General features: G+C 40.1%; 5 protein-coding genes across 9 annotated transcripts in view; 3 read left to right on the forward strand and 2 right to left on the reverse strand.

Moving 5' to 3' along the window:
- Positions 1–56275: 56275 nt before the first annotated feature.
- Positions 56276–80931, reverse strand: myom2b (myomesin 2b). Of its 3 annotated transcripts, XM_042064878.1 has the most exons (36): positions 80805–80931; positions 79310–79415; positions 78201–78255; positions 77612–77766; positions 77018–77104; positions 75019–75107; positions 74504–74554; positions 74001–74165; positions 73082–73243; positions 72744–72885; positions 72177–72376; positions 72008–72061; positions 71017–71144; positions 70645–70828; positions 70283–70457; positions 69662–69783; positions 68298–68485; positions 68060–68186; positions 67621–67799; positions 67339–67453; positions 66442–66604; positions 66217–66323; positions 65886–65930; positions 65389–65525; positions 64827–64971; positions 64638–64700; positions 64372–64439; positions 63934–64047; positions 62932–63019; positions 62758–62796; positions 61664–61769; positions 60422–60585; positions 58928–58964; positions 58716–58738; positions 58478–58533; positions 56276–56772 (listed from the first exon to the last, which is right to left on the reverse strand). In XM_042064878.1, exons 1-36 carry the CDS (start codon positions 80914–80916, stop codon positions 56350–56352), a joined length of 4374 nt encoding a protein of 1457 aa, XP_041920812.1. In that variant the 5' UTR covers positions 80917–80931; the 3' UTR covers positions 56276–56349. The 3 variants fall into 3 exon arrangements, with proteins under 3 accessions (XP_041920812.1, XP_041920813.1, XP_041920814.1); XM_042064879.1 differs by lacking the exon at positions 79310–79415 and having other exon boundaries at positions 80805–80903; XM_042064880.1 differs by lacking the exons at positions 78201–78255; positions 79310–79415 and having other exon boundaries at positions 80805–80874.
- Positions 80932–81790: 859 nt separating this feature from the next.
- rnaset2 (ribonuclease T2) lies at positions 81791–88822 on the forward strand. 2 transcript variants are annotated; one of them, XM_042064885.1, is made up of 11 exons: positions 81812–81926; positions 82799–82843; positions 83165–83240; positions 83334–83385; positions 83827–83876; positions 84416–84473; positions 84569–84633; positions 84964–85077; positions 85217–85262; positions 86307–86381; positions 87115–88822. In XM_042064885.1, the coding sequence occupies exons 3-11, from the start codon at positions 83173–83175 to the stop codon at positions 87322–87324; spliced, it is 738 nt and encodes a 245-aa protein (XP_041920819.1). In that variant the 5' UTR covers positions 81812–81926; positions 82799–82843; positions 83165–83172; the 3' UTR covers positions 87325–88822. The 2 variants fall into 2 exon arrangements, with proteins under 2 accessions (XP_041920818.1, XP_041920819.1); XM_042064884.1 differs by lacking the exon at positions 82799–82843 and having other exon boundaries at positions 81791–81926.
- A 1445-nt stretch (positions 88823–90267) lies between these two features.
- On the forward strand, positions 90268–121164 carry rps6ka2 (ribosomal protein S6 kinase, polypeptide 2). 2 transcript variants are annotated; one of them, XM_042064883.1, is made up of 21 exons: positions 90268–90314; positions 101023–101139; positions 101244–101325; positions 103174–103254; positions 104332–104411; positions 107039–107145; positions 108738–108775; positions 108994–109136; positions 110757–110827; positions 111017–111105; positions 111639–111703; positions 112341–112443; positions 113117–113247; positions 114549–114674; positions 114874–114963; positions 115621–115779; positions 116618–116779; positions 117332–117408; positions 117938–118055; positions 118320–118457; positions 119540–121164. In XM_042064883.1, the coding sequence occupies exons 1-21, from the start codon at positions 90312–90314 to the stop codon at positions 119663–119665; spliced, it is 2106 nt and encodes a 701-aa protein (XP_041920817.1). In that variant the 5' UTR covers positions 90268–90311; the 3' UTR covers positions 119666–121164. The 2 variants fall into 2 exon arrangements, with proteins under 2 accessions (XP_041920817.1, XP_041920816.1); XM_042064882.1 differs by lacking the exon at positions 90268–90314 and adding an exon at positions 93661–94216.
- Positions 121165–123187: 2023 nt separating this feature from the next.
- Positions 123188–128049, forward strand: mpc1 (mitochondrial pyruvate carrier 1). The gene is made up of 5 exons (XM_042064886.1): positions 123188–123382; positions 123925–123928; positions 124085–124181; positions 124355–124487; positions 127293–128049. The coding sequence occupies exons 1-5, from the start codon at positions 123312–123314 to the stop codon at positions 127315–127317; spliced, it is 330 nt and encodes a 109-aa protein (XP_041920820.1). The 5' UTR covers positions 123188–123311; the 3' UTR covers positions 127318–128049.
- Positions 128050–128362: 313 nt separating this feature from the next.
- The window catches only part of chs1 (chitin synthase 1), a 13120-nt gene continuing 4487 nt past the window's right edge, over positions 128363–136995 (reverse strand). Inside the window, exons 5-19 of the mRNA XM_042064881.1 lie at positions 136974–136995; positions 136739–136897; positions 136499–136646; positions 136285–136350; positions 135692–135926; positions 134542–134742; positions 132589–132873; positions 131942–132121; positions 130963–131512; positions 130656–130813; positions 130113–130456; positions 129683–129793; positions 129369–129589; positions 128884–128950; positions 128363–128568 (exon numbers count right to left, since the gene is read on the reverse strand). The exon at positions 136974–136995 is cut by the window's right edge and continues 80 nt beyond it. Coding sequence (XP_041920815.1) covers positions 128494–128568; positions 128884–128950; positions 129369–129589; positions 129683–129793; positions 130113–130456; positions 130656–130813; positions 130963–131512; positions 131942–132121; positions 132589–132873; positions 134542–134742; positions 135692–135926; positions 136285–136350; positions 136499–136646; positions 136739–136897; positions 136974–136995 — 2822 coding nt within the window. The 3' untranslated portion in view covers positions 128363–128493. The remainder of the gene's footprint in view (positions 128569–128883; positions 128951–129368; positions 129590–129682; positions 129794–130112; positions 130457–130655; positions 130814–130962; positions 131513–131941; positions 132122–132588; positions 132874–134541; positions 134743–135691; positions 135927–136284; positions 136351–136498; positions 136647–136738; positions 136898–136973) is intronic.

The raw sequence follows: 136995 nt of genomic DNA on the forward strand, positions 1-136995 counted from the left end.
GGAGTGTGTTCCAGGTGTCTGCATGCTGGTGGAAATGAAATGTTGTAGTGCGCGCGCAAGGCTTTGTCGAGTAACATCTGAAAAGAAAAACAAACCAACTAACCAACAAAACAAACGCCAAACGTGAATCATTTTTGGCACGGAAAACTTTCATTACTTCTTGACTTCTACCTCTATTGTCTTCGGAGCCTTCTCTGGTTGTTTGTTTGTTTTTTTCTGCATCTGATCAGTAAACAACCATTTCCACATTACAGTGATCTTGGCTTTGCTCTGCGCTACATGGATTGGGGCCACTGAGAGCAGTAGCGGTGGGACCCTGTCGCTGAGTCTATTGGCAGGACCAATTAAAACCATCCTACAGCTAATTTTGAACATAGTCCAGCCGTCCGGACTGATTTAAGGATTTGCATTCTTTAATACAGTAGAACTGTTATAGGGGGAAAGGAGACTAAGCTTTAATCAAATTGTGGTGTCTCTTTATTTATAAGTGAAGGTTGTATATTCTTCTAAAATTAAATGACAGCTACACACGGATTTCAAGAGATGGGTATATTTTAACATATCATACAGTATAGTAAAAAAATGAATCTTGTAGTATATGTTTCAGATTTCACACACTTTATAGCCTCATGAAGCCAAACAGCCACACACCATACATACTGAATATGCCAGGTAGATCAATGTTGACTGCAACTGTTCCTTAGAGTGAAAGAGATTTCCTGAGACAACAGCTGGATGGGCCTCTTTGGTCCCAGTCAACAGGTTGGTTGAACGCTTTTAGCTGCTGGGACCTAGCAGTGTACTTCAAGCAGGGAAGTTTTGTGGGGAACTTTGTCTGAGAACTTTTGTCTGGTCTCTCTCTGTCTGAGTGAGGCAAGTGTCTGGGAGTGCAGGTGTTATTCAATAAACAATATGTCCATGTGGCCGTTAATGCACTGTGTTTTCAAAGGAAGGTAATGGGAGTCATTTAAAGTCCTGAGAGACAAATTGGGCAGCATTTCACTGAATGCTAAATTGCCCACAAAGTCCTCAGAAGTACAAAGTTGCTGGTTATGTTGAATCATCATTGCCTAAAAGAGAATGTATTAGTAGCACATATTCTGCAGTGTTGATCTGGATTAACTTTTTATTTCTCAGGTTTATTAATTTTTCTTAGGCTAGTGGCCAACAAAAGTATAAAATAATTTTCTTGATTGGATTTTATTTTATTTCCTTTTTATTTCATGTGATCAGACAGGTAAGGCCTTTACATTTGTCAGCTATAACAATGTGGTAACACTTTACTAACCCTAACCCTAACTCTAACTCTAACTCTAACCCTAATCCTAATCCTAATCCTAATTTGCTATAACAAAAACCAAATGTCACTTAATAACAGAAGCGTTATGTCATAAATGTTTATGACTTGTTTATGACACATTCATGACAGTGTCATGTCACTCTTATGTCCATACTGTCAAGTAATGTGTAACCAACAAGGTTTTTGTTTATGTCTCCCTTACAGGTATTCTAAAAGCCTGCCAATTACAATCAGACATCCAATTACATCTTCAGCACCTCTTCGGTTCCTTCAACACAAATATTTTGAGATTTTAATAACTTTGAAAATAGAGCCTCCATAGCAAACATGGTAACATAATCTTAATGGAGCTGACTTCAAGATATCATGAAATATTATTATTCTTAAATGAATAAAAAATTATTGTGGTCATATACTCCATAATACATATTGACAAAAACCAGCCTCAAAATCAGCCTCAAGATGTAAGCTATCCCTCCAGACATCCCACCCTCACTCAAAATCAAGTGTTCATGTAAAAAAAACATTCTAAAAGCTGTTGATTGTCCATGTATTTTTGTAAGTCTAGTTATTATTATAATGTCCTAATATTAGACATGGCTGTACATCTTTGCTTCCAGCATTGCTTCAAAAGCTTAAAAAAAAGGTATGACATTTCTGTGGAGAAAGTAGGCAGGAAAACAGATGAAATACATACAAAAAAATGTAATTCTCACATGCACACACACACACACACACACACACACACACACACACACACACACACACACTTCTTGTAACCAAAGCAATAATCTTCATTTATGCCAGAGCTTCTGTGGTGTGTGTCAGAACTGGTCTGTGTCATGTGTGCTCCACAACCCTGATTAGGGAAGACATGTATGATAAGACCAAACATTTCCTACCTTTGACCTCCCCGCAGGGCTTGCCACATGCCATGCAGGCTACACTGCATGATTAACCACACTACTCCATGCTCTGCACATGTATGTACACCACCATTTCAACCACACACACACACACACACACACACACACACACACACACACACACGCACATGCACATATAAATGCTCTTTTATTTGGATCTGAAAGGCAAGACAAGTTCCAAATACTTTGGAAAGAGTCACTGACAAGGTCACAGGTCTACATGACTGACATACTTTTACAGGTGCATCCATTTATAACTCTCGACACTTAAGGATAAACAAAACATTTCTGTCTCCATATTTGCATGCTCCCTATGATGGCTGAGAATGATCTTTTTTGCAGCCCCCCTAAGGCCGTCTGCAGTCTTCTGTCCACAGCCTTCTGAAAATGGCTTATACTTTCAAATACCAGAGTTATTAACTTACAGTGGTATCCAAGTTGGTAAATGAGTTCTACCAGTGGTCGATATTTCAATAGTTTGGAAAAATAACAAATGTCCATACAAGTCAGAACAGCAGCCCACCTCAATAATGAATACAGAATTCAAAGCCTAATTTACAATTACAATTGCAGTGTTTGTAATGTCTTTGAAATAGTGTCAGTAGTGTAGTCATATGTAAATAGTCAGATGTGTTGGGATGGAACCAGTTCAGTTTTACAGTCTTATGTTTGTAAATCTGTCTGTCATGTCCATTATTTATTTTCTGCAAGTCCTTTGCAACAAGATCAATCAAACACTTTCCTGTTGATTTGGGCATAATATACAATAGGGGTGACAGGGCACCATGTCTCCAGATTGTAGACTACTTCATTGGGAGCCATTCTAGTTGTGCTTTCATCATGAAGATTAGAATGTCGTCTGGCCCCAGCTGTGGCGCAACTGGCTGGGGCACCTGCACCGTACGCCGGCGACCCGGGTTCGATTCCCGCCCCGTGGTCCTTTCCGGATCCTACCCCTGCTCTCTCTCCCATTCGCTTCCTGTCACTATCATTAAAGTCATAAAAAGGCCAAAAAAATATACTTTAAAAAAAAAAAAAAGATTAGAATGTCTTCTGAGATTGATCGAGGGGTTTGTCTGGACACTGAGCAGATTGGGGAAGTGTGGATTTTTGAATCTGTGGTATTGTATTATAAACCACTTAAGGAATAAATATGTTTATAAAGGACAACCTTTTCTATCATTTTGCATTGCAATACACTAGTGCAGATGTCCAGGCATCCATTCTTGATTCATCCTGTCCAAATGAACAGAGGGAAAGCCTGTACCAAGCAAATCCATTTAGTCTCATGATACACTGATGCATATTACAATCCCTCACACTATCTTGAGGGTCCTGAAATGTCTCCCACAACTTAGCTCTCGTTGTTTCAGCCCTCCCCATTCAAGGTTTGCAGTTTAATTCTCGTGCGTCCTGCCATTTGAGAGACACTGACACAATACTAGTCTGTATTTAATTCTAGTGTGTGTTTAATATCGAGAAGCAACAGTAAAGCAACAAATCATATTGATCGGTTAACTCGGTTTTTCGCATGGAGTCGGTATGGCAGTGCCTCGTATCCCCTTGGCTTAGTCATCTGTATTGGGATCATGTCTCATTGCAGACCCGGGCTCTGGCAGAATATATCTTTCTGCCTCAGTTATTCATTCTGCCAGGCCTAAAATTGAAGTCACCTCATTTAAGGAAAAAAAATAGATGGGCAAATATAAGAGAACCTCCCCATGGGCAAGGTTTTTAAGAAGAAAGAAAAGGAGAAGAAAATCTCAGAAGGATCTGTCGTAAAAATCTTTAATCTTCAAAATGTCTTGCCAATCTCCCCGAAATTCTTTTTTTTTTTTAGTGTTTCCAAGATCACCTCCAAGACAATGCATTGACAGTAAGACAGAGTGGACCTTGGTTTGTTTCGCCATCTGATTGCTATTGCAGAGATCCACAAATTCAATCCAGATGTCTTAAAAAAGAAATCAGTCATGCCCTTTCAATTAATATCTCTCCAAAGAAATTGCCGAAAAAGTTCCTCTTGGTATGGTCATTTTCAGGAAACGGACGCCAGACAAAAGAGGACTGGCCACACATACTCTCTCTACCCACTGCTCAATTTTGCCTGCTGCCCTGTGGCAACTGAAACCAATGACTCCAAGACTAGATGGTATACAGAAATAATAGGAGGCCATTTCAGATCTCCAGGGGTGGTAGCGGTGGAGTAAAACTCATGGAAAAAGCAATAAAAGATACCTCAGATTAGCTGTGAGGAGCAGTTGAAATTGAAATTGATCAACTACAGCAGCTATGAATCTGAAATCAGGGGGGAGATAAAGAACACGGGGCAGAAAATCCTGCATGTCGGTGGTTTCCTGGAGGCTTGCAGCTCCTGGTCCCTGTGAGCCTTGTGTTTTATTATTGCTCTGTGGCTGAGATCCCGATGTGTAATCAATTTCATCGACACATTAACAGATGGGGATGTATCAGTGTTTAATATATTACAATCTTAATAACCAACTTGGCTTTAGGCAAGTACTAAACAAGGTTTTACCCATCTAATATGTATATCAGTATATATAATGGATATAAACAACTGTTTTAGTACTATAATGGATTACATTATAGTTTTTTGACGGAACAGTTGTATTTCTCTATCATGACAGGTCTTGTCAGGAGATTATGAGAAATCCAATTATCAACATGAAGACTACTATTGAGTCATCAGTTCAAATATGCTACACACTATATTTCTTGATGCACGTAACAAATCTTACATGTCACAGCATACATGTTCAGGTGCCGGCTCATCCCGTTGTAATACTCCTTACTGAGGCATATCGCACTGATAGCATCTTGACATCATGGCCTCCCTGGGTAAAGTTCAGTAGCAATAATAATAATAATAATAATAATAATAATAATAATAATAATAATAATAATAATACTTTTTCTTAGCTTTTATCCCACATGTTTCATCTTCAGACTGAACACAAGTATTTGAAGTGTATTTGAAGTATACGTTTATATTTGAATATTATAATTTTGGGTAAGGCTAATTACAATTAGTAATTAGCCTGGTACAATTAGCAGTGTATGCTATTCGTACCCTGGTGCAATAAGAAGTGAATTCTATTCGTTCTCCGGTGCACACAGCAATGTGTACTATTAGTACCCCATCTGGTACAAATATCAATGTATGCTATGCGTACCCCGGTACACACAGCAATGTGTTCTATTAGTACCTCGTCTGGTTCAAATATCAGTGTATGCTATTTGCACTCCTGTGCATTTATTCTGGCATATTGATCACACAATGTAATAATATTTTTTTTTTTTTTTTTTAAAACAAGCAATATGTTTTTTTTTGTTGTTACGTAACAGGGTGTGAATAGCTCAGCTGTGTAATAGACACTCTGAATAAGGTATGCTGTTTGCATCAATGTACAGTTAGAAGTGGATGCTCTTCGTACCCTGGTGTTTATAGTACTGCATGCTATTTACACCCTGGTGCATGAACTAGCTAATTGTTGCAATCAAAACTTCCATTAGAGAACCGATTTCTTGTTCAAATTGCGCGCCTTCTCTCCAGAGATGTTGGTACACCTGCACACTCACTCTGCCAAAACGCATCACACGAGAATCGAACTCGGATCACTCCCATGCCAGCCCTTGTCTATGACCACTGTACTATCTGCTTCTTCATGGAAATAGTCTTTGCAGGTAAACTTATAGTTTATAGGCCTGAACGTCATATTCACGAAATTTCTGTTAACTAACAAACTGACGGTTGTATATGTTCACTGAACCAAGATTATGAAAATAAAACACAACTTTTCTTTTTGTTGTTATGTCACAGGGTATGAATAGCTCAGCTGTGTGGCCAAGGCTATTCGTACCAGGGGTGTAAATAGACACTATCATTTTTTATATTTGAAGTATACGTTTGAAGAACTTTCATGGCTTATTTCACATGGCTCATTTAAATATATTAAAATATGAGCTTTTACTCCATGTGCTCTAAGGATGAATGTCTTTCGTTTGAAAGAATCTGGTCTTCCGAGTCCAAACTTTCCCCCCTCTCTTACTCTGACGTGTGGACATATCCTGAAGATTATAAGGGAAACAAATTAGCTCTAACATGCCTGATGGACAGGTTCTGCCATGTGGCACTGCCCAGAGGTGTCTCATTGCCCAGAGCGTACTCATCTCAACATGCTGCTCTCTCACTCTTCTCTCTCTCTCTCTCTCTCTCTCTCTCTCTTTATTTCTTTCTTACTTTCTTTTCTTACTCTGACAGATCTTTCAAAACTGTGCTGTGTAGTTGCATACTTTATAAATTATCTCCAGCGAAAGGTTGTAACTTGCAAACAGATTTTACACAATAGACATGACTCAAATAAGACTAGTAGTGCATTAAACTGTAAATTAGAGAAAAGGCATATCTGTGAAATAATCACAATAATTGTATTTTTTTTATTTTCATAATACAATCAGGCTGCATGCATTTCAATGGTAAACATAACAGATGTGTTGTTTTGTTTGTTTTCATTAAGAGTATTAAGCCAGTAACACTCTGCACATGTCAATAAACACGTTCTGCATACTATGCTATATGGATGGGGGGTGGTAGCATAGTGGTTAAGGAGCTGGTCTAGCATGCCATAGTCTGAAAAGATGTGGGTTTAGTTCCCGGCTTCCACTGTTGTGCCCTTGAGCAAGGCACTTAACCCCAAGTTGCTTCGGGGACAATGGCCCTTGTAATACAAACCCATGGTTACTTCTACACTCAATAACATAAAATGTTGAATATATTGGGAGTATTCCCACATTCTGCATTGGGTCAAATCATTGGAGTTTGCCATCTCTGGTGAGAAAGAGTTTATACAATTGAATCCAGCAAAAACATTTATCATAATGAATTCAATTCAATAACACTTTACAGTACAACTATATTGGACACAGTATGGTTCAACAATACACCACAACACAAAGAAAAAGTCTAGCCACTGGCAATTTTGTATCCATACTACAAAAGCCAAAAATAAATCCGCTGAAACATATAGTTACCACTATCAATGGCAACAGGTTTTGTGCTTCTGATTGATGTTTTTCATATCACTCCACAAGTAGTCCAGTCACTTCTTGCAATGGAACATCATTCAAAAGTGAAAGCAGACGGTTGATCAGCTGTGTTGAACTAACTGTTAAACAGCTAAGGAATGTTTGATGTAAGTTCAGCGTGTTTTGGATACTATTTGTTTCTCAGCAAAAGCCACGACGACAAATTAATGTAAAGAGACATATAATGTGGAGTTAATTTTTTCGTTTTGGGAAGTAGCCGTATAATAAGCGAGATAATGTATGGAACTCTCCACTGGCACCCTGTCAGGACTTATTTTCCGGATAATGACCAGCGTTCCATACATTGTCCCTTACGTACTGTAATGGGACCCCACCTGTTATTAAGAACAGGCAGCCTGACAAATGTAACATGGAACATCATTTAGCACATATTTGCCCCCCCCTGCTCACCTCAGAGAGTGCTGACGTCACACAGACAGGAAATGACACAGTGTTCCCTGAATGGACATAAACATACCTGGGCTATTATATTATGTGTATGTGTGTGTGCGTATATCGGGTTGGGGGGGTAATATGGTGCACATCCAGTAAAATGAGATATTTAATCTACAGTATCAAAAATAATGACTTGTCAGCAAAAAATGTATTTACATTGCAAAGAAAGAAAGCTCTAGATCCTTCTCCACTGAACGCGTCCAAATGCATGTCAAGTGCAATGTGCAGTGCAAGCTAAGCAATCTCCAATTTCCACTGAGCTGCGTCTGCCTGGCCTGTTGGCTGTCTTGCACACCACAATTGCTGAATTTGCTATGCTTCAAACTGAATAGTTCCAAGCCAACGAGGGCCTGTAAAATCCAGACACTTATTCAACTTCTGATGCGACACCATAGATCCCACATCAACAATCAACACCATAAATTACTCTTCAGCAATGGATTGCCATCTTTCGGGCTCTTTTAGTCCATGTTAGGACAATTCACATTTTCCATTTTGACCATAACAAGAGCCGTTGTTTTTATTTACTGTATGCCCGTTTTGTTCTCCCAGCTAGGCAGCAGATTTCACAGCCCATGCAGGGGGGCATTATTAGCTCTACCGAAATATGACCTTGTTTATTTTAGTATCTGTGCAAAATCAATTTCAGATCCTTCTGTCATTCTGTCCTGCACGACTTGTCAGGAAAGATATGTGACATTATTCTCAGAACAGGCCCTGTGTTTCAGGGACAATAAAAAAGACAATAATATCCCTCTGTGTTCATCCTCTTTCCTTACTCAGAGGCTGCTTGTCCTTAAGACTATTTCTATTGGGCCAAGGGGAGATTGACTGTTGTTCCATTTAAGCCATTTATTCGCGTAAAACCTCTCTATATATAAAAGGGCCCGTGTAATTTCAAAGGGTGTTTCAAGGGAATGCTTCACAAGCTCTAAAGACATCCATTCTTATCCCCAAATGAGCTGTGGGGCTATCGGGTTGAGACAATTGTAAACAAAAGTTTGAGTGATTGCCCCCTTGCTGCTTTATAGGACACTTTAATGCTAGTGTGTTCAATGGGCGGAATCAGCAATAAATGGCTGGTTGGTATGTACTGATGAGTTCCATTTACTCACAAATATGTAAACAAATAAATAAACACAAACACAAATATTGCATTCACGTGTTCATGAATGAAAACACTGAACAAACCATATTGTGTTTGTTTGCTGCATATACACAGCTCAATAATTTGACCTGTTTGACCTGTATATAGCAAGTCTAGGGGCATGTCTATTTTTCTTCCATCATCTGATTTTTTTCACCTCTTCCTGTAACAAAAAGCCTTGGAACAAAATAAGCATTTTGATGGCATCATGATTGCTGTCTCTCAACTGTGCTTATAAGAAGTGTGTCATGGCGTTCTTATGAAAATAACCATTCCTATGGCTGCCAGTAGCACTTGGTAAGTACAGGGGTTAGACCCGTAACACACCAACAAACAAAAAAAATATGCGTGGATTTAACATTTCCTGTGACGTACAGGTGTAACTAAGTTGACCCAGATGAATCAAACCCATTTTAGGGAAATGCCAGAAAAATACCATTGGGGTTTTTACTATGAATAAATGTTTCAAAAGGTATGACCTTTATGCAAAAGTATGTACAGTGACATTTATCACCAGTGATTGGAGGATAATGGAGCCGCAGTGTAATCCTGTTACATCACTTCTCAGTCCCTGTCATCGCTGATACCCTAAAAAGTGTAGCTAGGTTGCAGGAAATGGATTCTAATTTTCTCACTCCTCATATGTTGGCTCGGTGTCTTAACTGATTGTTGGCTGGTGGTTAACAGTGTTTTCTTTTGTTATTTTTTTAAGTATATTTTGGGGGATTTTTTGGGGGGACAGGATAGTGGAGAATGACAGGAAGCGAGTGGGAGAGAGAGTCGGGGTGGGATCTGGAAAGAACCCGGGTCGCCGGTGTACGGTGCATGTGCCCCAGCCAGTCGCACCATGACTGGGGTCTAACAACGGTTTTAACAGTACCAGATGTGTATTATCATACAAGGTGTTTATGTGCTTCATTGACACATTTCTTCCCTCTCATTGCACCTCATTGTTGAAAGCCCATGTTAAATATAAGTACATCAAATTTAAACCTTCTTAACACCAGAAGGCAATTCCTGAAGTTACATATTCAGATTCATGTTTGCTTGAGCAGATCTTTCTTGTAAGCAAAATTGCTCATCATTTTTAGATTCTCTAAGGGGAATTTTAAGCATGTGAGTAAATAATGACTTCCATTGTGTGAAATACTTCAGAACCAAGAACATATGCTGCTGAACATGAAGAGTTGCATGAAGTCAATGTTGCATAGATGGTTATGGTTATGGTTATGGTGGTAGACACTTTTGTCCAAAGCAACCTACAAATAAACAAATATAATAGTTAAATTAATAATGAATAGCCTAATGAAATCAATAGCCTAATGAAAATAAACAATGAAAATAAACAAATACTATAATATACTATAATATATTATACAAACCATAACTCATAAGAACCATAAGAAACACTTAATCAACTAAGTACATGCTGAACAGATATGCCTTTAGATCCCTCTTGAAAGATCCAAAACTATCACAGGAATGGAGAGCATTGGGCAAGTCATTGAGATGGTGTTGAAGATTTATTATCAAATACCTCTAACATAAGAGTATATGAAAGAAACCAAGTTTTTTAAATATTTTTATGTGCATTATAATGGTGGTGTTTATCCGATATGGAAGGATGACATTTACAGTACAACTTGAGCACTTGTGGTAATGGACATACAGCAACTGTGGAAATAAAATTTTCTTTTAATTTATAGGCTACTTATTGAATGCATGTGGGTTTATATTTAAAGCACATAGCATTTGCCAAGAGCCTGATAAAGACAGGTATTAGCTGGATGACACTCTGATAGTGATGTGTGCTACGAGGTGATCACAGCTAATCTGCAGGAATAGAAGGAAAAGATTGTCTTTCCGGGCAACAGCTGAAAACTAATCAGTAGCAGCAGGTTTTCACCATGTTTGGCATGTGGACAGAAAAACAATTAAACCAATTTGAGCACAACACTAATGTGCACACACTATATATAGTATACTGCATGATGTATATCAATATATTATGCATATAAAACAGACAGATTTGTCTCACAAGTATAAGATTATTCATATGAAATATATTCCATTGATATGATATAATATAATATAATATAATATAATATGTTTTCAATCTTCCAGATATGGCAAGACCAATGTTTCCAGTATGGCCAGCTTTCCCAGTGGGGTGGTTTTGTTTGTAGCACCACTGCCAAGCAAACTTCTCCCATTGAGCAGGAATTTAGTCAAATGAATTAATCTCCATGGATTTGCTGGATGAAAACTGATTCTGACTAGGAGATCGGAGCAGGGAAATATTTATTCATGCGTTTGGTCTGAAGCATACTGCATTTATTTTCAATTGTGTTTCACACCTGGCTCCAATATCACTCAGACATTCTCTGACTTGGTGAATTATGATGTTTATTTGCCCTGTTAGAATGCTATTTACTGTAGTAACAACTTCTGAAACTGATTAATATTCCTTTCCTCCTTTCAGGTTTGTAGGAAACCCTATGTATGACAGGTTTGCTTCCTCCATGTGAAGCTATAAAGATGACAACTGAATGACCTCATCATGGATATGGCCAAATCGGAATTTGAAATTTTCATTCATCACCTTTTTTTGCCACTCTCTGGAAGAATGGCAGGACGGATTTTTATTAAAGCAGTGATGTATTGTCAGCCAGCTGGGTGTTTGCCTTTGTGAGGACATAATAGGAAACTTGCAGGTGGTTTGCAGAGTCGTGAATTTTTAAAAGGGCCATTTAGTAACACCTTTGTCTCAGAAATGATAACTCCCATCTCTTATTGAATTAGTCCACTTCATCATAATGCCTGGTGCCAGAAGCATGACATCACACAGGCCTCATTCAGATTGTTCAGTCAGTCACTCAGTAAGTTGTCTCTCTGGGGCCAATTCTGACCATCTAAAATGTGTGGCTTGAAGCGTATGTTTAAGTAAATTTAGGGTGTGTCCAAGTCCACTCTTGCTAGTTTGACAGCGGAATAAATGATCAGATGGCAGGCACATGGTTCAAAAAGGTTTGTTAATTATTCATGGGTGTGTTTTGGACGAACCAATGAAAGTTCCTTCTCCCATTCCCTTTAAAGACTATGCAGGGAGGCTTTCACTATGACATGTTGCTTATAATGGTGAATGAATGCATCTCTGCAGAAGAATGTGTATCGGTTTGCTGAAAAAGGTGTAGATAGATAGATAGATAGATAGATAGATAGACAGATACTTTATTGATCCCCAGGGGAAATTCAAGGTCTCAGTAGCATACAGACATCACACACATTCACTAACAGCAGAAAAAAGTAATTAAAAGTATATAATATAAAAAACACAACTAAGCAATAAGGACAGTAGAAGATAAAGAATACACTAAATATACTAAAATACAAATTATACTAAATAACACTTAATCTAAATCAATTCTAAAAACAGTATCCACATAGTGGGTGATTAATCAATCAAGAGGTGCTTGCAATGACTGAGGCAGGGACTGAGCCTGTGATTCTCTGTGCATAGTAAGGTAAGGTAAGGTATATAAGGTGTGCTCTGTTTGAGTGAGTGTCATGGTGATGGTGCAAATGAGTAAGTCCAACAGTGCAAGAATAAAGTCTATATATATATCTATATCTATATCTATCTATCTATCTATATATATATATATATATATATATATATATATATATATATATATATATATATATATATATATATACAGTAACTATATTAAGAAAAAAATGTGTGTATGCATGACAAGAAAAGTACACACACGTTCTGCACTTGTCTGGACATATTGAGCTTAAAGGTTATAACCAAAAAAAAACTTTTAACATATAACATTTAGTTATTTACTTTCACAATGCTGACTGACTACCCTGGGAATCCAGAGTTCTCGCGGGAGCACAATATCAATTTGCTCAGCGAGAGACTCTGGCAATGAGTAATGATGTCCCTTGCATCGCGAAGAACCAATCACATCTGTGTATCTGATATAGGCGGGCCAGAGGCAAGCTAAACAGATGACAGTCATAGTGTTATCTAATTGCGTCGAGGTCCGGAATCAGTCAGTAAACATTGGTCGTATAGTGTTATCCAATTGCGTGCAGTGAGATTTTCAAATGCATGCTTGGTGCCGCCCCTCGAGTTGGGCCATTACATTATACGTGGCCAGACCCTTAATCTTTCGGATTTGGGTCTGAAATCTCCAGGCTACTGACTGACTAGGGGAAAAAGTAATACTTACCCCTATTACATTGGAATGAGTAAATAAATCCTAAGGACATTCAGCCAAGCACATTAGCACAGTCTTAACATTACATTGTTTGGGACTCGTTGCTTGGGTCTCTCCACTGGGCAGATCATAAGCCAAATGTCTTGATAATATGCTCTCGAAATAATAGTGAAATACTGCACCTTTTACTTTAGACCAAGTTGTTCTTGGTCAGTGGCGTAGACATTTTGCTATTCAAAATAACAATGTGGGTAACACTTTACTTGAGAGTGTTGACATAAGAGTGACATGACACTGTCATGAACGTCACAACGTCACTGTCATGTGTTCATGACAGTGTCATGTCACTCTTATGTCGATATTGACAAGTAAAGTGTTACCGCAATGTGTGATCAATGGGCCTGAGTACTGAGCTTGTTTTTTCACCGATATGCCCCTTGGTGCACAAGTTGCTATTTAGACAATGTGCACAAATGATGTGAGGATAATAGCTATGTTTGGTCACAAACTAGCAAGGACACAATGTGACGGGCATGAGATAGGGCCTCCTTTCTTTCTGTCTGCCTATGTCTGTCATTGTGTCTTTAGTCTGAGCTAGTTTGTTTCTTTACTACCAGCATTCAGATCAGTACTTGTTTTCTGTCTAAATGGATAGGTTGTTTGGGGTGAGTAATTGTCAAAATCCTGCTGGGCGGAAATAAACCTTTAAACTAAAAAGCAGTTTAATTTGTTGCTCCCAATGAGGTAGAAAACCTTTTTTTTTTTTTATAACAAACACCACCACAAATTTGCCACCATTAATTTTATTTACGCCTGTGTAGTCTGTTGGAACACATCTAATGAAAATCAATGATACCATTCAGCAAATATATCAGAGTAGAGACAATAAACCCTTATTAAACACAGTTCTTCAGTCTGCACCAACAGCTCACAATGAAAGCAGTGTTTTTCTCAATAATTGTCACCAAATAAGTGTCCTTTTGACATTTATACATTTCGTCATAGTCCTCCAACAGTGTCTGAATTACTTAACCATACATGACAGGCTTCTGCAGTACGTGAAAGACTTCCTTTGGTAACATTGTTTGGTAACACTTTACTTGACGGGTGAGTTCATAACACATTCATAGCAGCTGTCATAAACTGCACAAGTTGTTGTCATTCTTCAGCCTCACTGGTCTCTCAGTCACACTTAAAATTCCATGCCTCGACATACGGAGTTGAATAAATACCATTGTTTTATTTTCTCTTGTTCTGTTTATCGTCTCTTGAAGTGGTGCAGATTAAAGCATAGCCTCCTGAGGAGCTTCTGTGCAAACTAGTTTAATTATCTGAGAGGGAGCCGGCACTTATACCTTGCTGGCTATGATGAGCTGCAGTAATTGGTATATCAGTTTGATTGCTGAGGAAAACCAGCATCTTTGAAAAAAAAAGTTATCTTTGATCAACAAAATCTCATCTTCAGTCCATTGTTTCGAACACACACCGTGTCCACAGAAATATGGAACTCTTTTGAACACAGCAGATGTGGGTTTTATGCTTTCTTTTTTATCATGATATTTTTACCTTTTAAATTATTCTTTGACTATTCCCCTTCTATGATTTATTTGCTACTACTGATTGCTTTTGTGTATGCAAAGCTACGACGGAGTATTAGGGCCACACATGAAGGAAAAAATATTTTTGCCATGACGAGATTAAACTCGACATGTCGACTTTAAAGTCGCCACGTCAACATTAAACTCTACATTTCGAGAATAAAGTTGAAATGTAATATCGACTTTAATCTCGACGTATCGACTTTAATGTCGCCATGTCGACATTAAACTCAACATTTCGAGAATAAAGTTGAAATATCATGTCGACTTTAATCTCGACGTGTCGACATTAAACTCAACATTTTGAGAATAAAGTTAGTTTGGAGAGAGAACGACCGCTCGGGACGATTGAAAGGGAGGACGAATGAAACAATGCAACAAGTGCAGCAATGATTCAGAGTGTTTGAATGCAACAATGATTAGACATAGGCCTATATATCATGTGGACAAAACATAGAACATATTAACCTCTGTTGCTCAGACTTTGCTGTTAGGCTAGGTCCTATCACGGAGTTACAGGCGATAAATGCGATGGTCAAAAGTAGCCTAAACGTTATTAGCGGTTTATTTATTTATTGTAGGCCTATTATTAAAGAGTGTTTTTCATCTAAAAGGTTCAACTTCATGCTTATGCACTAGACTAGGCATACTAGGCGCTCTCCCCAATCCTAGACTTTCACGTTGCTTGTTTGTAATGGATGCAAAACAGCCTATTGCTGAAAGACTGGGACGAATAAAGCTGTCCTCCCGACCCCATGTACTGTAGGCTAGTAGCCTACCTACATGCACACATATGCACACATAGTGCATGCACACATATTCCCTCACGGAATCAAAATATATGCTTAGGCTATACCTGTGTTTCTAGCCTCCTATACGTATTGCAGGTGAGACATGGAAAAGCAGTTTTAGAAAAATGAGTTTTGCCATGTTATCCTATGGAGAGTGACGGCCTGTGAAAGGGCAGTTATTCATGAAGGGCAGTAATTTGGATGTGCAGTGGCCTTACCCACGTAAAACAGAGTGAAATAACATTTTGTATAGAAACATTATATCATTATTCTAGCTATTTAGCCTAAAAGGCATAGTGCATGGTATTTCCATAACCGCAAGACAGCACTTCACGATGACGGCAATGAGTAGTTAACAGACAAGACGCAATCTATCTAAATATCTGCAATCTAGCAATTTATCTGAAATAACACCTACTTGAAGCCCATTTTTCATGTAACATATTGTGTGTTAGTGTAGGCTACATAGCTTAAACTGTGTAGGCTATGTTTAATAGGGCCTATTGTGAGTTTAATGTCAGCATGTCACATCGAGATTAAAGTAGATATGATATTTCAACTTTATTCTCGAAAGATCGAGTTTAATGTCGACATGGCGACTTGAAAGTCGACACGTCGAGATTAAAGTCGACATTACATTTCAACTTAATTCTTGAAATGTCGAGTTTAATGTCGACATGTAGACTTTAAAGTCATCATGTCGAGTTTAATCTCGCCATGGCAAAAATATTTTTTTTCTTCATGTGTGGCCCTAATACTCCGTCGTACTACGACGGAGTATTAGGGCCACAGATGAAGGACATTTTTTTTTTGCCATGACGAGATTAAACTCGACATGTCGATTTTAAAGTCGCCATGTCGACATTAAACTCGACTTTTCGAGAAAAAAATTGAAATGTAAGATCGACTTTAATGTCGCCATGTCGACATTAAACTCAACATTTCGAGAATAAAGTTGAAATGTCATGTCGACTTTAATCTCGACGTGTCGACATTAAACTCAACATTTTGAGAATAAAGTTAGTTTGGAGAGAGAACGACCGCTCGAGACGATTGAAAGGGAGGACGAATAAAACAATGCAACTAGTGCAACAATGATTCAGAGTGTTCGAGTGCAACAATGATTAGACATAGGACTATATCATGTGGACAAAACATAGAACATATTAACCTACGTTGCTCAGCCAAATAGGCTACTTTGCTGTTACAGTAGGTCCTATCACGGAGTTACAGGCGATAAATGCGATGGTCAAAAGTAGCCTAAACGTCATTAGCAGTTTATTTATTTATTGTAGGCCCATTATTAAAGTGTTGTTTTTCATCTAAAGGTTCAACTGCATACTAGGCGCTCTCCCCAATCCTAGACTTTCACGTTGCTTGTTTGTAATGGATGCAAAACCCTATTGCTGAATGTCTATGGAGGGACGAATGAAGCTGTCCTCCCGACCACCCCATGTAGGCTAGTAGCCTACATATGCACACATAGCCTAGTGCATAAATAAAGTGCATGCACACATATTCTCTCCCGGGATCAAAATAGTATATATGCTTAGGCTATACCTGTGTTTCTAGCCTCCTATAGGCTACGTATTGCAGGTGAGACATGGAAAAGCAGTTTTAGAAAAATGAGTTTAGCCATGTTATCCTATGGAGAGTGACGGCCTGTGGGTCATGAAGGGCAGTTATTTGGATGTGCAGTGGCCCACGTAAAACAGAGTGAAATAACATTTTGTATTGAAACATTATATCATTGGATACATATATTTTTCTAGCTATTTAGCCTAAACGGCATAGTGCATGGTATTTCCATAACCGCGAGACAGCACTTCACTATGACGGCAATGAGTAGTTAACAGACAAGACACAATCTATCTGAATATCTGCAATCTAGCAATCTATCTGAAATAACACCTATTTGAAGCCCATTTTTCATGTAACATATTGTGTATTAGTGTAGGCTACATAGCTTAAACTGTGTAGGCTATGTTTAATAGGGCCTATTGTGAGTTTAATGTCAGCATGTTGACACGTCGAGATTAAAGTAGATATGATATTTCAACTTTATTCTCAAAATGTCGAGTTTAATGTCGACATGGCGACATTAAAGTCGACACGTCGAGATTAAAGTCGACATTACATTTCAACTTTATTCTCGAAATGTCGAGTTTAATGTCGACATGTCGAGTTTAATCTCGCCATGGCAAAAATATTTTTTTTTCTTCATGTGTGGCCCTAATACTCCGTCGTAGTCGTACAAAGCACATTGAATGACCTCTGTGTATAAATAAACTTGACTTGACTTGACTTTGGAATGAAAATGTTGAAATTCAAAATGGCTAAACAAAATATTGTGTTTTGTAAGTGTACTTTAGTGTGAGTTAGAATCAGAAATAGATTTAAATTCCAAGTAGGTATGCAAAGTATTCCACAGTGTTGCATAATGCACAATAAACCTGCATACACAAATAGATTTGTTAACTCAGCTGGTTAAAGGCACTTAGAAATGATGACCCTCTAGGTATCAGTAACAGTGCCTCAAGTAAAGGCTTGATATTCCGTATTTCACATTTGTTGGCTCTTTCTTCTGGCACCCTCTTTGAAACAAAATGAAGGGTTGTGTCCAAATATCACAAATAATTTAAACCTGTCAGCTGTCCAAAACCTGCTCTTGAAATGCAGAGGTAAGTATTTCTGAAGTATCGTTATGCTGCAGTTGCCCTCATAAGATGACAAGTAGGCTCAAACAATTTCTCGAATGCTGGCAATAATAAATGTGGGGAGGCTTAATGAGTGGGGGGGACACTGTACGGTGACTATGTGCAGATTTTAGATATTCCTTTTAATATCTGATGCCAAAGTTTAGCTGATTATACCATAGCTGATTAACCTGTCAAGAAATATTAAAATCCTCTGTGATTGTACTAGATGGATGAGAATGATAATTTAGTGATTTATTTCAGGAAGCGATAAGAAGGGAATTTGAAGAACACACAATAACTAAAGTAATAGGAGTCTAGGGTGTAGTGCACCATTTACAAATGTAAAGTTAAAACTGATTTGCAACGCACGAAACAAGTAAGTGTGTGTATCAGTACAAGGGTGCATACAGACTAAAGTGAGAGGAGGATTTGAATGTTTAGACCCCATTCTGACAGATCTATTCGTGGAAGCCTGGTCTTGCCATCAGAGAAAAATAGCTCTAAATGATCTTACAAGATCCTGGCATGTTTTATGCAATCTTACTGACAGGATAGCCTTAGAGAGCTGAAGTCATACTTTTCCCTTCTGTTATTCTGAATCAGATAAAATAAAAGGGTGAAATTTGGGGAAAGATATTGCAATATCATATACATAATGCATGCTTAACATCAAAATGTACTTTGAGTGGACTAACATTCAGCAGATACACAATGCATGAAAATTATGCATTGCAAATGTGTTGGATTTCAATCAGTTGACTGGTACCAATCATTTCCACACGCTGACTTAAACCATGAAGATAAAGTCTTGCTGGGTTCACATGTAAAATCATTCAGTAATTTGATTCATTAAAGCAACACCAGTTTTTTTTTTTTTTTTACTTTGAAATAATGTCTTCAAACTCATGTCTAGCCACAGTATTTCATGTCTTGAAATAATGGCTACAAACTCACACCAAATGTAGGCCTACATACATTGTTTTCTGACTGCCAATGTGGTTTATTGTCAGTTTATTAAGTTTAGAAGGTAACGTTGGGAATCCTTAATCAATGTGATAGGCTAGACCAATGATTTCAAAGTTACCGCAAAGTTTTCGCCAATCACAATCTGAGTGTTGGAAACATTTCCCAATCGTGAGTCCCCCTGACTCTATTTATGAAGAGACACAAAATGACATTTTCATTATTCTTTGATAGACAGGGATCCCTGTTAGTGTCATTTCCGGTAAATCCAGTAGACTTTCAGCCTGCTGCTTGAAAAGTAATGTTAAAGGAGTATGTGGTATGTTGAAAAGTAACAACACATTTTAAAGGGATACCAGGCAACGTGTTCGTGTTAATTAATCATCTTCGTAAATCGGTATATGGTTAAATGACTCATTACTAGAGGTGGACAGAGTAAACAGCTTCATTACTTGAGTAAAAGTACAGATACCCTTTGCTAAATTTTACTCAAGTACAAGTAAAAGTACAACAGTCAGATGTCTACTTAAGTAAAAGTACTGAAGTACTTGTTTTTAAAAGTACTTGAGTACAAGAGTAGCCTACATTTTCTAAATATTGCATTACTACTGCCACAGTACTTACATTTATGTACAGAAACATCCTACATGGAGTTATGAAAAATGTTAATGTTAATACCTTGGAGAATGTAAAAGGAATTGAAAGTAAAAGTCATTTTCAACTTTTTACCATGTTGCCAGGGATGGGCAGTATTTCTAATACATGTATTTAAAATACGTATTTCAAATACAAAATACTATTTTGTAATTGAAACACTTGAAGCGAAAACTATCATTAACTTTTGAAAATTTAAATAGTCTGGCGAGGTGGGGCCACAGGTTGGCACATTTCCGGGATGGACCTGCTGCGTCTTCATCCATTGTTTCGTCCATGGTTTCGTCTATTATCTAAATCTGACCATGGAGTTTTTTTTTTTAGAAGTAGTAACGTATACTCACGGTTATGGATAGAGATGTAGTGGAGTAAAGAGTACAATATTTGCCTCTCAAATGTACTTGAGTAAAGTCATGAGTACTCCCCAAAAATGAAGTAAAATACAGATCCCTCAAAATTGTACTCAAGTACTGTACTCAAGTAAATGTACTTCGTTACTGTCCGGCTCTGCTCATTACAGGGCGAATGAAGACTCTCTCGCCCGCCACTACTGCCTGTAGGAAGAATATCCCGCTTACAAGTTCGGTGTAGTCCTACCCACGACCTTCAGTCTCACAAAGTCTGAGACATCGCAAGAAGCAGGATCAGTTTACATCCTGCATCCCCAGCACAGAGGCAGGCTAACGAAACCCGACTAGCGATTGTTGCAAACGTGTGTGTAATGGCCGGCGAAGAAGCAACGAAAACGCTTGATGGAAGATGCAAAGAAAAGGAAAAGAGCTTCAGACCGAGCGAGGGCTCGCACACGTATCGACACGTACAGACGCTAGGGGGAGCTTCATAGAGAAAAAGCACTCAGGCTTGCCTGGTGTCCCTTTAACAGCAGTTCCCCCTCATTATGTGGTTTTAAAATTAATCTGACAGTCAAAGCAGAAACTTTACATAGGCGTGTAGGTGAAGGTTGCACTGTTGATGCCTCAGCAGGTTATATAGCCATGTCATGTTTCTCTAATACACATCAACAATGATGTAGATTCTGTTCAGTCAGTAGTTTGATTGTTCACTGTGAGCTCAATGTCAGTGTACAAAGGTTTTTCGTTTTTTAATTTCTTTGTCGAAAACCCTCGAAAAGATCCTTATTAACATATCTCAGGCAGTAGGCAATAGTGATGCCACCAAATACAGTCTGCAGGAATATGCACTGAAAAAAACACATTCCTGGACACCCAATCACCCGCTATATGGTTATCCAGTAGTGGTCCCTCACTCACACTGCTGTCAAGACAATGGCAGTTTCCCATCACACCCCTCTTACGTGATGTCCCGCCCGCCTGTTATTGTCTTCCACATGGCCTGCTAAGAGCAGGCAAATATGCAATTAAGTGCAACTGCATACTCCCGTGAATTTCAACCCCGCTCCAGCCCAACAATCAGTGCAGTCGCGTTTCCACATGGCTTGTCCGCTTGATTAGGAGTCGATGAAAAGAGATGAAGTCAGGGAATTCCAATCCCTGGCCCTCTCTCTCTCTCTCTCTCTCTCTTTCTCTCACTCTCTCTCTCTCTCTCTCCAAAAAAAGAGAGCAGAACTATTTGCATTCTCACAACATTTCCAAATATTTTGAAATGCTTCAGTTACCTTGTGCCACCACATGCACTGGAATTTCATGCTTCATCTTAAATCCACAATAACACTATCCCTTCACCTCTGAAGCGGCTGAAATGAGCGCAGCGTGTGAATGATGAAGAGGTCCTTGTTTCAGATGTACAAAAGTTGTGAGATAAAAAAGACACAGACTTTGGAAACAAAACTACTCAAACAAAAGCAAATTCTCGAAGAGAACCTGGCCTAGTCATTCCTCATTAAATTATACTGTAGGCCTACCTCAAAGAGTGTGACATAGACCAATGCATGTAAAACCAGGTTAAGGAAAAGCCTGGTAAAAGTATGCATTTCTCTTTACATTACATTACATTACATTACATTTGGCTGACGCTTTTTTAACCAAAGCGACTAACAACATGGTAAACAGTAAGTTTTAGAACAATTTACTGTTTACCATGTTGTTAGTAGTTATAAAAGTGATAATACTGGTGACATTGCTTCAGTTAAAGAGAAAATTTGACTTAATTTGTCTTTTTTCAGCGCATTGAGAAACTTGAATTGTTTCCATAACAAACACTTACATCAAAAGTGGAGTGAGATTTGTTCTTTCCTGTAATAACCACCAGAATGGAACCTATAGGAGATGAAACCAAACCATGCTTGACTCAGAGCACAGTGAACTATATGAATTTAAAACTCTATCAACGATATGCATTGTGGAGTAAAACTGGATGGGTCCTGCTTACTTTTCAAGCTGCTCCTTTTACTTTTAAGCCTGATGTTTATTTCACTCTCTACCAGTAATATCTTGTTAGCTAGTTCCCCAACAGTTTGATTAATCTTCATTGACCCCACCTAAAACGGCACATAACTTGGTTGACATAATTGATGATCAACTCAATTTTTATGAGCATGCAGCCTCACAAAGTTATGTCAATTTATACTGTACAGTATTCGGAAGATCAGACCTTATTTCATGCAGTATGACACACAATCTCTTGTCCAGGCCATGGTTCTTTCCAAATTAGACACATGTAACTTCTCTCTTAGCTACTCTTCACTGGCTTCCTATAGTAGCCAGAATTGACCTTGTACATAGTCAATTCATTCTCTTTACAGAGACATGGTTTGTATGTTTATAGTTATTGTCGTTATAGAGACTGGCTGGATCCAGTGTGTTCCAATGCACATCACAGATAATGGATGTGTATAAGGAAAAAGACTTCCAGGGAGAACTCCAAGCAGGTCAGGTGTGCTGTGAGTGGTGTATCACTGCACAAGGTTGCTACTTTGAAAGCCATGGTAGCCACATTTAAACCAGCTCAGTTGCTACTGCTAATCCATTCCCCTGAGTATAGGGTATTGGCATGTTTCCATCAGCCAGTTCTAATTATTCGGAGAGTTACAACCCATCCCATTCCCCCATATTTTACGCCTATGATCTTTAGCTTTGTCAACTATGGCAGTCTTCAGAGTATGTTCTAAAAAGCTCTGTTGGTCGGACTGCAGAGACATCAGACCCGGGCCCACACTGATCCAAGGTCCGCTCCTGCCAGAGTGCAGCCCCAGCACCAGCGCCAGACTCAGCTTGAGGCCTGAGAGCTGTCCCTGAGCTTCAGTGGTCTTCTCACACCCCAACGAGCACATGTTTCCTGCAGTGGTGGAAACGGCCGGGCTTTTCGAGAGTTGTTCTGTTTAATTATAAACGAGGCTTTGGAGACCAGATGAACTTGTCAGCGTCCTGAGAAGTGTCAGGCTGGCTGGAGCTGTCTGCTGTCAGCAAAGTTTCCGAATTCACTGACATCTGTGTATGACAAGACTTCCAAGTGCAGTGTAAAGGTTTTTAAAACTCACTGTACCTACTTGTGCACTTGGACTTTCATCAACAATCACTGTTCTGACACTCATTTTTTAGAGAAAGAGATAACTATGGGAAGAAAAACATTAAAATAACTGTTAACATTCTTCATTTAACTCTTTACATCTGTTCCCAGAGAAGACGGCAGAAGAGAGGCCGAACCACATGAGGCAACGGCAGGCGAGCCTCACTACATGATACCATACTCATTTGTATGCCAGCTGAAGTTTGGAGAACCACGAAAGAGTTAGCAAAGGCAGACTAAAGTCTTAGATAAGCATCATTGGAGGATACATCGCTCCCCCTGCATTGACTTTTGGGTATCATCAAGAATGTCTTTGAATGCATACAAAGAGCTCGAAGATTAACCACCATCCCCCTCCCTAAATACACACACACACCCACACACACCCCATCTTCACTGAGAGCTCTTGTGCCTGAGTTGTCTCATCTCACAAAGGCCCGCTTGTTTGTTTTAAGTTTTTAATGCATTGAAAGTGGGACCAACACAAACTGCTGAGATAATCCCCTTTTTAACTTTAATTTTTGAGGGATTGGAATAGATTTGCGACAGCTGCTGAGCTCATCGAGCTTGACGTGTCAAAGCCACAGCTGCTTAGTGAGTGACTGATGAATGTTGATGTTTGTTATGTGATAAATGCAAACAACATAAATGTCGAAAAAATATATAAACATAAGATAATCGTTCATGTGATTTGTTTATTACATTAATGGAGTTCATTAAACAGCATTTAGTATTTTACTTTGTAGAAATATGACCCAGCAGTTACATTTTGGCTTAGTAAGGAAAAATTGTTCACCATATGCTCAACTATATACTGTAGTGTGGTGATGGCAATTCACAGACCCCTCTATTTTAAACATAAATGGAGGGACTATATCTATACTCTTGCCAACACTGTGCAGCAGAAACATGCCAATCATTACAGCAGCAGCAGTTGAATACCTAGTATGTCTAGTTCATCATGCCACTTTAATAAAGCAGAGGATATGTCAGTCACTCACATAGCACAGATGATTATTGTGGCAGTATGGGACGAATAGGGGGTATAAACTCATGGACATTGCGACTACGCCACCCTGGGGATTTCACCCAGGGAAATATGAGTACCAGATTCAGACAGAAAGCACTCAAGTTCGTTGACTGATGGCAAGGAGACGTGGTTTCATTCGTTAAAATTAATTTATTAACAAAAGATAAAAACAAACAATCAACACAATTCCCCATTCACACTTGACATACAATAAGGGAAGGAGGAGGATAGGGTCCACTGGAGCTGAGGCCTACCTATGGAGAGGTATAGAGAGGTCACACCACAGCACACGTGTCCACACGCACACAAAATGGTTCACACACAGCACCCGTGTTGTAAAGCGGCACGCCGCACAAGACACAGCACCCGAAGAGAGCAACCCCTCCACCATAGGCACTCAGCTCCTGGAAGGGACAAGGAAATTTGTACAGAGAGGGTTAACAACACCACAGTCAAACAAAACTAAATACACAGAATAACAGAAAGTTCATAAAGTAACAAATACAGGGCACTGGTTATCCGCAGCCCTAAGAAGGGCCTTCTGCCAGTGACAAATCAGGACAGAAATCGACAAAAACACAACAGGGGATGGGTAAACAGCTGAAAAGAAATAAATCACTCGACTCTCATTCATCCGACACACAGACAAAAACAATAGCGCTCGTCACAGACCTTTTGCTTGTACAGGTTAGCCAGCTAGGAGTACAGCTGGCTAGCTTTTATAGTCACTTTATATCAGTTCAGATCATCTTCATATGCGCCGCTAACGCAACTCAAACAGTACAAGCAGTAAGCTAGCGCTACAGGCGAAACAATAAAAGAGTAGCAGCAATAAGGAACTCGTGTTGGTGAGACGTGAGGGCAGTTACAGGCCTAATACAGGCAAACTTCGGTAGGCAAAACAGCAGCGTTCACACAGAAGCTGTAGTTATTCCCCGTCCAGCTGTTAGCTGCAATCAACTACAGTCTCAGTAGATAGAAGTTGCCTCCTACTATCCAGACAAACGCTGAGGAACATAGCAGCTGCTACTGTAGCAGGTAGACCTTCTCTGCCTGCTATTTCCCCATAGCACCTGCAAGTACTAATGAAGGGGGCGGGGCATAGGCATTTAATCAATCTGGCATCAGTGGAGTGCTACTTAAGAGGGGCAGCAGCCAGTAGCAATGTAGACTCCACTGGTGTAGCCCCTGTCTGCTACCGTCAGGTATGCTGTCTCCCCGTAAACATTTGTGGTTTTATGTTATGCATATTGTTCATTGTTTAATCTTCTGTGTTCTGTTCTTTTAGGCAGCACAGTCATGCTGATGGGCCACATGGGTCGTGCTGCTGTCTTGTCTTGGTTTTGCTTTGGTTATTTGTTATGTTTGGTTTTTGTTTTGCTTGTCTTGTCCTTTTGTTTGTAACTTTTTAAAAAAAAAAAATGTTTATGTTTATTTAGTAGGGAGGTGGCTCTGAGTGAGGTCTAGTCTAAGCACACGTGTGGTGTTTCTGGGTGCTGCTTATAGCTTTGCTGTGTGCCTTTGCTGTGTAACAGGTGAACCTTTTATGATGTTTGTGTGGACTTCCATAACTGCCACCCTCAGATCTCCACTTCCCAACCTTTGTCTTAATAAATATTGTTTTTCTGGAATTCATGTCTCCACCGTGTAGTTACGAACCTGAAAGCGGTACAAGCTCTTAAAGATTCCGCATTAGGCTTTAGGGTGGCGTAGTCAGGCTACTGTGATTGGCCCCTTGGCCCTTCCTATATATCACCTTGTTACACTACCATCAACAAGCGTTGGGCAGACAAAGGGGGAGAATCCACAGGCAAGCTGCGTGAGTGGCGGAAATCAGGTGAGCAGAAACCAGCTCGTCAGAAAGGCTGTCACCAAGCTTATCAGAGCCATAGAAAAAGAGAGTTGCGACACTCCCATAGACTTCCATAGGAAACAATGGCGGCGCTTTTTCTAGGCTACTTCCGCGTTATGCTGAGCTCGTAAGTTCGTAACTTTGACATTCACGGCTTTAGCCCCATTCACTTCCATTGCTTTGCTCAGTGGTAAGTAGACAAAGGTATGATGATTTTTCAATTGGCATATGCATTTCCTATACCAACTACACTAGTAGATACTGGTATTGTTCTTTGAGGATTTTGTGCTGCTTGTTTAACTGATATTTATAGCTTAAATGTTGACCGAAATTTCGAAGCTAAAAGTTAGCCTGCAAACCTTGATGTGGAGAGAGGTTAGCTTAAAGATAATGTTCCTACGTCAAAAATGAATTTCAGACAAAACACATTTGGTTAGCCTATTGTAGTAGGGTAACTTTAGATGATAGGTTGGTTGTCAACAGGTTTTTATTATGTTTATAATGCTATATTTATCAAACCTGATTGATTGTGTTAGCTTACGTTAGCTAGTCAGCTCATTGACATAATAGTGTTAACGTTAGACATGCTATGAGGGGAACACGAAAAATTACAGTTCATTCAGCATGGTAACCGTGGCCTGAACATGACATGAAGCTAGTGTCCACGACTCGTGAAAGAGGGGATTTCAGTTATGAATTTCAGGGGAAGCAGTAGGAGCAAAACCTAGACTATTATAAGTTATTGTTTTTGTTACTGGTGCGTGGCTCTTGTGTCCCTTGCCAGCCCAGTCCTATGCCACTATCACTGTTCCAAACGGGACAGTGGCATAAGCGGTAGGCGAGTGTGGCAAGAGCGTGGTCGTGGGACAGTGGCGTCTTTATAGTAGCCTACAGTAGGAGTTTTTGCTCCAACTGATAATCGGTTTCAGGTTAGTTCATTTAGTTTTCAGTAATTTTACATTTCGTGTTGGTGTTCTTGGTGTAATAATTTTGATTGCTTTGTCTGTCAAGTAATTTGTCAAATGCATAGCAAAGTTTCCATCGAAGTGACTGACGTGACACGAGGGCATTGCCTTTCATTAGGTCAGTGATCTTTGTAAGTAGGACAAATGTATTTTTTTTGGATAACTGAAAAGTGTAGTCAGGTTAATAGGGCATAGATCACTCAAAGTAATTCCCAACATTCTTCATGTTATTGTTATAGTTGTTGTGTGGACTTGTGGCACCCCCAACCAGCCTTGCAAATAGTTGGCTGTGTATATGGGTAGCCTATGTAAAACTCTTGCTTAAGTTTCTGCTACTTACTTAATGTGTTGTCCCAAGTATACACTGAGTGTTACCTGCTCTGTTCTCTCCCTCCATTCTCCACTGTGCCTGTTCTGCTTATCCAGGACCAAGGATGCAGAGGACAAGAAGGGTGTGCGATATATGACTGGAATGGTCAGATAAGATCATTTTTTATGTTTGAGGTCCACACAATGGGGCCCTTACACAAATGGAGTTGTGTTGATCCAGCATCTTCCACACCTCCCATAACACTCCTGACTCCAGCCAAATGTGTTGCATCCTCCTTACCAGATAGATAGATAGATAGATAGATAGATAGATACTTTATTGATCCCCAAGGGGAAATTCAAGAATGTCACCATGTCCCTCTTAGAGGTGTACAGAGTATATGGAGAGCTATCCATCCCTTCCACGTTGTGTCTTTTGTGTAGTTCACACACAATTGTTGTTTAAACTTTGGATACTGAAATCTTTTTATTTTTTGGAAACCTAAATTAGTGTCAGACCTCCTTTTTATGTTGCAGTGTCACCATACCTTCCTCCCAGTCTTTTTTGCATTTGTTCTTGTTCTTGTTTTAAACACATATTGAAAACTTGATAAAAATTCTATTGAAAGTCTAACATGTATCAGTCATCCTTTTCATGCTGTAGTCTCACCAGGCGGCTGAAATATAAGTTAGGCTATAAGTATTTTATTGAAAAAGTTGATTGCTTATTGCTTAGTGTGTTATTGAAACAGTGGGTGTCTTGCAGTATTGATCAAACTTTTCACATTTAAGTTGTTATTGATTCTTATTTAGCCTATGTGTTTTTGACATGTTTATGGCTTGTCTTAAAATGTTACTACCAAGGCCACCTTTATGCTATTTCTCTAAAAGAACTGAACAGATTTAATGCATTGATGAAACTTTTAAAATGTAAGCTGTTAGGCTACTGAATGCTATTTATATATTTGATAGACGTTTATTGCTAGTCTTACAATGATCAAAGCTGTAGATTGGGGGGGGGTGGTGGTGTCTGGGCACCTTTATCTTCATCTTCATCTCACCAAACGAACTGAGAAGGACACTGGATCTAATGTCCACACACAAAGGGATACAAAATTCATAGCCTACATTTTGACAATGTAAGTAAAGTATATGTAGCGTGATACAGGCAAATGTAGGAATCCAATAACAGCTTATGTCCAGCAAGGAAACAAACGTCCAATGTTAGAACTACCAAAGAACATATTTTAGATCGATGTTGCAGACCAATTATATTCGCAATATGTAATTGACACTATAATGTAAGCATGCTAACACGTAATAACACTCGTTTTTGTTTTGTTGTAATGTTTCCCGTCTAATAACGCACTTGCTGCTGTCTATCCCATTGAAATAACACTACACGCAAAGAGCTGTTTGGAACTGTTGAAGCGTACGTGAACCACGTGGCGGCGACTTCAAAGAGTGTCGCAACTCTCTTTTTCTATCGCTCTGAAGCTTATGTACAAAAACCACTAATGGGCTGGCCAATTATCTGCTAGCTTTGGTGGGAGCCCTAACTGGGCGGAAATATTCCATTCTGCTACATTATGATAAAGGAAAGGCTGCACTCGGACACTGCATACGATGGCTATTGTTTTTACACCATGGCTGAAAGACTAAAGATAGCTCTCTTTCGATCCCATGCAAATTCTTACCTGGTAGCACATTCATGTCATGTTTTGCAATCCTGAGATGAGTACAAGGAAATATATTTACCGATTCACTATGGGAATGGTTTATCTTATTTTTTCCTAGTTCCAGTGCCCTTTTTGTGTCAACAAAGGTTTGGGCTGCGCTGTGCATAAAGGACATCAACATTTATATCCCTGAGGCTATGAATAACTGTAGTCGTCTCAGTCGCTGACATTAAGGATGGTACAAAAGGGCATCTCTTAAAGTTTCACCTCCCTGTGACTGCCCCCCTCCTCCCTTCTGTTTACCCGTGTCATTTAAAATCAGAGGCAAACAGGTTATCAGACAAACAGGTTTGCAGACAGCTTGATGGCGTGGAAGGCTTTGACAAACAAATACAATATATCTGCATTCTGTTGTCCTCTCGCTGACATCTAAACAACATACCCCTTCTAAATAAATAAGTAAGCAAATAAATAAAATACACATGGCCGTGCCGCATGCTGAGGAATACTGTAATGCAGCTGTTTAACAAAATCATGTTCCTAGGATGCTTATTGGATGTGAGGACTACCAGGGAGATGTACTGTAGTGAGCACAAAATTAAACATGGGCCCTGTGAGCAGCACTGAGAACAGTGAGTGTTTACATGCAAAGTTGACACGGTCGCAGAGGAGGGCGTTGAATGGAGGAGAGTGCCAGTGTTTCTGTTTGCATGTGATACATGAGCAGCGTTTCTTGACAGAAACAGCCATCAAGCTGTCCCTTATGTTTGTAATTTGGCTCACCCTGTTGTTTTGGGGTCAGTTGAGCTACCCAGTATTTGGCCCATCAAGGCGAGGCAGAGTTCAGGATGACGTGATGCTCTGAAAATCCAGTGGCTGAACCTGTCACTTCATATTTGTGCGCGGCGGTCTCCACTCCTGCAATAGTGGGTGGTTAATGCAGATGTTATGTCGGGGGGAGAGTCGTCAAGGCTTGTCCATAATTTCAGTCATGGTAAACACTCGAAAGAGTGGTCTTCAGAATGTGTACAATCTCTCCCATTTAATAACTGATATTACATTATATTTCTGTTATTTTCAGGAGATGCTTTTATCCATACATTATCCGTACCGTTCATTTGCGTAAGTGTAATGCAGTCTGTATTCAATCCATGTCCATGCCCATTGTGTGGCAGATGCAGTACAAACATGTTAGTGCCCATTTGGAACAAGAACGCTACACCAAAATCAGACCACTTTCTTGTGCACCTGTATATTCATTCATTCATTCATTCAATCATTCATTCATACAGTTGTTTTCCTTATATGTTGTGGTTAAACCCAAGGAATTACATGAAACAAGACAATATTGTGGTGGTGTATACTTATTTGTGAAATGTAACCACTTAAAGAATGTTATAGTTATAGCAATTATTCCATATTTTCATAATTCAGGACTTTTGGCTACAGATGATTTGATTGTGTATGTAATGCTGAATGCTTTGTGAAAGCTGATGACATCCTACCTAACACTGGAGGCCACTGTTCATCCCATAAAGACATGCATAGATTTGCTTTAAATAACAACATTTGGTAAAGTGGGTTCCCTGAGGCAAACTCTGGTCTGGTTTCTGTCTGTTTTATGCTATGCTAGTTATGCCGGTAGGACATTGTTTTGACCTTGCCTCTCTGGCTTGTTGCACGGACCAGACAGACACCATTTTGTTTTTTTATGTAAATTCTTTCTCAAGCCATTGAGTTTTCCGTCCTCCTCACACCCCCATTTAGCACTAAAGTAGTTGGATGTGTCACCCACCATTATGCAGTAACAACTAAGACGGAGTGTGGTTTGCAGTGTGATGGCACCTGGCTCACTGACTACACAGAATGAGCTGAATCTCCCAATGAGTCAAAAGATAAAGCTTCTGCACTGCTCTTTGTTTATTAAATGGATTTTCATTTTATCCAACTGCCTGTCTATCCATCTGCCTGTCTTTTTATCTATCTATCTATCTATCTATCTATCTATCTATCTATCTATCTATTGTTAGATTTTAGTGGTTTTCTGTATGTCATTCTTTTGGTTCTTTGTTTAAGATACTGCAGAAACTGTGGGGACAGGACGTTTATTGTAAGCAGACAGAATGTTGTCACTTTACAATAGCAAATGGTGTACCTAACTAATTGTTCCCCACAAGAGACATCTTAATTGAATAAGGCTATATCACCCCCCCCTCCAATTTGACCCCAGACATGAATGTATATTCTGGTATTATAATTAGCCAGGAGTTTCCTAGTTCTTGGCTTCAGTTTCTTACCTTGGCTTCACCTTGCAACACTGTGCTGTGCTGTGCGTACAACAGGGTTACCAAAACTCTGTTGTTACATCCAGAATAAAGAACTATTCAGCCTCAAGTTTTTACCTGCTCTTAACTACACTGGAATCTACTCGGTCAACTGTGTCTCCATATGGGATTAAGGAGACAATTTTAATAGCATTCTTCAGTTGGTGTTGTCCACCCAGTTGTACGTGAAGTAAGGAAGAAACAAGATTCATCCTGAAGAGGACAACCTGTTTCAACGGTGAGTCGTTTTTAATTATTCATGCTACAAAAAATAACAGAAATTTGCTGTTTTTGGGTTATAGTTTGACTAGAGTGTACCAGTGGGTTGAGCAAGAAGAAGTTTTGCCTGCAGCTGTCTAGAAGCCAACAGTCCTGCATGTTTTGTGTGTATACAACTATTTTGACGTCGTAGGCCTGTTTAAGCATTTTGAGCTTTGCATTCTGTTTTTTTTTTGTTTTTTTTTTTCATTTTGTGGATGTTTTGAGATGTTTTTTATCTCTTGGCTAATTTAGTAGTGGTGACTGACTAAATTAGAGGCTAACTGTAGCTTAAGGCTAAGTTAGAGTTTGTAGCTACTGTTTTATGTGCTTGTTAGTATTTCCCGCTGCGCTGTAAGACCGTGTTTCAAGTCTTATTCTGTAGTTCTATGGTGCAGGGTGTGAGGCTGCAACAAAGAATGACTGGATTTGGTGTGGTGCATAGCTGAGGCTAGGCAGGCATATTGTTTCGCTGCGAGGCAGGAGAAATTTCATAGTGCATGGTTTTTATGTGCTTGTTAATATTTTGCACTGGGCTGTAAGACTGCGTACAAGTCTTATCCTGAATGGATTTGGTGTGGCGTCAGCCGAGGCTGGACGGGCATATTGTACGCAGCAAGATGGGAGAAATTTAATAGTGCACGGGCTAACTATAGCGGTCGCTAAGTTAGAGGCTATCATTAGGAATGTTCATTCTATGATAGAGTTTTGTAGTTACTGTTGTATCCACATAGTGTTTTTGGCGGAGTCTTTCATGTGCCGGATAATATTTTTCGCTAGGCTGCAACCTGCGTGCGCTTTACAGCACTAATCAGACAGGAGATTATTGATCAGGGCACAGCGTTTTGAATTGCGCAGTTTTCAGACTGGCCGAGAATGCAGCTCAGTTTGAAGTGTGAAATGTCATTTCTGTTATACGCGTCACAAGTTGGGAAACACAATTTGTTTTAATGTTAACATCTCAAGGGTAAGCAGTGATGCTTGAAGTAGGCTACGTAGCCTACCACTAACATCTTGTTGGATATCTAGCATTTCATTTTAACATCTAACTAACTAACACAATGTTCAGTAAAAGGAATAGGGCCTGTGTCAGCCAGATCCCTACAACTGAGAAAGGTGGGATGGCACCGGCCCAAGTTAGTGAAGATGAAATAGTTACAACGGTGAGACATTTTTTGAAGGGTCATCTCAGGATGGAGGAGACCGAGAAAAGGATTGAAATGAAATATGGCATTGTGAATGATGATAATTTGTGGCCTTTGGCCGATTTGCAGCGAGCATGGGGGAAAATGCAACGTCTATCCGATAGAAATAAGCTGCCATTGTCTTTAGTCATCTTGAATCAAGCCATGCTTAGGCGCGAGGCTGCCGAGAAGAAGGAGGCGGCAGAAAGGGTTGATGCGCTCAAGAGAGAATTGTCTGAGCTTAAGGCTGAAATATCTGCTTTAGCAGAGAAGGAGAAGTCGCTAAAGGTGGAGAAGGCTCAGGATGAAATAAGGAGTGCCCAATGTGCGCGATCTGAGCCGATGCCAACTTGTTTAAATGAACAAATTCTGCTGGTTACAAACCACATCCAATCTGTTTGTGATGTTGAAGGCGAGGAAATGATCTTTAACAAGATACAACATGTGACCACTTCTGTTGAGCCTGCTAATATGTGGATTGAGCAAGCATGTCAGACGCTGCCTAAAATGGATAGCCTGGGTTTTACTGCAGCTGTTTGTGCAGAGGTTGCCACTTCCCAATGGCCGTCCCATGGTTTTCATCACCCACAATCCTTTACAGGAGTTGAGAGAATTAATCATTTTTTGAAGGAAAGTTATGATAAAGGCCACCAGGAAGGGTTTCCTTGGTTTGTGCCATTGCCACCGGTCGTGTGCAGTATGAGTCCTACCAACAACAAAGAGACAGGGCTTGGCCCGCTTGAAGTTGTGACTGGAAAACCTATGTCTTCACTTGTTTTGTGTACTGCGATTGTACATTTGGGATCAGATTGAGAGCGCATATTGTTCTGAATTGGCTAAAACATTCAAAACAGCAGGCCATCAGTTGACAATGGAGTGTCACAAGCATCTTGACGGGGGACACTCCCTACCTGGCCATTGGGCGATGATTAACAACCCACTCAGAGTAGTCTTTGAAGCTAATTGGGAAGGGCCATTCCACACGTTGTTAGCAACTCATGCAGTCTCAGACGACCATGGCTAAACCTTGAGTCCTGTCCTAGAAATTACATGATGCTGAACCTTAGGCTATTTGATGAAATGATATGACCCTTTTATAATTTGATAGATTCTTGTCTTCAACTTAATTTGCATGTTTTTTTTTTCCAATTTTCTGTGAGCATTAGTATACTGCCGCTCTTTTTTGTTTGTCATTTACTATAGAAGCCCTATCCTCAATTAATGCCTTACAGAACAAAATGGCTCTGGACATTATACTGGCGGATAAGGGTAGCACGTGAAATTCTGACACAAGAGTGTTGTTTATTGGGAATCATTCAGATTTTAATGGAAATCTTTGTTCCTACTGTCCATTTATGCAATTTTCAGGATTTGAATATCAGTTACCTGACTACAAGAACACCACATATAGCCCCAGTTAGAATTAGCTGACTGACATTAAGGTGATAACTGAAAACTCAGTAAGCATATGAGTAGAAAGGATGCAAGTTGCCCCTCTGGCTTGTGGAATGCAAGTGCCGCTGCAATTTGCAGGGTAGTAGGTGAATTTTTACCTCATTTGTTTTTTTCCCCTCTGCAATTGGTAAAATCAGAGGTTGTTTTACAAATAGGTTTTTCGCGCCTACCAATGAGTTCCAATCTTAAGTTTTGTTTAAAATTGTTTGATCATTTTGATTTGTTTGTATTTGCCTTTATTGTGATCATATATGTAGTTGATTTATGATCAGACGGGGGGATTGTTAGATTTTAGTGGTTTTCTGTATGTCATTCTTTTGGTTCTTTGTTTAAGATACTTCAGAAACTGTGGGGACAGGACGTTTATTGTACAGTAAGCAGACAGAATGTTGTCACTTTACAATAGCAAATGGTGTACCTAACTAATTGTTCCCCACAAGAGACATCTTAATTGAATAAGGCTATATCACCCCCCTTCAATTTGACCCCAGACATGAATGTATATTCTGGTATTATAATTAGCCAGGAGTTTCCTAGTTCTTGGCTTCAGTTTCTTACCTTGGCTTCACCTTGCAACACTGTGCTGTGCTGTGTGTACAACAGGGTTACCAGAACTCTGTTGTTACATCCAGAATAAAGAACTATTCTTTCGCAAGCCAGCCTCAAGTTTTTACCTGCTCTTAACTACACTGGAATCTACTCGGTCAACTGTGTCTCCATTTGGGATTAAGGAGACAATTTTAATAGCATTCTTCACTATCTATCTATCTATTGCCTGTATCTGTCTAAATGAGGTAAGCACAGCTGAAAGAAACACTTTGTGGACAAAAAAGTCTAAATTATTTTATTCTGCTTTCTAAGCATGTGATATGAGGGAAAACCTGAAGATTGTTGAATTACAAGCACCAAAGACATTTGCCACCATTAATTTGAGTTACTATAAGACTTGTGTACTCTGTTGGAACATATCTAATGAACATCAATGATACCATTCTGCAAATACATCAGAGGCCATTCTGAGCTTTTGAAGCAGTTTCACTAGTTAGCAAGCTTGAAGGGAAGCACATTTATACTTAGAAGAAAAAAATCCTCACCAACAAACACATTTTTAACAGAAATACAAGTGTAACAGAGGTCATAATTCGCCCGCCGCTCACGGCCCTCGAACCCACCACCTCGACACACACCGGCATGGGAGTCGAACACTAACCACTGAGCTAAAAGCCCAGGCTTCCAACTCAGCGGTTAGAAGCGTTCTTAAGGTTAGGGCTGTGAGGATTTACATGGGCAACTAGCACGCTAGCTCAGTTCGCCTCTGTTATACAAGTCCCACAATTTTTGGCACCCTTAGAAAATTGTATAAACAAAACATAACTGAGACTTTTTTGAAATTCATGTTCAGCATCTTTAAGGTAATCAGAGTTATGAACTTCCAAGCAGTAATCCATGATTTCCTGTTTCATTAAAGTTTAAAATAGATAGATAGATAGATAGATAGATAGATACTTTATTGATCCCCAAGGGGAAATTCAAGAAATATAAAATGCCCAAGTTATATATGCCCAAGTTATATATGCCCAAGAATATACAATTCAAGTGAAGAGAAAGTGTATTTACCTCAGTAAGTCAGACTGGAGTTGCCAAAAACTACTCTGACTTTGCCTGGAATTGTGTTCTATGGTCAGATGAAAAGAAACTTCAGCTTTTTGCCAACAAACGTTCCAGGTGGGTTTAGCATGCATAGAATGACTATACTGAAAAGAACCCCATGCTAAGTATAGAGTATGTATGGTGGAATGTCTGTGGTGTTCTGGGGCTATTTTTCATCCAAAAGCCCTGGGTGGGAACCTCATTAAGGCTTATGGCATAATGATCTCATTGAAATACCTGGGCATTTTAAATCATATTCTGGATGCCTCTGCCAAGACACTAAAAGGGGGTCGTGATTGGATCATCCAGCAGGTCAATGGTCCAAAATGTATGTCCAGATCAATGCAAAAATGGTTTACTGAACACAAAATCAGGTTTCTGACATTGTTATCTCAGTTCTCTAATCTGAACATCATAGAAAACCAGCAGAATGTGCCGAAGAGGAGAATACCCAAACGAGAACCCAGAAATCTGGACAATCTGGAGATATTCTGTAAAGAAGGATGCTCTCAGATCCCCTGATTTCTTTCCTCAAACGTTGTGAGATGTTACAGGAGAAGATGAAGAGTTATTTTTTACCAATAATTGTGGCACCTATGTTTTTGTTAAAAATATGTGACATGATTGGTTTCTTCTCATAATAAATTTGCTTCCCTTCCAGGTTGATTTTCTTCCTATTGTGAAACTAAGATACAACACCAAAAGATGATTTTTATAAATGTAAACTATTTTTTTATTAATCTTTACCTTGAATGCAAATAAATGTGGAGGGCGCTGTATGCTAGTTTTAGTTTTCTTTCCTGCAGAGCTGCAAATACTATAAAGCGGTAAGGCCCTGGGGCACAAGTGACTCGAGGTGTCCTCTCATGGCACCTCTCTCCCCTCCACACACACACATACAGTACACACAGACAGACGCACACGCACGCACGCACGCACACACACACACACACACACACACACACACACACACACACACACACACACACACACACACACACACACACACACACACACACTTTTACTCTGCCTGCCAGGGCCAAACAGAAGCTAGAGCCCCACATCATACATAAACATCACCACTGCCCTTAAGATTTCCATAAGGCGAGTCATAAGAATGAAGGGGAGAAAACACAAAGCAGACTCCTGTCTGTGATGCAAATAGTTTGATACATTCCTCCTGGATTAAAATTCATTGTTTGTGTTAGTCAGTGTATTACAGCTGTAGCAGTGTTAGCTATGTGGGGGTATAGACAGTTTTCTCTGTGGGGTAGGTTGTTCACCCTACAAGTGGACCATGTAGGGTATAACAGATACACATGGTAGGTGAGGAAATTGTATTCTTTGTTGAGTTACGGATCATCTCAGGGCTATTAGCATCCAGGAAATTCTGCATTGCATAATAAATGGAGCGTTATTAGATATTCTAAAACGGATAGTTTCGGTCGTTGATTGGCTGAATCGCGTTCGATGCCGTTGTAAAATCCAGCACAAACATACACCATACAACGATTTTGATAGAGGAAATATATTTCTTGGCGCAAGAATGATTATCTGCATTTCTCGATGCTATGCCTTTATTTAATGAAATCTTGCCTGATACATGTAGTAACCCTTTTAGAAAAGCAATAAGCCACTCGAGTCTGTAGGTTACACTGATTATAGAACAGCTAGCTGTTCTAAAATCAGTGTAACCTACGGCCTTTTGGGGCTTATTGCTTAATTCCAGGGATTTCAGTAACATGGGGCTACAAAAGTGTAAAACACAAGTAGGAAATCAGGGACCTCCTTGAGCTGTCTCTTCTTGGTCTCAGGCAAGCCAGGTCTTAGCTGTTATTACTTTTAGGTTTTGGACTTGGTCTTTTTAGTCACTGTAGTGTCTCTATTTGTAGGCTATGGGTTTTGGCCAATGCACTTTTTTTCCATTTGACTTTTTGTTCATTATTAACTAAAGTATTACTTCATTGTTACTACTGTTTTGTCTAATAATTCTCTGAAGAACAGTAAAATATGTTTATTACAGTAACACACTGATATCATGAAATGTATTGATGTGCACCCTCATCCACACTGGTGGTAAATATAAATACAGTACATACATAATAAAAAAAAAAGTATGAAGGAACATTTGCTCACCCTTATTACTCTTATAGCCTAACACTTTAACAACAGGCAATGCAAATTGAAGCATGCCAACAAATGTACCACAGAGTCTTACCAAAATGACTGTAGCCTAAAGTAAAGATAAACAGAGAGAGAGAGAGAGTTCTGTACATTGAAAATGTACCAGTACAACATACTAGTCTGTGGGAAAGGGAATACTGGATGGCAAAATAGAAGATACTAAAATGCAATGCAATGTGAGTTCATTCCAGCTCAGTGCACATGCTGTCACTTCTGTCTGACCACAGATTACCATCCCTGGCCGACACACCTGATGATTCCCTATGGACCAATGCCATAGTGCTAACATTTCTGGAATATAGACAGATTATAGCTGTTTGTTGGACCATTTCATGTTGATGATTTACATAAGGACAAGATGCATACATGACTTTACCTTACCACTTAACAGAGGAGCAACATAATCCACTTTGAGCAAGAGGGCTTAGGCGATTTATTATTTAGCCAACTGTAGATAAATCTTCATATGCATAAAATGTGCTTCAACATTTACTCATTTTCAGTAAAGAGAATGAACGGCGCCTTTTCTGTTGTGAACAATGGGCTGATGCAGTGAGGATTTTTTGTGTATTGTTTTGATGATATTAATTAGCATTTCAGATCTGTGCCAAAGCTGAAGAAAAAAACTGTGCATACAGTGGTCTATTGTTTGGGCTGAATTTCCTTTGCGACAGCACCGGCGGATCTGCTGTGAGGTATAGGCTGAAATAGCACAGCTGTGAGAATCGCATCACTAATCAAAGCCTTGTGGCCACGCGAGATATATCAGGTTGCCTTCTTAAGGTTTTACTCAATTTCATCATTGGCTTTAGGACTCCAAAAGCAGAGACCCTGGAGATGGTGCTACATTGTCTAGATCACAGAACACCTCAGGATTTTAAAAACAAGGCAGTCAACCACAAAACAGAGGGTAATGAGTCTACGCGGAATCCTGCCCGCTGAACAAGTAGATAATGCAGTTATTAACCTGCCGACACGTGGTAATGTGAACAACATTAAACACCGGATATTGGAAATAGATTTCCATAACAGCGGCTCCCACAGACGACACCCCACCTGACGGAGGATGGCTCCGTCCCAAGAATCACAGCACCACCTTGCCACGAGTCTCTGTGTCAAATTCATCATTCGCGTGCATGCTCAAACAACCTTGGTGATCCCTGGGTTAATGTGTTTTCCAGGCGGCCATTGTTTTTGTTTTCACCTTTTCTTGTCTCTATACAACAGGGACGTGTCAAAGCAAAGACAGTGTAATGAATCATTCAAGCAAATCTCCGTGCTCTTTGCACTCAGTGTTTTACAGTAAGTAGGCTACTCTCCACTGAACTACTGTGAAGTGGATGAATATATTTAACTTAAATTACACTACACAAAATATAGAGTAGGCTATCATGTATCAAGAATATACTTGTATAAACTAAGTATAAAGTAGTCTTTCATGACAATCAGGTAATAATAGACCTACAACAAGTAACACATTCCTATGTGCACATATTGAATTCATGCAGGTCAATGGAACAACCTAAAGTCATTGACATTCGTTAAGAGTCTAATATTTTTTCTGTGTCATTACTGGCAAGATTACTTTCTCGTCCCACCCTCCTATGTTTCCCTCAAACAAACTGCTGAGTCAATCCCAATCAAGGCTATTTTTAATTCATGGCTGTTTCCTTGCCTGAGTGGAACCACATTATACTGATTTTAAAAAATAGCAAAATTGGAGAATGTTCCAGAACGTCTGGGGCAGAGAAAAGGGGCCCTGCAGAGCACAATGGAACTGCATGGCAGAGTGTGCCTGTCTGCTTCCTGATAAAGCCATTGTCTATTTATCTTTTGGAATTAGTTCCAATACGGGGCCTGGCTGAGTTGACCATTACACAATCATACAATACCAACTTCACTCACTGCCCCAGGGCCTTCTGGGAAAGGAATTCCTCCAGCCTCCTCCACAGAGGAACTTCCACCAGGGGTGCATCAGACTCTAAACGAATCCTGACGCTCCAACCGCTCGAGGGAAACACAGGGAACAGAGAAGCTGTGAAAGCACATAGACACACAGGCCACGCTGAATGCAGGGTAGCCATATACACATCACTGGGAATGGAGGGATTTGTTGTTTATCAGTGCAATACGCATTTTTACCCGAGAATGACTTCCGCTTATAGGCTTAACATTTAAACAATAGAAATAGATATGATTTACTTATCATTAAGGCCACTTACGCTGATCAGTGGGAAGCCAACAAGTGTCACAACACACAAACAAAAATATATTTGTAGTGTATTTATTGGTACAGTCAGTGGGTTGTTGTTTAGCATCACAACCCTAAGTACTGCTAACTCTTAGTGGTAGACATTATATGACAGAGATTATGGGCAAAGAGGTATTTACTGTAAGACAAATACATTCGAAAAAGGCAGAGACATATTTGTTATTTCAACAAGTAGATGTTATAAACCAGGAATCAGTGATCAATGAGTTCAAATGGTAAAACAGCGTCTACCTTCTCAAATGTGCAAAAATCATGTTGTTTTTATTGTCCATTCCAGGTAAGTTACAATTATTAAAGTACATGTCTCTAAAGTCATCACAAATGGATTTCATTTTTAGCTTTTGCATGTTGTCATATGGCATGGTATGATGCTGATGATGTAGTGGAAATGATGTGGAATGCAACCACATAAAATTATATAAAGAATATCGTTATCAAGGCCGTCAGATCTTGCTGCAAGATGCCTAGACTTACATGCAATTAGCTGCAAATTGGAATGAATATGCATAAAATCAATGCTATACCGCCACCACTGCATCTTTTTTTCAAGCAGCCCCTCTAACATCATATGATTTTGCTGGTCTTAATGCTCATATTAAACAAGGCTTAGCATGGACCACCAAGTCAAACATCCCGTGCACTTCTTCAATTATTCACCAGCATTAACACGTCCTGTTGTCGAATGCATCATCCTGGCTTCTCAAGAGAGCACTCTCGTCAACCTTTATGGCACTGCGGACTGCGGAGATGCTGGAGATGGCTGTCAGATGTGCAAGGGGCTCCCCAGGGCCCTGGCAGTGACAGAGGAGCAATCCCTGCTAATAAACGCATCTGCTTTGTGCCTCTTAAGTTACTTCACGGCAGCCGTGCCCAGGTATAATCCACAGCTGTTCCGTTCAGCCGAGGCGAGGTGTTGGAGTGTGTCAGAGAGTGAATACTCTTTGTGCGTGTGTGTGTGCATGTGTGGGTATGTTTGTGTCAATTTTTGTGTGAGTTCAAGTCTGAGTATTTGTGTGTGTATGTGTGTGTGTGTGTGTGTGTGTGTGTGTGGTGTGTGTGTGTAGCAGTATGTGCTTGTACACCATCCTAACATTACATAACCAGCGCGAGAGAAAGAGTGCGGGGGGAAAAAAGCGAGCAGCATTCTGTCATGGTGAAGCCTTTGTTTGGGAGATGTAAGTAGGACAACTGTGAACGGTTGATTTAACCACAGGTTTCACAGTATCCTCCTCTCTGTGCACTTGGCTTGTGAAACGCTGCCTAGCTGATGAAGACGACCCATATTCCTTAATCCTTTGTATTGTTGCTGTGTGTGCTCGGGAATTATGGGAGGCAGAACATTAAGACAATGGCACATGAAAATTCTTCATATCCAGGGGCCCAAACAACTGCATTTGTATCTTTTTCCTGTTGCAGGGAGAAAAAGGGGGGCAGCCCCAGATGATGTGACACTGTTCACAGGAGAGCTCATTATGGTGCGCTCTCTCTCTCTCTCAGAAGAGCCGCATAAACGTTCAAGATCCCAATCAAGAAGGGAGAAGTTCTGAGCAGTTCTTGCTGTCTCCTCTGCTCCCTCACTGTTACCCACGTTTTCATTTAATTGGGTAAATGGTCTGCCAGTCATTGACTATCACCCCCCCCCCCCCAAACACACACACACACACACACACACACAAATCCCTCATCTTTGCTATGTATGGAAGGCTTTTCAAGTTGTTGATCTCAGTGATAATCCAGCTGTATATAAAAAATCTGTCAATAGGTGTAAATTATGTCCTTATACCTTTCTCGAAAGCAATACCCTACCATGAGGGAAATATCTTTAATAAGGGTATTAAAACAGCCTCCCCTGTGAGGATCTGTTAATGCAATTACGATCGCACTGAAAGAAAATACAGCATATTCTGTTCTTTGCATCCATCTATTGGACCACAGCAGTTTAATCAGCAAGCAATATAATTGCTGGTATAGCTCATTTTGAAATTGCCATTTCAAATGTGCAAGTCCTCAAAACACAGACCAATAAAAACAGGCTTCATCAAACACTTAACTTATAAGTGTTTTTTTTTGCCAACTTAAAAAAAGCTTAACTCGTGTCACACTGTTCGCCAACAGCAACATCTTCTTTGTTTTTAAGTAGCAGGGAATTCAAGCCAAACCGTTGCAACTCTGCCATTAATCATTATGTTAAGCCCGCCTAACGACTCTATACACGATTTGATTGGCCTGATAGAAGTTTAATTTTTCAAGCTCACAAGCCAACGGAGAGTTGCTAGACTAGCCCTGGCAGCAAATGTAATTTGTTGCTGCTAGGGTGCGTCTAGATTTCTAGGCTACTCAGCAGAAGGAGGATTGATGTAATTGTATTGAGTATTATAACTTAATAATAATGGAGTATTATATAATTTATAGTAATAAATATATCAAGTTTACACACAACACAACGGTGATTGGTCTCAATGTAGTGCACCGACAACAACCTGGCTCTCCCACTACCACCACCACAGACGCCTCCTTGCCTGTTGAGCTGCACCATGGACCACTTGTCAGGGACAACAAGGACGTAGTTCTGCACTACACTATCTCACCCAATAGCATTCTATTTATATTACAAAATGTACATACCAATATTCGGTAACACTTTACTTGACAGTATCGACATGAGAGTGACATGACACTGTCATGAACACATGACACTGTCATGACACATGAAACCTAACCCTAACCTCTAACCCTAATCCTAACCCTAACCCTAACCCTAAACCTAACCCTAACCCTAATTTGTTATGACAAAAAACGAATGTCACTTAATAGCAGAAGCGTTATGTCATAAACGTGTATGACTTGTTTATGACACGTTTATGACAATGTTATGTCACTCTTATGTCGATACTGTCAAGTAAAGTGTAACCCAATATTCTACTGGTCTTATAATGTTAAAGCTATCATATAATACTGTAGATTATACTCAGTCAACTGTACATATCTGTCTATACTGTTAATATTGCACACACTTATTGTTGCTACTCTGAAAATGATAATACACTGCACATACCTGTACAAGCTATCTGTCTATATTGTCCATACTGCATATCCATATTTATTCTGCTCTTATAATGTTAGGCTACTGTTAATATACTGTACGTATCCCTACTGTGAACCATGTCACTTGCCTAATTGTACACTGGCTACACGGCACTATTATGTCATATACTGTTCACATTGCGCTTTTTTGCACTAGACGCTAACTGCATTTCGTTATCTCTGTACTTGTACTCTGCACAATAAAATTGAATCTAATCGAATTACCAGAACAGAGAGAACTAAGGTATCAAATGAGTGTCACTGCTTTGAAAATATAACTCTCTTTATTTATGTATTGATTGTCCAGGAATGAATTTCAGAGAGGTTGTTTCTCTCCTCTCCCTTTAAAATTATCCTTTTGTGATGTCCTCTTTGAAGTTCACAGATGAGATGCTCATTGACTACCAAGCTGATTGATTTTTGAGCATTTTTGTTCAGATAGCAAGCCCACATACTGTGACACTGTCAGGACACCAAAGCTTGGAGCTCATACGAAAAGTTCTGAGATTAGTTGATTGGATGGATTCTTAGCTAAACTTGTTGTTTGTTCGCGAGGTGCCAACATTTCTCACATTTCCCTATCCATTTTCACCTTTTAAAGCCATTAAAAAGGGGGCAAATCCAAATCAAGGGAAGACTAGAATTGACACCATTTATTTTGTGTCATAATAAGTGTGCATAAAAGGCAGGTAGAGTCCATGATTCAATCAATTTTTGTCAAAATGCACTTCTATCTGTCCATTCTGCGTATAATCAAAACACCTCTGGTGTTTGTAGAGAGTCTTGGCTCTGTAATTTGATGGGTTGCTGAGCTCAGAAATTAACAACCTGCTGAACAGAATCACAGAGTGTATTATTAAAGGTTGGATGCAAAATAAGATTAAACCTCGAATAATGTCTGTAGTCAGGGTTGATAATACAGGGAAACAGCAGACACTTTCTGTGAAGAATGGAACTTCAGACTCACAAGAGAAGCCAGGAGACAGATTCAGTGCTGTCCTGGCTCTGTTCTTGATTAAAAACAAATAAAGAGCAATATGTACCAATACTGAATTGTAGACATCAAGCTGTTAAAACAGTACAAGCCAGACAAAGTGTGACAGTGCAGCTGGTGTTTGAAAGTTGTAATATGCTAGAACTTTCCAACAACTTTGGACACTACTTTTCCAAAAAAAGAAAGAAAGAAAGAAAAGGACTTTGTCCTTTCAATATACTGTTTAGAGTTTTATACATTATGTATACGCAGGTTCTCAGAGAAAAGAGATTGGACTTGTTTTGCCGTTGGGTGGTTCAGGCAGGATTCCCATGGAAAGCACAAACAAAATACACTGATATAACATGTTGTTCTTGCATTGTATGTTTCTTCGGATAAAAATGGCTACTGAATAAATAAATCTCTTTTATTTCAGCTGTACTCGGGAGTATGGAATCAAATATGAACCTGGGATGAAAATGGGGAGAAAAAAAATATAACTGTGTTCCTTCCGCGTTGCTGGAGCTACACATATTATAGACAAGGACCAACCAAAGCACTGGTGACAAGCAAGAGGGCACTGGGAGTGGAGTAAAGGTGAAGCATAGAACAGACAAAAAGTACATCCTCTGATGTAGTTCAGAATCAAGCAAAAAAACAACAACAAAAAAACAGCTTCCTACCTGTTTCTAGTCTCTGAGCATTCAGATCATAGTCCTACGGTATGCTTTCTATCTGGTGCTGTGCACGAGCTGTTCGGTTAAACACAAGATGCTAATTACTTCAGTACAATTATGGGAGGCTGTCCTCCCATTATTTTGATTCATAGCGAGCACCTCAAGAGGCTAATAGATTGCACCTGTTGCATTTGTATGATAAACCACGTACTTGTCGGATAAATGAGAGCTGTCGCAATTGAAAGAGCTTGTCAGCTGACATTTGCCATGTGGTTGTACCAGCCTTCTGTGATTCATACTTGTAATTTTGTGACCTTTTCCTCTGTTACATTATCAGTAACATGAATGTTGTGATCTGCTAGGAAAGCATTGCAAAATGTGCACACACAAGCACAAGCACACACACACACACACACACACACACACATACTTTTTTGCAATGGCACTGCATTTTTGCACTTTTTACATCCAGATGCTACTAACTAACTATTAATTTATAACACAACACACATACATGGCTGAAATCGTTGGTGCCCTTCCATGAGGGGAAGAAAAACAATGTTAATTATTAAAATAATTTGAAACTGACAAATGTATTCATCATTGTTTATTCCATGTTTAATGCAAATCAGACTTTGTTTATGCAATCAACAGAATGCTTTAAATAATGAAACAAATGAAAATGGCATGAACAAAAATGATGGTACTCTTTACCTAATAGTGTGTAGCACAACCTGTAGGTAAGTAAGTAAGTATGTAAGTTTTTGTTTAGAGGCTGCCAACAAATGCTTATTGTAGCACTGAATAAAACTTCTGCATCTATCAACAGGTAATTTTGCCTGCTCTCCCTAAGCCAACTGCTCCAGCTGTCTCAGGTTTGAAGGGTGCCTTCTGCAGACTGTATATTTCAATATTCTCCAGAGATGTGAGATGGGATGGCATTACTGGGTGTTTTTGGCTGTGTATTTATGTTTTTGGTTGACCTCTGACCTGAGACTGACACACTGGGCTGCGTGTTTCACTTGAGATTTCATTGTGCCCTGCACAGATTCAAGCCATCCTGGTGCAGGCGCAGCAAAGCAGCACCAAAACATAAGGGAGCCTCCTCTATTTTCCAAAGTAGGTATGGTGTTCTTTTGGTGGTATTCTTTTCTTCTTTAGACTTGTTGTCATTTCTGTGAAAATGTATTATTCTGAGTGTAGCCTACATTTTATGTTGTCTGCTATGCCTTTATTATTGTCTGGATATGTACGAAATGTTGTGTTGTGTACTTTGGAGTCACCAAGCGCTCCGACTGATGATGTGTCGGAGCGCTTGACTCCATTCCGAGCTAAAGAGTACACAGGTGTTACTAATTGCGGCAACTTGCCTATTTAAGACTAGGAAGTAGCTAGGGATGAAACACACTGACGAAGGCCATAAGGCCGAAACGTTTGTTTACTTACCCCTGTTGCTACTAAAATAAATCAGCGAGAAAAAGATATTTTTTTGGAGTGCGACCATTCTTTGATTTTCTGGTGTTCTTTTCTTCACCATCATTTTTTCCCATCTGTAGACATAGAGCTGATGTGACTTGCCAAAAAGCTCCCTTTATGTCTTCTCAGTCCAAAAGACATTTCTCTTGCAGGGATTGTGACTTGACTAAATGCATTTTAGTCTATTTCAGTCTCGCTTCTAAATGTGTTTCTTTAAGCAGAGGAGTCCTTCAAGGAGCCCACTGTTGGTGTGATCAGACACTGATTCATCTTGACCTTGGAGTTGACCTTGGAAGTCTTCTTTGGCTCTTTGTCTTCCAGTTTGCACTATCCTTCTGTTCAGTCTGTGGTCAATTTCCCCTCTTACAGCCACATCTAGTGAGGTTGGCTACAGTCCTCATACACCTTGAAGTTGTTAATAATACCTGCAACTGAAGTAACAGGAACATTTAGCTGCTTGGAGATGTTCTGATAGCCTTTAGCTTTAACATGTGTGTGTATAATTTCCTTTCTGACCCCCTCAGGCAACTCTTTCCTATGATTTCTCTGGTGCATGTTCATTTAGATGCGCACAATGATACCAAACTAACTCTCGTTTTAAATTGTCTGAATGACTGAATACAATCTCAAATGTATCTGTAATACTACTTATCATGGTGAAACAGTTTATTTGATATACATCACTATCATCCAATAATTGATCATCGCTTTAAGGGGTACTAACAAATCTATCAGGGCCATTTTACAATATGTAAAATAGGGCATGCAGCTATACATGTGAAAATATTTTTGAATCGCATCACTTTAAAGACAGAAACTAAGCATTCAGTAATCTGTGAGGATACCAGCAAATTTAGTAACTCTAAAATTGTCAAAAACACTGTCATATCTTTTGAGATACACAGACAAACAGTATGGGGGAAATCTCAAGCATTTATCGTGATTGTAAACTACCCAATGGCAAATCGGCATCTGCGCCTTAAGTTTGTGATGTTTTGCCTGGTGCGTGAACTCCAAAGGTTGAGTACAGTAGAAAAACATGTGTATAGATATTGTCTGTATATGTTTTTAATGTTAATTGCACATATGGTTGTTTTTTGGTTTTGGGTGTAGTTTATACGATTTGTCTTTTGTGTTGACATTAAGTATTACGGTAATTAACTCGTCACGGCTGTTAAAAACCTGAACGCCCCGTGACGCATTTCATAATGGAGACATTGATAAAGGGCTAAGCCCGAAACGTTTGTTTTCCAGTTTTTTGTCTGTAGACTTGTTGAAAAAAACTCGGCTCTCAATACAAATTTGTATTAGAATCAAGCCCTTGAGTGCGCCACTGCTTTTTTTCTACTGTAAACTACCCAAGCCACATCTCGTGAGGTTGGCTAAGGTCTCAAGCACCTTGAAGTTGGTACATTTACATTTATACATTTATACACTTGCACATTGGTACATATGTATTTATACCACCACATTGGTGGAGGGTTCATCAGAGACCAGTCAGCAGGTAAATAGGGAAAGGTGTGGTTCATATCCAGTGGCTCTAATACTGGATCTGGACCAGGGGCAGCTGTCATTTCAAGTAGGACATTTTCAAGGTCACGCGCATGATGCAAACATTGCACAGCCCTAACTTGCTCTGCTTTGGCTCACATTGCTTCCACTGCTGTCCACTTCTGAGACAGATTCCACGAACACCTGTAGTGATAATAATGTCAGCCCAAGTTAAAAGCCTTTGATCACTAAAAATTTTGTTGGAAAATATGTGAAATGGTCAAAAATCATTCGTTTGAAATGTGAAGAGTGAGGCTGTCGCGCGCCAACGCAGGGACCTTGTTGCTGGAATAATCATAAGATATATCAATGGGAGTGAAGCCTGGCAGCCGGGGAGGTGCCTGCAGATGGCGAGGCTTGGGCACCTGGAGCGAATGCCTTTGTTTCTGCCGGGGCGGCGCAGTCGGTTTGGAAGAGCGGAGGCCACGGGAGAGTGCAGGTAAATGGGCCCTGGGCCAGGCCAGACACGGAGTCAGCGCGTCGTTCGGGTCGGCTGCGAGCGCCGCTAGAACACCCCCGAGGTGGCAGCCCCCGAACACCAGAGCTGGAGGCAGTGTCAGCTTTCCCCCGAAGGCTCGGCCTGTTAGCTATTTCGTCAGGTGTCGCCAGCTCTGCGGAGGGAAAATCGTCTGTTTACTCTGACGTTGGCAGGGGGCATGTGGAGTGGGGCAACCGTTGCATTGCCGCGCTGGAGGTGGATTAGAGTTTTAATCAGTCTTAAGCTGTGCTGGAACCTTTTGATGACATGCCATGCATTATGAGTTTGGACTGTTTTTGCAACTGGAGTTTGATAAATTGACTTAAATTATGCACAGCATGGGTTTGCACTGAAATGTTTGTTTCTAATGCAACATTTTTGCATTAGTAGTACATCATTCAGTTATCAGCTAATATCCACCAGTCATTCTCTCATTTGACTACATAGAATATGGTAGTATGCGTAAATTGTACACTCTTACCTAATCTATAATGTTGGTTTGTGCTGTATGTATGTGCTATAAAAACATATGCATTGTATGTAGCCTATACACTATCCATGCATCACTGGATGTGCACATGACAGAGGTAAATTGGGAGTTAATGAGAATAATATAATGTAAAGCACTTGTACATATTTTATTTAAACAGTTCAGTTGTTTGGGTCTCGTTAACCCCCTACTGGGTTATGGGTCCCTGGTCATTGTTGTCAATGTTTATTGCCATTCCTTTCAAATCCTAATGCATACTTTTATCGACCCTTTTATATGTCATGAACAGCATTTCTGAAAGGATATTTTCCACTTTACCCTTGTGCGTTGTGTGTGTTGTGTTCACAACACTCTTGTGCATTACCAATACCAACAAAAAGACATCACTCAGATCACAACATGGTGCCTCGAATGTAATGCCACACACAGAGAAGTTTTCCTCAAATTATGTCAGCCCTGTTTGAAATGTGGCATATTATACAAAACAGAAGGATTCCAGATGGCGGCACACGTTTTGTTTTCCAGGGCTGTGTCTGTGTGTCTCTCTGTGTGTGGGGCTGTGTTTGTGCAATGAGATTAACTTCCACACGTACTCTCAGTTCACAGAGTTCTAGACATCCAATGTGACCTGAAACACTGTCCTTAGCATGTTAGCCTGTAGGTATTCTCCATGTTATACTGTCAAAATCATTCATTCTAAACAGCAGACATTTTTTTTTCTTTTCCTACACCCCATTGGCTATTCCTGGCTAACTGTATACTGGCAGAGCCGCATGGGGGATCCCTGGAACTTATAAGAAATTTAAGCCACGGCACCAGTGTTGATTCATTTCAACTGGATTTAAATGCAATTTGAAAGCCACCAAGCACTGAACCATAGAGGGGAAAAAAGAGTAGACCAAGCTCAGCTCAGATAGGTACTTAGAATAAAAAAAATAGGTTTTATGTGGATGGAGATTAATAAAGAAAGGAAACTTCAAAAGTTCATGATCAGAAGGTCAGTAGTCTGCTGCCAGCTTGATGAATAATAAAAACCAAACTTAGCTGTTGCCTGGACTCCTTTCACATTTCTGTTGTGCAGGCTATAGCATTGGCTTTGTGTCGTTTCTTTTTTTTCTGAAAACGCATTTGATACATTTTATGCTATGTGGCTCTGTGACAGATGTTGGGAACAGCATTTTTTATTTTAAAGCACTCTAGCAGCAGATGTCATAAAACCACATTAATACATGTTTAAAATTGAATAATATAAATATTTAATTGCAAAGAGAATTATTTTAATGTCATTAAGCCTGGAGTGTTGCAATGCCATTTACATTATTTACAGATTTAAAAACTATCACACGCCTCTATCTAGTTTGACATGCATTATTTTTATTTGTTACAAATAAAAAATAGAAATCATGATATACTAAAGAGGTTTTGTCTCTCCATTGAGAAAGAGATATGGTGTAGTGTATGACCTGAGAATAAGTCAAGTTTCATCAGTGTTTCCATTGCTGAGGTCCTGTGACGCTTGCTAGCACCTCTTAAACTACATTCAGAATCAAAGTGACGACCAAGAAAAGAGAGATTCACTACTAAAGAGAGACGGACTAAATCCTTCAAACCTTCAACTCAAAGTCGTGTAAAACCCACAATCTCTTCATCACGTTGTGGTTTCATAATGTGGCCATATGAAAAGATGTGTCTTCAAATGAACCCTTTGAAGGAAATTAGAAGGTTTGGAAAAAATGGCACTCCTGTAATCATTTTTCCTTTAGTAGGCCTAACACCCAAAAGTTTACAGATTTGTTTCAATAATGAGTCAATGTATGCCAGTATTTAAAAGTACAACAATTACTATATCAAAATAATTAATGAAAGCTTCCAAATAGTGTAGCATATATTGATAGATAGATAGATAGATAGATAGATAGATAGATAGATAGATAGATAGATAGATAGATAGATAGATATGTCTTGCATCTTGCCTGTTTCTATCAAGACTTTTCAAAAATAAGACATTATGATATAACCAACAAAACATTTATTACCTATTTAAAAAATAAATTCTACCAACTAACACTGCTTTTCAATGCTTTCTGGTAGGATACACAGTTGATAGGCCACTCTTCTTTCCTCCACTCAATCAAAGCATTGTGTATGAGAAGTGCAATGCATTACCAGCAAGGCCCAGACAAACGGTTGGGGACCAGGCCCTTGACCCTCCTCTGAGGAAAGTTTTTTGTTTTATTTTTGTTAGTCAACAAACACGAGGCCGGGAAGGGGGCAGAAATATAGTTGATCGGTCTTAACAAACAATGGGGAGTACAAAGCAAATTTCTTCAAATACAGGTTTCTAACACTGGTGAGCCAGCCAGCCACCATTGAGTTGGAGTTGCCTTGGACGTGAACTTGACCCTGCACTGTGGAACACTCTCATTCACTTCCTCTGTTACCGCTCTCAAAAAGAAATGGGCTAGATTACAGGTGGAGAAGAACATGGCTCTTTAAAAAAAAAAGTGTTGAAGGAGACTGAAGTGTTTTCTGTCAGGGAATAGTGTGTTAACAAAGCATACATTAGCTAGTATCTGGACTTCTGTGATGTTGTGCATGATGTTGTGATAACATAATGAAGATATTTTCAAATATTCTCACTTTCATTGGTGAGAAGACACTGACACAGGTGGTGATAGATATAACTTGCTGGACTTATCCACCAGCCAAGTGCAAACAATTTTTGTGTTACATCAAATACAAATACAGATACAAATACAAATGGCAAGCAAGCACAATTGCAAGCAGATAATATGATGTATTATCATATTATGGTGAAGAGACATAAGTGACATATGTGTATATATGTATATATATGTATATATATATATATGTCATGAAGTATGCTGCAGAGACAGCAACAGTAAACATCAACTACAGTGCTAGTGTGTCTAGTGTCTACAAGATTAATTCTGTAAGCTTATCGCTACTTTACTTCACCAAGACAGCAATGCAAAGGGCACTGAAATGATAATCATTTAATTATCTTGAAGGGAACAGAGCAAACAGTGTTTCAGTCATATAGATTAAGATTTCTATTAATCTCTTAACAACTGCTTGAGATGTAAGAGCTTTGTCTCTGCCTGACACCTTTGTTGAAGACAAACATCCTACCAGTACATAGGGATACAGTATGTGTGAAAAGTGCTATAGGAAGTTCAAAACTCATATATTTCATTAAATGTGATGGCTATGCACTAAATAGAGACAGATGTATCACCAGAAGTGTGATTTATCTTGATTAAAGCTATGTGAAATCCCTTATCAATATTTATGATGTATGATATGGTTATGGATGCAGTCGGTGTTGAGATGAAGTTACATTTGAAGGGTATAAGAAGGAAAAGCAAAACTTTACAAGCTTGAAAAAGTAACACACACAGATACACAGACACAGACACACACACACACAAATACAGACCATGCAGACGAACTGTCATTTTGAGGCTTGCTCCAGAATCATAATGGGAATTTGGTGCAAATCCCATGGAGAAAGTTATTGCACCTCCAAGCTCATACAGAGACCAAAATTTCTGCAAATAGCCAATCACATAAGCAAATAAGGAAAGCAAATGAGAAGATTAGCCTGTTGCTCCCAGCTTAATGGGTTTAAACAAATGAAGAGATAGCTGAGGTTCCCAAGCTGCTAGGCCTAGTGTGCTGCTGTGAACCAATGTTTCTCTGATTGTGTCCCTCTCCTGCACCATATTGCCATGCCACATGCTACACTATATCAGATCATTACCTGTGTGTGTCTCTGTCCTTAGGTCAAAGTGACTCTTACGTTGAAGTCTGCAAGTGGAACTGCCGGAGAATCGCGGCTCGTTAAATGAAAACTCCAGTAGCTGCGAGAGAAAGGAGTTTGCCAAGCTTCCACACTCTTAACACACTCTACTTGGCTCACCTTAGACAAGGCTGCAGACTCAACATCAAATAGCTGATTGGACTGGATGGATGTGTCCCACCGTCTAACAAACCTAAGCCTCCCATCGAAAACAGACTTGGGGTGATGTTGATAAATGATGCACTGTGCTTGGTGACTGTTGATGGCTGTTTTGGGTCTTACTTCAGATGAAGTATTTCATGGGCTTATGGTAAATTTGGAAAATTCGAATTATTTGGGGTTTAAAATTAACCTATGGTTTAGAGTTCCCTTACAAAATTGATACATACAGTATTGTACAGCATACAGCACACAAATATAGTGGGGATTATTTAGTTGGATGATTCTTACGTGGTTCTTACGAATTATACATACGTGGTAGCATCAGAGCATTTGGGTGGCCATCATAGCTGCTAGAACAGTACTGCCATCTGGGTTTAGTTTGATAACCTATTTAGCATTGATGTGTAGAAGCTACTATAAACATCCACAGAGGTTTAACTATACCATCTGTCCTGGCCTGTATGTACACTTCATTTGCTGTCATACATGGGCAATTAAAAATATGCTTGTTTGTGTATATTTTACTGCAACACACACAATACATGTTGCACAAATACATATTTTTGCAGTCAAATACATTAAGTCACAGGCTCGATCAAGGTTACTTTTTGTTTTGTCTCCATCTTATGCCATGTTTGTCAGCTGGGCAGCATCCTCTTACGCCCTTAATGCATCACAACAAACACGAACATGAAAGTGTTTTTTTTTATTATTATTATTTTGTGAGTATCTTCTGCTGAATCTTACATGTGAGATTCTCCTATGAGTGTGCTGGCTTTATTCTTTTGTCTGGTTACAGAGAGAACTCCTGCATCTTCAAAGGAGCATCAGCGCCCTTCTTAGATTATCTGAAAGCAAAGATGCCTCATGCACACAACGCTGATAACAATGGAAAAGTTTTCACTTCAAAGTAATCTCCAATTCTAGTTTTCCTCTGCCATGTCTCCGTCCATAAACCGAGCTGAATGGAATGCTTTTTCCGTCTTCATGGCTTTTGAAAGAGGCCTACTGTATGCATGAGCGACAAAATCTGATGCTAAGATTTTGGACTATTCTCACTGTTGCAGTTTGATGACCTATAACTGGACTTACATTGGTCAGGGGCTGTGTGGATGCAGCTCTTACATATCCATAGGAGCCTAGACACCGTAATGCCATTTGATTCAGTACAATGACAGGAGAAATTAGTCACAGCAACTAATATGGGTGTGAGTGGGCTGATGTTTATTTTTTTTTCTTCAATGTGTAGTTTAGTGATTCCCCCTCCCACAGCAAATCAATGCAGGGAAGTAAGACCAATGATTCAGAGTGTTGACTATTTAGCCCATTGGTTCTATAGTGTGTAGGTGACATTTTCGTCATGAGTCACCAGTGCCATCATGTGGTCGGGGAAGGTACTGAGGCTTGGACCACAGACAGCGTTGCTAACGTTCTCCACTCACCATCCTGAACATGTGCATCCTGACAGCGGAGCATTTTAATTGCCTTGATATTACAGTGATATAGTTAGGGGACACATGGTCCACACATGTTTGGAGTTTCCCAAGAGGAGAAAAGGGGAAAACATTAAACATTTCATGTTTGAGAGATCGCTACAGGATGCGTTTCGAGTTGCCATGGAAACAAACTCTCAACAAAATCATTAGAAAGTGCTGATTTAATTTGTTAAATTGTAATTGATATAAAATGTGTCAGTGTAGTTTGCTGAATTTAGTTGGTACACTGTCATAATAGAAATGTATTACAATTAAGTCGTTTCATGTTTTTAAACTGAAAGGCAGCTTGAATATCACAGGCCTCACACTGGCCGAGGCTTTAGGCCTACTGAATGCTGTTGTAAAATTGCCTCTTAACATCATCTAAGAAAGGAACGAGTAAACAAGTGTTATCTTTCAGGTGCAATATTGTAGATCTAGAAGCATCTTTTTGTTTACAAAATAAATCTAACTAAACTTTTTAATCACATAGCAGATGGACCTTTTAGATATAACACGCTGTATGTAGGAGTAGGCCTACTTGGTCAGGTCCCTGGCACTGGTCAAATAATTAAGTTACGAGATCATAAAGACTTGTTTCCGATGGAAAAGCGGCGTTGCATTCAAGCCTTTTGGGGAAGTGTAATTACTGCGTATTGACATGTAGCAATGAGGTATGGACCACTGGTCAGACGTTGGCAGCATGCTTACAGCTCTAGGTATTCCATATACATAAAATGATTTGTGGACTTCAAAATGAGAGTGGGCAAAGAGGCAGTGAAAAGTGCTGATGCGATTCGGATAGGGTTGTAGCTACTTTGATCAAGTTCATATTTTACACTGCATCACATTGAGCGTCTGTGTGCGCTTAAATGTTTGTGTGCATGAGAGGATTGTATAAGTGTGTGTGTGTGTGTGCGAGAATGTGTGTGTGTGTGTGTGTGTGTGTGTGTGAGAGAGAGAGAGAGGGAGTAAGAAAGGGAGCCAGCCAACAGTAGGCCTATACAGCTTAGAGAAGACACTGCCGAAGTGATTTCTACTTCTTTTATTAACACAAAAGCAGGAAACACAGGGGCAGTAGGGGTGTAACGAGATTTACTGACGATGGGGATGGAAGTGCTCGCTGCTAGGGGCTAAGTGGGGGTCCGGCTCTCTGGGCCTACCCATCCGTGGTGAGAGTAAACGCTTCAGAATTCCACCGGCTAATTGAAAGTGCGGCTTTTTAAAACAGAGATTTAATAAACTGAACATCAAAGCTGGTCATTTTTTAACCTGAGCACCTCTGAGGTAAGTGGGAGCAAAATTCATCAGAGCCCTTCTCAGCTCTTTTTCGAGCACCAAGATGACAAACTGTTGCGCTGTTCAGTGTGGTGGCAAGTGCACTAAATATAGCATGACCCCACTCTCTCCCCCTCCTACTCACTCCTACTTTTTTTCTCTCTATCCTTCAAGATGCTGCTTTGTATATTTAAAGGAAACTACAGCGAAGCCATGGAGCATCCTGTTTGAAAAATGATCCCTATTAATGTGTGCATTGCTCATTATACAATGACTCACACTACAACTGTATCACCTCTATGCATCAGTATTTCCTTTTATTCCTTCATTGTTTTAAATTCAGATTATTTTTATTCTGCGTTAGATTACTTTCTCCTTGGGGTGCTGCGACCAGGGGTGGGGGACTTGGGGCTGATGGGTGGGGTGGGAGACTTGGCGGATTGCGGGGCTGGGCTGGGGGTGGCGGACTTGGGAGTGGGGATCACAATGGGGAGAACGGGTGGCAGGATCCTCCTGGCCATGGGCACGGGTTTCATGTCCGGAATCTTGTCTCCATGCTTGTAGACGCTCACGATGACGTCCACCGTCTCGCCGCCGTACTTGTTCTGCACGGTCATGGTGTACTTGCCGGAATCCTCCATGCTCACGCCTTTTATGGTGAGGCTGGCGAACTTGCCAGAGTCAATGGAGATGACGTACTGGTCGCCGGGCTCCACTTCCTGGTCATTCTTGCACCAGCTGACCTGTGGCTTGGGGTCTCCGCACACTGTGCAGGTCAGGCTGAGAGTCTGAGCAAAGCAAAAAACGAACCCTTCAGAACATAACCTTCCCTGGCCACGCAATTATAACCCCAATTCAGAAATAGTTGGGACGTTGTGTAAAATGCAAATAAAAACAGAATGTGATAGAATACAAGTCTTGTAAACCCATATTTGGCAGCAAAAGGCACATAGACAACATATGAAATGTTGAAAATGAAAAATGTGACTATTTTATGGAAAATATATAATCATTTTGATCATCATCATGTCAGCAACCTGTTTCGAAAAAAGTTGGGACAGGGAATGTTTACCACTGTGCTGCTTTACCTCTTCATTTAACAAAATTCTGTAAATGTTTAGGAACTGAGAAGACCAGTTGAGTTTTGAGAATAAATGTTGTTCCATTCCTGTCTGATATAGGATTTCAGTTGCTCAACAGTATCATGTTAATCAAGTTTTTCATACCATGATGCACCTAATTTGACAGGTCTGGACTGCAGACAGGCCATTTTAGCACCTGGACTCTATAGAGAAATACTGTTGTTTAAATATGTGCAGAATTCATTTTGGCATTGTTTTCCTGAAATATTCAAGATCTTCCCTGGAAAAAAACATTGCCTGGATGGCAGTATATGTTGCTCAAACCCTGTATCCATCATTCTGAATTGATTGTGCTTTGCCAGATGTGCAAGATGCCCATGCTGTAGCCACTAATGCACCTCCACACCGTCATAGATGTTCAATTCGAATTGAGGACCAAAACAAGTTGGAAAGGTTGGATGCTTGGATAGGCCCTCTCCTCTTTAGCCCAGATGAGGTCCAAAAGACCACGGCCATCCAATTTGTTTTTCCGCTCTTTCCCTTGTTTGCAAAGATTTCTCTGGATTCTCTGAATGTTTTAATAATATTATGTCCTGTAGATGATGAACTCCCCAAATACTTCACAATTTCATGTTAAGAAGCTTTCGAATTACATTGTTTCATCATTTGTGCACACAGGTTTACACAGAGTGATGTCAGGATGCTTTTGACGTCTACTTGCACACTGCTAGCACTCTAACTTCCTTGATCATCCTTCCAGCTGTGCAACACAGCACTAATGCTGATGCTTGCTCGGAATGAAATATTATTGTTTCATATTCTTTTCGGTGTGCATAATTTAACTCCACCCAACGCTTCAGAATGCTGCATAAATCCACAAGGGTAATACTAAAAATGTAATATCTCAAGGCCCTTGGCCATCTGAGTCCTACAAACCACTGCGATCCTAAATCAGCAAGTTGCTGAGATTAAAACTGAATAAGAAATATTGACCTACTAATGCGGCTTTAATTTAAAAAAATGCAGCTCTGACACATAATCACAAATGCCTGCTTAGACGTTTTCCTGACAGGTTTCCCATAACAGTCTGACAAAGGGTGTCCAGCCACTGAGTCCCCCCCCCCCCCCTCTCCCCAGCAGGCAAACAGTGGCGTGATGAGTGACCCACACAATTGTGGGGGACGACGACATGATAAACCCAACCTTGGCTTATTGATAAATCATTGCAGAGCTTGCCCATTTCCCCTCACCTTGAACCCAAGGTGTTTTTCCTTGTCTTTGAATTATTCACCCCCCCCCCCCCCCCCCCCCAAGCCTTGACTAGCCCCAGCATACACAAGTAATTGTGTTGTGGACCAACTGGCTGATGCCACATAGACCTTTGGAAATAAATCAATACTTCACGTCTCACCTTCTTCTCCATGATGGTGACCACATCTGGGAGACCACCACAGACCTTACCACGATCTGAAACACACACACACACACACACAGACACACACACACACACATACACATGTGTGTTAGACCTATTTTTTTCCAGATTTATTTATCTATTTGTCTGCCAATTTTTTTGCTTAACTAAGTCTGCGGGGGGATATTGCTAAAAAAGCCACCAGCTATTGCCGTAAGCCAGAGAACATACTCACTCTTTTCAGCATATGCCTCAGCTCTGGAAGGTGAGAGAAGAATGGCATTGTTAGTGGAGTCATTAGCACAGAGTAATATGTTACCCATGGTCTGACTAGCTGTGCACATGCTCTGCATTGCTAAAAAAAAACCCTCATCTCTACCTCGCCTCATCAAAGACTGAGCGCTGAGCCCTACACAGTTCACACAACAGAACACATGCTGCTCTTACTTGAGTCTCTGGAATTCTGCATAGGCGTTATCATAGACTGCAGAGAGAGAGAGAGAGAGAGAGAGAGAGAGAGAGAGAGAGAGAGAGAGAGAAAACACAGATTAAAGTGAAGTGTTAATGGAAAGGGATAAAAAATGTGCTTTCTGCTTCAGTTCCTGGAGCCAATTCTCCAGGAGGCAACAGTGCTAGAGCGGGAGGGACAAAAATAAAATAATAAAAAATAATTTCTCATTATTTTAATGGCATTGTTTTTCTGCCGTGGCCCAGAAATAGGACTTGCTCATTACTGTCACCATCCCACCAATCGCATGACCTGTCAGAGGCCAGCCCTTGATTATGTTTGTCATCAAACAGTCTGTTGACTGACTCCAGCCTGCGCTGGGATGGCACCTTTGATATCGAACCCCCCCCCCCCCTCCCTTTTCCCTCTGCAAGTCCATCCCCAGATGTGCCTAAATATGCTTCCCCTGCGATTCTGTGTAAGCAGCTGCAACCATGGCCCTTTCCTTTCAATCACAAACACACAAGAGCAGGTGAACAGAATGGAACGGAATAGAACGGAATAGAAGAGAACGGAATAGAATAGAATAGAATAGAATAGAATAGAATAGAATAAAGTGGAGCAGAGCTCTATTCAGATAGAGGAAATATATTTCTTGGCGGAAGAATGATTATCTATGAATAAGTCGTTACATTTCTTGTTGCTGTGCCTTTACTTTATAAAACTTTGCCAGGTATTTATAGCAACAGTTTTAGGAAAGTGTTGTGCCTAACAACGCCCCTTAGCTGTTGTCAAATCAGTGTAACCTACAGTACGGCCTCTCGGGGCTTATTGCTTAATTAGAAAATGCCAATAACTGTTTCCCTAAGCCTAACACTTTATGACATTTTACAGACTAAACAAATTGATTATTTGAGAATATAATAAATTAATCTACCATAGAATCTGTCATTTGTTGCAGCCCAATGTGAGAGTGGCCTCACTCAGTGATATGGGTTTGGCCATATCACAATGGATCCAGATCCACAAGTTCCTGGGAGTGTCCTCTAAAAATGGATTTGGTGGATTTCAATAAACCTAAACCTGGGGCAGGTGCAACATAACTATTCAACAAACTCCTTTATGGAGATTTATCTATATTGTGTTGTGCCAAGCATTACTCGCCAGCTTATGAGACTGCTTATATTCAAACTGTCCTTCACATGATAAGGCTAACAGTAAGCTCCATCATTGAAGACAGTGGGAGGAAAACAAACCCTTTTCACAGACCACACTCCTTCAGGGATTATTATTCATTAAAGATTCTTAGGGGGCAAAGTCTCAAACCTCCACCCAGGCTTACTGGTGGTAAACCATACATACTGTATTCCCCCTAAAACACTGTTGGTTTAATCAGAATTCTGGATAGCAAATTTGCACTTATGATGGCATGCCAATGTAATAATTATCTGTGCAAATGTATATACGCATATGTGTATGTATACATTACTCACGTTGTCCAGAGAAGTCCATGGTACGAGTATATGTCTTCTCAGCGTCTGTAATCTGAATGTGATAAACACCCTTGTCCTTGTCAACAGGCTCGACAATCTCTAAGGATGCCATGGCTGGGGTGCCGCCAATTCTAAGTCTCTCAGAGGCAGACAGTTTGGTGTCCCTATAACAATACAGAGGGATATAGAGAAGTATATATAGTGAGTTTTAATACTCAGCAGAAACACACGCACACGCTTACACACACACACACACACACACACACACACACACACACACACACACACACACACACGCACACACACAAGAATAATAATAAGACAAAATAGATTAGTGTGCTTCCACTGCTTCCTTGACTCTTTTTGTCGGCCAAGCCATGAAGAAAAAGCTTTTTACAGTTCAGCAGAGAGTTGAAGATATTTTCAGATTATTTCTTCTCTGTCTGATTGCCTGAAAATAACCTCTCACACCAATAGTGCCTACGCAGCCTATACAACCTATGTTGTCTATCCTAAGGTAGGTCAAGCTGTTTACCACTCCTCTGATTCTAATTTATCCTAACCATGCAGCAACATATTCAAAACAGGTATCCAGTATTGCTGTTGTGGTACTGACAACATAAGAGGGAAGAGGGAAGACTTGAAGCAGCCACTTCAAAATGAGATTGAAGGCCCACGCATGTGTTGACAAAACTGACTCTCACTTGACGTGGGGTTGTAAAGAACGGCTCTACTCGGAGACCCAGGGCAAAATGCTTATCCTTCATGTCGGTATTCTGCTGGGTACATGATCCGCCCTTGGGCAAAGCATTAGGTAACTTGAAATCTGATAAATCTGCATTGTATCAGAACATGGTGGAGAATACATACACACAAATGCAATCTCCTGTCACCACTATTTTTCCCTGATTCCTTCCTTGCCTCACACAAAAGGCGGTTTCAGAGCGACTCTGAAGTCATGTTTAAAGGTGCAGTGCAACTTGTGCCTTTGGGGACGTCAGCCACGTAGCTTTTCATTCATGTGGATTTCTATATTTCCCTCTCTCACTCTCAACGGCACAGGAAAACTATGAAAATGTATAATAATATACAGCGTTTTTACATTGTTACATTGACATTTTCCCCATTCAGTTGCCAGGTAACCCCAGCACACAAATGCTTTTCTTAGTGAGACCTCTTGAATAAAATGATGTGCAAATAAATAGATGAATAAATAAATAAGGTTAAAAAAAAGACTCATACTTTTGCAGCCACTGGATTTTCATCTCCTCTGTGTAGTACTTCATGCGGCACTGGAGCATGATGCCCTCAGCAGTGCTGTGGACGTTCAGCTCGGCCGCAGAAGATCCTGGGGAGACAGGAGGGGAAAGGGGGGGGTCACCCACTCAAGCTCATCTGGGCTGACAATTAGTCTCTCCGTCTTATGAGGTATCAACAGAGGGTGTGTGAAGGTGTGTGTATGTGTGTGTGAGTGTGTGTGTGTGTGTGTGGGGGGGGGGGGGGTGCACTCCATAATGAGACTAACTGGTGATTGCTTTCACGAATAGGTTGCAGCTCCTGGGACGGCCTGTGTAGATGAAAACCCTCGTCGTGGTGACAGGAACAAATTAGTTACTCACTCACCGGTTCATAAAGGTGACCTGTGTTGTTCCCTTAAGAATGAGATAGTTTTTTTAATGAGCCGCTCAGCTTCCTCTGCCCAATTTGTGGCAAACAAAAAGGTTCTCCAGGAACTATGTACCTAGCAACGAGAGAACCAAGCAATACCCTGATGCTATCGCCTGAATGTCTACATATTGTGCATATTCTCGAGGATTACAGCACTAAATTTGCATTATCACACAGAAGACTGTAGTGTAGCTTTAGTATATGCACAGCCTAGCTGTTTGTGTGCTATTTCATTATACATTAGGTCCTCCTGATTTATGCCACAGATTTTCAAACACATAATGCACAAAGAGATAAACTGAGGGTTACATTCTTCATATGTGGTCAGAACCAAATATTGGATTGTAAGCGGGCGGATGTAGGAGGATTTGAGGATTTTAAGACTTTACACCTCGGTGCACCACTTGAAATATGGCCACAAGTAAACATGCGTCATACTGGTAAACCTGCAATTTTATCATTGTTATCCCCTGCCGTGAGTTGCAAGTCAATACATTTACAAACAGCAACCATGAAAACAAACTCATCAATCCAGACAAGCTGAACATCAATAAGACTGTCATATAAAAGCCTTTCAAGAGGAGAAACATAACAGATTGCAATGTGATACACTTCATGTATGCTATGGGGGAAACATGTGTGAAATAAAAATATAACATGGTACCTACCAGCCAGACGAGTTAGGTCATTGATGACATTATCAAAAGCTGTAACAAAAAACATGAATAAGGCCTGTTAAGCCCTGATAAGGCCTGACATGAAAGTGAATACGCACTGCTGTAGAATGTCCATGAAATAAATGTGTGGTTTAAGTCAAAGAGCATGTTAGCATGTTGATTTACCTTCACCAGAGATGTTGATGTGAGACTCGTCTTTTCCTCTGTCATCACTGATAGAAGCCTTGTAAACGCCAACATTTTTCTTGGAGAACTATACACACACACACACACACACACACACACACACACACACACACACACACACACACACACACACACATACACACATACACACACACCAAACTCAGTGAGGCATGTGGTGAGACAGTGAAAGGTAGTAGTTGGCAGCAATCACTGAAGCATCAGCGCTTAAGACAGATTTGTTCCAGTGCAACATCGCCTTGCAAACAACTCTGAGTGGTTTGACCAAAATGCTCTGAAATAACATGTACTACATACGCTACACCAAATACAGGTGCATTATGAAAATTTCACTGGCTGAACAAATGATGCAAACCACTGATTTTAATGCTTTCAGTTGACTGCATAAAAGGGCTTGTGATTGCTTGAAATACCATAATCACGGTCTATTGTCCAGGATACAGTGAAAACCATGTATTTCCAGCTCAGCTGAATATCCCACAGTTTGACCTATTGTTTTCATAAATGGTTTGTTTTTTTGAACTGCATCCACATTTTTCTCCAAGATGCACTCGGCCAAATATTTGGGTCTATGCATGTGAGTTGGGCTGTATTCCCATGTAGACTCACACACTTCCACACCACATTCACAGAACACGCCGCCTGATGACCAGGAATGTTAGGGAGGAACAGTGGAAGCCCAGGCATCACACTCAATGTTATGGTCACGGTTGCAGTTTGTTTTAGAACATGAAAAGGGAAACTGACAACTGGGATTTGTGTGTCATGTTACAGCACACCCTCTCCCCACAACATCCAGGCCCAAACAGACAACCCCCCCCCCCCCCCCACACACACACACACACACACACACAGGCCCTTCACGCCTCAGAGGCCACGAGAGAGAGAGAGAAAGAAAGAAAGAGAGAGAGAGAGAGAGAGAGAGAGAGAGAGAGAGAGAGAGGGAGAGAGAGGACCAGTTACCAAGGCGAGGGGGAGCTTGCACACTCCAGATGTTAGGTCTGCCGGCACATCAGGGACGATTTCGGCGCCGTCCTTAGACCAGTGGAAGACGGACTCCTTCTTTAGATTAGCCACCTGCATAAAGAGACGCAGACAGACAGAGAGAGAGAGAGAGAAAAGAGAGGAGGATAAGGAGGAGCCACCATAAACCAGGGACAAAAGTGTCCAAGCAGATTGGAAATGGCAGTGGCGTCGACACTAGCGCCATCTGTCACACTGTTGCTCTGACGCCTCTCGGCACAGGGAGAACAATGATGATCCCTGTGACGAAGATGAATTGCGCTGAGAGCATTAGTCATTTAGATAGGTATCAGCGATAACTGAGGCCATTATTTTCACTCAGTCTTTTGGCAAATGTAATGGTGGGGGGGCTGCGAGTGGGGCGAGCGCCTGACTTGCCTTGCAAACGAGGGAGACGGAGCAGTCATCGCCGACGTGAACAGAGAGGAACTCGCTGAAATGGGGACCTGGGGAGAATTACAGATCACATTCCAGCCCTTTGTTCTTGAGCCAACTAACATCATGAGCGCACAGGAAAGATAGCAAATTAACTTACTGAGGTTGCAGTTTTTCTTTCAAAACAGGCATAAATTACAAAGATTATGCAACTATTACTGCACTGTAATTTCCGAGAAACGGTGGTAGTGAGTGTTCTTCCAGCATACCTTCCTTGACTCTGATGTACTCCTTTCTCTGATATTCAGCCTCGGCCAAGGCAGCCTTGAAAGCTGAAATCGCCCAAAGAAACAACAAAAGGATTAGAATCTGTCAATGCCACACTTCTCCTGGCGCTATACCCCATGTCAACATCCCAGCTGATTGGCACTGGGTAACCCTGAGACAGGTGAGCTTACCATCGCCAATAAGCACCAGGGAGGACTGGGCCTTGGCCTTGCCGTCCTGGATCTGAACAGTGAAGGTGCCCTCGCTCTCCTCTGTGAAATGGTCCCAAATCATCTCAATGACGCCAGTCGCGGCATCATGGCTCATCTTGGTTTCCTGTGAGAGCAGAGGAGAGTTTTTCAATTTCAATTTTTTTTCATTTCGGATTTTCAAACCAAATGAAGGAAGAAAGAATCATCTCTTGATTGCACTGGTGAAATAAATTTGCTCTCCAGGGACTGGTGTTTAGGGAGTATCCCCCCCCCCCCCCTTTTTTTTAAAAATATGTCGCTCCTGGCCTGCTTTCGTCTTGTCATGACTGCTCTAAAACAGTCAGTGAACAATGGAGAGCACACTGGGCTAGGCCGCTGGATGGGCTGCATTTCCAATTTTTCGACAGCAGAAACATCACAGCCACATAGGCATGCTAAACAAATGCCATTTCTTCACTTTCTTTTCTTTCTCTTCTCTTTCCCCTTTCTCTCTCTCTCTCTTTCTCTTTATTTTGTCTCTCTCTCTCTCTCTCTCTCTCACCTGGCAGTTGGCAAGCTCCTTGTTGTTGGCGAAGAACTTGTAGGTCACGGCAGAGGAGATGCTCTCAGCCTGCACCCAGAAGCGCACGCGACCCCTCTCCAGGATCTTGTATGCCATCTCTGCCTTCATAGGAATAACTGACAGGGGGAGAGACAGAGAGAGGTGGCTGTGTCGGCAACGGCACGTCACTATGGCTCAGGGAAATTTCAATCCAGAAGCCTTCTAAATAAACATTTAGACAGCCAAGGGGATCAGCTGACATTAGAAGTAATGTGTGTGGAAGACATCAGCATTTTTGAGAGACAACATACCTCCTTGTTTTGTTCAGATAACTGGCAATAATGGCCCCGTGAGCACACACATATATGCAGTATACTATTAACAGTATCTTATTAATATTTAATGGGTGCTATTGAGGAAAAGCTCTACAGATTAGTGTTATGTGCATGCACCAGTGGTGTGCACTAAAGATGGTGATATGGAGAGAGCTTGCTTACTTGGGTTGCGGATGTCGTAGCTCAGAGCCAGCATTTTCTGCATCTCTGCAATGGAGCATGGCATTCATAAATGATAATAAAATCAACATTTTACTGTGTGTAATCATTTTATGATTATAGTCATTTGCTATTGCCATCTAGAAAAGCATCTAGAGTGTGGGTATTTGAGTGTGTGACTGTGACTGTGACTGTGAGTGTGTGTGAGTGTGTGTGTGTGTGAGAGAGAGAGTGTGTGTGTGTGTGTGTGTTTCCATAGCACTGCATCAGCCCACACACAGTATAATAGTATTAATAAATAACAATCTGGTCATAATATATTTACAGGCCTTACCTTCTGCAGATATTTTGTAGCTGGCTGAGGCACCATCTGTATGTGTAGCAACGACTGAGAATGTTCCCACATCCTCCTTGTCAGGATTCTTGAAAAGCAGTGTTGAGCTAAAGAAAAAGAGGGGGGGGGGGGGGCGCAGGTAAATTCAACACATAACCCAAACAGTATGAGTGCTGCTTAATAATCACACTGGACCTGCATTGACACATTGATGCTAATTCTTACGTGCTGCCTTGTGTCTTCACAACAACTCCCTTGGAGAAGTCAGTGATCTGCTTGTAGGACTTCTTCCACACAAACTCAGTCTTCTCAGTCATCTGACAACTCTCGAACGACAGATAAACGTCGCCTGTGTTCTCGTCCACACCACACTTCATCTCCTGGGTGCCTTTGAAATGAGAGGGAGACATGTAGGAGGTTGATTGACAACGAAGCTATTTCTTTCTTTTTTTTTAAAGGAAAGGCTGAGATGGAGCTTTTGTGTGCATGGGGGATTTGCATGTGGTAGTTTCCTTTTTTCTGACTTAGTCGGCTCTTTATTTCAGGGTTGGCACTCAGCAATAGCATATCTCTTGGCCAGTTCCTGCCTGCTATTGTTTTTCTCCCATTCACTCTGACAAGAGCCTCACCACATGACTCTATACTGCACCCTGCTGGCCAAAGCTGGTAGAAGCACACCAGCTCAAAAAATAAAAACATTTGACACCTTCTGATGAGTCAGAGGCTTTTTTTCCCCCCACAAGCAAATGTTCCTTATCGACTCACACACAGACGACTCCTCCCTGGGACTGTTGAAATCACTCACTGATGTGTCATACCCTTCTACCACAACCCAGTTCTCCACACAGATTATCCTATTCTCATACAGAGGAAACTCCTGAGTAAAATGAATATCATATTATATATATTATATAATATATACACATACACACACACACACTCCTCTATTTATTTCTCTGGAACACAAAGTGGTGCTCCCTTCTGTGTCAGGTGGGGTGGGATGGGACTCTTTCTCTCATCTCTCTCTTGCTCTCTCGCTCTCTTTCTCTCTCTCTCATGCTTTCATGTTCTTTAATATCTGCCCAGGCTTGAAATGAGCATCCTGCTGGCGCGCAAGCTTACCTGGCAGCGCCTTGGCAATCACTGGGTCAGAGGGGCCTGATGGCGTGCCAAGGCCCTCTGCGTTCTCCGCACGCACCCTGAACACGTAGGACGCGCCAGCCTCCAAGCCAGACACCTGAGCAGAGCAAGTCACAGGTAAAGAACAGTGGGAGACTGCATACTAAAGCAGCAGTGAGAAAAGGCAGATAATGAGAGGCAGGTGTCTTGTGTTGTCTTCTTTTATTTGCGGTTGCAAAATACAGGGGCATTTTACACCGATCCTCTCTAGAGGACGTTAGTTACCTTGACGTAGCGGTGATTGACGGATTTTTCGTTGGCGGCGGTCCACGTGCTTGAGCCGGACTTGGCGAACTCCACCACGTAGCCAGTGACGGCACTGGCGCCAGTGTACACCGGAGCCTTCCACTCCACCACCAGAGAGGTGTCCCTGATCTCACAGAAGGTCATGTCATATGGAGGACCTGTCAATCACAACAACAACTGCACTAAGAACGCAGCAAAAACAGCATGTGACAATAACTTTTCAAACAACACATAGTTAAGAGACCCATCCTGAAGGTGCTTGTTAAATAGCTCATTTTGAATGCATGCCATGGGCAAGTCCTGTCAACACAATATTTCATTATGCAGACAGCTTGAGTGTGATCGTGATGACAAAGGAAAACAACCTGGACAGCATGGTAATTTGAGCAGCTTTACGGCATTTCGCAGTTGGTCTTACCTGGCTCTGCCATCTTCCAGGCGATACACTGGAAGGTGCTGCTGGGTTTGGAGGCAGCGCCAAGTCCAGCAAGACTCTGCCCGTAAATCCTGAATTTGTAAGACGCACCCGCGGTCAAATTCTCAACCTACAAAAAGATCACCAGAGCTATTAAGAGAGTTGTATTCACACTTTATGCTGTTGGTGCTACAGTACAATCTAATAAGTATATAAATGTGGAGGAGTAAGTCAGGCCTACCTTGTAAATTCTCTCTGTGATAGGGGGGATGTTCACTTCCTGCCAGACGTTCTTGGCCAGGTTGCTCTTGTCGATGTAATACTCACTAACTTTCGCACCACCTGACTTCAAAGGACGCTTCCAGTTCAGAACCATGGAAGTTCCATCACAGCTCAGCAGACAGATGTCGTAAGGAGCAGATGGTGTTTCTGCAGTGAACATGGAAGGATTAAACGCTGTCATTACAATACACTGTACGTCCAGGGAAAAGTCAGACAGCTTTGCTCTTGACAGGCCCATTCTCATCACAAAAAAGAATATCCTGCTTTTTTTTTTTTTTTAAAAAAGAAAGAAAAAAGGATTCTTCCAATCCGTTTCACACCAGAACCCCCATTTATAATGGTCCCAGAGGTTTATGCATAATCTCTTATTATGCAGAATCCTTTTATCAATTTTGTTTGTCAGAGGAAAACACCCATACCATCGTTTACAAATCGATTTCCCAACATCCCAGATGTCTAACAGGCAACGATTTTATCAGGTTGATCACCAATCTGTCTGTCTTTTCAATAGACTTGTTTGCTCTTTAAGCACCTGACCAAATTGATGGGAGTTTCTCTCTTCTCGCATTGCATATTAATATTGATCCAGCTCCTAGTGTTTGCCTTTAATTTATATCCATGGCTGTTTGAACAGTTGTTTAAACACTCAGCATTGATGCTTCAAAAATGCATGGTTTGCCAAGCAATGGCCAATCTAATCTATGAGACAGCTTGACTCTTGAAGTGACAAGTCTTTAATCTTAGGCATATATGGTAAATTACTAATTTAGAGGGGAAAAGAAGGTGCTATTATAGTGTGATGAGTAGTAGTCCTTCACAGATTTGTGAAATATTACACGCTGACACTGACATTACGCCGACATCTGTATTCTAACAGGTCACCAATTTAGAGGTTTATTTCCTATGTTTTTGTTGATACCTCACTCCGAGATGAACCTGATAAAATAATATTTATCTATACTACATAATATGCATACACATACATATATGTATATATATGTGTGTGTGTGTGTGTAAGTATGAGTGGGTTAATTATTGCGTATATCCATAGCATGTATGTGTCTGGAAGAATGTGTGTGTGTGTGTGTGTGTGTGTGTGTGTGTGTGTGTGTGTGTGTGTGTGTCTGTGTGTGTCTTAGGTGTACATGTGCAAGTGTGTGCACATATGTGTGTGTGACTGAGTACGGTGGTGGCAGAGGTGGCCAGCTGAACATTTTCAATTTCCAGGCTGGCATCGGTCTTGTCTCGAAGAACATCAAACATAATTCATCAGACCACATTTGCAAACACAGCCTCTGATACCCTCCCTCCACCAATACTCACTGAGAGCTGCACGCACAAGGATGGGGGCTGACTCCTGGGATTCATCACTAAGCCCCAGCTCATTGATGGCTTGAACACGGAACACATAAGTCTCACCGGTAGTCAGGCCTTGAACCACGAACCTAAACAAACCAGGGGAGAGGATATTTCAGGGCGCACATCAATAATGAGGAGGAGGAGAGTTTTGAGGTCATCTCTTAACCATGGGAGAAAACGGCTGCGCTGAACTCACGCATGGTGTACTATTTGTGCATGTGTGTGTGTGTGTGTGTGTGTGTGTGTGTGTGTGTTGTGTGTGTGTGTGTGTGTGCGTGCATGTGTGTTATGCAAATCTACTGGAAGATAATCAGTACAATGTTCTTCTTCTAGGAGTTCATGAGAGGCATGGTGAATCACAATGTTTGACATCTTTAAAATTTAAATAGTTTTCCATCTGTTTCCTCGAACAAGGAGACAAGGTCAGGAGTATCATCACTAAAGCATTTCATAAAATAATTGAGTCCAACAGCACTGAGAAGGACACACTCTAATATCATGACATTCAGATTCAGGTTTTTAATGAAAGCGCACAAATGAAATGGATAAACAAAAACAAACAAACAAAGATAAGAAACAACATACTTGGTTTTCTTGTTTGGCTTGTGATTGGCTGAAGCCCAGTCCTTGGATCCCTTGACGCACGAGTCGATGTAATACCCGATGAGGTTGTTGGGCTCTTTTGGAGGGGCCCACTGAATGAGGACCGAGGTATCAGTTTCCCTGGTGGCGACGACCTGACCCGGAGCGGACGGCACACCTATCGGATCAAACACCCCGTGCGTTAAAAATCGGGGGGGAAAATGGGCTCATTATTTTTAATTAACTACAACGGCAGTGCCATCCTGCACCACAGCGGCCCACAGTTGTTTTTTTTAAATTATTTTATTTTAAATGAGGTCAGAGATTTTTGGCATTAATTAAATCACCCCGAAGCCGTCTCTTACCCTTGAGCTCCTGGGTCTGAATAGGCTTGGAGGGCTCAGAAGGTGCGCTGGTGCCGTACATGTTGGCCGACAGTGCTCGGAACTGGTACTCTTTGCCCTCGGCCAAGTCAAACACGGCGTAGCGGGGGGATCTCACTGGCACTTGAGTATTCACCCTCTGCCAAGCACCGCTTCCCACCAGAGTCTGGGGAAAATGAGGTCAAAATAAACCCCCCAAAAATCTCGTTCAAATAAATAAGGATAGATATGAAGTGACAGAGTTCTTCAGTGACAAACAAGCCAGCTTGATAATCACTGTGGAAAGTGACGTTAGCTCCGTTGCAATATGGTGCACCCGTGTACCCCATACCCACAGGTGAGACAAAGACAAACCTTCTCGATGTAGTACCACATGGGGGCGCGGTCATGATAGGCAGGTGGAGTCCAGCTGAGCACGACATATGTTCGGTCGGCCTCGGAGGCGTGGATGTTGGAGGGCACCCCGGGCGCTTTTCCCTCAGCTAGAGACGAAGCACATCAGACCGAATTACTGTCCTCATCCGAGGCAAGCACGCAGCCATGCATTACCTCTAGGAAATGTCAGCTGCAATGTCACAGGGTCTGCACTTCCAAGTTACACTAATGGCATCCGATGGTTGCTACACACACTGTGGTGTGTATTTTGTGGCACATGCTGAAAGCTCTGGGGCAGGTTGATGTGTTCATTTCAATTTGGGGGAAAAGGGAGGGTGTGCCTCAGTGCATATGGCAAGAGTAGAAATCTGCAGTAAATATGCTGTACATCTAGCATGGAACCCACATGACAGAATGCCAATCAAAATACCAGTGAGTGGGCTGGCACTATCGACTTTGGAAAGAGCTATGGAAATGAACTGAATAAAAGGAGGAAAATTAATTAACTTGCAATGTTGTTGAGTCATCAGATTATTCCATGTCTTTTGTGTCGAACATGAAATAAAAATTGAATTCTAAATTGACTCCATTTCACTTTGAGCCAGAGCTGAATAAGAAGTAATTGTGGTCCAAAAACTGAGGCAGAACCAAGCTGAAATGAGGGTGACATGTTGCACCTCTGGAAAAAGAGATACCACAGATGGCTCTATGCTGCCTTCCTGATGGAATTCTCATCAAAACCTAATTAGCACCTCTCAGATGAGATCCAATTATAGACTGCATAATTATTGCTAATTATTGAAAAAGAAAAAAAGAAAATAAATAAACATGGAAAGAATATGGAAACGTGACTGTCGCTAAAGCTCAAATTGTAAAATATATCTAATAATGACTACCTGTACCATAAACACCATAATGAGCTCAGACATATATAAACACATGACTCACTGATTTGTGAACAGTATACTACCTTCAAGGTCATCAATGTAAGTCACAACATCAAGTTTGCCGCCCAACTTTGTGGCTGAAAAATCAGAAAAAGACACAAGTTATGAATACTATCAGTTGCTGTAGACAATGCACTGCTGCAAAGAGTAAAACGCATGAAAAGCCATCCTGCTGCAAGGCTCCTGTATTACCTTGAAGTCTATCAAATTCGGTCGGATCCAAAGCAGCGATAGGTTCGGACATTCTGGAAGGCCTACTGATGCCGTGAGAGTTGACGGCTCTGACCCGGAAGTAGTAGGAGTGTCCCTCAAACAGGCCGGACACTGGGTATTTGCAGATCTTGATGGGGGAGTCGTTACACTGTGTCCAGTTCTCAGTGCCAACCTCACACCTGGCAGAGGAAGCAGACAGGTCAGTAAACAAGAGACCATCTGGTCGAGGCAGCCGAAGCAACCCAAATGATTAAAGTATTTTCTCAGCCATGCACTGAAGAGAACACTCTGAATATTGGTGTAGGTGAACTAAACTATGTTTGTCACATAGTTTGCTTGTTATGCAATGATGATGATACATAGCCTTGTTTATCGTTTATTGCTGTCAGCGGACTGTGTCTTGTTACATTACTCAGTCCGTTAGTTATTTTTGTTTCAGTGTTATCTTGTGAAGGGAAAATGTAAAATTCTCTCTAGACCGGGAGATAAATAGCTACAGTCTCCTGTCACTTTTCACACTGAAAGAGTGCTTGTCAGTGGAATCACCGGTCTACAAAGTATCCGATGATGGGGCCTTCAGTGGTGGTGTTCGGAGGCTTCCATGACACAATGACATAATCTCTGTTGGCATCATGGATCTTGATGTCCATCGGAGCCCCAGGTGCCTGAGGAACTGGTGGGGGACCGTCTGAAGGAAGAAAAAGAAATAGAAAAAAGGAAGGAAAGAAAGAAGATTGAAAGCGACTCTGGCTCCATGGCGAGCCAACCCACGTCGAGTGATTCTGAATTTCTTTCCCCGTAATGGCTACCGGGTAATAGAATTTCTAAAAATGACGATGGACGCCGGGGCCGCCCAGAGAATCCATTACTCTCTGACAGATTACCTTCTACAGAGAGGTAGGCGCTGTGCACGGCATCGCCCCCCTTTGTCACCATGCGGAGGGTGTACACGCCCTCATCATCCTTGTAGAGCTGGGGAAGGGTGAGCTTAGCGACACCTCCGCCGGACTCCATTTTCACCCACTTTGATTCCTTCAAAAGGTGCTCTGGGGAGGCAGAGAAATCACATTTTGAGCCTTTAGATAGAGCTAGAGAGTTTTTTTTTTCTCTTTTCTTTTTTTTCTGGGAACAAGGTGTGTTCCTCCCGATTAGAAAATGATTTGGAGGCTGCAGCTTTTTTTCTTTTTCTATCTTCTTTTTTTTTGAAGAACAAGAATGGGGACAGAGCAGGTTGTACTGGTAGAATTGTAAACAGTGTTTTGTATTAATGCATTTTACACTGATTTTTGTACATTGTAATTTTGAAAAATATAACTACTAGGCTATTTGACTAAATTTCTCAAATACTGTATGGTAGCTCTCTGAACAACATCTGGATTGTCAAACTCATAATGTAAGGAGTAACCTGCCCAGATCACTTAATTCCACCATGACTGTCAAACTCATAATGTAAGGAGTAGGCTAAACTGCCCAGATCACTTAATTCCACCATGTATATTATATTAACACAATTTCACTAGACATGTGCATTATAACAATACCTTCTAAAGAATACAGAGCATTTCACAGTAAATAATTTATGCTAGTTCAATCTATGCTCTGATCTGCTTCGCCCACCTTTGTGGCTCACTGATGCTTCTCTGGCTGTGCATCTGCCAATTACATTCACAGTAGACACACACACACACACACACACACACACACACACACACACACACACACACACACACACATATACACACTCTACATTCATAGCAGACATAGATATTGAAACCAAATCTGTAACCTAAAATATGTCCTTACCATCTCTGTACCACAGTGCTTCAGGCTGCAGGTTGGCAAGATTTGGACTAATGGTCATCTTACAAGCCATGGTGACGCTGTCCCCTTCCTTTGCAAAAGTCACTTTGAAAGTCTCCAGGAAGGTAATTGTAATCTTTGTGTATTTGATCTCAGGCAAAATGGCGACTAAAAAAACAAAAACAAAATAAAAACATATTTTATATAAAAAATACATCTTCACATCAATTTTCCTCCAGAAACTGAAGAGGCATGAATATCGCATCTTTATTGATATGGCAATTTGTATCTTTTGGCATGAATATCTTAAATAGTACTTGAGGATATATTTATTACTGATGTTCACTGACAATGTCCCATGCAAATGTGTTTTGTTCATTAGTGTGAATTTGAGGGGCATCCTTGCGGGTAACAAGAAACATTGGAAAATGCAAAAAATATCGAACCCATGTTGTGAACCGTAGACACGCTGAATGCCAAACACAAGATTTATGCACAGAACTTACACTCATAGGGTGTCCACGCATAAGGACAAGAAGCCTCTTCTTCCTTGAATTCTGTAGAAAGGAAAGAGTTACCAACTAAAAACCAAAAGGATGTGATATTTACTTTGTCATTTTCTACAACACTATTCTCCCATACACTGCTAGCGTTATTAATCGCTATGCAAAAGTGTCGTGACGGGTATGGTGGACATTTTGAATACAGTTCTACAACAACTCCATTATGATTTGCATTAAATGCTCATTGTTTAAGTTGACTAAGCATTTTCCTGATGAAGTTATCATTTAACCATAAAACATTATGACTATTATTTATGCCATAATAAGTGTATAATGCACTGATTGCAAATGACATGTCATTAGGGACCTTTCCAAATGTATTACTTTTTAAAGAGGTGATTTAGTGTTATTATTGTGGGAACTGAGGAGTGATTCAGTGGTGCTACACTTAGCTAATCCACATCATTAGACGGTGCTTCAAAAGTCATCAAAAGTTCTCACTGCTGTTCTGGACTTACTCTTTACAATAATGGAGGCTTGAGAGGAGGCCTGTCCATGAGAGTTGGACGCAACAGCAGTGTACATAGCAGTGTCCGCAATTGCACATCTATATGACACAAAAATAAAGCACTGTTGTGAAAATCTAGAAATTCTTACTTGCTGTTGATAATGAAGTGTTAATTAAGTAATGTGTTAATTCATGTTAAATCCATACTTTTGATCATGTAAAGGGACTGACATCCAGGACTTAATAACCTTTATTATTCAGCCATGTGTAAATATGTGCAAAACACAAACTTTTGCTTTACATCCACTACATCACACTTTTGGAAGACTTCCTTCAGGAAGAAGATCAACAAGAAACATTTTCAAGAAATCTTTTATACCATCATCCATAATTTTGCTAAATCAATTAAATGTATGAGTTTTTATAATTCATAATCTCTGCCCCCACTGAACCTTTGTTATCTTGGACTAACTTATATTGTTTATTATTGTTGTTTTTATTGGGATCAACCTTTTTTGCACATTTCCATGTTTCCATATGTTATACCTGCTGTGAAATCTTGTTTGGGTGTGTGCTATATGTTGTACCTGCTGTGAAGTCTTGTTAGTGTGTGCTATATGTTGTACCTGCTGTGAAATCTTGTTTGGGTGTGCTATATGTTGTACCTGCTGTAAAATCTTGTTTGGGTGTGCTATACTATATGTTGTACCTGCTGTGAAATCCTGTTTGTGTGTGCCATATGTTTGTGGGGCCAAAGATGAATTTCCACAGCAGTGGACAATAAAGACTTCTATTAATACATGCAATGACAGCTAACTCAGAGGACCTTGATCCAAACGTTTACCTATACATACCAAACTGTGAGAAAGGGTAGTTTAATAATTATATGTATGCTTGCTTCCATATGGGAATACTGTTGACTGGAGGGTGTTTTAGTGATATTATTTTCTGCTGTTTTTGATTCATTTAAAGTTCGATTTTGTGACTTTTTATGTTTGTGTTCAAAATCGCTCTTCATAACAGCATAATTATAGCAAGGATATATGGATCGATGAGTGCCTTCTTGGCCAACCTTTACAGAGCCCATTAAATCACATCACCGGTTAGCAGTGACCAAATGCTTGGAGTTTGAGGGATAATGACTTGGGCTCCATTAGGACGTTGCTTATTCATTCAAAACATGTCGAACATGGGAACCTCTAAGACGTGAATGGCAACCATGCCAAAACCGCAAGGAGGGAGGTGAGTGAGAATAGTGGCTGAAATGTGACCTTCAAGCCCACAGTACTATTTTAAAACTCTCTCTACATTCCGTCCAGACTGCCACCATGCGTCGGGCAGCAGTTTTCACAGAAAGTGAAAGGGCTTCAGCAATTTTGGAATATCAACACTCAGTTGGTAGCTTCTTCGCCATAGACCTTTCACTTTCTGACGGGAAAAGGCAGACTGTGTGGAGAGTGGACTCGCCGGCCGGCCCTGTGCCGTCGTTTCTGACACAGTGACAGCAGAGAGATACAGTTCCTCTTTAAGGAGCTGCCGTGTCGAATGACACAGACCTCAGCGTTTTGGAATGAACAGCTGACAGAACCTTAAGACGAAGGCGGTACTCCAGTTCGCCTTGGACAAAATTGGAAAAGCATGATGCCATTCACCCAGCTACCTTTTGTGGACCCACACGTGTTGTCAGTAAGCCCACCACTGGTTGGGGTGTATTGCAAAGGATGTAGGCAAAGATACAGCCATTCACTAAGGATGTTATGACACTGTGATAAAGAAAATGCCGATTCATACCGCTATGAAGTGGAATTGCTTAACCTTCACTAATTGTGTACAAATGTAAATTCTGGCCACTTTTCTCCCTTCGAGAAAACTAGTAAATGGTAAAACTGGGACATAACTGTTTGTCTCAATAAATGTACAAATGTTCACAGTCCATTGTACATGCAGATTTCTGAATACTGTTTAGTACTTGAGGCCACGCACAAAGAGGATAAAACTTAAGACATTACTTGCTGATCAGAAGGGTGTTGACTCCAGCATTGCCGTCCACTAGGTATTTTCCGGATGAAAGGTCAAGGAGGACATCATCTTTATACCTATAAAATGACAACAAACAGTACAAAATGTGCATTTGTTTCAGTTTATTTAGCATATTCCTGTATGTTTACTTGTTGTTGTTGTATTAAAGCTGAACTTCCACCTGCCATTTTCCATGAGTGCATTCAACCTTCAAGACAAACAGTCAAAAAAGGAACCGGATCTCTCTGTCTACTCCAAAGGTTTGAGACACATTGGTCTTTATAACCTTGTAACAGCCTTGTCAACAAGGCTCAGTTAATCCCCAAAACCAGGCATGCAGATTTAACACACAACAAAATAGTTTGAATGTCAATTAGTTCAATCTTCAGCCATGTATGTATGCTGCTGCTGAGACCTTGAATTTCCCCTGGGGATCAATAAAGTATCTATCTATCTATCTATCTATGACTTTTCTCTATAAAATGAACATGCCCTTTTTAATAATATCTGTTGCAGTTCCAATAATGCTATATTTGGTCTTCTTTTCACTATTCACCACAATAGTGCACTGATCAAACACTCACCATTTGACAATGGGAGTTGGATATCCATGCACAGTGCAGAACAGTTTTATTGGTGTGTTCTCGAACACTGTGTGGGATCTCAACCTAACCGTGAAGCTGGGGCCCCTGATCATGGACCCCTCACGTATATGTTTCTCTGGCATCTTCTTGTGCAGCTATCGGAGAACAGAGAGGTGTTATGTAGACAGACAAAAAAAACGCAACAAGACTTTTTATGCTTTGTGAAAGGTAGACCTATTGATATAGAGAAGAGGTCTGAACACAATAGGAAGGCAAACAGTTACACAGTTTCTGCTACAAAACTGGACCCAAGTAACAAACAGATAGCACAGTTCCTGCTATAACACTGGAAGAAACATGAAAATTGTTGATGCCATGCCATAATTGAAATATATTGAAACAAATAATACAAATTTAAGTTTAATTGTAAGTTTAATTCAATTCCCTCTGAAACATCCTCAGGTTTACAAGGAGAATATTTGAAATGATTATCATTTCATATAAATAATGCAATCCGTATACTCCCGGACTCTAATCAACAATGTCTGAACATGTACAATATTGCATAAAGGACACATGGGGCCCTTACCACGTCCTGGATTGTCTTTGTGAAATGATGTTTGTATTCCGCAATTTCTTCAGAGCTATAATCACAAATAAGTATGACTAAAGTTTTGTAATTATCGATCATTTCACATTTGAAAGATTCACTACACAATTTTACTTTACATTTTCTATCAACTGGAGTAACTATATAAACCTACTGATCTTAAAGCAACACCATCTACTTAGCGATGCAAAGAAAAAAAATCAATGAAGGCTAATACATTCAAACAAGGGATTTCAAACATCCATGCCCTTGACTTTGAGAGGCGGTGTGGGTTCTGTGCAATTTAATTCACTCTTCTGAAAACATCTGGTCAAGCAGTCAGCAGTACTGTTATTCTTCACTCACACAACAGTGAGTTTAAACTTGACAGTGACCTATGCATGCATTTCTCTGTGCTGAGCTTAAAAGCACAATACAGCAATGTAAGTAGGCTATGAAGCACCACTCGCTCTCACCTGCTGTGTCAACAGAGGTGACTGTGTCTTATGACATGCTTGAGATAACATTGGCTGTTCCCAAGCAGCACAAAACCACTGATTGTTATACGCATGTAAATATTAATTTAAATATTAACATTTAAAATAATGCTGCAAACATCTAGATACATCAGGTTATGTCATTAGCATTATGATTAAGAAAGGTGCCAAATAACATGACTATGCAGTGAAGCTTTGACCTGCAGTAGGCCCACAGCACACAGTTATGGGCATATTAATTAATACAGTGAAAATTGCTTGTCTGTCACCGGCACAGTAACACATGATATGCTATTGATATAAAAGATTATTGAGTGTATTCTTCTGACATAGCAGAGATAGCATGGCTAGGAGATTATTATTAAGGTACCCTTGGCATGGAGGGTTAGAGAATACAGCTCTAAAACCCATTAGGTAAAAATGAGTAAATGTTAAGCTATGCAACATGTCTACTAAAAGGCATAGCACAGAGAAACTAATGTGTCATTCTTGTGTTACTATTTGGACTATGGTATTGAGGCAAAATTGAAGTTATATGTTAATTGGCTGAAACAATCTGCCAAAGACGGGTTGTTTAGTAAAGTCTCGAAGACCTCCCAACCTGTCTCTTACCTGGAGTACTCTTTGACAACATATTTAGACTCACTACTGCGGAAGCCGTGGCTCAAGTGCTTGTGGGCAGCAACTGTTGCAGCCATATTTGAAAACTTCAAGGGACCTACAGATCAAGTCAGGAATAAAAATATGCACTATCTCTGCATTCTAAATTAAAATGAGACTTTTCCACTTTTCTGAAACAATGGAAATCTTGGCATATGCTTGTGGTGGTTTTGTCCTCCACATTGTAAGCCAGTGATACATTCAGGACCTTGTGTTCTTCAATTTTCAGAGGCCCTAAGGGCTAGAGGGTCTGAATTAATGGTGCGCTACAAGAAATGGCTGTAGATTATATTTGCTGGCCAGAGGGAAAGTAGATTCAGTCTTGGTTTAAAATTAGAGGCTGGGGGTTGGTGGGGGAGAAGTTGGTGTGTGAGACAGGGGAGTGGGGGTCAAGAAAGGCTGGTACCTATGGTACAGTAGCCATTCATGATTTCTATGGTGTAAAAGGTGCCATTATAGCCTAAGTCCCAGAAACAATTTAATTTATGTGATTGTTTGTTGGGTTGAGTGTTCCATTTCAGGTTTGATGACAATAAATACCTGCAACAGTGTACAAACAGCTGTACATTTTTCAGAAATAGAGAAACAGAGATGAAGGATAGAGGTGAAGCATAAAAAATAAAACCAAAAGTAACACCAAAATTACAGCGATTATGAGAGAAGTAATATGAGAGATTTGTTTGTTAACATGTCCTTTTGCTTTAGTAAATCCAGCACTAATGCAAAAACTATTGTTTTCAAATATGTTTGAAAAATTAATCTAGGCCTAATATATTTACTCTATATTAGAAATGCAATTATTGTACTTTATTGCAAAGAAATACATAAACCAACACTACAACAATAAATATAAAGAATAACATTTTCTTGTGAAGGAAAGGCCATCCACCCTCTTCAACGGTAATCATGCAGAGGAATCACTTGCAGTAGCCTACATGCTCTTTATGTTCAAGAAACTCGCTGCACTTCAGATATTCAGGCACCAGAAATATCAACACCCACATACTTGAACTCATTAAACAAGAGGTTTCACTTTGTACCATACAGTGAAAACGTCATCGCTATATTCACAAAATGACTCAACTGAGTAGGATGCTTATTGTTTCTTTTAAGTAAAATCAAAAATCAGCCATGCTCTACTATTTATTTATTTTTGTGTGTTTTATTAGGCTCAAATAAACTAATATCACAATGCATTTGTGTTCAACAGCCTCATCTTATACTGTTCTATAGCCTGCATAATTAAACAAATAAAGTAAATAGGCTACTGTAAGTCTAGGCTGAATAGGCTATATCTAACATGACACAGCCTACAGGCCTACATTAACTTTTTTGCAAACCAAAAGTCTGAAAGCGCTAAAGACGACGTCATTGTTTATAAATGCAGCTCTGAATTGCTCTACAAGAATAAATGAATAAAGCCCAATAACAGGCCAGGCTAACTTACCCTGGGAGATTACAGGAGAGCCAAGTAGAGGTGGAACAACCTCAACCCGCTTGGGAGCCACTCGCTGATGAAAACAAAATATTACCCACAGGGAATGCTGTCGCCGTCGCATCCCATTTATGGATAGGCATAAGACTATATATAGCATTTACACCAGCTTTCCCCCTCATTTTGTTCTTGAAGTGGGCGATTCAGCTATGACCACGGGGCATTAATTAACGATATTATGCTACATATTTCCCCCCTCTGTTTAATGTGTTTATCACATTTTAAATCGAAAATCAGTTTGTTGCCTCAGGGAACTTTCTGACACAAAGTGGTTGGACACTGCAGACCACTCAAATTGAAGCTATCCTATTGAAGGACCATTGGCTAATTTACCGAACACCTTTTGGAGACTGGTGGGTTATAAATTGCGCACGTGCATTGACGCGCACGACTGCAGGCTACAGCAAAATTACAAAATATATTTCAAACCTCAAAACCTGGGCTACTGTAGGCCTAGGCTATACACTTTGCGGAACTTTCATACCCCACAAAGAGATATTTAATTTTGCGAAATTTCCTTTGAGTTAGACTACGATTCCTTAGCAGTGGACTTTGAGACAACACAAAACTGAACTTGATCCAAGCTATTTTTACATACAGTAGAGTGATATCTTACTGGTTCTTAAGTTTAGCAGAGACTCTGATGTTAATCTCAAGCCTATGTCAATTTAAGTAATTATGGGTTTGACGAAATGATTTAGCCTACTAACCTAGGCTACCTGAGACTGATCGCCAATCGCCAAGTTTTGGTTTTAGAGTAGGACAATGCCTACTATTGTCACTTTGTAACAATCACACCTTAAGTTTTAAACGTTGATATTTTTTTTCTTCTTCTAACGAATTAAAGCAAAGTAATTTAGCCTAATAATAAAGTCTGATTAAAGTCGGGTGGCTCAAATGCAATACGTCTACTCGTGACGTTTGGAAGTCACATGACTACTTTTGCACTTGCACTCACTCGCTGTGAATATATCTATTCAGACTTGTGTTGTGTTGCGACTTGTTGTGAGAGCAAGCAAGAAGTTGTGGTCTCTGGTGCAAGACACAAGGCTAACGATAATCCGGCAAAAACAGGTATAAAGCACATTTGATTAGACTTTTAACACATATAACGTTGAGTCACATGTTTGACAGCTGGCAGACTAGCGAGCGGCTTTTGTTGTTGTAGTGATCTTGTTTACAGCTGGCTAGCATAGCATAGCTAGGGAAGTCTTAACCGCATCCGTGCTTTTCCCTCAGACTATGCTAATATTACTTTAAACCTCACTTTTTTACAGGGAGTATGTTTGTTTGACTGTGTCTAAGTTAGCTGGCTCATTTTATCTGTCTAACAAGATCATAGAAACGTCAGTCTTCTTCTGATGCTTAAAAATAACGTTATCCTAGATAATCTAGCCTTATTAAAAAGAGGAAAGCAGTTAACCTTTTACCTTCTAGCTATGGGTTTAACAGCTGTGTGTGAAGTAGTTAGCTTGGGCTATGTAGTTAGTCTAACTTGGTGTATTACTGTCTGCGTTGTGCCCTATTTTATACAGTCTATGTTTGTGCTGTGAGATTCAGTCAACAGCCAGATTGCTCAATCCTAGGCTATTTATTCAGACAAGAGAGAGGTCAGACACATTGTATCAAAACTAGGTTTGCAAAACTCCGTGAAATTTCAAAGTTGGGAACTTTCCATGGGAATTAATGCGGATGGGAATACATGGGAAATTAGCAAAATGGGAGGTTTGCCTTTTACATGGATGTATGCCTAGTTGGGGGAAATGCAGCATGATCTTGGTTAAAGCAACCACATTTAATGCAAATTCAGTTAAATTTCTAACCTGCACTGTGCACTTCTTAATTACATGCACACAGCATATTAACTAATGTTACTTACTTCAGGTCTATTGAAGTCACACACCCTCCATCACATGCAAAGATAATTTGTGAATTCTGCACACTAGGTCTCTTGAAGCCACACTGCTGCATTTGAGCCCAAGCCCAGTCACGTACGTTTTGATATTATTAGGGTATGGTATTAACTAGCAAATACTGGATAAAAAATGTATATTGTATATTTATACAGTGCAGCAAATATGCTAGATTTAAGCTCGCTAACACAGTTGCATGACAATTTATTCCAACTTGGAATATTGTAAATGGTTAAAAATGAAATGCGTAATGGGTAAAAATAAAATTGCTGAAATTGTCAACATTGCCCAGCTTAACTTCCCATGGAAAGTATCTGGAAAGTTTCCTGAAATGTTCTGTCCCTTTGCAACTCCTAATCAAAACAGATAGTAGTTAACGTTATGTTCAACATTTCACAGGGTTTAAAATGAGAGCGATTGCACTTGTGACACTTCTGTTCCTCGCATATGGCCTGGTGACCCCCTTTTACCTCCAGTAAGTCGTCTTGCGCTAAGAAAACACTTCAGTATTACTGTACTGTCATGTGTTACTGACTGATGGTGACACTTTTTATTTATTTTTTTGCAGACCATGGAGCAAGATTACTCTGACTCTCCATTGGCCACAAACATTCTGTGAAGTATGTAGTGATTTGTGTGTTTGTTTCCATAAGATCTCTTATGTTGTACAAAGTGTTTGCATAATGTGCTGATGTTTTTGTAAGTCTCCACTGTGGCTCTGGTCTGGTACCCATGTTGTATTAACTTTTACTTTTTTTAAAATAAGGGAATTTTAAAACCAGTTTAGTTCTGGTCTCAGTAATAAACAGTGACGTGATCTGCTGATACGGTCAGATTCGTAATCACTAACAACTATATATTATAATACATATACAGCCAAAGCTAAGCTATGTTATCCTTTATCTGAAAATCTGTGTGAAAATGATTGCCTTAAAAGTGTATGCTAGTCAAATTATTTTAACAATAACACTGTGCCATCTTTCCCATTTAGTATTTATGAACAAAAATGTAGTTCAATGTATTCGATATGCATGACCAGTTCCTAAACTTCTAACTTTCAGACGGCACACTGCAAACAACACTTCAAATACTGGACTTTGCATGGACTTTGGTAAGAAGATACGATGACATAATTAATCAGATTCAGTAATCATGTTCACAGTAATTTGGCAGTAATAATTATGTGAATATGCTTACATGTACTGTACATTCACATCTGGTAATCCACTTTCTACGGCATGACTGTGGTCTAGTGATTAGGGATCTTGGCCTCTTATTGGAACTTCAGAAGGCTGTTTGTTGAGAGTCAATTGGGTATCACGCTCCAAACCAAGGCCGGCCAGGTGTGGTAGTTCCAACGTGAATTACTACAGTCAAACCAGGATGAACTCACACACACCAAACACTGATGATTTAATTAAGTTGACTTGTTTAATAAAAAAATGGTATAAAGTGCTACCCAGTGAAAAGTCCAAAACGTTTTCGGTTTCAGACCGTCACTAGCACTGTTATCAACGTACCACTGAGCAAGGCATGTAATCCATAGTTGCTCCTGGGGGTGGCTGTCAGTTGCTCTGGATAAGAGTGTGAGCTAAATGAGAAATGTAAAGTAATAATATACTTGTTTCTATGTCTTACTTTGATATACAGGCCAAACACAGGCATGGATTGTAACAACACATGGAAATTCAATATGAGTGAAATACAGGTAATCTTATTGGATGGGTTGTGCATCTTCTTTACACTGATTTTTTTTCTTTACCGTTTTAATCCTTTTTTAATGCCATTGATGGTGTTTTTCAGGACCTAAAGCCAGATATGGATAAATACTGGCCAAATCTTCTACATCCGACCTCTGTTCAGTTTTGGTATGTCAATAATGACCATGACTAGAGTGAAATTAGTAGACAACAATTTCATAATGGTGTGCGGTATCACTGTGCCGCATCATAATGGACATTGTTATTACCATGAGCTAGATTTAAAAGTGTCATTTTTACATGTATCATTATAGTAATCGTAGGATTGTGGACATTACTTGTGGACATTACTTGTCTACTTGTCCAACTCTAAACTCATGCTGATCCACAAAAAAACAGATCATGGCCAGAACCAGCAGGCACCTATTGAGGTGAATTCTGTATTCATCTTGAATACACTGTATCAACAGCTGCTTGTCTCTATGTATTTTCAATTAGGAGTTACGAATGGCATAAACATGGAACGTGTGCTACATCAGTGGAGTCTCTTAACAGTCAGCATAAATACTTCAGCAAAGCTCTTGAACTGTACAAACAGTTTGACCTCACTAAGTAAGTACACTAAAGACTGTATAGACCATTACTAGAGTTAATAGATCAAGAAGTAGTGTGGATTTGATGGATGGATGTTTTTGATGAGTTACAAAACCAGTTTTAACTGTTTTCCTTCTTTGTTTGTTTGTTTTCTCAGCACCCTGAAAAATGCTGGTATTGAGCCTTCAGAGCAGAATTACCAGGTAAATATGGGCTACAGCAGAATAAACCGTATTATATATTATATTAAAATAGTCACAGCATATTATTTAATGGAAATGCATGTTGAATCTATACAAAAAGCAAAAGGTTGTCTTCTTTATTCAAGTGCGAGTTGTCAGCAAGATATGTGTAAAGGTTTGAACAAATCAGTCAGTTGAGGATCATGATGGCTTCAGATATTGAAAAGTGTGTGTGTGTGTGTGTGTGTGTGTGTGTGTGTGTGTGTTGAAATTAAATCTGTTGAGTGTGTTTGGTTGGTACATCATGTGTGTGTGGACAAGACTTTGCCGGAACCACAGTGTGACTTCACAGTGTTGTTTCATAGCCTGTGACTTCCTGCAAAGCATGAGCCCACAGAGCAAAGCCTCGTGTCTTATCTCGCAACTCCAGAGCTGTAGCCCTGCTCCGGCTTCGTTGCTCGTTTCTTTTCACAAGGGATCAATGACCTGAACTGACTGGATTGATGAGGGCATTCTGGCTCTCATCCTGCTTAGCAAACCAGTGGTCTAATACTGCTGCTGTATAAAATATAAATTAAAACTGTTTGGTTGGCGAAGTGTGTGTGTGTGTGTGTGTGTTATGGAAATTGTATCCAGTGTGGATCCAGAGAGTGTTCTTTTTCTAAGGACTTGAAGCACAATGTGAGCACTGAACATGCACTGTTGAATTTCTGCCTCATGCCACTACAGTATCTGTGTTGGCATGGCAGATACAAGCATAGAGCCTATGAATGGCTCCCCAAAGAGTATGAATAGGCCAAGCTTAAAGCATATTCGTTAGATTAGGCATACTGAATGCACAACATAGTCAAGGTGTGCTTTCATACCAAATCTGTGACAACAGATTGTAGAAAGAGAGCTGCATCCTGAAAGTTCAAATGTGAGAAATGTTGAAAATTGTGTGTGTGGGTGGGTGGGTGGTTGTGTGTGCAAAGTAGTTGATTGGCACAGGAATCTGTCTAAATGTGTGTGCTGGTTAATTGCTGTGTAAGTCTGTATTGATATATGCACATTCACTCTCTTCAGTTTGATGACATCGAACGTTGCATTTGGCAGCATTTTGGTGCCCAACCAAAGATTCAGTGTGTTGCATCAACCAAGGTACAAATTATTGTGATTCATTAAATGTAATTGTCTAAAACAAGATATAAACTATTCATCTATGGACAGTATGTATTTATTTATTTGTTTCTTCCAGAAATTCTTTAACACGGGTCAAAATCTGTGTTAAAGGTGCTCTAAGCGATGCCACGCGTTTTTTAGGCTAAAACATTTTATGTCATTTACTGCAAACAGCACCTAACTAACCGCTAGCTGTTTGTGTCCTGAACTGTAAAAAGACGCGACCTCTGTGGACAGCCCAGGCTCCAAGAACGGCAACAAAAACAACCTGGGCAAACCTAGCCCATGAAAACATAACGAACTGTTCTAGCAAATCACAGATGAGATGCGCGTTTAGGAGAGTTCCAATTGCACGGGAGCAGCACGGGAGGGAGGGGGAGGAAGCAGGAAGCAGCGAGCTAGCTCTCTGGTGAAAGTCAACAGAAGTGACGTTGCCCAGCATCGCTTAGAACCCCTTTAAGATTATAGTAACTTCTTACTAGCTAACAGTATACAGCCATGCCCATTAATTTCTATATGTTTCAAAATGCCACATCATCAACCTTAAAAATGAATCCAGATTGTATCCGATGATGATGGTGGTTGTTATTATTATTATTATTATTATTATTATTATTATTAATTTATCCATTCATTCATATTCATATTACTCTTTCATCAATTCATTATATATTCATAAATATATCATTGTTATTTATTTATGTGTTTGTAGGGTGAGCATGTTCAGGTATTGGGCCAGGTTGAAATCTGCTTGAACAGGGACTTCATGCCTATTGCCTGCGAGAAGTCAAAGGAAGACCTGTGGAGCCGAGTCAATGACGTTCTCCTGAATCGCTTCAGTGCGCCCTCACCATTCCATGTCTGTGACTTTGGCACGCCTGTGCATTATCCAGTGGTAACAGAAAACAAAACAAGACATTAAAGTTCCTCTTTAAGGGCTAATGACGAAGTAGTGGTTTAGAGGATTTGACCTATTCATCGGTTTGTGTTTGACTTCTCTTAATTGTGGTTTTGGTGGTAAAAATCACATTTCCTCTTTTCTTTAAAATGCTCTGCTGGTCAGTATCACAATCAGTGTCTTATTCTCATTTTGCCACGACACAAAGTGTATGTCATTGACGAGTCGGCTCAATACACCCACATGCCACATGATGGGTATTGTTCAAGCACGAGAACTTTGTTGATAGGCTTTTTTTGAGCTTTGCCTACCATTTCACTAAGGGCCTTTAGTCTCTTTCTTGCTCTCTCTCTCTCTATCCAACTGCTTCGCCCTCTCTCCTTTTCTGTCCTCTCCGTCTTTAAAACTCTGGTGGCCTGCCACAGTTTTAAACATTAATGAGCAACTATGAATAAGCAGCTTTTTGCTGGACATCAAACAAAATGGACCCCCATTTCACTTCCACCGATTTTGAAAAAGGTAGAGGTCACCCTCAGGGGAGAAGTAGTGCTGTCTGTGTTACATTTGAAGATATACAGTATAAGTGCTTCTATTCATTTATTGCTATTTCTTATAGTAATTTTTAGAATGCAATTTTGGAGTTAGGATTAGGCTCTACAAATTAGGATGGTATTTTCACTGGGAGGGTTGTTGAAGAGAAATCTCCAGACTCTTGTAACTTTATGTTCTTATTTCCCATTATTTGACATTAGCAACTTCTGTATTCTTCATGGTAGTAGAATTCTGTATGAGGGTAAGGGATGAACGGTATACTTGTCCCTACTATGCACTGATAGTTAAGCATTCAATGAGAACTGTGAGGAAGTTTATTTCTTTTTTTTTACTTTTAATTTTACTACTTTACATTTCTCTTGAATTAGTATTGCATTCTAACTTAACATATTTCCCCACAGAATTGTTTCTATAATTAGCTTTAGCAACTACTTACATTTATTGTGTAGTTCTGAGTGGCATTTGGAGAAGACTGGTGGTTGTGGCGTAGAATGACATAGTAAATCATCCAAGCCAGCCAGCTAAATGCTTTGATGGTACTCCACGCTCAAGCAGAGTATTTTATTTTTGACTCCATCTGTGTTTGCTTATATGCTACTTTTATCTTTAATTTCTTTTTATTTCAGGTTTTATACGTTTTATAATTTGCACACTTGCAATTTGTCATTGATCCTCTTTTCTTGTATGTACATGTTGTGACCACTGGGGGTCAGCATTTGTTTGCTTAAAGGTTCTCTCACTACTGTAGTAGAGAGAGGAGCAGACCTGAGTTGTTATGTTGTTATGCATTGTTGTTTGTTATGTAATTGTCTAACACTACAATAATACAGAAATTGGAATTGGTCATTTTCATAAATCAGCATTATAATGTGTGAATCATGTTTTGGAGATAATCAACTGGATTTTAGCACTTTTCTATTGCAATGTCTATTTGAATGATAAAAAACAATAAAAAAAAAAAAAAACCTTACATGCCCTCCTTGTCCTCCAAATTCAGACTTTTTGTTATGAAGATGAATGTTACACAATGCAGAGAATACTACATCCTCCAGTGTTGCTAGTGTGAGATTAGTTTGTCTGCCCATCCCATGTTTGAAGGCTCAAGCAGTAGATGGCTAAAAAGGTCCCCATAATGTATCTGTGTGTCCTATTGTTAAAGGTAGTTTGAAAAGAGAACCCTGCTAAAGCACAGCATGATTTGCACTCTCCCATTGTGCCCTTCATTCCTCATATTAACAGTCTACCTTGAGCCCAAAAGATTTATGGACAGCTAAACTACACGGAACATTGCACTATTTTTAGATTGAGCCATCCACTGCTCAGTGTACCTAGAGAGTGTTAAGGATCACATTAATCAATCAAATACAGCACGGAGGTCATTTTGTTAATAGAATGCATGTACATACTCTCTGCCAGAGCATTTGACATACAGTAGATATATATGTGTAAACAATAAACACTGCATGGTGGGCTTCATGTCAGGTGATTTGTTGATGCTCTATTTTCGGCTTGTTTTATACCAACATGTACATGTATTAACAGAGTGCCGTATGATCACATTTTTCAATTCATTTTTTGTTGTAGAAATGGCAAGGTCCTGTTGTGTATGTGTAGCCACCTTTATTCTGTCCATGTTGCGTGTAGCTGCAGAACACTTGCAGTGTCAGCATTAAAACCTCTCCATATTGTCAAGTCATGCTATCAGAGAGGTGCTATTGGAGTATATGTACTTCATGATGTGTAGAGCCCTTCACAGTGCTTACTCAAGCGTTCCTATGAATATCACATTTAGGTTGATCTGCACTGAATGTGCAAACGGCCTGACTCTTAGCTAGTGCGACAGCATGACAATGGCAACGCTGCTTCACTGGTTCTTAATGAGGGGCACGCTCCACTAGAAACACTCTTCTTCCTCTCTGCCCTCTGCCCTCTCTCTTTCACTCTTTTTGCTCTCATCTTCTCTCCTCCCTTTTTGATACCACTAGAATGTCTCATATCCTAAAGACAAGAGGGCCAGTATGGGATTGGTAGCTCTACTGAAGCCCTGATGGCCTTGACATTTCTTTATGGATGGTCCTTATTCAGTCAAGACCGTGTGTTTGCTACAACAAGCTTTTAAGCCCACATGTATTGATGGGAGCAGGTCGGGCAGATAATAATTTAGGACTTCAGGCAATTCCTGCCTACCCTTCCTTCTAAGTCCTCTCCTTTAGACGGTCCATATCTGGAGTGGAGATTTAAGGTCCTGTGCAGCCTTTCTTCACCCTTTGGAGAGATCAGCCATGAGTCACCAGCATCCCTCCAGAGGGCTTGTGGGAAATGAACGTCTGAGTCTGGAGTCTGGAACGTCTGAGACAGTCTGTGAAGACATGGACACATTATCTGTGGATAGTGCCTTTGCCTCACTTACTGAAGATGAGAATCCACCTGAACCTGCTCAAGATCTCGTACCATCACCAATGGTACGTCTGTGTGTGTGTGTGTGTGTGTCTGAGTTGGTGGGGGGGGGGGGGGGCAAGTATGCCTTGCCATTATTCTACAGGTAAAGATTTAGTCTAGCACAGATAGAAAGTTGCAGTATGTGAGATTGGGACCTAAACAACACAACAACACAAGAAATTGTGCGGAAACTACTCTGTTCCTCTGGGTTTACTCTATTGAACTAAATTCATATTAGTTATGTAATATGTGTATTCCTGAAATTACCCTTGCTAGTGAAGAGCTGTTTTTGTCATGTAATGTCATGATAAACCCGCAATTATGACCATGTTATGAAATATGGGAAATACAGTACTACTGTACACAATGAAGTCAGTCCAATTATTCCAGAGGGTGTCCTCAAAGTCAAGTCAACCTCCGGTAATCCCCTGAGGCCGAGTAGTAATGCAGTCTCAAAGTAAATTGCAAAGGACTTTCTCAATGCAGATTTTAATTACACAACTGTGCGGAAATGACATCATGCCTTAGAGATTCTTTATTTACAGTTGTTCCCATCACTGCAACACAGAGGTCATGTGTCATGTGTTGGTAAGTTTGCTTTATAGTGTCATAGTTCCATGATTGATGGGAAACATCACTAGCTTGGCCTGCTTTATAGACTCCAAAGCAGTCTAGATAAGAGTTCAAATAAGATAAGCTTTCAATATGTGATTATTAAACTACTTTGTTTTGAAGTTACTCAAAACTCAAGTAAAACCCCACTTTTAAAGTCATTCTCTTCAAGTAAGATAACCTTAAGAAACTTAATGCCGTGGCTAACACCCTGCCCCCCCCCCCAAAAAAAAAGTCAGAAACGTGGTAGGCCTACTGGGCACCCTATTTATTATATCTTATACGTTGAAAAGCCATTCAACTAAATTCACAAAACTGTAAATAGCATATATTCTTGTGTCATAAAACAAGTCATCTTAGCTGGTGTGAGAGACAGTTTATTCACCAGAGTGAATGACCTCAGCTCCACAGAGCACCACAGCTCATCACTGACTTTCTTCTTTCATGAAATGTGGAGAGAATACATTTCTTAGAACTAGAACCGATTGCCTAAAGGCAGAATAAAAAGAGCATATAGCACTTAATTCATTTCCATTAATGCGTTTCACCCAGAGGAAGGGCAGTATGAATCATTTGGTGAACCATCAGTGTGACTCAGTGCTCGGTACTGACCACTCTTATACATCAACACACTGGTATGCCATTTAGAGACAACTAGTACAGTCAGTCAATACAGGCAATCTGTAGCTGGTAAATGGGGTTGGGGGGTATGGGGAGGGGTGTGGTGGCACCATTAGGAACACTTATATAACTCCAGCCACTAGATCCCTAGATTGCTGTCAGCAGTGTTAATTGTGCTAATTGTTTTTACATTGTATGCAGAGTACTGCAGGGCTGCTGCAGAGTGTTATGTAATAGGTGGTATTTTGCCTTCCATTGCAAACTTAGTTTGAAACTTTCAATTCAAGTGTAGATCTAGAAGTCACAACTGATCTTGGGGCTGTCAGTGAGAGTGGTGGACCATGCAGTGGGCAGTGCATTGGAAACTTCAGAATATGCAAAAATGACGTGTTAGGATTAAGGATTGGAAAATATGGATGGGATTTCAGATGGTACTTGAGAGGGAACATGATAAATTATGTTTGGTGTTTTGGTAGCAGGCTTGTGCAAAATTCCAAATTTTAGAATGGGTCTCCATTCAATTCATGAATTGGAATTTTAATTGAATTGGCTCCGCCCCAAAGGAAGTGGAATTTGAATTTGAATTGGAAATTGAATTTGAATTGGAATTGAAATTGGGTGGTCGAACCCCGACCAGTAGGCACGGCTGAAGTGCCCTTGAGCAAGGCACCTAACCCCTCACTGCTCCCCGAGCGCCGCTGTTGCAGCTCACTGCACCGGGATTAGTGTGTGCTTCACCTCACTGTGTGTACACTGTGTGCTGTGTGTGTTTCACTAATTCACGGATTGGGATAAATGCAGAGACCAAATTTCCCTCACGGGATCAAAAGAGTATATATACTTATACTTATACTTATACTTATACTTATACTTATACTTATACTTACTGAATGGCAGGAAGTGGAATTAAATTCATGGAAGTGCAAAGCAATTCCACAGTCAATTCCACAGCAATTCCACAGTCCCTATATTATCCAACATCAGTGTGTACTTCACACCATGCTGTAAAAAAGTGAGCCTTTGGATTCACTTTAGACACACCAACAGACTATGCAGACAGCAAACTGTGATTCAAGGCTGGCTTAGACGGTCAGGCCAGGTCATCCCCCATCTAAGTGGATCACAACCTTTTGGCAGGAACATCTCCAGGCAAGTAGTACAAACATGGTAGCCTATGTGTTGGGATATGCTATGCAGCAACAGCATATCTACCACATTTTCTTCCGGAGTTTTTAAAACAAAAGGAGGTCGTTTCATTTGTTGTTAAATAAACACACCGTTATGAAGTCCTGTTATGAAGTACTCTGATTTTACCACTAGGTGTCACTCTAAGTACGGAGGTGCCATAGCCGTATACGGCTCTGGGAGGTGCCTTTACCTCTCTCTCCCTCCCTCCAAGTCTCTCCCTCCCTGTCTCTGTATGTGTGTGTTAAAGCAGACGTGGGTAATGAGTAGTATCTGGGTGATAAGATGTTTCATTGAAATATTAGAGTTGAGACTATTAGGTTTTTGGCTCTTGTGGTAGGTCTATATGCTTGGCTATTCCTAATTAAAATTCAATTAATGATGCTACAGCAGTAAGAAATGTTGCCTAAATTTCCTTTGGGTTTAGTAAAGTATCTATCTATCTTCTTTCAGTTCATATTTTGGTTCATAGATGTTGAAGAGTAGCACTCAAGTGGGCTACGGATCGCCTAGTGTATTGAGTACTAAATGAATGAACTCCAGTGAATCTTTTAAAGGCCATTTTCGACGACACCTCAGAAAAAGTGTCTTGTTGGTTAAACAATGCCTCGAAACATCATGCAAAAATCGAGGTGTGGGTGACTGGCCGGCCGGACGTGCCCACATGGTTGTTTTTGCTATATTCCGCCAAACCTAAACTACTCTGATCACTAATCTTATTGGATACCTCTCGGTGGCACTAATCCGCTGTTTAAATAGCAGGTTTTTCCTTTGACTATACGTTTTGTATACGACCACGTTCCTCAATACGTTACTAAACGTTGCGCATCGTTCCCCTAGAATACGTGGAAATTACGCATAGCACTATGTATGATAGACACGGCAGGTGTTCCAGCAGGTATTTTATCACGACTAACTCGTTGGTATCCCCGTGAGTTCTGTGAGCTGCATTGCCGTCGCTGATTCGTTCAGGGATTCCTTCGTGGCTTATGGTGGGAGTTCTCAACCACGGTTAGCATGCGGTGTAGCTGGGGCTTAATTGGATGCTGGTAATACTTTTGGGAGGGAGTGGAGTGTTAGCTCACATTGCAATTGCAAGTAGAGCAGAGCCCATGCACACAAGGGAGTGAGGTACTGTATGTGCTGGGGACAGCGCCTGTCAACCGACTCCAGCGGCACAGGCAATCGAATGCACCGTGTTGTAGCAAGGACAGGTCAAATCAGTCTACGCTCACCCATCTGCATGGTTTGTTTGGCGGTTTGTTATCTCCCTCATAATTCAGAATTATGGATTAGAGGGGGTGACTGAGAAGCAACAGTAAATCCGCCCATTGTTGTGCGCTGATCTGGATTTAGGTGCAGGACAAAGATAAATTGCTATTAGAGGCTAGAGGACAGAACTGGGACAATGGACACCAGCATGCGGAAATTTACAGTTAGAAGATGGTTCTCCGTGTATCTTCGCAAGAAGTCAAGATCCAAGAGCGCAAGTCTATGCAAATTAGAGGTTAGTATCACTTTATTATTGTTTTGGATATGGCACTTCTTGTGTGCAGCGCCACCGAGGTTTTCACTCGTGCTTGTCTCTCACCTTCAAGTACGCGTGCTTTTACTGCACTGGAATGGCTATATATGCGGCCACTCAGCCTGTGGAATCTGCTAGATTGTGTGAAGTGAACTGTCCAAAGCGCAGGCCACTCCATAAACAACATAAACTATTCTTGAGGCCACATACTTGTGTGGCTATTTTAGAGCATTTGGGCTTTATTTCCCCGTTGACCACAGTGACATCAAAACATCGGCAAGCATGGTGATGCATGCACACTCCTTACTGACAGGAGTAGTGAATAGCCTATGACAATTGCTGATAGTTCAAAGAAGTATTGCATCCAGGGTATGTTTTTAAACACATAACATTTACTTCAACCAACTTTGTCTGTAATGATTTTTGATATGTATACATTTGTTTTTGTTTGAAAGCGTCCTAGATGTACACCTTGGACTATCTTTATTCCCTATGAATTTATGCTCATGGTTTATGATTGCTCTATGCTGGTTTGTGGATTCCCCCTCTCTCTTCTCGACCACAACAACTGTCATGTTGATTTCTTTAGGAAGTGCACAGAGATTGTGACATTCACCTCTGTCATCTCTCCTGCTGACTCTGGCCAGTCACACATCCACAGGCTAAGATGAGATGACATACCTGTACTAGGGCATTAAAAGTTGAGACTTCAAAAATGGTATAAACATTCTCAACCGCCTCCCCAACATGGCAGACTTGACCTATGTGTCCTCTCCATATGATGTTTACTCTTGGGTTTTTTTTCACTGACTGCAACATCTTTTATCTATTGTCAGTATTTGCCAGCCAGAGAGCATCATTAAACTGAGTCCAGATGTGAAAGGCAAATGATTCACTGATTCACTGTCCAGCCCAGGGTTCTCAGCAGTATGAGCTGCATGTACCTTCCAGTCCACTTATAGGTTTAATATGGCCCTACATGTGCTTGTCATATTTAATCTCCCTTCATGCTCTCCAGTGTATTCAAGAGCTGAGTACTGGCATCTTTTATACAAGGATACGAGGATACAAGGAAGTTTATTGTCACATGCATATAGTTACTGGAAGTAAGAAATGCAGTGAAATTATGTCTGGTGTCAGCCTATTTGTGCATTTTAGGGGGGGGGGGGGGGGTAAAAAGTGCAGTAGAAGAGGGGTTTAGTAGATTAAGTGGCAAGGGCTGCATAAGAAAGGTGGGGGAGGATTGGGATTGGGGGGGGGGGGCACCAACAAGGAGCACCCAAGAGTGGTATAAAATGTAGGAGGTTAGAGTTGCACAATGCACATAAGTTGTGGTGGTTAGAGTTGCTCTTGTGGTTTCACTGCATCTTGTCCTCTTGTAGAACTAAATCCAAACATATTAGTGCTGAAACAGACACAATACAGTTCAATTGTTCGTTGTTTGTGAAATATTTGTTGTTATTATGGATAAACCCAGATGTGAATAGAAAACACAAACATTAAAAGAGATTCAGGCTTTGTGCTGCACTTTGGAGACACATGTTAGTTATTCAGGACAGATGTTTAATATGAGTGACTGTCAGTGTTGCCTCATCTCTTGACAAATTCAGTATTCATATGTATAGAAGGTGGCAAGAGTGCAAGATTGATGTGTAGTGTAAAGCTTAACCGTATTCTCAATAGGTAGAATAGGGTGCCTGCAACACCATGGCTATGCTCACTAAGAGAGTACACCTGCGGAAAAGACCCTGCTCTACACACAAACGCTCCCTTTACTGTGAGTCACTTTGAATAAGTGTCTACTAAATATACATTTTTAAGGCACTGAATATTAGTAACCATTTGCACAGAATCATGCTGTGCCGTTTAATAACATTACTTTATGATGTCTGGCGTTGCACACTTTTGGTATTTTGTTGTTGTGCCATATCGTTGTGGAAAAAAGACAAAGTATTTTGTGAGGCGGAACCCGTTATAGCCTTGGCTGAGATCAATAAGAAAGATAAAAGAGCCACAGTGGTAATTAGTCTGGCTGGTGGTCTATAGCCTCTCGGGGGTAGGCATAAATAAATAAGTAAATAAATAAATAAAATGAGCGCACATCAAACTGGACAAGGAGAGAAGCTAATTTACTTTCTTCGTAAAAATTGGTTCGGATCAAGTTAAGTTAAGAAAAATCAATGGCTTGAAAATGTCAACAGCTCTAAATAAACTCAACGGGGACAGTGCCTGAAGGGATTTGTATAGGTAGAGGAAACCAGCATAGTGCATCAGCTGCTTATAACATTACTGAAAGAGGAGAGAGGGAGAGAGTTGAAAATGTGCAATAGCATTGTTAGGCAGATGGGAGGAGATAGGCTTTGGTATTTCAATACTTCAACAGATGTGCAGACCTTTACATTCCTATTTGCGTTGGTGTGCTGCAGTGCCTGACGGACACTCATTTTAATTGGGCCTGAAGCATAATCGCACAACCTGGATATCCAGTCTGTAGGTGTACGGTAGAGGCCACATTTTGTTGGTACCTGTACAGCTCATTGAAGAAATGCTACATTTCTTTGTGAAAAGTGATGAACGACTATGTTATGTAATAGATTAAAGCAAAGAAAGTTTGAAAAAATATAGTTTATTGTTTATTTTACAAAGATACTGTAAAATGGCTTGGACTAAATTGCTGGTATCCCTAAAAAGGATGAAACGTTATTGTATTATATGGCTGTTTCAAACTAGTGGTTTCATGTTAAATAGTGCCACAGGTGTATTTGATCTTGTATTCAGTCATTTAGCCTGAAAAAAAGGAGAAAAGTATTGTTTCGGTAGTGGTATCATTGTGTGTACCACACTGAACACAGACCAGAGAAAGCAAAGGAGAGAGTTGTCTGAAGAGATCAGAAAGAAATGTAAAGTTAAAGGCTATTAGAACATATCCAAACAAACATGGAGTAAATGATTACTTCTAATTACTTAGTTTTTAATTATTTTAGAGAATTATCAAGGGTTTTGCGAAAGGGTACCACTACCACAAAAGGCATTCTCTTTGGTGTATTGCAGGGCAGAGAAAGTCTGGAATTACAGATGGACTGTTAATGTGACACTGCTCATTTTGCTATTTGCAGTTTGGCCCGGTCCAAGATATCATTTGGAATATTTCTCCCATTATCCTTAACAGCTGCTGACCTAAATCAAATTAAACATGATCCGAGCCAACATGCTGGTGGAGGGGAAATCATCTGTAGATGAGTGGCTGCATTAACAATGTTTCATCTCGCTGTGTGTGTGTGTGCGTGTGTGCGTGTGTGCGTGTGTGTGTGTGTGTGTGTGTGTGTGTGTGTGTGTGTGTGTGTGACAGTGTTCATATTCAGATACTAGAGCATCCCAGAAACATCTGAGAAACTGATGTTGAGGCAGAGATAGCAAATTTCCCAATCGTCTCAGTCAGCAGGGTTTACTCAAAGGGTTTATCTCATTACCATTGCACATACTGTCACCATTTTTCACAGATCCCATACTACAAAAGCCGGCCTATATCCCGTTATGTAATCTTTTTCTCATCAAGCTGATGAACAGTAGAAAATCTTAGGGTTAAATGATACTGCCATTAGCAGCATGCGTTCATCAGTAGGAGGATTAAATATATAAATCAATGTCTTGCAGAGACATGTGAATTTGTGTTACTTATAAGACAACTACACAGTTGAAAAACAAAGGACTGCAAAATTACTACCGGTACTAACAATTATAACAACAACAACAACAAAAAGAAAAAGTACAAGTGGGAAATGTGGGAGCTTTTAACTGCATGTTCACTCAAGCTGCAAGTTCAAATTTATTTGTCACAGACACGGTTATAACCAGCTTACAACTAGTGAAATGTGAATACAGTGTTTGTCAGTGTTGAAATATGATGAAGGAGTGCTGCCTGGAGATGAAGGTTTCCTCCTTGTCTCTCAGCTCTCTATAAGGTTTCTGTCTGTGGCTGCTGTCGGCTCATTCATGCAGCCGCACATCTCTGTAGGTCTGTTATCTAAATACATGACATGCTGCTTTGCTTTGCTGTGCTTGTACTGTGTAATGTTGTTGGAGTATAGGCTGCTATAAAAGCCTACAGTGTAGAATCAAGTCTACTTCAGTGAAAATGGTTGAAAATGTGTCACGCATATATGTGTCACGCAATCATGTCGTATCACTCATACCTCTTTGATTCTTTGAGATGCTACAGTTGCCTTTAAATCTACACTCCATTTCACTGTGTATTCCTCTCCCTTCTCCAAAATGATGATTGTGCCAGTTATTTTTCGGTAACAGAAGGCCTCCATATTTCCCTGCCCACTCTGTGACCAATGCATTTGTGTTTTATGTGAATTTAATTGCGTTGCATGCAATGAATTTTTTGAATGTGACCTTGACAAACATATATTGATTTGTGCAAAAGGGGAAATTGGACAGATTTGTTTGTTTTGTTAAAGAAAAAGCCATTGTTAAATCATTTAGCCGGCTGATTTTTAAATAGATAACCCATGGATAGCATGATAAACATCACAGGTCCAAGGACTGTGTGCTCAGATATCAAACACGTGTGTGTTGTGTTTTACCTCTCTGGTGAAAATGTGCAGGAAGTTTCAGGAATCTACGTAATCCTGCCCATTTTCCAAAAGTCTTTCTGAATTTCAGTTGTACCGCATCTAAAATCCATAAATCCCTGGAGATCTGTCAATCAAGCTGTGTTGGGTGCATGCTGTGTCATAGCTGTGCTGTGTACTCACTAGGTAAAACCAAAGTCCTTTTAGGCAAGTCCCTCCACTCAGCGGCCATTTGACAACACTTTTTGGGCACTCGTCGGGCATCCATTTCGGCAGAAATGCGCGTGCGCAAGGCTTCACGACACCAATTTTGCTCCAGCTGCGAGATCACAATACATGATTGGCACGATGTCTTCACAACACACCATGTGATTGGCTCAATGTATTCACATGTCGACGTTTTGCCGAGGAAGGGGTGGGATATGTGTAGACAACGGCCATATTGGCGTGACAAACTAGCCCCATGCATTTCTATGGAGTATTTTTTGAGTGCTGTGTCTCCACATTAGAAAGTCTCTGGTAAAACTCAGTAGGACTGATGCACCGACGCCGACCGATTTGTCAGTGTTTAAATATACCATCATCTCTAGCTGTTTGTTTCTCTTTCACTCCCATCAACCTGTGATGCCAAGCCAGCAAAACAGCATGCAGCAGCGCGTGCTCCCAAATCCCCCTCTCTGGATTGTAACAGCGTCCTCATCATTTTATATTTTATCAAAAAACTGCCACAGTGGATGCTCAGGGTTATGTAACAGTGTTGTACATATTTTTTTTTTTTGACAGCGCGAGATAAGCCGGTTTAAGCGGGCCTTTAGCTGTGTCAGCTTGGCAGGGGCCCTGAGTCAATTGAGAGTGGTCAGCGTTTCAGTCGCACACTGCGCCCTGCGTACTCCCCACCCCTCTCTCAGAAGTGTGCACAGCCGTGTGAGGAACATCAGTAGTCACGTCCTGTTATTTGTTGGGGATTCCAGACTCAATCTGGCAACCATTTCTCAGTCCTTGTGTTGCTGCCTGTACACATACACTCACTGATAATCTCAGCCTTGATTATACTGCCTGGTTTACTCTAGTGGCCCTGTGCGCGTACACAACTATGACCATAGCAAAAGATTGTGGGTCCTCTGACAGATTTCAACTCACAAATATACAAGCCCTACTATATGTAAATATATGAAATTGCATATGTAAATACGAATACATAAATGTATTTAGTATTTCTATAATGTGTTCTATTGTCCCTTTGTTTCTAGCCCAGACTCCTGGGCCTCTATCCAGTGCTGAGCTTCTTGAATCTTTCAGGGTCATCCTCGCATACACACACGTTGCTGTACACCCCTGCACATATTGTATGTTAGGCCATCAGCAAATGTTGCCCAGAGGGACTTGCACAGTCTGCAGTAAAGGTCGTCATTCAGAGCCATTGGCTGCTGCAGCAGCAGCAGCTACGCCTTTTACTGGAGTGGGTCTTATGTCACAAACCGGTTGCTTCATCCAAACATTCACATCGCTATTACCAAGGTCCATGGTGTGAGGCTGAAGTGTTGCAGAGCCCCTGCTAAAATGGGTGCTACCGTTTGGTCACTCTTGTGTAATGTCTGATGTTGGATACACTCATTGATAATCTCAGCCTTGATTATACTGCCTGGTTTACTCTGGTGGCCCAGTGCGTACACACCTATGACCATAGCGAAAGATTGTGGGTCCTCTGACAGATTTCAACTCACTTCATCACAACATTCACATCGCCATTACCAAGGTCCATTGTGTGAGGCTGAAGTGTTGCAAAACCCCTGCTAAAATGGGTGCTACCGTTTGGTCACTCTTGTGTAATGTCTGATGTTGGATGAAAATGTAGTGGTGCATAAAGATGGAGGAAGGTCAGGCTGAGTGGTGTTGTGACACCAGGGATGGGAGGTTTCAAGGAAATTTGAGGGTCGTAGAGATTTTTCCTGCTGTTGTGGTGTGGACAATGCTGTTACGGTGGTCAGTGTAACTGATGTTGAATTGTATGGATGAAAATGTGTGATCGGACATATTGTCCAATAGGCACATTTGAGAGTAATGCAGATTATCATATTCATATTTTATGTTTACAGTCCATGTTTGAAAGAATGCTGAATGTTTTGGCCTGACCTCAAATTTTGGTGGTATAGGGTTTGTATGTGTCTGTGACACTATGATTACCGTGTTCATCTGTCTCTCCCATAGGACGATGCTATCTTGAAAGAATTTGACATCAGCCATCATGTAAAAGAGGGCTTTGAAAAGGCAGATCCATCTCAGTTTGAGTTGCTGAAGGTTTTGGGTCAAGGCTCTTACGGAAAGGTATTATATATTTTATCAACATTGTCAACGTGTATAGCGCACACATATCTTGGATACACATTTGAACATATTCTTTTGTATACTGTTGTGTCGTATCTCAACAGGTGTTCCTGGTACGGAAAATTGTAGGCTCGGATAAAGGACAGCTCTATGCTATGAAGGTTTTAAAGAAGGCCACTCTGAAAGGTAAGCTTTAATTAATATTAAATATATTCAACTGCATCTTTGTTGCCTGTTAAGGCCTCACCTTGTATCTGTTCACTTTTTAACCAAGGTCCATATAAACATAAAAACAAAACAGTTTTTAGTTATCTTCTTTAGATTTAACTTGGTTAGTAATTGTGTAGTCCCCTACCCAAGCTTTTATTGGCCTGATGGCAGCTGTACCAGCCTATAAATCCTACAGTCAACTGGGGGGAAATTTAAGTTGCATTATGCAAGCACTTTCTATACCTGGTAATTTGCTATATGCTTTGTTAGAGGACATATGAGGCATAATAACTGTGATTCATTCTTCTGCACTTCTTTGGTAACACACAGTGGATATTGTCTGGAGCTCATACTGTGGTGGCCGGGACAGTTCACTAGTTTAAGTCTGAATGGTGGTGTATTCATGATGGAAAGGTCAGGGAAAGCCTGTGTGAGGTCACATTCTTCATTAGACCCATCCTACTAGAACCAGGCAATGTATGGGATCTTATGGTAACAAGCTGCAGTTTCTGTTTATAGAGCCGCTCTCTAACAAGCAGGAACTGTTGTTTTTGTTGTTGTTAGAGAACAAGTTTTTTGTTCCAGTGGCCTTCAAAAGCATGCCTATTATGCTCTGAGCAACTGGCATCACCAGGCATTAGCACAGCAGTTCTTGTGAACTTCATGAAGTGTAATGTCATTTGACAAGAATAACAAAGTTTACGTAATTGGTAGGCACATTATGCTGGCGTAAAGATGATTCTACCCCACTTTCTATACCATTCATCCTGTGTAACCATGGTTACTGGTTCATGGCTTTTTTGACACAGTAGGTATTCACAGAGATCACCATATTTCCAGTCCTCTGTGTACCTTTGAGTGAAAATAACACCACCAGTGTCTCAGTTGCACCTCAGCTATCTATTCAAAGCGAGAGAGAAGAAATTCTGCCATGCCTCAGCAAAGTGAAAATTGTCCACTGGTTACATAAGTGAGGCCATACCGCTGAGATTCAGAGAGATCTCAGAGAGTCATGCAATGCTAATATGTGGGCAAGCCAATTTTGTGGATTCTTCACTGCAGTGTCTACAGAGTGCTGTGTATGTGGATTAGGTATGATTGTAGCTGGAATGGAATAGTAAACCCTGTTTTACTTTAGGTATCATGCATTATCCCATAATCCTTCTGGAAATTAGTGTGTGTGTGTGTGTGTGTGTGTGTGTGTGTGTGTGTGTGTGTGTGTGTGTGTGTGTGTCTTGCATGTATGATGTATGCATTTACTATGCACCCTTACCTATACACCACAAGGCTATGCAGTTTACTCAAGATCTAGATCTAACGCTAAAGGTTGGCTGGTTGTGGTTATGGTTATGGGATTTGGCAGACACTTTTGTCCAAAGCGAAATAAAACAATACAATAGTTAAGTTGTTGGTAAGATGGTAAGACTACGGAGAATATGGAGAATAGCAATAATAAACAATAATGTCAATGCAATCAATAGCCTAATGAAAATAAACAATGAAAATAAACAAATACTGTATTATACAGTAAAACAATGTACAAACCATAACTCATAAGAAATGCTTAATTAACTAAGTGCATGCTGAACAGATATGCCTTTAGACCCCTCTTGAAGGACCCACAACTATCACAGGAACAGAGAGCACTGGACAACTCATTCCACCAACAAGGAACCACTGAGGAAAAGAATCTTGAATTTGACTTGAATCATGATTGAATTTGACCTAAATGGTTGATCGTGCGCTTTAATCCATATCAGTTGTTTTATGTCATTTGTATCATTTGTATTTATTTGCATTGTCTTTACCTCCTCTGTCCTGCAGTGCGAGATCGTGTGCGATCAAAAATGGAAAGAGACATTCTAGCAGAGGTCAATCATCCATTCATAGTCAAACTCCACTATGGTAAGCATTGTGTTTTGAATAAAGACACTTAAAATCCAAAGCTTGCAGGCACCTTAACATGTCTGCAAGCCCGAGGTTGTCTATCATCTAAAGGAGACAGATGTGCTTGTCACATGCAGGCGCGCCTGCAGGTGTACGTCCGTACGCACTGTGCGTACCATCAGGCTACTCAACAGCGAGAGAAAATTTACCTTGTGTGTGTGTGTATTCACACCAAAATTGGCCTACCATACCTTCCCAACTATGCACAGTATCCCATTAGCTGTATGCCATCAGGCTATTTACCATTTTCTATTACGTAAAGTTAGTGAACATGTTATCAAAATTAACCTGCACACATTTTGTTTGAGCAGGAGAGAGAATACGCACGCAGGCACGCAATAGGCTACTTGTTGTTTTCTGTGGTTATCAGCACACAATGTTGAGCTAATTCACTAACTCAATACTCATCATGGATATCACAAGTTTGTGCGTACCATAGCATTAATTCCTGCAGGCGCCCCTGGTCACATGCATGGAGTTAGAAAGAGGATTGCCAGTGTTTTCAATTTCCCTGTTTTGATGATCAAATGGGGGGGGGTGCGTGCCCACCTTAATTAAGCTCTCTGTCATGCTTCACTTGGCCCTTTTTTTGGCCAGGTCTTCATCAGAGCACTTTTTAATTGTTTTCTTGTCATCGAAATACGGAGGTGATGGGCATTACTTGTCATGTGATCACAGTGTTGTCTCTTCCCTCCTATACTCTCATTCTCTTTGTCTGTTTCTCTCTCTCTCTCTCTCTCTCTCTCTCTCTCTCTCTCTCTCCCTTGTTGTCTCCTTTTTTCCCTCTCCATCTCATCTCTCTCTCTTTTATTCCTTGAGATCTCAAATGTTTTTTCTTGTTTGTTTTTTTTTTTTTTTAAAAAGGAACACACCAACATTTTGGGAAATAAGCTTATTTGCCATCAACCCCAGAGAAAGATAAGAGGATACCCAGCACCCGTTTAGCTATGAGCTAGCTGACTAGCAAACTGGTCTATAAATGAATGAATACATTAATTTTATCCTCTCTTTTTCCTTTCTGTCCCTCTTCCATAGCCTTTCAGACGGAGGGGAAGCTGTACCTCATTCTTGACTTCCTCCGAGGTGGCGATCTTTTCACTAGACTGTCCAAGGAGGTCAGGAACTTACTTTTTTCATATAAAGTCTCCCCTATATGAAAACATATACAAGTATTTGTATTAGCATATAGTGTCACCACATGAATTGAACCTTCTAACGTACTTATTACACTTTTGTATGATTGCAACTAATGATTAATTAACAAAAAGTGCTTTAACTCTGCATGAAGTTTAATTGCCTGCCATAAATAGAAAGTAGATTTATATTTTAAGTAACGCGAATAATGAAATGAAATGCATATGTGACACTAATTAGTCTCCATTCAGAGGGGATATAGGAGTGAGTCCTGAAATCCAACAGCACACAGCCATTACGGTTGCTCAGCATGTTTAGCCATGAACCTGTTGAACTAGTAACCATGACTTCATTCACAGTCAGTGGTTTAAGAGTAAGATTCAGAAAGCAGAAACAGTGGGGAAACTGTCTAGCACTGCGGTTGACTGGGAGAAAATGCACACCTAGAGATGTCCTAGACATCTTGAATACGACTCTGTCTGGTTCAGGTGCAAGGGCAGTGTCTGCCATTTGTGTACACTTTCACAAGTTGTCTGCTAATCAAATGACGTGGGATAGTAGGCTATAGTAATCATGTATTGTGACAAATTTGCCTATAGTGTTGTTTGACTTACCACATGAGGAGAGCCTGCCGATTAAATCTTCAGCTAATGATAATTCATTGAAGTTAAATTGCTTTTCTTTTAACATCTACGTCACATCTAAGATCAAAATAAATATTGTAGCATGTCCGTGCTGGAGAGTGCCATGAATTAGTAATATGTTTGTGTGACCTTGAGACAGACCTTGAATGTCAATCAGTAAGAGGCATTGTGAATTAAATATGCATGAGGATAGACAATTACTTTTGTTATATCCTTAACTATTCAGGTGGCATTGTATGCCATTGTGCCATTAAGGTGCCATTGTAGATTGTGCAATTTTATTTTGTAAACCTACCAATCCATACACAAATATTCAGATATTCATCCATAGAACCCCTAGCCAGCTGCATGGTATTGCCTGTTCATTGCATGACACTTTTTCTACTTTCTACTCTAATGTTTATGCACAATCAAATATTCTGAGTAGACTGCACCACCACTTCTTCACATTAGCTCCAGGTGCTTCCAGTATGGCCCCAATACGCTCTGTGTTTAAGTCCCCCATGCTTATCAGGCTACATATTCAAGCCTGCTGATTTATTTCAAGCCTCTCTCCGCTGACGATGATTAATGTAAATCGCGCCGCGCGCTAGCTCACTCTCTCTACTAAATTGACCGTTCGCTCCAGCGGGCCTGGCAGGGGTGCGTCATCCCCCATCAGTCAGGTTGCACAATCTCCTCTTTTGATTAATTGCACCATCGCCCCCCGCTGTTCTGTCGCCCCTTATAAATACACCTGCATAGCAGCATAAAGCCCCTTTCTGGAAAACGGGAGACAAATGGACTTTGTTTAATGACATTTTCCCCTTCATTTCTCTGCTAATAAGACGGGCTATTTATTATTGGGTTTGTGCAAGTAGTGCTTAAGGATGAGAATCTGGGTGATGTTTGGATATGGAGAGGTGCACACCAGGAATCTGCAAGCAGTACTGTTTACTTATGCTTAAAAGTTCTGTAATAGCGCATGTTAGAACTGACTCATACAGTGCTAAATGAAATGAAAGTCCAGTTGAATCTGTGTGGTATATTTTTTTAAAGCGGCTTTAGTTTTATCAGCCTGGACAGTTGTATTCCTGGCAAGTTCTTGGAGTTGAATTAATGAACCATGATAAATTAATTTATTATGTCTGGGCTTCAAATCATTTATAATGTTGTTTCAGAAGCTTTATTGCTGACAGAAAGAAAGATTTTCTTGCCTTTCCATTTTTCTGAGTGAATCCTTTTATGTATTCTTAAATGGCCTGTTTGGAAGCTGTGCGAAATACACAGTGACTGAATGCAACCTGACATTTTCTCGAAAAGGTTTAGTTGCTAGTAGAGACATGCAAAGACAACCCTGTTGAGATAAATATTTCAACCACAACATCTTTAGTTGTGTGCACTGTACACTGTAAATGGACTGATGTTTTCAAATATTTTGCTTGTTTGTTGTATTGTTTTATTTCTTTGTTTTGTTGTGGTCTGTTAGCCTGACGAGCCAGACCCACATCAAGATGTAGGGTCTGGGAACTTACCATTGGCAGTGCTCAATCTGAGGTGCGGGATAAACGGTTGTCTTTCAAATTTCCTCTGCACCCAATAGGATAGCTACAACTCATGACTGATAAGTTTGATCAACTAGACAATTCATAGACGATGAGTACACGATGTGATTGGCCTGATAGAAGTTTCCTTTTTCCAGCACGCAAGCCAACGGACAGTTGCTAGACTACCCTGGCTGCAAATTACATTTGCTGCCGCTAGGGTGCGTCTAGATTTCTAGGCTAGTGGCCTGTGGTTTTGTTTAGATTTTCATCACATCCTTTTCAATCACAAATGGGGAGACTGATGTAGGTCTCTCTCTCTCTCTCTCTCTCTCTCTCTCTCTCTCTCTCTCTCTCTCTCTCTCTCTCTCTCTCTCTCTCTCTCTCTCTCTCTCTCTCTCTCTCTCTCTCTCTTTCTCTGTGTGTCTTTCCTCATTACAGGTGATGTTTACTGAAGAAGATGTGAAGTTCTACCTGGCTGAGTTGGCCTTGGCACTGGACCACCTCCATAGCCTGGGTATCATCTACCGCGACCTCAAGCCCGAGAAGTAAGAGAGTGCTGGGCTTGGCCCTACCGTAACCCAACCCCTCTTTCTCAGGCTCGCGTCGCTCATCACGGCCTCCACTGAGGCAAAGCCTGAGTCAGCAGCAGATAGGTGGATGAGTCACTAATCGCCATCTTCTGCGTTTCCATCGTGATCAGCTTATCTGAAACCTGATTTATCATTATGCAATGCTAATGTGTGTGTGTGTGTGTGGAAGGGACTCATCGCACAAGTTGTCCTATCCTTTTTCCTCAGGGGTACCATTAGAGATTTGCCCTGTGTCTGAAACATCTAGTCATTCATTACGTAGTGCACTAGGCCTATGTGAACAACTATAGGGTGGTTATTCACCATATGGTGAATGAGGGGATATTTTGAACACAGGGTTGGAATTTTTAGATGGGGGGGGGGGGGTGAAGAGCTGGTGGGAATGCACGGCTGAAGGGGATTACACAGGCTTCTGTGAAACGCTGCATAATTTCTGCTCATTTTAGTGTGGTAGTTCAGACGAGGGCGACGCTGCCGCAGATTCGCGGAGCCTCATGTTGCATGTACGCACGCACGCATGCACCTGAAACATCCCAAGCCTACGGTGTGATCAAAGCAGCATCTGTTCTTAGTTTCTGTGTGCACACTCCCATCTGCTTTGGCTTCAAATAGCTATCATGAGTTTTTTTTTTTTGTTGCTTCTCCATCTCCTTTTCTTTTCATAATCTGGCTGCTCAGATTGTTTTTTTTTTTTTTACATAACATTTACAGCATGCTTTCATGCAATTCCCCATTCCTTTCAAGCCCCCACAACCACCCACTCCACCCCACCTCACAGAATGCTTAAGCAGAGGAGATTTACCCGCAGTCCTCAGTTTCACCTGCTATGTGTGTGTGAGACAACGACCAATCCCACCAGTATACTAAATTAACCCTCAGGGGGGAGCCATGGATGAGAAAATAATGAAGAGCTGCTCAGTGCTTTTACTAGAGTCTGGTTGCTCATTTTTTCCCCTCCTCTTAAAAGGGTCAATCGACATGAGGGTTTAGCCAGTGTATTGGTCTCTGTGGATTGTTGTGTGTTTGGGGGAGGGCAGTCTATGCTGTTGAGTTCTGTTGAGAATGATTAATGGCCCTCACTGGAGGGCAAGCTAGCCGGTAAGGGCAGTTGGCTGAGGGGGTTCTGTTTATTGCAAACAAGCATTTGAGTGAAACACTGAGCCTTACCGCATAATGCTGGGTGAGCTCTATTAAATTGATTAGTTTTGCTGACATAATTCAGACTCCCATAGAAGATGAGAATGGGGTCTTTGCCATCTACTTTTTAAATGATAACAAATAATTTATAAATATTATTATTAACTTATGCAAAATATTAATATATTAATAATTAAATGAATAACAAGTTTTAAATTGCATTCCTGTTTAGATTATTTGTGTGAGGTGCTATTTCCATGTAATGTACATCAAACAGGTAAAAATGTATAGCTACTGAAGGAAATTCAAATTGAGATATAAGACCTGTTCTGTATAATTAACATCCTAATAGTATGCCCATCTAAGGTATTACTGTTTGGTCCTAATAGACAAATGGTTTACCTTCACAGCATCCTTCTTGATGAGGAAGGCCACATCAAAATAACAGGTAAGCAAGACTTCAGGGTTCATCATCACATTCTGTAAAGTGCGTTCCACTGTATTGTGTAGAGTCACCATGTGTAAGGATGAGTCTACAACATACAGTATACAGTACAAACACACACACACGCGCGCACACACACGTAAACACGCACACACGTGCACGCACAAAAAACACTTACCTTCACAAACACACCCCCTTATGCATTTCCTACTTTGTTTCAGATTTTGGCTTAAGTAAAGAGGCCATAGAGAACGACAAGAGAGCGTACTCCTTCTGTGGGACAATTGAGTACATGGCCCCTGAGGTGGTCAACCGGAGAGGTCACACACAGAGTGCAGACTGGTGGTCTTTCGGTGTCTTAATGGTATGTATCCACAGTTTCATGCTCTTATCCAAAGTGGTTTGCACATCAATGCAAACCAAAAGCCGACAGAAGAGGAAAGAAAGTGGCTTAAAGCCATACTCACAGGAGGACATTGTACAATGAGCAAAGGAAAGGAAAGGGGCATTTTTGGAAATGATGGCATGGCAGTGGTAGGGATAATGATGATGAGGATGGTGGTACAGTATTATTGGTAGTAAGGCTCTTTTCTGCCTTGCCAGAAAATTAAAGTCGATGAACATACTTAGTATTTCAGTTAGTCTTATATGTATCTGGATGAGCAATATAAGAAGCTATTTTTTGCTGATTTTCACGGTTGAGTTCTGACTTTAATTGGGGGTGGAAGAGCACATTATTTGATCTACAATGTTTCTTTGGTGAATTGGGCTACACATTGACTGGTGCACAGTCACACATTGACTACTACTACTATTATTACTACTACTACTACTACTCCTGCTACTATTACTGCTACTACTACTACAACAACAACTACTACTACTACTACTACTACTACAACAACAACTACTACTACTACTACTACTACTACTACTACATCTAACATCAACAACTGCTTCATTTATTTGCTTTTATTTGGAGACAACAAATGGTTTTATTACTACAGTCCCTGAAGCACTGCCATAAAAATCATCGGTCCTAAAATAAGCTGCCGTACCGTACTCCACAGTGCTTCATCCTCCCTCCACAATACTTTGGGTGCTGACTAATCCACTCATCCCTGGCGACATCAAAATTACCCACGAGGCTGTGGGAAAAGACAGGTTGACGTTTATCCTTCAGCCTGATTTGTGGCCCGGGTGCTTTCTTACTGTATGCATGGCATCCAAGATGGCAGCCTGCTGTGCGGCGGACCAGACCCGGCCCAGATCCGCATCCAGTGCCAGCTGATATCAGGCACAGAAGATGCCTCTCGTGAAACAGACTTGCTGCTAGGATGAGCCATTGGCTTTTATCAATTTAATGTGTTGTTGTTTCATGGTTTGTTTTTTTAGGACTACCGGTATATAGCTAAACCTGTATTTACTGTGTACACACCCACACATTTTGGATAGATGGATGGATAGATAGATAGATAGATATGAATGAATGAATGAATGAATGATCCCCAAGGGGAAATTCAAGGTTGCAGTAGCTTAAAGACATCACACATAACATACACATACAACATAAACAGTATAATAAAAAAACAAACAAATAACAAATCCACATAAATAATATGGACAGTTAATGTGCTGTTTGCATGGATCAAGGCATGGATCTCTGGAACATATAAGTAACATATTAGGACTGAACTATTTGGAGAAAATATCTATTTGCGATTTTTCTGACTGATGCTATGATTGTGATTTGTGATACAAGTGAAGCTTCAGTTCAAGACCACTATGTAATTTAAAACATATAAGGAAACATTTACAATTAAGGTACCATCTACTAATCCATGGATAAAAAAAATCTATACTCATTGATCACTTTCAAAAATAGCATTTCTAATATAAGGTCTTGAATGACATCTTGAGCACATACAGTATGGTTTCGCATGCTGCTGTTTGACTAAGTGGAAGTGTTTCCCTGTGTTTTTAGTTTGAAATGCTGACGGGATCACTCCCTTTCCAAGGCAAAGATCGGAAGGAGACCATGGCGCTGATTCTGAAGTAAGATCTCCCATCAATTTATGAGCTTTTGCTTTCTTCATCGCATGTGTCATTATCTTTCTTTCTGTTTTTTGTATGTTACCCCTTCAATTCAAAGTGATTTATCCTTTTTATTTAAGAATTGTTGTATTGTACAATGTAAAAGGCATTGTTTTGCACATCATTAATTTTCCTTTTAACTGTCTTCAGGGCCAAACTTGGAATGCCACAGTTTTTAAGTCCTGAAGTGCAAAGCCTGATACGGGCACTTTTTAAAAGAAATCCTACCAACCGATTAGGTACAGTTTACAAAGCAAATATTTTTCCTGCACATATCATGATATCATGCTGTCAGTTTATTTCAATGTTTCATAAGAGCCTAGACAAATGCTGTTGTTTTGCAGTTCACCTATTGTATATGGTTTATTAAATCTGTATTCTAGTCAAGCATCAAACATTCAATTAGGTTGATCTTCAAAGTGCTCTCTCTCTCTCTCTCTCTCTCTCTCTCTCTCTCTCTCTCTCTCTCACTCACACACACACACACACACACACACACACAAACATCTGGTTAACCCATTAATTCCCAAGAGAGTAGTTGATATTTATATTGTGGTTTTACTGGGGAACCAATGCATTCATAATTAATAAAGCTGATTGAGACTAACCCCCTGACAAATCTACAGTATGTGTATTACAGCTTATGAAGTCATGTCTAACAGATGTTTTCACTATAGTTAACGTATTTCATGCAAGCCAGGATAGTATGCACAGTATGTTCAGATGTGTTTAATGTATGCTGATGACTTCTCTGTGTGTGTTCTGTGTTAAGGAGCAGGACCTGATGGAGTGGAGGAGATCAAACGGCATCCATTTTTTGCAACCATTGACTGGAATGTGAGTCACATATGAAAAGATCCTGGTCACTTATAGATTTAGAGGACAGTAAAAGTCTTGATCTATTTGAGTGATGCAATTTTTCCTGTTGGAGTGGGAGTAAAATAGGGCTTCACAATGTAACCCCAGCCCCTTGTATACACACACACACACACACACACACACACACACACACACACACACACACACACACACACACACACACACACACACACACACACACACACACACACACAAATACTCATGCTAGGACCCAGAGCACTCAATTCTGATAGACGTCAAGTCTATTCAGACCGTCTGGGCAAACAAAGGCTACATCACAACTGCACTGAATAGGACTCTATTGGATGTTTTATTGCTGTTCGCAAAGGCAATTTTCTGTGCTTGCTAAAAATGACTAAAATGCACTTTCTCTTTCTTCTCTCAGTTGTTATTTCTGTTTTTCTGTATCTCTTTTATAATCTTGAGTTGCCATATCAACTGGTAGAGCTTTTTAAATGTATTTATAGACAGATCTGGAGCATATTTTCTTGACAGCTTTAAAAGCCATTAGCTGTTTGAAATGAAAGGGGTTACTATTTTTACAAGTCCCGTTTTTTAAGGAAAGGCCTGCTGTTTTTTCTGCTTTCGGTGACAGAAATTATACAGGCGAGAGATCAAGCCTCCGTTCAAACCAGCGGTGGGAAGGCCCGAGGACACCTTCCACTTTGATCCTGAGTTCACCTCGCGAACACCAACAGGTAGCTTTAATGCTCCACTGACTTGGACTCTATTTAAGCTTAAGAAATATGATTTGTGCAAAATTTAGTTTTAATGTGACCATAAGCATGTTACATAAAGCAGAGCTTTTAGTGTTGTAGAAAATCCTGTCAAGATTATGATTTAATCCTGGTATTGTGCACCATGTAAGGTCACCCACTGGGCATTCTGTTTTAATTCTGCGGTGTTCAGCCAGAGATGTTTAGTGGTTTGTCTCACTGCCACTAAAGACAGGTTTACTCCAATGTAATCTTTTAATATCGATGTGCAAGACATTTTGTATATTGTAGTCATCATCACTCCAATATAGATGTCAAATGAAGTCATTTGTTATGGCTAGGCGAGCTACATAGGCTTGCCAGACTTGGGCGAAACATGATTTCCATTGGTAAAAACAAACAGGTTGATCAATATGGGTACAAAAAAGCCTCTAAACCACAGTAGTGTAGTGGGGACTGACCTTTTTGAAAGTCAGTTCATAGAGCGTAACTGAGACTGGATCAATTGTGTGTGTGTGTGTGTGTGTGTGTGTGTGTGTGTGTGTGTATGTGTGTTGGGGGGTAATTTCCATGTTACAGGGATTATGCTCTTCTGTACTTTGTGTTCTTACTGTGTGCGTATGTCTGTCTGTCTGTCTGTCTGTCTGTCTTACAGATTCACCTGGAGTGCCTGCTAGTGCCAATGCCCATCAGCTCTTTCGGGGCTTCAGTTTTATCGCCACCAACCTCACCCAGGAGCAATCGATAGTCGAGACGCGACAGACTGTGGTCAACCCAATCGTTCAGGTGAAACTGCTAATGACCTTGAAACCTCCGCTTTGTGATCCCGCTCAAATAATGATATGTCAGTATATTATACTGTCATGACCTTCCAGAGATAATACACAGGACATACTGTGCAGGTAGTTACATATTTGATCAGTTTCTATAGTTTGTACTTAAATTTAGTTTATCAAAGCATGTACTTGTGGATTTGATTCTGTGAATATAAGACCGGCTGTATGGCAAGGTATTTATTTATTTATTTATTTATTTTCAGAAATGCACTGTTTTTATTACGTTATTTGCCATTTAACTGGAATAGAAAAAATATTGTAAGCCAAAAGGCACTGTTCTATGTTCATAGCATCTTTAATAAAAAAAAATCTACCATAGAGATATGAGTAAGAAACAGTTTTCAGAGAACTGTTTTCATTTTGGGAGGTTGCATTACAGTTCTGCAGTCCCAGTTAAGGATAGGCCTGTCTATGGTTTGCTGTGGTTTTTTAGCCGCAGACATGGCAGGACATTTCTGCAGAGGCCCCTCAGAACATCCCTAAGCACAGAGAAAGCGGGTCGCATTACATAACGTGAACTGATTCTGCCACATGGTTCATACCTGAGCAAGCATTTCATCAAAGTGACTCCGCCGAGATTCTAGTGCCTGCAGCCAATGCTATTGATTTGAGCAAAGAGCCTGTTCCATAAATGATTGACATAGGCAGATGTCTGCCATATATACAGTGCACACACTCACAAACACACACACAAACACAAACACACACACAGACACACACACACACACACAACCTGAACAATAGGATCTGACATGGTGTAGGGATCTGTCTATTATTTCCATTTCAACACAAGCCGTCAGGCGAGACCTCGCCCAGCAGGGCTGATAAATATGCATGAAAGGATGTGTGTGGAACAGAGCTCAGTGCCCACATCCCATTTGAGCTAGTCCATACAAGTGAACCTATTTTATTTACATTTTCGTCCCTGTCTGTGTGTACACCATATGTTATGCCATGAAGCTAAGATTAGGTGCATTCTTCATGTAGCAACCGATGAATAAGTGTGAATTATTTAAACGTCTGCTGAACTTCCATATCTATACGTTCAGTTTTGAATTAGAAAGAATTTAATAGGTCCTCAGTCAAGAAAACAACAATGATATTCATGCACATACCGGTACTGTCTCCTTAGAGTATCTGAGTGTTAATAGTATCTCTTGGTCACTATAAATATATGACCGACAAAGGCTCATTCACTTCATCCCCTGACACTGAACATTTGTTTGTTTGTTTTGCTTATTGTTTGCACAGCAACTCCATGGGAATAACATCCGCTTCACTGATGGCTATGAGCTAAAGGAGGATGTGGGCATCGGTGCATACTCTGTGTGCAAGCGCTGTGTCCACAGAATCACCAGCGTGGAGTATGCAGTCAAAGTAAGTTCAAAGTAGCCACCCTTATGGTACAAAACATGCACATATCATATTAACTGTAAATAACTTTGACAGGCTCCTTTTTGCCCACTCCACGTGTCTGTGAAATTGTTCAGGGAGCAGCAATCTAATCTTCTTGTCTGACAGGAATGCTTAGATTTGTTGGTCTGTTCAATTTGTTCATTTACTGTCTTTTTTCCAGATTATTGACAAGGCCAAGAAGGATCCATCAGAGGAGATAGAGATTCTCCTGAGATATGGGCAGCACCCAAACATCATCACCCTGAAAGATGTGAGCAATCTCACAGTTACACAGATGGATGCCCATGTCCCTTCTGTGACCAATCAACTGATAAACAAGCAAAGTCGCAGACTAGAGATTCCCTTTAGCTCATTCAGTCACCAAGCGGTGGTACACTTAAACTTTAAAATCTGGGTCTGTGCTGAAGGTTCCTACTTGTGCTATTTATATCATGTTTTTAATCTTGCTAGTCAGCCCATCAAAGCTCTGTAATGTAGCCATTGGTTTAGAACTGCATTGGACACTTGTATGGGACAGCTACTGTAGCTTTGGTATGGAATGTCATCTTGGTGTTCCTTTAAACATTTCAATTTTGTATCACCATACAAAAACATGCATCTTTATTTCTAATATTTTACATAGTGAACCTAAAATGTATTTATGCTCATCTAGAGTGTTGAGTTGTAGAGACCTGTCATCAATATCAGAGATATGGCTGTTTTCAAAATGTCATACCAGAGAGGGTTGAAGCAGAGCATAGTGATCAAGGGTCTTTGGTCATACTGATGTAACATTCACTGCAACTTACTACTTTTCTGTCTACAAGCATTGTGCAGTATGCATTTCAGAAAGTCAAAGTCATGAAAATGTGGCCAGAAGTCATAGATGAGTCCATTGTTGCTGAGTATGTTCCTGTACTGTCTGCAGGTGTATGATGATGGGAAGTATGTGTACCTGGTGATGGAGCTGATGAGGGGAGGGGAGCTGCTGGACAGGATCCTCTATCAGAAGTGCTTCTCCGAGCGGGAGGCCTCAGCAGTTCTCTGTACCCTCACTAAGACCGTGGAGTATCTCCACTCCCAAGGGGTAAGTGCAAGAACCTGCCTTTACTTCAGTTATATACAAAACATGACATGACAACTGGACCTCTGAGCGATGAGTAATTTACTAACATCAGGATCAACCACAACCAACCACCTCACCGATACACCAATCACTAGCCTTAAATTACTGCTCTTGTAGACTCCTCACAAGCGTTTTGATGTGAAAACCTTCCATTGTCAGTGTCATGTTGAATTAGACCTGTACTATTCAGGAAAGTTTGACTCTCTCCCATTTAGCAAAGTAGGATCATAAAGAACTAAATATTGAATAGTTGAGATAAGGTTAGAGATAAATGTTGACTTACTTACTTTGTTTTTCTCTGCAGTCTGTGGGTGGATCACAGTTATCCAAATGAAATAGCCCTTTTTGTTCTGTTGCTAAGGATACTCTGTTTCTTCTTGCTTGTGTTGAGGTTATCAAGCAGCTCTCCAATTGCATCTATGACAGACTTTAGAACACAGTATTTTAAATGTATTTACAAAGTACAGATACAGTGAATAGGTTTTTCTCAAATGACTGCAAATTAACATAATTTTCAAACGTAATTAAAAATTGATGTATAACTCACATATGTGTGTAAGACACTGCTAGTCTCAACCTAGACCTGTTTGTTGTCCATTAAAGCAAAGACAATTGATCCGTATTATAACCTATAAAGGGATGTCCATCTGTTAGTAGCTCCATCTTATCACTCTAATGATGATCTCATCTTGTCTCGTGCTTCTGCATTCAATATAAAAGACGTCACCCTAGTGGAGTGGGATGTCACATCTGTGCCAGACCATTATTACTTACTTAGCATTGTTGAATTTTATCTAAGGTCGTCCATCGAGACTTGAAGCCAAGCAATATCCTCTATGTGGATGAGACAGGCGATCCAGAGTCCATCCGAATTTGTGACTTTGGCTTTGCCAAACAGCTGAGAGCGGAAAATGGCCTCCTCATGACGCCGTGTTACACAGCTAACTTTGTCGCTCCAGAGGTAAGAGAAACATTGTTGTGTTCGTTTGTTTTGTTTTGCCATTTGTTTTTATTTATTTTCTCTTTTCCCTGTTCCCTATGAAGTGACAGTCACAAATTGTTATCTCAGAAAACAGATGAGTGGTACCGTACAGAACCAGTCTCCTTTAAGGGGATCCCTTTAGGAGAAAACACTGAAAATAGAGTACAGTGAAGTGTGTGGGGTGGCTGACATTAGTCAAATGCATCAGAAAAGTTTGGTCTTGGAAAGCCAGTTATATTTGGGGGCAGCCGTGGCCTACTGGTTAGCGCTTTGGACTTGTAACCGAAGGGTTGCTGATTCGAACCCTGACCAGTAGAAAGCGGCTGAAGTGCCCTTGAGCAAGGCACCTAACCCCTCACTGCTCCCCAACGCCGCTGTTGTTGCAGGCAGCTCACTGCGCCGGGATTAGTGTGTGCTTCACCTCACTGTGTTCACTGTGTGCTGAGTGTGTTTCACTAATTCACGGATTGTGCTTGTACTTATACTTATACTGCTGCATCACCATGTTTCCATGTTCCATGTCTTGTTTAGGTCCTGAAAAAGCAGGGCTATGACGCGGCCTGTGACATCTGGAGTCTGGGAATTTTACTCTACACCATGTTAGCAGGGTAAGAAAACATAATTGACCTCAAAGCAAATAATTTTCCAAATTCAGTATGCCATGTCTGGGGAAGCGATGAAGCAAAGGATTATAATTTCATTGTAGCAAATACAATTTCATAGTAGGAAATTCTGTTTTTCATTTCGCTTTATGACTGTACATGATTTATAAAATCACACACTATGGTACATTTTCCCGGTCCATCATTTCTAGGACGTGGAGGGATTTCCAGGGTCAAGTTAACAGCTGATGCGCTGTAATTGTTCTTTGGACAAACCTATCAGATGCAGACCTGACAATTTAATGTTCCTGGTTGAAGCTTTGGGTTTAAATCTCCACATAATCTGGGCATCTGGGGGGAAAGGGATTTCTTTCCCCTTTGTGCCATTTTTGTAGCCCCTTACAAAGCCTGTGTGCTCACAGTCATAAGCAGTAACGTTTTTTTTATTTTTATAGAAAAACAATTGTACAGATCAGGTAAACATGGCCATTTCGGGTCTGTTGTCAGGCTCAGGAGCACTATGTCCTTTCCCCAGATTCACCCCTTTTGCCAACGGCCCAGATGATACGTCAGAAGAAATCCTCGCCCGGATTGGCAGCGGTAAATATGCCCTCACGGGAGGCAACTGGGACACAGTATCAGATGCAGCCAAGGTACTTCCGACTCAGCTGGCATAGTTTTTATAGAATAACTTGTCACTGCATCATTTACTTCAGTGATTGATATTCTGGCGTTAAAGTTTCTAATCATTACCTTCCCTTCACTATCTTATCTATACTATACTTATCGCCAAATCATTCTAGAATGGATCATTAAGAAGTAATCAAGTAGCAAGTCATTTGAATCATTCACTCTTCTCTCTATCTATCTATCTATCTATCTATCTATCTATCTATCTATCTATTGCCCATTATCAGGACATTGTGTCAAATATGCTGCATGTGGATCCTCATCAGCGGCTGACAGCACCTCAGGTCCTCCGGCACCAGTGGATTGTGAACCGGGAGCAGCTCTCCCAGAGCCAGCTTATCAGACAAGACGTGCTACTGGTGAAGGTAGCACCTCTGAGTCACGCTCAGCTGTCAATCTCTCTCTCTCTCTTTCTCTCTCTCTCTCTTTTAAAGGTCCAGTATGTAGGAAATAATGGGAAATAATCTGTAACCATTCCAAAAATTATCACCATATGTTGTCAGAGAGTAAGGAAACACGATGAACTGAAGTAATGGCTTATTTGACAACATTACTCTAACCCGTAAAACCCCGTAAGACCCATGAAAAAAATGAGTTACGGGGCGGAATCTCTTGGAATGTTCGTTTATGTTTTGAACGATTAATTCTAGAATACCGTATTAATAATGGGCTAGCACGTCCTCCTATTTGGGTTGCCAAATTAGCAAAAGCCAACTGTCAACAGCTGTCAGTTGTAGCCATGAACGCCTACGAGAGGCAGGCAAGTTTACAAAATGATCACTCACTCTCTCCCTTTCCACCACCCCCTCTCTCCTTCCATTTGTCTCTCTCTCTCTCTCTGCTCTCTCTTTTTTCTCAGCTTCTCTCTTCCAAATGTTCTCTTTAATTCTCCTTTTCTCTCACTCTGCCTGTTTGTCTGTTTACATCCACTGTCCACACACTGACAAGTAGGCTACAAGCGCCTGCAAATGGTTTTGGCACTTCTTGCAAATGCACTAGTGTGATTCTGTGTGAGAGAGAAACGGAGAGACAGAGAGTGGATGGGTGTGTGTCATAAACCTACCCTTTCCTGCAGTCTAATTTTTTGGTTGGAAAGGTGATGTGTGGATAAAACATGAATGTCTGTTAATGTAAGCCAAGCCAACATACATCGTACAACGTACATCACTGATATTTTATATCTGCCTATTAAAGCAATTAATTTTACAGACAAATTTGAATTACCTATACACAGCAGTGTGGTTATTACTCTGTGACTCTAAGCGAATGGGTTAATATGTCAGCATAACTACAAATGCATTGTAACTCATTACTGCCATCTGCTGTTCTTGTTCTGTGAAACAGAATTTTTTAAAACATTATATGCCATGCATATTACTAATGTGTGTCACTTGGATGTTTTAATGTATTGTTTTGTTTGTCTGTTTGTTTGTTTGTTTTTGTAAAGGGTGCAATGGCTGCCACCTATTTTGCTCTTAATCGGTCGCCTCAAGCACCAAAGCTGGAACCTGTGTTGTCATCTGTTCTGGCTCAGAGAAGAGGAATGAAGAGACTCACATCCACACGACTATAGTACAGCTGCACAAGAAACACCAAAAATATCATGATGTACAGCAACAGAGACTTGCCAAAGGACTACAATTACTTTGTGCGCAGTACCACATGGACGAGATTGACTGATAGAGGTGCCTAGGTGTTTTGTGTTTGTGGTCCACAATTTCTGCTTTTTGATAATTGGCACACTAAAATGTGAATGAGATAAAGACAAAAGTTCAATAAGCTGTTACATACGCCAAAATGCGTCATTTTGATTTGCTACGTTAGTATTGTACATCTCCTAATTCTAGTTTCATTCTTTTGTACTTTTAGCTTGTATGAAATATGAAGTTGCCATCCAATCACTCTAACCCAAACATCCCCCCAACATCAGTCACATTCAACCTTTACAGACTAGTACTTGAAAAGCTATGGAATTTTACATATTATAACATAACCTGCATAAAAGTCAAGAATTTCCAGTGCTATTAGCTGTTCTGTGTTTGATCACTATAAAAAGAACAGGCTGATTGTGAGATACAGAACTATAGAGGCCAGAGAGGGTTTTGAGTATAGCACAAAGAAACAGGCCGAGCCTGCCTTCAAGAGCATAGGGTGCAATAATGCAATCACAGATAGTTGCATAACCTCCCACACTCATTGTTAATTAGGCTACCATATTTACTCTTCACCTCACTGTGTTTTTGTGTGTGTTTTTATTTATAAGTATAGTGTTGTGCAGTTGCAATTTATTTGGAGAATCCTCTTGACTATTTTTATTTCCCAGTATGATGGTCTTCTTTGCTTTAGCATAGGGCCCAGCTAAAGGGAGGATTTTGAAATGTCTTTTTGGTGACAAGGACCTACAGTAGGTGTACATGCGCTTGTTGTGGTACCTTTTTCAGATGATTGCCTTTTCTCTCAAGTGAGTGCATCATTTTGTGTTAAATATGTACTGCTGTATATGTAATTAGTTTGACTTTTGTTTTAAACATATTGTTTTTATTTATTGAGCATGGAAGTTCCGTTGTTATTTAACATTCAATTTATAGTCATCATCAAATAACACTAAATTATGTAAATAGTGTAAATATGTAATTTGTATAAAATGGTTTTACCCTTTGGTAATTTATTTATTTATTTGTTAAGCTATTCGTAGCCTTCATGTGTATGTACTTCTCAGCACTAGTGCTCTTGGTACCATTTATCGAGGGTACCTAAAAAATGTGTTTTGTAATCTGATAATCAAAGTGCACTTTATACATTGTCAAAGTCATGAACAAATGCTAACAGAAACAAGAATATGTTGTTGTTTGTTGGGGGGGGGGGGTCATTTGATTTGGATTTGCTGGTAAAAGCCACTTTTAGGTGAAACCACTCAAAAAACATGTATCAAGGTTTAGAAAAATATGAATGTAAAAATGGCCTGTGAGAATGGAGCAGTTTTTCAAAGTATCTGCAGAGTTTGACCAGCAACAGCTTCTATGTAAGCATGCGACTAAAGTACTTTGACAATTCACCCAAGGACCTGTGTTATGGAAGAAATGTCATAATAAATATTCACTTTAAAATATATTGTTTGAATATTTGTGAGCAATGAGCTAACTATCATAATAGTGATAAAAATGGCATAATTATATAGGCAGATGCCTTGCCATTCCTTAATAATCTAGGACTTTTCAGATACATTTTATTCATTAGAGCTGATATACTATACTGTCAAAGTATTTTACAGAAGCAGACTTAATAGTGCTTGGTTGGGTGGCATTGGCCACATAACCAACCAGAGTTAAGTGTCTACAGAATGGCTTTCTTTGCTTTCTTACTTGGCAGGTAAACAAACTTTCTTGGACACGTTGGTTTTAGATAAGCCTATACTTTGTTTACCCCAAGGCGTCAGTATAAGAAGGCATGGGCAAAAATATATCAAATTGTATTTTAAAATAAAATATCAAATACAGTAGCCTACCATGTATCAAAATAAAATACTGTAATTTTTGAAAATACTAAAAATACTCTTTAAAGGGAGCATGATATCACAACCTTCTATATATGTCTATTTAATATTCATTCATCAGTGCACTGACTGTTGATTAATTGGACAGTGTTTGAGAGCAATAGCTTTTCTCTGTCTACGAGACTGAAAACAGTCAGCAGATCAACTGCTGCTGCCTGTTACATCTCATAAATACTATATCAGAGATGTGCTCAAAAGGTCACAACTGAACTTGTCAAGTGGCACAAACTAACCACCGAACATAAGAGTAACAGAATGTGAGCTTAAAGCAACCTAATGCAGTTATTAACTTCAAACTCATGGTACACTGACATATAATATGGAGAATGAAGTCTCTGACATTGTTAATGAATGCCCAGAATATTAATACTGCACTACGCTGTTGATCAGGTATGAGCATGACCCTTTTAGTTGGTTTTAACTAACTGGATATTGTCTAATCGCTAAATTGTTATTTTGACAGTAAGGGACAAAGTTTTTTCATCTTGCCGCTTTAGGTGATTCATGGGACAACTTTTTGAGCAATGCAGAGCAACCACATAACCGGTTCCATGTGTTCCGATTGGATGATCATGTTAATTTGCCTACTGATGATTAAAAGTTCTCAAGAAAGAAATAAGTTGCCCAATATCAAAGGGACATGCCAGAACATGCTCAGGAACATTGCCCAGCAAAATTGCTCAGAGAGGTGCCTGTGTATCAGACATCACTGTCAAAGTTCTTCCTAAGTTCTACCGAAACGTGTAGGTGTGGGTGAGCAAATAACCATGTGGTTGAGTATGTGGGTTGGTGTGAGAGAGGGAGTGTACTGTATTGTGTGTGTGACCTATAGGCTACTCATCTTGCACCAGATCATCTTCCTGAATCACAATATTCTGATCACAACAAGTCTGGGCAAAGTCAGCAGCAGTCAGAGGCTACATTCATTGTTTTGCACTTTTATGTCATCACATCAACAAAAGTTTTGGTTTTACAAAATGATTTGGCAGTAGGCCTATTTTTAAACCACAAATATACACACCTATACAATATCTTGATTAAATACATGTTTTAAATCAATGCATCTACTGCCCATCATGACCTTAAGCTGCTCAATAGCCTATTTTCTGATAGAAGGCCTCTGTATAGAGCTGGTCACATGCACTTCTACTGAAAGAAAAGTACTTCTTTTTATAGACTATCAGTCCAGATAAGATGGGATATAGGTCAAAGCCCAGTGAACATCATATTCATGCCAGGGAGGTGTCTCTAGCCAACGTAATAATCATAACAAAGTGGCATAAAACAGATCAAAAGCTGAGAAACAAGGTTGGACTAGGCTTATATGACTAAATATATTCCTACTTAGGCTATTGATAAGCTGATAAGTCCAGATAGTTTGACGTTTTTGAAATATTGTGTTGGCTGAATCCACCGATATCAAATTATGTTATTCTTCAGATCAGTGGCTGAATCATACGAATCATAGGGCTGAATAATGTTTTAATCGCAGCATTCTTCTGCGCATGTGCTTACTCAGGACGTACTGACGTCCTCTGTTGTGAAGCCTAGTAGCTAGCAGTAGCAGGGTAGTTGTTTGTAGCTCGTGCATTCAGTCAGAGCTCTAGTGTGGGCGAAGTGGTTCAGTTTATTGTTATATAGCTACAGTAAGGTCGTAATTTTCACGATGGCTGGAACTTTAGCCCGCAAAGCTGTCGACCACCTGAAGAGCAAAGAGTTCAGAGAGTATTTGATGAGGTAACTTGTTAATTGTTGTCGTCTGTCAGCCAAGGTGATAGCTTGCTGTGCTAACCTAGGCTGCAAACTAACGTTAGCTTGCAGCCTAGGTTAGCGTTGGCTGTTTGATAGCTACTTTGACCAAAATGCATGAAGTTATATGTGGTGTTTCTCAAAAACACAAATGGGAAGTTTATCCTCCATAACTTTTTGGAATTAATGTCTGGTTTCCTGCCTCTGTTAACACGGAGACCACCACAACACTGCATGATCTTAACCTTATATGTGAAGGACACGATGCTAGCTTATGCTAACGTACCGGAACGTTAGTAAGCTAACATCATCCTGCTGGCTAGGTTTGCTGTCATTGTAACTGGTGTGTCGATGCCTATGGTTAGTTACATCTTGCTTTAACATTTTCCCAAACTGTTAACAATCGTATCAGATACACGCGTGTCAGATCTGTGTTCCAATATGCATAAGTTATATGATCTCTGGCTAATTTCAGTATTTTCATTTCAATGTATCTGCATCCCTCTCTGCAAACCTTCATCATCATTAAGCACGGTAAGTAGACTTGGTAGACACTGTCTCTAATATAACATCAAAGGGGTATGGGTTTCTTGTGTTTGAATATAATGGCCACTTTAGCTGTTTGCTTGAATTTGTGAGATGTTTGCTTGAATTTGAAGATGTTTGTTTACTTCCCTTCCTGTGATGTAGCATTTCTGGGGTCCAGTGGCTAACTGGGGTCTACCCATCGCTGCTATATCTGACATGAAGAAAAGTCCTGAGATTATCAGTGGGAGAATGACATTTGGTAAATCACAATTTTCCTTCCTTCCTTCTCATCATAAATTCTTCTTTTCCCATTGTTTGCTATGAGATTATAGACACAGACCATGTCTGATCTCATAACATTCACTGATAACGTGTGTGCCTTGTCTGAACGGCAAGGTTATCTGATAAGCAAACACCTGTTGTATATTTCAGCTCTGACGTGCTACTCCCTCCTCTTCATGCGATTTGCTTACAAAGTACAGCCAAGGAATTGGCTGCTCTTTGCCTGTCATTTAACCAATGAGACAGCCCAACTAATTCAAGGAAGTCGGCTTATCAAATACAAGTGAGTACTCAGCACTATTATTTAAATCCTAAACGTTTAGACCTTAAATATGCATTTGGGATAATTGGCCTAATGCCGAATCCGAGCAAGCTAGTACTTGCCTAGCATTCATGTCTCCATGGGCTTTCCTGTGGATTTTTGGGCAAAGTGTTTAACTTTGCAAAGGTTGCTCTCTGTGTGGTGGAGCCATGGTGGAATTTATGATAGCATGTAGTCACAACAAAGATGGCGACCTTTGGATGTCACAGTTCAGCAAGCCCGTGAATAAGTTGTGCAACATTTGTGTGGACTTGATGCAAGAGTGATCCACATTGTCATTTACCTAACAGACTTCTCTCTCTGCTCTTTGAGGTGTGAGATTAAACAGTTTGTAGTATACACAGGTCTTGCATGGAAACTTGTAACACTGCTCACATGTAGGAGGTATATATGGTGGTTTCAGCATATGCAGGAGATCAATCAAAAAAGTGATTTAGCAGTACAGAGCAAAAGAAACAGGTCAACATAAGTAAACTAAAGATTTGACCGGTCAGTCTGGCTAGTCATTGATATTGAGGCCCTTAAAGGCTCTTTGCTTCCAAAACACGACTGAGCTGGAATGGATACAGGTGCATGTGGGAAAAGTAGAATATCTTAGAAAAGTTTTTTCCATAGTTTATTTCAAAAAGTGAAGCTTTCATATATTCTAGATTCATTACATATAAAATGAAATATTTCAAGCCAGCAGATCCAAATGTGTTGTGTCTGTTCAGATGCCATCTGTGAACAGTTATGGAGCCTCATGATAGTCAGATTAAATTAACCATATTTTTTAGAGAAAGTAATTGTAAATCGATCAGATTTAACCGTAACACAGCAGGAGGATTAAGGGCTCAGGAAACCGATATTTCTGTGTTATACATTCTTTATTCTAATATTTTGAGATACTGGATTTTCATGAGCTGTAATCAAGATAAAAACAACAAAAGGCTTGAAAATGTTCAGTTTATGTGCAATAAATCTAGAATACATGAAAGCTTCACTTTTTGAACTAAATTATGTGGGGAAAAAACTTTTCCCACAACAGTCTTATTTTTTTTAGATCCACCTGTATGACTGTATTCTCTGCAAATTTGAAGTGCTTCACAGAGAGTTAAACCTCTGATTTCTCTACACTGAGTATTTTGCTTCACCATCATATTAGATAGGTTCATGTCACCCAGTCTTTTTTTCCCCTTTTTTCAGTTATTAATAGTGGATATAGCACCTCAGTAGTATTGTTGGTGTGATAATAATTAGCAATTCATTCCATTTTTGTTTGGTAATTCCACCTGTGTAATGAGTGTCATAAATTCAGTAATCCATAAATCCTCTGTACCTGTGTGGGGAAATCCTAGTCCCTGTTTCAGGGTTTGCACTTACAGTATTGAAAGCAGGATGTTGATGCGCCGTAGGTTTGCTCTCTAAATCATAGCTCTATGTGGAGCATGCTGTAACTGAGAAGAGCTGCATCAGACTGTGCTGAGCTAAGTCGAGCAAAAATAGCTTCTCCATATCCCTGCAAGTTCACACCGCTGTCATGTTGGGTTTTTATTTTAACCAAAAGCCTTGGTTAATCCAGGCATGTGTTTTATACATAGGTTATGTTACTATGTTAGTAATAGAGAGCAATAACAGAAGTTTAATGATGGCTACGTCAAATTTGTCAAGTCAGCAAGTTACAGGTGTTTATTGCCCTCATGTCAGAAAGGCAAGTACAGGTTTGTGTTAGAAATGCCCTGGAACACTGTGCTTCTGCAAAGATTAAAGGTTTTCTTTGTAGTCATTAACTCCACAGAAGGCATGTAAATCCCATTGCTGTACTCTGTTCATATAATAGACCAGTGATGCTCTGTTAGGTCTTCTGGGGCTAAAAGTACCTCATAACTGGCGAATTTAGGAAAAACTCCTAAAAATAATGAGCGTGTCACTCGTAACTTTAGGACTCCTAATTTTTTCTTTACTAAGAGTAATTCACAAAGCATTTTAGCCCTAAAAGTAGCACCTAAGTGAGGCAGCTTAGAAGAAGTAATTTTTCCTTAATAAGAGTAGGTCTGAGCAGCTTTGTAAATAGATTTTTCGAGAGAACTCCTAGCTGAAAACTTTTAGTGTGATTTAGGAATACTCCTAGCGGTAAGATAAAATGCTTTGTGAATATGGTGCCTGAACTCTAGGGCTAGATGTAATCTGCAAGACACATGAACATTGTTTTGAGCGGTCTGTTGGCAAACATATCTGTGTCCATTATCTGCTCAAGCCAAATACAGAATAAATAGTATTAAGTGCTATTGCACTCTTCTGTGAGTTATGAAGCATTATATTGGTCCAAAACCCATCTAAAAAGCATGCAAAACCACCAACAACACCCCAATTAGTATGGATAAAAACTCATTGATGTCTTTTTGCCAATGTCATGCTAAGAAGGCTTCTTTTATTTTCTCACCCGAACTACGTAGTACATAGCCTGGCCAACTAATAGGAAGGGCTGATGAATCGGTCCTTCACATGAACATATTACATAAAAGTTTATTTGCTTATGCAAACATCTTAACATGAAACACATACACATTCAGAAAAGTGTTACAGATTACATATTAAATAATTACAGATTACATATTAAACAATTACATATTAGTCTTGCTTTTATATTTTCAAAGGACAATTTAGTTCATCCAGCTTAGAAATTGTTGTATTTTCTTTTTTTTTTTTTTTAAACGCAGTATCTAATATGCCTTTTCTCGATCATTGTGACTTAACATTTTTTCCCTCCCCCTCCCACCCCTACAGCATGGAAAAGAAGTTGGCTAAGTAATGGACTTCAGGAGGAACACACCTTGCACAGCGGGTTCACAGCAATGGGCTCATTTTTCTCATTTTTGTCCTGCTAATATAATAGCAGCTCTTTAACAATGAACTAATCAGTGTAGAAAGTACCTGCCTCTGGACCAGATTTGTTCTGCAGAGCAGCTATCCAGGCAAAGCGCCTACTTCTTGAATCTTTTGGTTAAATTTTAGTTCTTTTGTCAAAGTTATTACGCACAAATTATGAAATGGCTGGAATGTACATATGCCTTGTTTGACAACTTTTAAAACAACTGGTACAGAAACGTTTCTGTTTTTAAAAAGGGTCGGCCATTATGATAAATACACACACCATACATTCTTATACACCATACATTTTAATTTGGAGTAATTTATTTCAAATGATAATGTTGCCGTCACTGAACAGATGCAATAAACACTGTATTAAAGGGAAAAAGGTTGTGTGACTTTGTACATGTGTGTCTAAAAGACTATTATGCTAATGTGAAAGGCCTGAATATTGATAATGTTTATGATCTCTCTTACCAGATATGTTATTCTCAGTAGGATAATATTGCTTTATCACTGCAGTTGTACTGACATTTTCTTTGTAGAGTCTTACCTATTTCAGATTCTTTCCAAAACAATAAAAACTCCACACCTATAGTCTTTCCCGTAATTTTGATAGTTCCAGACAATAAAGACAAACTTTGATCACTGTAAAATAAAGGCTTTTAATGAAGAGGATTTGTGTAGGTCTACTGCCCCCATAGTGGATGTGGTGCTTGCAAGTAATGCAGTATATTGTGCCATTAATTCTGTTTGGAAGCTATTGCAGATGTGTATTTGTACATGTGAAACGTGTACGTCTAGATTATTATTTTGACTCCTAAAAAGGTAATTCAGTCTGTTGCCATTTGCACTATATTTGGTTTAAAAACAATAACTAAACACAAACAAACATCTTAAATATAAATATATAAAGACTGTTCAGTTGAGATTTTCATCAGGTTATCAGATATTTACAATATTAAATATCGAAATACATCACTAAATAAGGAATACACTGACAGAGTTTAATTTCACTCAGTTAAGGTGCAATATATCAAATAAAAATTTTCAAATTTGTTAAATTTGTTTTCAAGTTTTAGCATTTGTGTAAACTAAGCAGTCTTTGTGCAAAACCTCACAAGTCATCACTGGAGAATGTAAGACCATTTGCCATCTGGTTTTCCAGAATTAGCTCCTCTTCATCATCCTCCTGCATTCAAAATAGACAAGTCAAGTTACTTCAGAAAGTGTAGAAAGCAACCTTGTTGGTCCATACCAAAAGTAATCCCATGTTACTCATAAGATCTAAGTCACTGTAGGAATGTATTGTTTTTGTATTAGTGTCTTGCAGTGTAGAAGTAGAACTACAGGTATAAAAAGATTCACTGGGTAGGTGTTGGGGTTAAGATTTCATTTTGAGCATTCACCAAATGTACTTCTGTACTGCTACACCATGAACTTCTAATCTTTGAGGGCTCTTTTGTTTTGTCTGATGAAGTGGAAAGGAAATATAAATGTTACTTACATCGTCTTTCTCTTTGTAATCTTTCTCAGTGCTTCTGTAGGACACCATATGGATAAGCGTGTACACTCTGCAAAGAAGGAGAACAGCCGATTACAATAGCAAAATCTTCAAAAAAAAAGACTTTGAAAGGTCCTCTTAGCTTAGGAATAGTTTAGCTCTCTTAAATAAAGATCAGCACCTACAGTTTTTCATTTGTTGATATCAAAGCAGTCTTTGTTAAAACAAATAGATATAAACAATTTATACTACAGGCCCTAGTGTTCTGTGTGCTTAATATTTAAGTATTATTTTTATAATACTTAAAACTTATAATTGTAATATTTTTATATTCGGTCATGTCATTACAGAGTGGCCTATTTTGGTTTAAGTTTTGGTTTAGTAGCGTTATACTATGTGAACTACAGAGTATTTCTTATTAGTGATATAATTAAACTGTAATAACGACACAGTATAAAATGGGACCATGCAGTATTTCAAACACATACCGGTGATAAAGCATGGCAAGGAATTGAACAAGTAGAAGAACTGCAAAGGACAGCAGAAACATCAGACTGAGAGGCTCAACAGACATGTATTCTCCCGTCGGTGTGCCGTTAACGGGATCAATCTTTGGGATCTTTATGCTGATGACGTCAGTGCCGATGGCTTGCAAGAAGAAGGTTGCGACTACCCACAAAAGGTTCAGCATGAAGTACAAAAACACAGCCTGGAGGGGTGGAATGAAAGGGTTGCATAAATATGAAGGAGGTTTTGGAAGTGAATGTACATTGTCCTCATCTGAGAAAATTAATCATTTTACCTTGTTACGCAGAGACTTCAATTCTCGAATCACTTCATCCTGATGAGCTTTGTCATCAACAATGGGGGCCAGATACCTCTCAAGCAGTTTGTCCCAGAAATCCTTCTCATCCTAGATCACATAGGTTCACATGATAACCGACTATTGAGTAGTGATTTCAGTATAAGTAATGTGAAGCATAGAGTAAGATGGTAACACCAATGTTAGGGACAGTCAGCCTAGAGCTCAAGTCCTGAGCTGTTTCCCAAAAGATAGAGTTAGGAACTTGAAATTTATTCACAACCCATTTAGACACTATTATTGGGTTTGGAATCATAGCAGAGTATAAAAATAGGTACGTTCTCTTTTTTCCCTACGTTTTGTTTTCAAAAGACCACAAATTGATTGATTGATTGTAAATGTCGAGCCAAAAAAAAAAAAAAAGACAAACCTCAGCCAGTTGCACAACCTGAGGTGCAAGAAGAGTTTTTTCAATGGCTCGTTTCACCCTTCTGTCCAGCCTTTCCATACGGCTGGTCTTGAGGATTCTGCGGGCCGCCTCGTTCAGGGCGTACTGCAGCTCCTCCAGCTGACTCTCTGTGAGCACATCCTCTGGGCCCACTTTGCTGTTCAGTTCGGTGTTCACCACATCGGTGAGGTTCATCACCAGGTCCTCGCACACGTCGTCCTGCTTCTTGTTCCGCAGCGTGTAGCGTATCTGCTCCTGCAAGTTCCTTTTCAGGTTGGCATAGGTCAGCTTCTTCAAGAACTCTGTCTTCACAGGGCCAACCCAGTCTATAGGACAAAAGGAAGGAAATATGATGGAAAGTTTTATAGAAAGTTTTAGATAATTAAAGTTGATATCAGTGATGAACATGTACAGTAGGCCTCTTTTGTCAGTGCAGTTGAAGTGTGGAATAAATTGGCCTACATAGATAAAGTATATCTATCTATCTATCATACATATATCATATACATCAGATGAACTTCATACCACTTTCAGGCGCTAAATCAGGCGCAAAATCATCTTGGTCATTCAAAATAGGATCATCATTGTCTTCATCTTCATAATTATAATCTTCATCATCATCATCATCGTCATCATCATCATCATCATCATCCGTTTTCCTTGCACTGCCACTTGTACTCTCACTAAAACAAAACCAGTGAGTGAACAGAAGATCAGATGCCTTATTCACATATAAAATTCATGACATTGCTAGGTAAAAACAACAAAGCCATTCACACATCACTAATCCACAGTGAAATGACACCAAGAGTCAAGCATCAAGAGTGTGTACCTTTTTTCAAATGCTGAATCAGGGTCAGGCTGGTCTACATGGTCTCCTCCAGTTACCTTTACTGTTGGCCTATTGCTCATCATCATTAGCTCTACTTCATCCCGAGCTGTGTTGTTTGGTGGCACGGTCGCTCCGTCGATCGCATCACGAGCCGGAATGGCCACCACTCCGGCAGCCTGAGTGCCTTGGCCAGTGTTGACGGCATGCTGGATCTGCTGGAGGAGTAGGCTCTCTGTCTCCTGAGTCACCTGGCACTTCATGTCCCAGCAGCACATCTTGCAGGTGCGGTCGCACAGGATGCCCACCCGTTTCTCTGTCTCCTTGGCTTTGTTGGTCTCGCGGGTGCCCCAGGACACATTATGCATGTTCACCAGGGAGTAGATGGTGAGCAGCAGGTAGCCACTGGGAATGCAGATGAAGTACATGAGCCCGTAGATGATCATGCTAAACTCCTGAGGGTGGAGCAATGCCGTGACCAGATACATGATGGTCATGGACACCAAGAAAAGCCCAGTGGGGGTGATGAACGTTCCCTGTGTCACCATATCACCTGAAAATAAGTGACATTAACTGTAAATACACCGAATAAAACAAATTGTAAATGACTAGGGGGGAAAAATAACAGAACCAGTGTCAGATAAGAGACAGGATACTGAATATGTTTTTAACTTTCAAAGGCTGCTTATTTCAGTAGTGGTAAAAGACAATTCCATATTCTTTTAGGACTGGTTTAAATGTGAATTCTCTGACATCGGGATGACATTGTTTTTTTGGGGGGGATCAAACCTTTTTCCTGGTAATAAAATAAAGATCATGACTACATTTTTCCTATTGGCCACCATATTCATCTCTTTCAATGGTAAAATGATGTACCAGAATCAGAATCAGGACTCTAACCAAGGGAACATGTTACTCATATCCGTTAAACTGCACAACACCTCAGCAGACTACCATCAAAATGTGGCCCCATTATACGTACCAATGATGGAGAAGAATGAAGCTGTCATCAGGAAGGCATACAGAACACTTAGAATCGCTGCAATTGTAATCTGGAAGTTTGTCTTGGCCACGAAGCAAATTATAAGGTAGATGACAGGGGGTACAGATGCTATGATGATAGAAGTTGTGCCTGCGATCTTAAACACAAACTGGAAAGCACCTGTGAATAAATGTCAAAACATTCTGTCAAACATCTCATAGATGTTTGTTCACTCTGAGTGACCTACTTTTGATCTGTAAAGGCAATCAGGATGCACTCTGACCAGGATAATCCATCCTGAAAGCATGTATCCAGAGCGTGCTTTCGCCACACTGATCCATGGCAGTGAAATAACTTTACAGCACAATAGTAATATAATCCCCTGCATTCACACAGCATTTCCATATTCTTTCTAGGGCAGAAATCATAAATATAACACAAGTGTTTGGTAAAAGAATGGTTGATTGGACACAATACTGTATCAGCCTGAGATTGGTTGTATAATCATTCTTTGTTCTTCACTTCCTCAACTGTTGTCATAGGCACTTCATAGACAGTATAGTCTTTGGCCCTCTGGATACAACACTAGGCCCCTGAAAACTTTCTGGATCCACCTGGGCATAGCCTACACGTTTGCATACACCCACCTGCTACCATCAAAGTGACAGAGGCTGGCCCAAGGATGGAGGATCCCACTGTGAAAATCTGGTAGAAGATGTAGATCATCGAGATGGAGGTGTTCCTCTTTACTGTTTCCCCTCCACTATGGAGCAGGTCCAGGGTGTTGGCCAGGGTGGAGGGCCCCCAGCGACGTCTCTGGTTGTAGAACTCCTTGAACTCCTCTGGGGAGTTGGTGTAGGCGTCCGACGCAGCGTTGTACTCCACACGCCAGCCCTGCTGCAGCAGTAGTGTGCACAGCCAGCGGTCCTCACCTGTATAGAGTGAGCATAGTGCTTTTAGATGGTTTGTAGCTCTATTATCCTCTTACTTATGTCCAGTGGTGGAATGTAACGAAGTACAAATACTTCGTTACTGTACTTAAGTACATTTTCCACGTATTTGTACTTTACTTAAGTAAAATGTATAGTGCATACTTTTGACTTTTACTTCGTTACATTTTACAGCAATTATCTGTACTTTTACTCCGCTACATTTCTACAACACCATCGTTACTTTTTACGATACATTTTATGATCAGTTTTTTTTTCTCTCTGACAAACACGTTTGTTTTACCGGGGGGGGGGGGGGGGGGGTTGCTACCAAAGATTCTGGAGCGCTACGTGCATTCTTAGAAACATAAGCTTCTAGTCTAGACCAGGCAAAGCGTGAGCTTGTAGCCATCTGCATTCGGTAGGCTATATTCACCAGACCCATGGCTACACTGTACATGCAACTGTGTTCTGTGCCTTTCTCTGTCTGTTATCTGCAGCGTGTTATCTGTCTGTTATCTGCAGGGCCTCCTCTCCGATGAGATTGCTATCCGCGGATCAGCGAAGTTACAGGCTATGCCCATGCTTCTGTCACACGTCTGATCATTTGCGGCACAGATGAATGGTAGACTATTAATCAACCGGTGGCCGGAAAAGACGTAACATTTTCCAGATTAGGAAATATTCCTTAATTGTGTGTGATTAAATAAAGATGCATAGCCTACAATTGTGGCGTAACGTCAGCGCTCATTCAATGTCTATGCGTCTGCGCAAGTGAAACTGAATTTAATCATAATGACACCTTTCTCAGCAACTTTTCTGTTCAATCAGCATAATTGGCATTACGATCCACCCGACGTTTCCCCTGTCTACCCCGTTAAACTTCAGGCTCTCGTGTTTTGCTGAATGATATTACTCAGCAGATCACCCTAGTAGATAACCAGAATTACAGTCTTTAGAATTGTAGGTCAGAATGTAATGGGCCACAGATGGTAAGCACAATTGCATTAACTTAAAACTATCTAGTCGAGTATAACCTACTTAGAAACTAACTAGATTAAAATGCCACAGCCCATACTGATTTTTCCTTTTAGAATATAGATATTAAGAGAATAAATCATTATGCAAATACTTTTACTTTTAATACTTAAAGTACATTTAAAAGCAGGTACTTTTTACTTTTACTTAAGTAGGGATGTCATTGTGGTACTTTTACTTTTACTAAAGTAAATATTTCTCTGTGTATTTGTACTTTTACTTAAGTACTGAGTTTCAGTACTTCCTCCACCACTGCTTATGTCTATGGTTCTTAGCAGACACCTTTGTCCAAAGTAACTTACAATAACTATAAACATTATGTCATCATTAAAATTAGTTTAAAGTAAGGTCATATCAAAAATGTCATAGTCGTATCAGCTACATCAAAAATAATACTAATAATAGTAATAGACTAAATGATTTAACAGAATAATAGTAATAATAAGCCCTAATAATAACAATAACATTTAACATAATATGCAAACCATGACTTTGTGAAGATAATTTAGTTAGAAACAAGGTAAACAGATGAAAAACATGTAAGTGATAAGACCTTTGATCCCTTTCCCTCTCTTCCACTATATGATACTAGCATAGAAACATAACCATGCCTTTAGTTCAAGGTGAAATTACCTTGGTCATATTGAACATACTCTGAAGCTCTGGTTGCTTTGGTGGTGTATCTTTTCAGAACATTGTCATCCATCAGTGCAGAACCCCTGAATAAACTGAAACACCCAGGACTACAAAGGACAGATCCAAAGACGTGTTCAGCAGTCTTCTGCAACCAATGACCCACTGCATATTCAAACTTCTGATACCACACCATTGGACCTGTGTAAAATGTATATGACCAGAGGTTTAGGTTTAGGTGGATGGATACATTCATACATTCATATACAGTATACATAAATACGTATTATTGCCATAATTTGGCAATTTTCTTCAAAGTGATATACAAAGGATAAAAAAACATACATACACACAGTATATACATATATTCGTTTTAAAAATCAAATTTTTCAAACAGCATTTGTCTAATTAGTTAATTAGTGTCTGATTAGTTCATTTGTTTGAGATGTGAATAATCATTGTTGCTGTTATTTATGTTTTTTACTTTAAAGGTCAACTATTTTACCCCTTTCCCCACAATTTTAAAAAGTTTCTTGAGGTCTTAAAGAAACATCTTTGTCATATACTTTGGTCAAAATACCAAAGGAAGAAGCACCACAACACCGTTTTCAACCCTGTGTGAAGTGAGTCAAATGATACAGAAATTCGACTTAAAATTGTTTCATTAGTTTAATTTCATTATTCTTAATAATCAGTTGATTCCATCTAAGGAGAGGGAGGGGGTTGTCCTGTGAGGACCGGGGGTAATGCACACACACACACACAGACACACACACACACACAGACACAGTGGCAGCCTATTTTGGTGTTTTTGCATTTTTAGCCATCTTAGACACCCAAATTACAAAAATACATTTGTAAAAGCAATGAAAAAGTGTCAATTTCATAAAATGTATGAAATGATATTGATATTGTTTTATGAGTTTAATTTCATTATGTTTTTTACTCTTTTTCTTTTAATCTAATGTTTTATAAGTGGCTTTGGAGGAATGCATTTGCTAAACACCTCAACCTTAACATAAAAACACATACACAAAGAGAGACATAGGGAGAGCGAGTGCGCACACACATGTTTAAAGATTGATAATTTACACTATAGTGACTCTATTCTTATGAGTAGTCTCTGGGAGACTCAACTATAGTTTCTTACCCATTCCAGTTGGATGAATTCGCCCACAGGCAGCACCGACACAGTCATACATTCGGAGACGGTCAACCAGCAAGATCACAGCTGCAGGTTGGAAGTCAGTATCTCCATCCAGTGCCAAGATGAATGTGTTGTCATCAGAGATGTATCTTCTTTTACTGTCATTGTCAATATTTGGCAGGTGGAAGCTTTCCCCATCTAACGAGATGAGACTGGCACGGCAGATATTATTCTGCCTCTGTTGGGACAAAAGTCCAGTCTTGTTACAAATTGTTGTAATGGAACCTGTACCAAAGAGCTGTCCTGAGAACAAATTCCACCAGCCTGGCTGTGTGGTCATTAAATTAATCAATCAAATTATGCCCACTTGCATTTCAAAATTGCTTTTGGAATAAATAATGAGGTGAAATGAACTAAATTTAAAAAACAAACTCTAACAAGGATGGTAAAATCTTCAGTTTATCTCTAAGTAATTAAGATATGCCTTTTCGATTTTCATGTAATGACCAGTGTGTGCGAAAAGTCAGTTCCTGGTTGGGTCTTATGTTTAACATTATCAGGGTGATAATTATAGGAATGTTCAACAAGCAACCTACTGTTATCTTCGGAGGATTTTTTGCGTTGTAGCCCTTCCATCCAAGGAGATAGTAAAGATACATTATCTACAGGTGGGTAAAATAAAGTTTCAAACAAACACAGTTAATCTTATCATCAAAATGTAAACTTTGAATTTTGATTCATAAGGTATTATGGATCATTTATTTATATAAATAAATCAGACTTGTTAGTGATTGGAAAATGGAATCTTACCTGTGACCATCTTTTTTTGTTGCGGATCCGTTGTTTATCTTTCAGATGCACATACAACATATTTCCCTCTGGCATGACAAAAACCAGTCGCCCACCATAGGGAGTTTCGACAATTGACACTTCATCTGGTTCTTTATTTGTAAATACCCTGTAGGTGACAATAATGTCATTAGGCTCTGACATTTTTCATCGCTGGCACGTAAAAAAAGAAAAAAATATTTGTTGTAATCAAATGTTTACCTGTACACTTCCATGACAACATGGATGAGATCATTTACATAGCTGTTGACCAATCTTTTGCCATCTTCTGTCATAAAGGCGTCATCAACATATGTGTGGCACTCAAAGTCAAAGCAGTCATTATGTTCCTCCTTTGGATCACCTCTGTATCTGTCCAACCTACAAGCAACTTAGGGTTATTGGACAGTTACAGAGAAGTATGTAAGCAATAATCAGAAGCTTGATCCCACTGTACCTGAACATTGATGTGAGAATTT

The sequence above is a fragment of the Alosa sapidissima genome, chromosome 16 (assembly GCF_018492685.1).
Source record: "Alosa sapidissima isolate fAloSap1 chromosome 16, fAloSap1.pri, whole genome shotgun sequence".
Lineage (NCBI taxonomy): Eukaryota > Metazoa > Chordata > Actinopteri > Clupeiformes > Clupeidae > Alosa > Alosa sapidissima.

Coding starts and splice junctions, on each gene's coding strand:
- myom2b (XM_042064878.1), bottom strand. CDS start 80,916: ATGCGACGGCGACAGCATTCCCTGTGGGTAATATTTTGTTTTCATCAG. Junction 69,784..70,282: donor AAGCCAAACAAGAAAACCAA/GTATGTTGTTTC, acceptor TGGTTTGTTTAG/GTTCGTGGTTCAAGGCCTGA. Junction 67,454..67,620: donor TCAATCACCGCTACGTCAAG/GTAACTAACGTC, acceptor TGCTCTGCTCAG/GTGTCTGGCTTGGAGGCTGG.
- rnaset2 (XM_042064884.1), top strand. CDS start 83,173: ATGAGAGCGATTGCACTTGTGACACTTCTGTTCCTCGCATATGGCCTG. Junction 83,877..84,415: donor TGGACTTTGCATGGACTTTG/GTAAGAAGATAC, acceptor TTTGATATACAG/GCCAAACACAGGCATGGATT. Junction 86,382..87,114: donor AGTGTGTTGCATCAACCAAG/GTACAAATTATT, acceptor ATGTGTTTGTAG/GGTGAGCATGTTCAGGTATT.
- rps6ka2 (XM_042064882.1), top strand. CDS start 94,118: ATGGACACCAGCATGCGGAAATTTACAGTTAGAAGATGGTTCTCCGTG. Junction 104,412..107,038: donor TCACTAGACTGTCCAAGGAG/GTCAGGAACTTA, acceptor TCCTCATTACAG/GTGATGTTTACTGAAGAAGA. Junction 118,056..118,319: donor CAGTATCAGATGCAGCCAAG/GTACTTCCGACT, acceptor GCCCATTATCAG/GACATTGTGTCAAATATGCT.
- mpc1 (XM_042064886.1), top strand. CDS start 123,312: ATGGCTGGAACTTTAGCCCGCAAAGCTGTCGACCACCTGAAGAGCAAA. Junction 124,182..124,354: donor CAGTGGGAGAATGACATTTG/GTAAATCACAAT, acceptor TGTATATTTCAG/CTCTGACGTGCTACTCCCTC. Junction 124,488..127,292: donor AGTCGGCTTATCAAATACAA/GTGAGTACTCAG, acceptor CCACCCCTACAG/CATGGAAAAGAAGTTGGCTA.